Source organism: Hydra vulgaris, chromosome 01 (genome assembly GCF_038396675.1).
Source record: "Hydra vulgaris chromosome 01, alternate assembly HydraT2T_AEP".
Taxonomy (NCBI): domain Eukaryota; kingdom Metazoa; phylum Cnidaria; class Hydrozoa; order Anthoathecata; family Hydridae; genus Hydra; species Hydra vulgaris.
The window spans coordinates 15,351,913-15,496,091 of NC_088920.1; the positions used below are offsets into that span (position 1 = coordinate 15,351,913).

Genomic DNA, 144,179 nt, shown 5'->3' on the forward strand with positions numbered 1-144,179 from the left:
TTAGTACCAATTAATTCAAATTCAAGATTTAGTTAAAGTTCAAGTTCTTATTTATTCATTGTTTTTGTTAATTTTATATTTATTTGTTCAAATTTATCAGTTAGTACTATTTTTTACTACAGTAAGAATGTTTATCATTGTTGAACTTGATTTTATTAGTAACTTTATTTTATTTTCAACATATTTTGAGAACACCCTTTATATTTTAAATGATGACAGCTTTACTTTTCTATTGATGTTAAATTTATTACGTTTCAATAACTCAGATTGAAACTTAACTGAATTATTTTAAGCTTTGTAGGGGTTTGTTATATATCAAATGGTGTTGTAAATAAAGTAAAAATAATATATATATATATATATATATATATATATATATATATATATATATATATATATATATATATATATATATATAAAATATATATATATATATATATATATATATATAGTATTTAGGCTATGGGATCATCCATAAATAATGCCAGTAGATAAAGGGGCAGTGTAAGTTTAACAATAATTGACAATGGGGAGGGGATGTTGAGACCAAAATAATGTCAATTAAAAAATGGAATTAAAAAAAAAAGTAAAATATTTTATTTTAAAAAAAAGTAAAACAATTTATGCTAGCTATGAGCAAGTTTTAGAGGTATTTACACCAACAATGTGGTCTAAAAACTTTATGCTTTTGTTGCTTAAAACTGTAGTGGATCATAGGAAAAACAATTTAAATTCAGAAATTAGCTTGCTTATCTGAAAGAACAATTTATGTTTTTTTTTTTTACTTTTAGTACTGTTGAGAATAAATGTATAATTAAACCAGAAAAAAATTGATGGATATGCATTTTTTACATTATATTGACAATTCAGATATACCATCATAATATGATAACAAAAACTGACATCATTTTCAATGGGAGATGGCAAAAAAATTGACTGAGTTTGATAAAGGGTGAAGGTGTTCAATAAACCGGGTCATCATCTGACATTATTATGCATAGATGACCCTATGATTTAGGTATAATAAGTAATCAATTTGCCATATTTCTCTTTAGAAAGTGTAAGAAAAAAGTATTGTTATGCTGAGAACCTACCTATTGAGCAAGCTTTGACCACCTATTTTATAAATTTGAGAGACAGAAGTGGAAGTGCGAATCACAAAAGAACTAATAACAATGCTCTAAATTGATTTTAACTTTGTAGACTAACATTAATATAGTATTTAGAAATAATAAATGAAGTTTACATGATTTTTATAATTTGTAATTATTTCCATTAATTATCAGTTGTCAGTCTCTATTTTATAAAATGAATTAAAAAACTATTTATTTATAGTATAATAATAATACATAAATACTAGTTTCCTAATGCTATTATCATCACAATGTTAATGGTATTCATTTTAAAGTGAAATTTTGTATCAATTTTATTGCTTCAATGTTATATATATATATATATATATATATATATATATATATATATATATATATATATATATATATTATTTTTACTTTATTTACAACACCATTTGATATATAACAAACCCCTACAAAGCTTAAAATAATTCAGTTAAGTTTCAATCTGAGTTATTGAAACGTAATAAATTTAACATCAATAGAAAAGTAAAGCTGTCATCATTTAAAATATAAAGGGTGTTCTCAAAATATGTTGAAAATAAAATAAAGTTACTAATAAAATCACGTTCAACAATGATAAACATTCTTACTGTAGTAAAAAATAGTACTAACTTTATATTTACTACATATATATATATATATATATATATATATATATATATATATATATATATATATATATATATATTATTTTTACTTTATTTACAACACCATTTGATATATAATAAACCCTTACAAAGCTTACAATAATTCAGTTAAGATTCAATCTGAGTTATTGAAACGTAATAAATTTAACATCAATAGAAAAGTAAAGCTGTCATCATTTAAAATGTAAAGGGTGTTGTCAAAATATGTTGAAAGTAAAATTAAGTTACTAATAAAATCACGTTCAACAATGATAAATATTCTTACTGTAGTGTAAATTAGTACTAGTTAACAAATTTGAACAAATAAATACAAAATAGTGAAAAAACAATGAACAAATAAGAACTTGAACTTGAACTAAATCTTGAATTTGACTTAATTGGTACTAATTTGTTCAAGCATAACCTTAAAAAATAAGTTTATATAATAAGTTTTATGTATAACTAGTTATACTTATAGTTAACTATCAGGAGTTATATGTATAACTGCATGCATTTTAAAGCATTTTTTTAAATTTATATATTACTTTAGATTGTATTACTTTGAATACTGGACCCAGAGACTTTTTTCCCAATTACACTGTGGTACTCCAGATTAAAAATTGAAAAATTTATGTAACTATTATGTATATCCTGTTTTTGTTCCTCAATGTACTTCGTAAGTCCCTTAAGTTTTACGAACCTTATTATATATAAAGTTAAAAGTTTTGGAGCATATTTTAATATTTTTTTTTAATAAAGAAAATTTGACTTTCAAACCAGCATTTCTTTGTGGGACACTGCAGTGTCCCATGCATGCATGCTTGGTTTTTGACAACATTTGAACTTGCATCAGTCAATTGTTTGCAGATAATATACTCAAGAACTATATTCAAATATCATATGAACATGTTAGAGAATGTTCATATGATATTTGAACATCACAAATTTAATAATATTGTTGTGATATGTTATATAAATAATACCATAATAGATTATGATATGAAAATAAGATAGGATATGAAGGTAATGATCAAAGAATAAATTTACTTATAGAAATTTAGATGTTTGTTTATTAGTTTCAGAATATTATATTATGTGTGACCGCGGCCTTTTATAATAACAGGCCTTGACATCGCGCACCAAAGTTGTTAAACTGAAGGCCAATTCCTAATACTGTGTTTACATTTTCATCTTTTAACATTAGACGAAAGTTTGTGTTCACGCTTTTTTAATAAATCTTTAAAATTTGATTGGTTTATAAATTAGATAGCGCAACTTCAAGACGATAACGTTGTAAGGTTCAAGGGGTTAACATTGTAAGGTAATAATATTGTCAAACTAACGATAAGTTTTTTTAATAATTAAAATGCCTTTTAAATGCTGTATATCTCTTTGCAAGTCGAACTATTTCAACTACAACAAAAATATCAATTTATACAACTACAACTACAATATCAATTTCAACTTCAACAAAAATATCAATACTCAACTACAACAAAAATATCAATTTATAAATTCCCAAAGAATCTAGAGGAGAGAAAAAGATGTAGTGAAGCTAACCCAAGAACTGGTTTTATTGTTACAGACTATACATCAATATGTCAACTGCATTGGCCAAATGAAGCACCTTTTGAAAGCAAATATGGGAAGCAACGACCTTTAAACCCACCATCTGTTTTTAAAAATATTCCGCCTAGTTGTTTAGCCACACCAGCAAGTAAAGTTAGAAAAACTGTAACTTCAAGCGGTTTTCGAAGCATTTTACTAGATGAGTTAAATGATTTTCTAAAAAAGGATGAATTTATATTTGACGATATTCAATCTTTGTTAAGTAATAATAATGATGTTATTGTTTTCCAGCTTAATACAAAAAGTTTACACATACAATCAAAAATGTACAAACTTGGTGTTCCATTATTTATTTTAGTAATTTTCAATGATTATTCATTTGTAGCTAACCATAATGGCACAACTTGTAATACTTCATCTTTAGCTGTAAATAAATTAAAGTTAATAAAAACAAAATTAGCTTTATTTGAAGCAGTTAGATTTTTGAAAAATAAAGAAAGTTCGCTTCAGTCAAATATTCTATTCGAACACCTTAATGCTATGAGAAAAGTTAATGTTGGTGAAGTTTAATATATAAGTTTAATATAGTTTAGTATTCAGATATTATATGTAGAGCATATGAGTATTTTGCTATGCGACGAAGTTTATATGATTGTTTGTGTATTGACTACAAGTTGCCAAGTATAAGGACTTTAACACGATTGACTTCAAAAATAAGCTCAATGGAGGACCTAAGTTTCATAAATAGTATTTTTATGAATTTAAATCCATTGAAAAGAACTTCCATACTACTAATTGATTAGGTCTATGTCAAAGCTTCATTACTTTACCAAAGAGGTGCTTTGTTTGGTCAAGCAGTAAACTACCCTGAAAAGTTAGCTAAAACAATTTTATCATTTATGATTAAATGTCTTTTTGGAGGTCCAGAATTTATATGTAGAGCTCAACCTGTTTCAAGTCTTTCCTCTGGGTTACAGTTTCCTCAATGTCAACAAATTGTTGATACGATAAATAATATTGAAAATAGTAAGACACAAAATGGTAATAATTACTGATGGTAACCGTGTAAATCAAAGATTTTTTGGAATGTTTAAAACAGTTGATTGTAAACCATGGTTAACAACATCAGGTATATATTTATTGTATGATTATGTGCATCTCTTAAAATCTATACGAATCAATTTGTTGACAAGAAAGACTGGCGAACTTCAATTTCTGAACAATAAAGAACTGGCTTTGGCTAAGTGGAGTGATTTAGAAACTTTATATAAAACTGAGTGCAATAGTCTTTTTAAACTCTCTAAACTTACAGCTAAATCAGTTTATCCAAAACCAATAGAGCGACAATCTGTAAAGTTTTGTTTGTCTGTTTTTTGCGAAGAAACAGTAGCTGCATTAAGAACGCATCCAGAGATTGAAAATAAAGCATTTGAAGGTACTTATTGAAAAAATGGTATTTATTGAAAAAATAATTTTTTTTTGAATGTTGTTAATGTCAAAGCACCTGGTGCTGGCATTCGGTTTAGAAATGAATTATGCGGAGAAATCCACTCAGTTAATGATCAACAGTTACAACTGCTACGAGATATTGCTGAACTGTCAAATTTTATGAAACCTACTGGTAAGCGTGTAAAACAGCTTACGCTAGATAATACCGCATTCATGTTATGGCTTTATTGATCTCGTAGAAACTTTGTTGAGTAATGGAGCAAAGTATGTCTTATTAGGTTGGTTTTTAACAGATCCACTTGAAAAAGCTTTTTCTAAGCTTCGACAGGGATCTGGAGGTACTTACTTTTTAAACGCTAAATCTGTAATTGAAAAAATTAATATTCAACATACTAAATTGATATTACAACTTGACATTCCTGTTGATGGTATCGATGGTCATACATGTGACATATGTTTTAGAGATATTTCTACTGATGAAAAAAAACTTCTGGATAATATACATGATCTTGAAAGCTCAGTTAATAAATCTACATTAGTGGCTATAATTTACATAGCTGGCTATGTGCAAAAAAGCGAAATAAAAATTTATGATAATTCTACAAATTATTATTATAAATATGGAAATTATCTGTATAGCCTAAACAGAGGCAGACTTGAAACTCCTTCTGATACTCTTTTCTAATGGTCAATATTTTGCTTCTTTTTTTTTCAAGGTGCTACTGACCCTTTATGCAGAACATTTTGTATTACTCAGTTTCAGTTCATTGCTGCTAAATATAAAATTAAAATCACAAAAAAACAATGCAGAGTATATTCTAATATTCTGCTAAAGAATTACTCACTAATTACCACTCCCAAAATACTAAAGCTATCATAATTTATGTGAAAATTAGTTTTGTAATTTATTATGCTATTTACTTGTAGTGTTTTTTATTTTCTCATTAGCCTATGTCTCTCAATATGTTTGGATTTGTAAATATTTACCCTGTTGAGATATATTGATAAAACTTTTGTTTAACTACTTATCCTAATTGATCACTTTTTTTCAGGATTCTCCTCATGAGTTCAAGGTCATTACGCATAATATGTGTTCAATTACCCATAATACGTTAGTCATTGTAAGTAATAAATTAGGAAATAATTATTTGTGAAATATTTTTTCGATTTGAGAGTGATCAATATAAAGTGAAATAATCACAAAATAGATCATTAATTAATTAATTAAAAAATTAAGATGAAAAAAAACAACTTTTTTACGGTACTTAAAGTTTCATGCCGTTTGCGGCACTCATCAGCCATATATTTAAATCAAGAAAAAACCGTTCAAAAATACAATTAAAAAACCGTTACAAAATTAATAAATTAAAAAAACAATGGAATGAGTTCTGACGTCAAATAATAATAATAGTAATAATAATGACAATAATAATAATAAAAATAAAAAATAAAAATAATAATATGGAAAAACATCTATTTTAATCGCCAGTGTCATATTGGGACAGAAGGAATCTGTTTCTATGTCTACACTTAGAAAAAATCTCACTCCTTTTATTTAATAAATTAGTACTTTTATTATATAGAATTTCATATTTTTCGGTGAGACATAATTTGCAAGATTTAGATGTTGGATTATATGCTTTACATCGCCTGAGAATTTTCCACTTGACTATAGGGACTAAATTAGCTTCTTTTAACTTCCATACATGTTTTGAGAGTTCAGTATCATTTTTGTATTTAGCGATGTTAAATGATTTAACGTGATTAGCGTATCTTAATTTAAAAGGAGTCTCACTTTTCCCAATGTAGGATTTTTCATTAGAAGATGAATCAAGATTATCAGTTGTAACAGTTGCTTGATATACAATGTTGCTTGTTAAACATTTATTAAACAACGGACAGAGATTTTTATTATAGCAGTTACAGTCCTGTTGATTAAGGTTTGTATTGTTGCATAAAATGTATTTGTTGTGCGAATTTATAATAGATTTTACACTTGGCATACAACTGTAACTAACTTTGACTGTGTTCCTGGTAAAGATTTTATGCAGTTTATTATTATTAGGAAAATGTTTGTCAATAAGTTTCAAAAAACATTTTCCCAGGTTGGTGCTAACGTTTTTACTAAATGGAGGGTTAAACCAAATGATGTTGCGGGCTCTTTTCCGTTTTGGAGTTGATATTGTTATAGGATTATATGTTAGACTACATTTATAACCAGACTTTAATAAAGCTTCATTATATAGAGGAATAGTATTTTGAAATATTTCTTTGTTAGATGAATTTGTAGACGATCTAAGTTCAATCGAACGTGGTATTTGTTTTAATATACTCGGCGGATGATTTGAATCAGCATGGATGTAATTTAATGTATTATCAGGTTTGAAATAAGGTTTAAAAGTGCAGTCACTAAGATTTAGAGTCACGTCAAGGTAGTTTACAATTTTCATGTTGCATTGTATAGAAATCCGTAAGCCATTGCATTTAAATATTTCGACAATATGCTTTTTTATTTTTTCTATTTGAGGGCCGCTTTTATTACTAAAAACTGCCAAGCCATCGTCACGGTATAAACCAACCTCAAGCTTGTTATAAAATTTTGAAATTTGAAAAAGAAGAAATATTCCTACCAGCTCACAAACCGTCGAACGCTCCCATGGAAACATCAAACAAACCGCTTGATTGCTTTATCCAAACTTGATCATTATTAAAAAGCAAAGACTTTCTTGCATGAAAAATTAGTGATATGTTTTCTTTATTTAATGTTAGGTGTTGCTTCGCAAAATTTATAGAGTTTTTAAGAAGTGTTTCACTGATAGAAGGGTAGAAGTCAATAATATCAAAAACTAAAAATTTATAAAGGTGTTTATCTTTTATGGCCTTAAACCAATCGATAACATTTCGAGTGTTTTTCCATTGATTTAATTGTAATATATTTCTTAGGTCTGTATTAATTTTAGAAAGAATATCTTTACTAATTCTACCAACCTCGTTTTTAGCAGGATTCAATAAACGGACAGTCGGAATGTTTTCAAAATTATCTTTATGGTCTTTTAAAGTGATAAAACAATCGGAAGATGTGTTAATGTCAATTTTATTGAAAACTTCATGATTTTTCAAAAGACGTTTACCTTCTAAGTTTACTTTATTTATTATGTTTGAATTGGATAATTTGTAGTTTGAAGTGATGGCATTTCTTAACAAGTGGTTGTAATCATTTTTAGATATATTGTAAAGATTGGTCGTTTTATCAGCATACGTATAAGTTAGGTTAGATTTTTGAATACTGTTTATATCTTTTTTTAATTTATTTTGGAAACTGCTGTGCACCTTTCGAAACTTAATGTGTTTTACAAGATTAATGAGTTCATTCTCAAAAGCTATCATTTCTGTAATTTGTTTTGGATGATTAGATGTTTTTAATCCATAGTTATAATAAAAATTGTACTTACTATTTGAACTCATGTTTAAAAAGAAAAACGCTTTCCATCGCATTCTTTTAATTAACGCTTTCCATCGCATTCTTTTAATTAATTTATATATGTATATATATATATATATATATATATATATATATATATATATATATATATATATATATATATATATATATATATATATATATATAGATATATATATATATATATATATATATATATATAGATATATATATATAGATATATTTATATTTATATATTTGTATTTATATTTTTTTTTTTAGAAAATGTTTGAAGAAAGTTAGAAGATACTAAAAACCTTGGTATTATGCAAACCGAAGCGATTTAATTAATTCAATCGACAAAAAACGGCGTGTAAATCGCAAAAGAAAAAATAATATTTTTAATATTCATTTTGGATGTATTGATTAATAGCATTTATTTTAAAATAAATTCATTTTGCAACACGTTTTTTAATTTTATAAAATTTCGTCATAGTAGTTTAAGGTAAATCCCACATAGGTTATAGGTGGAAAACATCACATGTAAAAGATCAAAAATGCTACACATTTTGAATACCAAATGGGATAAAGTACCAAATACCAGATTAAGTTAAGCCTCTCTGAAAGCTTCGATGATTAATTTTAAATTACTATTTAAGTAATTTTTAAATTAAAAGAATTTTAAAAATTATCATAGAAGCATTCGGACTTTCATTTGTCTAGTATTGACTACTTTTATACCATTTGGATTAAAATATGTGACATTTAAGATCTATAACATGTAGTATTTTCAACCTATATCCCATGTAGGATTTACCACATAAAACCCATGTGGGATTTACCATATGAAACCCACATGGGACAAAATAATAATCCCCATATGGGTTACATCTGGTAAAAACCCACCCGTATCCCATGTGCGCTTTTTCACTGGGATTGACATTAGTTTCCTTATGTTGTCTTTTTTAAACCAAATGTTAACACGATATAAGTATTTTTTTATAGGTGGCATTGACTTCGAACAAAATAATTTTTAAAAAAACGATGAGACAAGCAAATGGGGTTCAGGTTGTGTTCGACATATGGTGTTGCAAAATGATATGGGGAAATTAAACCACTTACTTATTAAATTAGGCCATTAAAATTTTTATAATCTATGTCCTTACTTGAACTAAATGTTAACAAACATTATAGTTTTCATTATTATACTGCAGATGATGTAGCCTCTCAGACTGATGGTGTGAAAAACGATGGGGCAATCTGTATGATTGCCCCATCGTTTTTCACATCATCTGCAGTATAATAATGAAAACTATAATGTTTGTTAACATTTAGTTCAAGTAAGGACATAGATTATAAAAATTTTAATGGCCTAGTTTAATAAGTAAGTGGTTTAATTTCCCCATATCATTTTGCAACACCATATGTCGAACACAACACCATATGTTTCACATCGCTGACTACAAATGAGGTAGCAACTTCAATTATAATATGGAGAGCGATGGAGGTAAAATTCAAGTGGTAATTGAGATTGAAGACAACACATTGTCAGATTTGTCTTTTGAAGAAATTGAAACGCTGCCTAACGAAGCGGTTACAAGCTTTCCAGATAATACTTGTATTCGACCAAACGTACCTGCGAAACTACGCACACATTGGAAGAAATATGAACCTGAACGATGGAAAAGAAATATTCAAAAAGAAAATAGGGATTAATGTTTATCATGTGAAAAAAGGGAAGGTGTTGCAAGACCTGCAAAAATACCAAAAGTAATAGACTGCTCTGCATGTAAATTCAAATGCACAGAAAAAATAAGAAATGAGGAGCGAATTCGTGTTAGCGAAATTTACTGGAGACTTAAAATTTTTGAGCGGAAGAAAGATTTTTTTTTAAGGAATGTGGAAAACAGCGTCCCAAAATATTGTAAGGTGCACACCCCGAAAAATATGTAAAGGAAAAATTCTCAATTTTACTATTTATATTCAAACACCGATTCAACAAGAGAAAGGATCAGCCAAAAGTTTTTTTGCTCCACTAAATGCATTTCCAATACTGTCATTTTAAATGCATTTTTTTAAAGCAATTTTTACTTGTGCAAAATACAAACAATCATCAGGAGAAAAAAGGACTGCGATGGAGACAGATTACATGGAGCATATTACTAGGAAGGAAGCGGCTGAGAAATCAAAAAATCTTTACAAGGAATAAGCAAATAATAATGTTAAATGCATTCAAGCTACTTTTGATTTGCAAAAGGAGTTGCAAATTCCGTCATCACAGGTTTCCTTGATGTATTACATGAGGAAATTAAATATGTTAACTTTTACTGTTTATGAAAGTGCGCTCCCAAACAGAAGCTTTTGTTACGCTTAGACAGAAGTTGACGAAAAACGAGGGGCCAAAGAAACTGGTTCTGGTTTGATGAAATACATTGCAAACAAAGTCCTAAGGCATGTTAAACATCTTATTTTATACATCTACAGGTTATTGAAGTTAAACTCCTGGAGAGTGGACATACATACATGGAGGTGGACAGTATGCACAGTTGTATCAAACTCTGCCAAAAGTATGTGGACGTGTTCAGCGTACAAAACTGGTTAAATATATTTAAAATGAGTCGAGCAAAATGTGTCAAAAATAAAGTAAGACCGCCGTGTGAAGCAACGCAGTTAAATTTTTTAGATATGCTTGAAATTAATAAATATTATCCTCCACTTTAATTAAAAGCAAAAATGTAAATACCGAAAATGAAAAGGCGAATTTTTTAAAGATAAAATGTTTAAGATATGAAAAACTTTCTCCAGGTATAATATACTACAGGTATGGTTAAACTGGGGAATGCAAAATAATTAATGTTATGTGAAATTGTTGTAGACGAATAACAAACCATTGACCCATTGATATTCCAAAGACGAATGATGCGCATCTACCCCTTAGTAAAGACAAGAAAAGAGATCTTTTCAGTATGTGTGAAAAAAAAATTATTCCTTTGGAACTACATAACTGGTATCAAAATATACTAATCTCGAAAACTGTGAGGAATGTAGTTCCTGAACCATCGGAGATGGATTCGGATTTCGAGACTGAACAGTTTTAAGTTTTTATCTGTATCTATTATCTTCTTTTGTCTTATCTTTTGTATCTATTATCTTTTAATACAATACACATTTATCTTAATAATTGTGTATTATGAAAATAAACAATATAAAAACATGTTTAAGACTTTACTTACTCTATTATACTATTGCAGTATGAGATATAAATATTACATATAAATAAGTAACGCGTAAACTTAAAAAAGTTATTACAAATATAAATAATTAAAATTTAAAAAAATAAAAGCTATAAATATTTTTTTAAATAAACAGTTAACAATATGGTATATTTAATGTCAACACCAAATGCAATTTCATTACATTATAAAAGTTTCAAATTGGAAGAAAACTTAAATGATTGATTTTTCTAGAAAGGGATTTTTGAGTTAACGTTTTTTGCCAGTATACCCACGATAAGGTAAAGGAAGGTATGTTCGTGATATATGTAATTTCGTGATATTTCGCTCGGCATTTGTAGCGAACATACCTATTAGTCAAAAACATCGAAATTGCGTCAAATGGTACCCCGGGGTACTACGGGGTACACAAATAGTCGTTGGGTGCGTGTGATACGTCAATTGTTTACTATCAGTTTGTACATTCTTTAGCATTATTTAACGTGCGTTCAGCACATTTGTTTGGAGTACTTGTCCAACATTTTTATTTCCAGACTTGTGTTTTAAGGTAAGTAAATTATTTTTATTAAATATTAAACTAGAAAAGATGCTTGATTTAATGGTAAAACTTTTGTTTTTTTATTAACTTCCTATAACTTATGATTCCTTATCGCAGTTACACATTTTCTTAACGTTTTCACCTCAAATGAATTTACATTTTTAATCATGTTTCTTTTATTAAATATAATGACATTAAAAATTTTTTAAGCACGATATAACTATATAGTTAAATGATAATAATATCTTTCTCTATACGAACCTGCAAATATTTTTGCAGTAAAGCCTATCACGAAATTACCTACTATCACGAAATTAGTCACTGCTATTGGTAAACGTTATGTTTATAAAAGAACTTATGCTGATCGTGGAGAAACGCATACACTTTTAGGATGTGTATGTGCCAATGGATCATGGATTCCACCTTTAATTATATTCAAAGGCGTTAGATGGAACGATAATCTTAAAGCTGATTGTTTACCAAACTGTATGGTAAAATTATCTCCAAAAGGATGGATTAATAGTGACTTATTTTTGGAATGGTTTAAATTTTTTATTGATTCTATTCCAAGTGAACGACCTGTGATATTATTCATGGATTCACATGCATCACACATTAACATGGATGTTATATTACTTGCAAAAGAAAATGAAATATATTTATTTACATTTCCAGCTCATACTAGTCATTTATTACAACCACTAGATGTAGGAATATACAAGCCACTTAAGTCAAACTGGGCCACTAGCTTAAATGACTTTATGAGGGAAAATCCTGGAGAAAAACCAAATCGGACAACTTTTCATACAATATTGAATCCAGCATTTATTAAAAGCTTTTCTAAAAAAAATATAGAAAATGCATTTAAAAAAAGTGGCATTTGCCCTTTAAATAAAAATGCCATTCCTCCAGAAGCAATAGCTCCATCTCAATTGACAAACAGAGAGATTCAAAGTACAGAAATTCAACCACACAGTAATACTGCTATACAAACATTGTTAACTATTCCATCTGTAGAGCCAACCACACCTAACCCTAATAGGCCAAAAAGGGATTCAAGTGCAAAGTGTCTGACTCCTCCTGATCAACCTATTCCATTAACTTCAAAGGATTCTATTCCTGTATGTTCTAAAAAAAGTAAAAAAAATAAAAATGCTTCAAAAGATGATGATTGGGAGTGCGGTGTTTGTAAAAAAAGTTACAACAGTGATGTAAAAAAAAAAAATGGAAAAAAATGGGTGCAGTGTTCCTATTGTTTAGTACCTTATCATGAGAGTTGTCAAACATATGAGGACATTGGTGAAGTATTTATGTGTGATACATGTTGTCAACAAGAATGTGATTTAGAAAAATAAGTTAATCAGATATAAGTATGGTTAATATTATAGTTATTATATTAAGAGTTTTTTGTAGGTCTGTTATTTTATTTTCTAAGCTACATATGTTAAAAGTATATTTTTTTTATATATAAATATAAAGTAATGAAAGTATTATTATAATTTTGTTAACTTATAAGCCTGACTATATTTATATTTTATGAACTTAAAGTCTGATTGAATAGTTATGAATTCAAAACAAGTGTTGATATTTTTTGTTATATTATACCAGATGTTATACTTAATTAATAAAGAAAAATTTAAATATTATTGTGTATTCACGAAATTACCTAACCACTATCACGAAATTAAATATCATATCACAAAATTACCTAACTTTTCTCAATGACTTTTGAGCTTTTATAAAAACTTATCAAAGGACTTAAAATCCCAAAACTGCATAGATTCTAGTAACTTTACTCTATGTACATCAAACAATTAAAGTAATTAAGTAAAATTACTGAAATTGACTTTGTAATTACACATCTAGTTAATTTATCACGAACATACCTTCCTTTACCCTATATGTATATATATATATATATATATATATATATATATATATATATATATATATATATATATATATATATATATATATTTTTTTTAAGTTTACATTTGTTGTTATAGTAAATAAATTTCTTTCACAAACACAAACAAGGTTTCTGAAAGAAGATCGTATTGATCTTTTAATCAGAACCTTTTACAAGCGTGTCTTTATAAACTACATCAACACTTTATCAACAAAATAAAACGTAATTAGCAATAAATGTTCCAAAGAAAATGTAAACACTTGTATACAATATATATGTGTATATATATGTTATATATACATATATATATATATATATATATATATATATATATATATATATATATATATATATATATATATATATATATATATATATATATATATATATATATATTTAAGGCTATTTTGTATTATAATAATAAAACAAAACTCATAGTCGTAAAAGAGTGCTCAATATTACAAAGATACTTCAAATAGAGCGATATACATATATGTATATATATATATATATATATATATATATATATATATATATATATATATATATATATATATATATATATATATTTTTTTTTTAAGTTTACATTTGTTGTTATAGTAAATAAATTTCTTTCACAAACACAAACAAGGTTTCTGAAAGAAGATCGTATTGATCTTTTAATCAGAACCTTTTACAAGCGTGTCTTTATAAACTACATCAACACTTTATCAACAAAATAAAACGTAATTAGCAATAAATGTTCCAAAGAAAATGTAAACACTTGTATACAATATATATGTGTATATATATGTTATATATACATATATATATATATATATATATATATATATATATATATATATATATATATATATATATATATATATATATATATATATTTAAGGCTATTTTGTATTATAATAATAAAACAAAACTCATAGTCGTAAAAGAGTGCTCAATATTACAAAGATACTTCAAATAGAGCGATATACATATATGTATATATATATATATATATATATATATATATATATATATATATATAGGGCAAGTTTTTTTTTAAGCCGTTTTTTTTTTTTGGTAAACGTTGACGTTCATATCATTATTTATTGGCCAACGTTTAATTTAAGAGGTATATGTCAGGTGTGGCGGAATAGTGTTGCAAATTATTGCATTATTGGTAGTCGAATAAAAAAATATGGAATAATGTCACAAATAAATTTAATGAATAGTGTTGAAAACAAAAAAAAAAAGGAATAGTGTCGCAAATGAACTCAATGAATAGTGTAGAAAATAGAAAAAAAGGAATAATGTCCTAAAGGAGTTTAATGAATAGTAACAAAAATAAAAAAAATAATAACTATAAATGTTTGTTTAGATAACATGTCTGATGTCATACTGAAATAACCTGCTACCGGGGCCTTTAGTACATACATCATCTATCTTATAGCCTGCTTCCGCAAAGGAGTGCCGCTACATTGACTGAGGGTTTGGGGTTTGGCAACTATTTTTTCTTTCATTATTCTTATGTTTTTTCTATAAAAGCCGTATGCTATAAAAATAAGCAAAACAAGTAAGCAATTGCTGAAATTATTTGCAACACTATTCGATAAAGTGTTATTCGAAAACAGTTAATTTCAGCAGTTGCTGAAATTAACTGTTTTCGACACTATTCATTAAATTCATTTGCAACACAATTCCTTTTTTTTTCTTTTCGACAATATTTATTAAACTCATTTGCGACACTATTCCTTTTTTTGTTTTTTTGCAACATTAGGCCTTTTTAATATATTCAACATTATTCTGAAGTTCGTATTTCGACACTATTCCTGTTACCCATATGTCAAATAAACCAGTTTTATTTCTAACTCTTTCAATTTTTAATTTTCTTTATTCAAATAGTTTTTTATTAGATTATAAGGGAGTTATATTTTCAAATAACTTTTGTTCTAGTTGATAAGTTATCAGATAGATCAAAGATGGCTTTTGAACTTGATCAAATTTTAATTAATTCGAAACAATTTTTCGAGCATTTGCAGTTGCGTTCAAATTAGTGGGGGCTCTAAGCATAAAAATAGTTCAAATTGTGATACCAGCATAAAACTTGGCAAAATTGTTGTTAATAACTATACAAATTGATATAGAAAAGGACCCCACTTGTCAATGTCTTAGGTTTTGAGTTATGGAGTCTTCTATCTTTAGTGAAATGGGCTTAAAGAATTTCATTTTATAAAGAGGGGGCATTAAGTATTAATAATTCAAATTGTTATACCAGCTTGAAAATTTCAGGAAATTGTCTAAAAACTAAAAGAATTCAAAAAATATATATTTTGAGAATCTTGTTCTAAAAATATTTTTTTGGTCCTGGGGCGACCCCCAAGTTCGAACCTCTTTATTTTATATAGTGAGAGCCAATAAGTTCAAATAGTTCAAATTGTTATTCCGGATTAAAACTTTCAGGAAATTCTCTATGATTTAAAAAATTCAAAAAAAAAAAAAGACTGTTTTAAAAATATTTGTTGGTCCTGGGTCGACTCCCAAGTCAAAACCCTTTTATTTTATATAGTGGGGACAATAAGTTTAAATAGTTCAAATTGTGATACACGGTTGAAATTTGTCTAAGAACTAAAAGAATTCAAAAAAAAAAGACACCGTTCTAAAAACATTTCTTTGATCCTAGGGGGACCCCCGAGTTGACTGTAAAAAAATATATAATTTTCAAAACTGACTATATAAGTTTGAATTAAAAGCAGAATTTAAAGAAGAATTAACTTCAAGTAAACAAACATATCATATTATATAGAAGAATAAGGCTAAAGATATAAAACGAAATTAAAAGGGTGTATAACAGATTTATTCTATGGATAAATACTTATTGGATTTGAACAAAACTAGTTTTTTAAAGTTAGCTCAAATTTCTTCTAAACACTGACCAGAACACTCGCATAACTCCGTGCAGCTTAGTCCTGAACGTTTGCATTTGCATTGTGCTCCGCAACTTTTCTTGCATCTACATTTTATCAACTCAACGCATGATTTTGATGCCTCGGGTAGAGTCATCCATAAAGGTGTCATTGCGTTATTTATTTTCTTCCAACCCCATTTACTAACGTCCAGTAAAATCTGTTATGGAACCAAGGATTTATCCCCATATTTTATTCTAAATAAATATTTAAACATAAAAGTTTTTTATTAAAATTTATTTTATAAGTCCATTTAACTACTTAAAAAAAATACCTTCCTTGAAATACAGCTCTTTTCAAATGCTGAAAAAGTGCATCTTTTGTTGGTGGTAACCCCTCGCTCTGCCGTGACTTTTTAGTGAAAAGCATTCTTCGGCATATGGCGAGGTCATTAGTGGAACTTGTCTTATCGTAAAGTAAAATAACGTAGCGCTCAAACTGCAGAAATACATCAGTTGAAATAACTCTAGTATATGGAGATGACAAGCTAAATAATAAAAAAAAAAGTCTACAAAAACACATTTTTAAAATTTAAGCACCTTGCAAAATCTAAAATTATTGTCTTTTTATAACTATATAAACATAAGTTACCTCCAAAATGCTCTTATAATTTCTTTATCTCCATTGTTCCAGAGATTCCAAGCAAGTTTTTTACCCCGCCCTGCAAAGGAAGATACAGTATCACAGCCAGTGAATGCAAACCACAATGAAACAGCTTGTGCTTTTTCACCTAACTTTTGAGCATAATAATGTATGGGAAGCCAACGTTTCAGTTTTCCAACTCCAAACTCTATCCAAAGTTGCTTGATACCCGTTAATTGTTTAAAAACAGAAATTGAGATTGCAAAAATATCTGTGTCAACTGTCTGAATACAAACAATTTGGTGCCCATTATCAACAGCGTTTTTAACGTGTAGCAAAATCCGAGTGTCAGCTTCCTCGTGATTACAAGGTGAAATAGATTTTTCGCTAAAATATTTGGAATTAGATAAAACAGTTTCATCACACGTTGTTACTAAAAGTAAGTCAAATGTCGGTACTTGTACAAAGTTAGTTGCAAGCATTTTAAACAACTCATTTTTATTTTCATCCAATCGTAAGAACTGTGACCAATTTTTCCAAATAGGAGTTGAATCAGAAACACACACTCTAACTCCATTACCACGACTATCCCTGGTCTGGGTTTTTAAACTACATTCAAAATAACGGTCAAACACAATGTTAATTCTTTGTATTTCTTTATGTTTTGCTGATGAGATATTGATTATTTTGTCTCGAAATTCAATTTCTAAAAACTCCTTGAATGTCTTCGAATTTAACGGATGAAATATATGAACAATTGCTCCTCCATCTAAAACTTTTGCAGTGATACCTTCAGGAGTAGTCAAAGAAAGTCCCGAATATTATTCAAGGCATTTAAATTAATCTCATTTATTAGTTTTTCGGAGTTTGCCGTATTCAGATATTGCTGGTGGATAAGCATAATTTTCGTGTTGAAAAAAATCATATAAATCTCCATCTCTATGTTGAAATGCAACATAAAGTGATGCGAACATTTTAAATTCTTCTTTGAGCATTACTGTTTTTAACCTTCCTTTTTGAGTGGCAAGGATTTTTTTCTCTCTAAACAAGCATAAGTTATTTTGGGGGATTGTCTTGTATATTGAATCTCTTCCAATTGTTAAACAATTCTGAATATAACATTTGGATGACTCAATACCCATTTGCTTAGCTTTTCTTACGGATGCTCTAGCTTCTGCATCAAGTAATGTCTTTGTTGATAAATTCATGAGAATGTGTTCTTCCACTAAAAAGGGATTTTCGAAATCTTTTATAACTTCAATAAACTCGGATACATATTCATTATAATTTTTTTCAAAGGCAGGTGTGTCTTCGTGATGATTTTTCTCATCGTCATTTTTTTCTTCTCCAAATCTTTCTAGAAGCTCAGAATTAGTGGTTCACTTCATCAACGCACTTGAGTTATCTAAAATGCCAATCGAGCCACCATTTCCCTTTATGATCTCAATGTTTTGTTCATGGGCTTGATCTGTAGCCATAGACGAAAAAGGGCATCTTGTATTTTGAAACGCGAAAAAACCTTTGCAGAACTCGGTGTAAACCTCAGGGTGTCTATGAGGTAGCATTTTTATATCAGAAAGAAAAATTAGAAGCCATCTAGAGTAGTGCGTGTGATCTAAAGCAAACATCAAAGGAATAACTTGTTCCAAAGCACTGACAAACATATTGAAATTTCCCATACTGAAACTCTTAACAAGCAACAAGACTATTGCTTGTAGTTCCATAGCAGTATACCAATAGTTAAATTGGGTGTATGCTGTTCTTTGTTGTTGGATCCACAGTTCAAAGGAAATTGTAGGTAATTTTTGAATGCTTCAGTCAATAGTGAGTATAAACCAGCTAATGAAACTTGAGCTGCATGCCTAGAGCGTTTTACTTTTCGACCAGTTAGCATAGATTCAGCTCGATCAGAAGTTGTTATACCGGCTTTAGCTATGGCATCACACCAATCACTGCCTTCTAACCAATCTCCAACCAAAGATAATGAGGCCATTTCTATGTGTAACCCGCCCATCATCATTAATGATTTATCTTCACCATATAGTTCCGGGTAGTGCCACTGAACTTGTTTACCTAATGCATACACTGATTGGTCAGCGGTTATTATGGGGACTTAATCTGGGTTGATTTTTGCTAAAACTTTCTTAACTATGTTAAAAGTTTGTCTAACCATGGATGTCGAGTTGATAGATTCATTAATAAGTGGCAATAAAACAGAAGTATGTTTTTTTTTTCTGGTTATCTTATACTGTCTTCGAATGAAAAGCTGCCCAAGATATTTTCGCTATTTCTTCCCCTTCTGATTTTTTCTGTAAAACTTTAAATACAGCTGTCAACCATTCTCTTGATTCACTTAGAGCGTCAAAGTTTTTGAACTGGTTGAAATTGCTTGTTTGTAATGGATATTCTACAGAATGGTCTTTAGTAGTCTCTATTGTAATGAATTATGATGGTAACTCCAAAATATTTTTAGTAACATTTCCTGAAAAATCATAATCAAACTTCTTTAAAACTAACTCTACTTCAGCATGTTCAAGTATGGATATTGATGTTCCATGAAAAGATTTGGTTGCTGTACTAGAAGATGGGTTGTGATCAATGTTATCGATTGCTGCAGTTGTAAAAACATTTTCGATAATTGAAGGAGGACACACAATGTTATTATCATTGTAGAGTTTACATAGTTGATTAATAATTGTGGTTTTAATGGCATCAACTCTTGTTTGAGGTACACTAACTCCAAACTTTGCTAAATTGTTTACAATGCCTTTCTTTCTTGTTTTGGAATGAATATTTAAACCAACATATAATGGAAAAGGTGGAATTCTATCTTTTTTATGGCGTTTATATTTTCCTTCTTGTTTGGTTGGAACTTTGTTTTTTAAACAATTGTAAAATATGAGTTGAGAAATAGTAGATGTAACTTTACTATGTGCTGAATCAATGTTAACATCTTTTACTTCTTTTCCATATAACACCATTCTAACAAAGCTTTTTAATGTGTTTGGGATTAGTTCACTATCTAAACCATTCAAAAATATTGAAGCATTATCAGTATTTAGGACTTTAAAAATTTGGTTTCGCAAAATAGTTGCTGCTTTTACCAAACATAAACCCTCTTCCTTGTTTGTTATATAACAAGCATCAGAAATAGCAGTTCCCAGGTTTGCCTTAAATGTCAGCAAAACTTCTCTACCTTTTTTAAATTCTCCTATTTCTGGTACTAGGTTTAAAATTTTTTCTTTTAGTCTTGTTTTGTTTTCACATTTTGAATTTCTATCATAACTATTTAAACGATTGCAAAATAATTGGTATAGTCCTGAAAGTTGAAACACAGGAATAGTTGATTCATCTTCATAGCTCACATGGATACATTTTTTGTTTTAAGTAAAACAAAAACTTTCATCAGTTTTATTTTTTTATTAGTTATTTTTATTTAAAAAAAAAGCACAAGTATGCCATCATAGGCAACTACTGCTCCTATGATGGCATAGGGGAGGATGGGGCTGGTTAGCATCAAGGGTAACTTGATAATTTTATTTGACCTAAGTGTCTTCCCTTAGAAATGCCAGAAATTACGCGTAATTATCCTAATTAACCCTTTCGTGCTACACAGTAGTAGTGTAGAACTTCGCGCATGCGCATAAGTGATATTGCATTTTATGTGTTTTTTGAACCAAAAATTTTTCAGTGAAATAAAAATTCCTTTTTACTTCACTTAAAAGTATGTTGTTTTTATGATAAATAAGGTTTTCTATACTCTTCAATATTGCAACAACAACAATATTGTAACTCGTCAGCCATCAGAAGTCATTATTTTCGTTTAAACAAGCTAAGTCTGCCTTGATCAAAAGATAAAATTACAATAAGTATTCCACTAAATGCACAAAACTTTGAAGTAAAATGCATGAAGATTTCATTTCTGCACAGTTAATATTAAAATCACAGTCTTAAATACTTAAAGCGATTAAATGTCTGCAAAACTTCTCTACCTTTTTTAAATTCTCCTAATTCTGGTACTAGGTTTAAAATTTTTTCTTTTAGTCTTGTTTTGTTTTCACATTTTGAATTTCTATCATAACTATTTAAACGATTGCAAAATAATTGGTATAGTCCTGAAAGTTGAAACACAGGAATAGTTGATTCATCTTCATAGCACTGATAGATATCTGATAGGACAATCCCGTAAACAATGTTGTTTTCACTTTTAATTGCTGGTTGGTCTTTCTGTAACGAACGCAAGCGGTTATATAACTGGCTAAGTCACACTTTATGATAATGAGCCTCAGTAGCTACCAGATCATTTTCACTCAGCTTTGCAAGTAATTTAGCATCTGATAGAAGTTCAGCACAACTGCGAACCTTTTTATCTAGTTCAAGAGTCATCACCTGACGTAGATTTTTATTATCCACCTTCTCACATAAGAAACAATTTTCTTGGTAGTTGTTGGCCTGAAATTTTGACCTTGTACCATGGCTAGGGATTGGTAGTTCTTCTGTCGTGTCTAATGTTTTTCTTCGTTTAGATGCTCTCTGGTAGTGATAGTTATCAAAATTTGTATAACATTTTTTGTGATATACCGCATTGTTGTTGCAAAGCTGTTGCAGCAAATCTTCGCATTGCAATCTGGAAGTTAAATCAGCTGACAAACTACCTGTATAAAATTAATCTCAATTTTCAGCAAAATATTACTCACTAGTTTCTTTGAATAATATAAAAAAGATACGAGGCATTTAAAAAAAGCTAAATTTTGAAAAAGAGTAACAAAACGAAAGTCTGGTTCAATACTTGGAAAAGTATGAAAGCAAAACATGATTATACCTAAGATCAACTAACCTATTCTCTCTCAAAAACAAATGTCAAAAAAGATGCATTTATTTTATAGCAATATATAAAATATATTACTATAAAATAAATATATTGCTATAAAATAAATATATTGATTAAAAATACAACAGCACATCCCAAAATCAATTTTTGTTGATTATAAAAGTAATATTTGTGCATCAGGGACTTATTTTTACTAAAACTAATGTAAAGTCAGTATAAACATGTAGTTCTAATTACTTTTTTGCCATAACCAGTACTTATGAAAAAATGACCGGTATGCCATCATAGGCGCCTTTCCCCTACCTGGTATACCTAATTACAGTAGGTACGCGGAAATCGCGAGATCTGAAACCGAAAAATAAGCCAAAAAACTGAAAACGCATTTTTTGAATTTTTTTTATTAGTATCAATGAAACGTATTTTTGTTGTGTTTCTTTTTAGAAACATATACAAACTTAGGTTGTTTTTGAAAAAACAAAGAGTTTACCTCAATTTATACGTGACTTTTATGTACGGCATTTATTAACTTTATTGTTTGTGAAAATTTTATTGATGTTCTCATGGTTAGACGTTGTCAAATAAAAGTTCGGTTATTTTTTAAAACTATCTGTTAAACTTTCAACACTAACTTTCTTTTTACCTGCCAAATTTTTTTGAAAATTAAGGTGTTGCAGTCTGCAAAGTGTTGCACTAGTACCTAAATTCTATTTTCCTGGATATTGAGTTGGGGTAGTGGGGTAGGGGCCATTGATTGTTAAAGCAATTATATATATTTACATTTTTAGCAATTGGATGCAAAAACTTTGTTTATTTTATCTTTATTTAAAAATTGATTGTTAAGTATAACTCAAATTCAAACTCAGTATAAGATTTAGAAATTACATGCAAAAATGGTCACTGAGGACATTGCTGCGGATAGTTTGTTGGATAATTTTTTGGGTGACAAATACAATTTGAAATAAAAATTTAAAGTATATTTCCCAGTCATAAATTTAATATCATAAAAAAACTTAAAAAAATTAAATGAAAAACCTGAATATCATATCCTCCTCGTATTTGACAAAAAAAACCTTTTTCTATATGTTACAAAATATGCAACAAAAACTTTTTATATGTAACATAAATATGTAACAAAAAAAATATTGATAAATGAAAAACCTTAATTTTTTTCAGTGTTAGCTTGTTTAAAAATATTTCAAGTCTTTTGTATAGTTGTACAATTTTTTGTTATCTGTAGTCCAATCTACACAGTCTATGATTGGTAAGTTTGTATGGCGTAACCTTTGGTAATGATAATAGAATTACAAATGTAACAATGTATGCTTGGTTTAATTTATATTATTTTAATACTCCTTTCATCAGTTGCTACGGTTACGTAATTTTAATTGCAAATACTTTTTAATCTCTAAATAAATTTATCACTAATTTCAAATTGCAATATTTATTTTTTATACAAATTTTTAACTTTAGCTACATCTTCATCTGCAACAAGTAAGTTTAACAGTTTTTACTTTTCAATATGTTTATGCATTTTTCAACAATTGCAATATTTATTTTTTATTAAGACTTCGTTATCCTTTACTTGCATCTTCAGCTGCTACAAGTGGCAAGTTTAGAAACTATTATTTTCTTATATATGTATGAGTAATGCACGTGTAAAACTATTATTTCTAATATTTACTTGTTTCTCCGCACAGCAGCCTTGTTTGTCAAGGTTCATGTTTTGGAGTTATAGAGTTGAGAGAGGGTTATAACCACAAGTAGCCTCCTCATCTGTAGAGACCTTCTCGGCCTTGGGGAGGTGAATTATAAAAAAATAAAAATAAAATGTGTATGCCTTTCTTATCAGTTGAAAGTAAAATTAAACTTTATTACAACTTTTTTTACCTTAAGTTCCACAACTTTCCCAACCTGCACAACCTTCTGCTAGTAAATTTATGGTTTGAAATGTTTCTGGTAATTAGTTTATATAAAATGTTACAAAATACCATTCAGAACAAATTTACGATTCATTGTCTTTCAGGGCTTACATATGGTGCCTATTGGAGGTATATGCATCAGCACCCTGGACCGACCAGCAATCGCTTATTTTTACGATGGGTCATTTAGTACTAATCTTTTTAATTTTCTTTTAGAGCTTACATATCAGGCCTATCGTAGATATAGGTTTCAGCATCCTGAATGCAGTGGGTCAAATCAGGAGGGCAAGATGATGGATTGTTTCAATGGCCCGATCATCCTCCTTACAAGGGTGCTGGGAGCAACAGTAGAAGAGGCAACGGTAAAGGTTGTGGCAGCAGAGGAGGTCAAAGACGAAAGCGGCATGGCGGCGGCATGGTAATGAATGGTGGCACTCACAATAATTGAAAACAAGTATTTTGCCAAGGCACCGCCATTACTTTGTATATAAAAAATATACATATTATCATCAAGTTTGTTTTTCTTTTTGTCCCAATTTTTACAATTACTAACATGTGAATAATTTATTTTCAAATTTTTTACCTAAAATAATTTGTAATGTTAAAAATGAAAATCAAAAATGCGATAAAAATTTGTGGTATAAAAAAAAGTAAAGTTGCAACTATAGATTGTTATAGACTGTTAAGTACAATTAGATTGTTTTGAGGATTTTAAAGCCCATATTAAATGCAATGTTAAATTTATGTGTATTATTTTAAATTTTGATAAATGTGAAGAGTCATATTTATTATTCTTACTTTATTTAAACTGTTTGTTTGACTTTAGGAACAGTTATTTGATCTTAAACTAGTTTAGCTTATGTTTACAGTTCCTAAAATTTATATTTGCAATATTGAAATACTGGTTTTATGTAACCATTGCTTGTTGGTTGAAGATATGCATGATATTTTTTAAATCTATTTTATTTCAAAATATTTTTATGTCTTGTTATCAATTGTTACCAAATTACTATATATTAATTGTTTACTTATCACAAAATTTAATTTAAAATTATGATGTATTAAATTTTTATATATACTTTAAAAAACTAAAATTAAAATTTTTTAAATTTTAATTCCTTTATATTAAAAATTTCTTTTGAATTGAAAATTAAATCATTCACTAAAAGCCAAGACAAAAATTAATTACATTTTATATTTTAAGACTTGTTTTTGTGTTGTTTTTTTAGGTTGGATGGTAATCCGTCCATTTACATAACAAATTGGATACTCAGACGCTTTTTTTAATGTGTAAAATAGTTTTTTAAACTAATTTCTCTCTGTTTGAAAAGCATTTTAACACTTTTTGTCAAATTCTCATAATTTTTTTCTAGGTACAGGGCGGAGGGGGTGGCGTACACTCTCTTCTACAAAAACAATTTATACACCACTAGTTACTATTTGTTAAAGTGTTGAAATATATTTTTTTATTTTTTATAATAGAATTAATCATTTTAGTAAAAATTTTAATATTTAAAAGTATGAAATTTTGATAGGGTGTGTTTAGAGAGCAAAAAAAAACGTTTTTTTTAATCTGTGTTTTTTTTGCATAAAAAATTATTGTTTTTTTTTTGTGGTTTTCTTTATGTTTTTTTATATATTTTTTAAATTAAATAATTAAAAAAAAAATGTTAAATTTAATTTAACAAAATATCAACAGTTAAAAACAACTTAAATAGTTATTTTTCAGACATCAGGTTCTTTATTCTAAATTTCCTGTTGTTTTTTTTGTGTTTTTTTTTATTTTTTTTTATTTTTTTTTGTTCGATAGTATACATTTTTGTGTTTACATAATAAAGATTCGTTAAGATTGAATATACATATAAATATAAAAAAATCACAAACATAAATAATAAACAAACTTCTGTAATACGAACTGTAAGAAGAACGTATATATATACATATATATATATATATATATATATATATATATATATATATATATATATATATATATATATATATATATACATATATATATATACATATATATATATACAGTATTGGACAAAACATTTGCAACCAACATCGAACAATGCTAAAAAGTGTTCCTAATTTTACATGTCTTAAAAACGAAACGAACTATACTACTACAGCAAACAGTTCAGGAGTCTGGAGTCATAGCATGCCATGACATGAGCAATCAGCTGACAGGTGACAGCACACAGGCAGAATTTCGTTGACAAAAGCCATTTTGCAGCGGACAAAACAAGTGCAACTTTTTTGGTTTGTTTCATTTTCTTAAGTCTGGTCCGTGTCACGGAAGTTTTTTAATAATTAAAGGAAGTATTCAGAAGTTTCCAGAAGCATGCAGAAGCTTCCAGAAGTTTCTAGAAGAAGCATCTTGAAGCATCTGGTAGCATCCAGAAATATCCAGACACATTCAGAAGCATCCAGAAGCTTCTAGAAGCATCGAAAAGAAGCATCTAGAATCTTTCAGAACAGGTTCACACAGGTTCATTTTACTATATAAGAGACATGTAAGACGACATGTAATTCAGTCAGTATATGGAAGTCAATCAGTCAGTATTATCAAGACAGTTTATCGAAGTGAGATTTATCAAAGTGTTTTATCGAAGAACATCAATACAAGAAGTGAAATACAACAAGTGTTTCATTACATCAATACAGTCCACATCCAACCAAGACGTTGTGTTCCACAGAGCATTATTGTATCATCACAAGGTAAATGTAAATGGCTCACGACAGTCTTGGATTGGAACTAAGAAAGAAAATTATTGGCGATTACGTAAGTGGAATGTCACAAAAAAGTATTTGCGATAAATATTGCGTGAAAAAATAGACCGTATCAAGACTATGTTCCAAATATCGTTCTACGGGGAAGTTGGCAGCAGATAACAAAGGTGGAAGACCGCGTTTCACCACTTCTAGAGAGGATTCTATGATCGTCAGATCCGTCAAGAAGGATCCGTGGATATCATCAGTCGAGATACAAAAGCAATTAGAGCTGCCTGTATCGGACCAAACAATCAGACGACGTGCTGTTGAAGCCCGATTGTTTTCTCGACGCCTTGCAAAGAAACCGCTGATTTCACTAAAAAACCAGAAGAAAAGACTCCTGTTCGCTACATCTCATATTGACTGGAATGTGCAGAAATGGCGAACTGTCCTGTTCAGTGATGAATCGAAGTTCAACATCATTGGGAGCGATGGCATTTGCCGTGTACGTCGACCGGCCGGAAAACGCCTCGATTTACTCTACTGCCATAAGACCGTGAAGCATGGTGGAGGCAATGTAATGGTCTGGGGGTGTTTTTCTGCTAACGGTGTAGGTCCAATACATTGAAACGATGGAATAATGGACCGTTTCATGTATAAAAATATCCTGAAAGATGTTATGTTACCTCATGCTGAATGGAATATGCCAATAAAATGGGTTTTTCAGCAAGACAACGATCCGAAACACACTGCAAAAGTAGTCACGCAGTGGTTTCAAGACAATCAACTATCGGTGATGGATTGGCCGCCTCAATCTCCTGATTTCAACCCTATCGAGAACCTGTGGGAGATCGTCAACCGCAGAATTAATTGTGAAGGTGTTTGTAATAAGGATCAACTGTTTGAACAAATCCAAAAGACCTGGGCAGCGATTCCACAAAGTTTCATTGATCACCTGATCGAATCTATGCCTCGAAGATGCAAGGCGGTGATCGACAACAAAGGATTCGCCACGAAATATTGATAGCGAAATACAGCTTGGTCAACATTTTGTCGAGTTGCACTTGTTTTGTCCAGAAGGAAATCAACTTTTTTTAATACTTTTGATTAATTTATTAATTTTCGTGTACAAATAATGAACTTTGTGATGAATGAAACTTGAAGAACTTTGTCTCTAAGAAGTTACATAGTTATTTCTCTAAATTGAAAAAATGCGGCACTTTTATATAAAAAAACTAAATTAGCATTATTTGGTTGCACTCGTTTTGTCCGATACTGTATATATATATATATATATATATATATATATATATATATATATATATATATATATATATATATATATATATATATATAAAAATTTGAATTTTTATTAGAACTTTTATTTTATTACATAAATAAACAGAAATTAATAAAAATTAAGTTATTAAATATATATAATTTATTTTAATTTAAAAAAAATAAATTCCACACCGAGCAAAATAATAGGTGTAAAATAAAAAAGGAAGATGGAAGTCAATAGGGTTGCAAATTATTAATATTTTGTTGCATACCCTTTATTTTTAATACTTCCGTGCATCTTGACGGCATTGAATCCACTAGTTTTCTGCAAACTTCTACAGGAATGCTGTACCAAGCCTCCTGGAGCATCATCCACAGTTCATTTCTATTTTTTGGATTTTGTCCAGAAATTTTAAGTTTTAACTGCCTCCATAAATTTTCAATAGGATTTAGATCCGGTGACTGAGGTGGCCATTCTAAAACTTTTACATTATTTGTCGTAAACCACTCTTTCGCAGCTTTGGATGTATGTTTTGGGTTGCAGTCCTGTTGGAAATGCCAAATTATCGGCATATTTTTTTCTGAAAATGGCAACATGACATTATTTAGTATGTCTACGTATGTATATTGGGTAATAATATCTTTGATCCAAAAAAGTGGCCCCACTCCGTACCAGAAAAAGCAACCCCACACCATTATATTTCCTCCGCCGTGTTTCACTGTTTTCGCAGTGAAGCGAGGTGAAAGTTCTTGCTTTGATGGTCTTCTTACATACTGTTTTCCATCAGAATTAAATAAATTAATCTTAGTTTCATCACTCCACAAAATATTACGCCATTTTTTGGTCATATCTGGTCCCCGCCAAGCAATATGATTTTTTGCAAAATTTTTCTTTTCATAATGTTCTTTCTACTAAGTAATGGTAGTTTCCTCGGAGTTCGAGCTGGCAACTTACTTTCTAAAAGCCTTCTTCTAACTGTCCAAACACTAATATTTTCATTAATTTCATTAAAAATTTTTGTTGCTGGCTTGAATGGGTCTTTTTTTGAAATAATTGTAATGTGATCATCCGTACGCTGACACGTTTTGCGTGGTCTTCCTCTATTCTCACGTGATTTTTCTGGTTTTAAGGCATTTGTAACTTTATTTTAAGAACATCCCATCGTAACTGAAATTTCCTTGAAAGTTTTTCCTTGTTTTCTTAAATTTCTAATAAGTTTTCTTTCTATCGCTGTGCAATGTTTTCCTCGTCCCATTTTATATCTAATTCTAATTCAATACAAATATGATATGTTATTATTTTATATAAGTTGCATAAATATTGACCTTACCTTTATATCAACAACAAATAAAAATAATAAAATGTTTTTAATTCTACAGCAAACAGGTTAAAATAAACACACACCTATTATTTTGCTCCACCAAATTTGTAGGTTAAATATATAAATAGGGTATTCCCCTCATAAATTTGTAAGAAATTGGAAATATACTGCTCTCTGTTATAATAAAATAAGCATAGTTTGTGTAGCAATCAGTTCCTAGATGTCACTTTATAAAATATACTGTAAAATGTCAATTTAAGTGAAATTTATTATTCACACCTATTATTTTGCTCGCCACTGTATATATATATATATATATATATATATATATATATATATATATATATATATATATAAATATATATATATATATATATATATATACATATATAAATAAATATATATATATATATATATATTTATATACGTATAGAAAAATAAAAATATTTAGAAAATTTTTACGTTAAATTGTTACATTATAATTGTATTAAAGTGTAAGATAACAATTATACAAACATGTTTGTATAATTGTTAAAAAACAGCCTTAGAGAGATCTATGAATACACCTAATGTAACTTCAAGTAAGTTGATGAAATAAAAAACTATTTTACAAACTCCGTTTGTAAAATAGTTTTTTATTTCATCAACTAGTTGAAGGATTGCGTGTTCAGTTGATGTATTGTTTTGAAAGCCGAATTGCTTGGAGTAAATAAAATTATTTTCTTTAAAAAAAGTATATACTCTATTGTGCATAATTCTTTCAAGTATCTTAGAGAATGTAGAAAGTATTGATATTGGTCTGTAATTGCCTATTTCACTTTTATCTCCTGATTTAAAAATAGGTTTTACTTTCGCAGTTTTCATTTTTTCAGGAAAGATACCTTCTTCTAAGGAGTGTTTAAATATTTTAAATAAAGGATCTTTAAGCTTGTTTTGGCAGTTAATTATAATGTTGCTATTGATATCGTCAATTCCGGTTGCTTTGTTTCTTTTTAGGCTTTTAAACAAATTTTTTAGGTTTGAACAAATCCAAAAGACCTGGGCAGCGATTCCACAAAGTTTCATTGATCACCTGATCGAATCTATGCCTCGAAGATGCAAGGCGGTGATCGACAACAAAGGATTCGCCACGAAATATTGATAGCGAAATACAGCTTGGTCAACATTTTGTCGAGTTGCACTTGTTTTGTCCAGAAGGAAATCAACTTTTTTTAATACTTTTGATTAATTTATTAATTTTCGTGTACAAATAATGAACTTTGTGATGAATGAAACTTGAAGAACTTTGTCTCTAAGAAGTTACATAGTTATTTCTCTAAATTGAAAAAATGCGGCACTTTTATATAAAAAAACTAAATTAGCATTATTTGGTTGCACTCGTTTTGTCCGATACTGTATATATATATATATATATATATATATATATATATATATATATATATATATATATATATATATATATATATATATATAAAAATTTGAATTTTTATTAGAACTTTTATTTTATTACATAAATAAACAGAAATTAATAAAAATTAAGTTATTAAATATATATAATTTATTTTAATTTAAAAAAAATAAATTCCACACCGAGCAAAATAATAGGTGTAAAATAAAAAAGGAAGATGGAAGTCAATAGGGTTGCAAATTATTAATATTTTGTTGCATACCCTTTATTTTTAATACTTCCGTGCATCTTGACGGCATTGAATCCACTAGTTTTCTGCAAACTTCTACAGGAATGCTGTACCAAGCCTCCTGGAGCATCATCCACAGTTCATTTCTATTTTTTGGATTTTGTCCAGAAATTTTAAGTTTTAACTGCCTCCATAAATTTTCAATAGGATTTAGATCCGGTGACTGAGGTGGCCATTCTAAAACTTTTACATTATTTGTCGTAAACCACTCTTTCGCAGCTTTGGATGTATGTTTTGGGTTGCAGTCCTGTTGGAAATGCCAAATTATCGGCATATTTTTTTCTGAAAATGGCAACATGACATTATTTAGTATGTCTACGTATGTATATTGGGTAATAATATCTTTGATCCAAAAAAGTGGCCCCACTCCGTACCAGAAAAAGCAACCCCACACCATTATATTTCCTCCGCCGTGTTTCACTGTTTTCGCAGTGAAGCGAGGTGAAAGTTCTTGCTTTGATGGTCTTCTTACATACTGTTTTCCATCAGAATTAAATAAATTAATCTTAGTTTCATCACTCCACAAAATATTACGCCATTTTTTGGTCATATCTGGTCCCCGCCAAGCAATATGATTTTTTGCAAAATTTTTCTTTTCATAATGTTCTTTCTACTAAGTAATGGTAGTTTCCTCGGAGTTCGAGCTGGCAACTTACTTTCTAAAAGCCTTCTTCTAACTGTCCAAACACTAATATTTTCATTAATTTCATTAAAAATTTTTGTTGCTGGCTTGAATGGGTCTTTTTTTGAAATAATTGTAATGTGATCATCCGTACGCTGACACGTTTTGCGTGGTCTTCCTCTATTCTCACGTGATTTTTCTGGTTTTAAGGCATTTGTAACTTTATTTTAAGAACATCCCATCGTAACTGAAATTTCCTTGAAAGTTTTTCCTTGTTTTCTTAAATTTCTAATAAGTTTTCTTTCTATCGCTGTGCAATGTTTTCCTCGTCCCATTTTATATCTAATTCTAATTCAATACAAATATGATATGTTATTATTTTATATAAGTTGCATAAATATTGACCTTACCTTTATATCAACAACAAATAAAAATAATAAAATGTTTTTAATTCTACAGCAAACAGGTTAAAATAAACACACACCTATTATTTTGCTCCACCAAATTTGTAGGTTAAATATATAAATAGGGTATTCCCCTCATAAATTTGTAAGAAATTGGAAATATACTGCTCTCTGTTATAATAAAATAAGCATAGTTTGTGTAGCAATCAGTTCCTAGATGTCACTTTATAAAATATACTGTAAAATGTCAATTTAAGTGAAATTTATTATTCACACCTATTATTTTGCTCGCCACTGTATATATATATATATATATATATATATATATATATATATATATATATATATATATATATATAAATATATATATATATATATATATATACATATATAAATAAATATATATATATATATATATATTTATATACGTATAGAAAAATAAAAATATTTAGAAAATTTTTACGTTAAATTGTTACATTATAATTGTATTAAAGTGTAAGATAACAATTATACAAACATGTTTGTATAATTGTTAAAAAACAGCCTTAGAGAGATCTATGAATACACCTAATGTAACTTCAAGTAAGTTGATGAAATAAAAAACTATTTTACAAACTCCGTTTGTAAAATAGTTTTTTATTTCATCAACTAGTTGAAGGATTGCGTGTTCAGTTGATGTATTGTTTTGAAAGCCGAATTGCTTGGAGTAAATAAAATTATTTTCTTTAAAAAAAGTATATACTCTATTGTGCATAATTCTTTCAAGTATCTTAGAGAATGTAGAAAGTATTGATATTGGTCTGTAATTGCCTATTTCACTTTTATCTCCTGATTTAAAAATAGGTTTTACTTTCGCAGTTTTCATTTTTTCAGGAAAGATACCTTCTTCTAAGGAGTGTTTAAATATTTTAAATAAAGGAACTTTAAGCTTGTTTTGGCAGTTAATTATAATGTTGCTATTGATATCGTCAATTCCGGTTGCTTTGTTTCTTTTTAGGCTTTTAAAAGGTTTGTTAAATTCTAACATGGTTAGTTTTTCGTTATTCAATTCATTTTTATTACGATCTAAATATTTATCAAAAGATTTATTTACACTTGGAACTTGGGATGCAAGTTTAGATCCTATATTATCAAAGAAGTTGTTAAACTCATTTGCAATGACGTTTTCAACATCAATTGTTTTGAGGTTGATTTTTATAGTTTTAGGAAAGCACGGTTTGTTAATTTTTGGTTCACCAATAATTTCATTATTATAATAATTGCCATTTTTTTCTAGAATCTGTTTGACACTTTTCAAGTAGTTTATTATAATAATTAGCGGCTTTTTTAATTTTCTCAATGAGACTTGCATAACTCTTGTATTCCGATTTAGTTTTATCGCATATTTTTTTTAAGGTACTTTATATAAAATCGTTGTTTCCGCTTAGATGATTTTTTAAGACCTTTAATCAACCAAGGTGAATTTATGTCTTTAAATTTAATTGTTTTTACTACTTTGCACAGTGGGCCAGAATGCACTGTTACTGGACAAAATTCATAACTAATTTAATATTAGAGCTATATTCACTAAAATTAGTATGAGTACTAATATGATGTCTGCGCTTTTTATGAAGGTAATATTTTTTTATTTCGTTGCTATGGATACCTTTATTTTGCTTAGCAACAACCTACTTTTGTTATCTGCAGATATTTTATAAGTGCTATATTCACTAAATTTGGCATGAGTACCAATATGAGATCACACTTCTTACAAAAGTGATAATTTTTTAAATTTAGTTGTTATGGATACTTATATTGCTTAGTTACCGGATACTTTCCTTAGTTACAAAGTGGTAAATTGATATTTGAATATCTTATCGGATTTTTGAATAAAAATTGAGTATTTAGGTAAATAATGTTTTAGGAATAATAAAAGCAAAAAATAGTGCAAGAAAACATTATTAATTTTAAATTACATCAAAAAGTTATAAAACAATAATATCGTTTGAAGATTGTTTAAGTAATTGTAAAACATCTGAAGGAAATGCTTTATGATTTGTTTGGTGTGATGTTGATTTACGCAATGATGAAATAACAGGATCACTGGAAACTAGGAGTCTATTGATAAGATCAGTATTTGTTGCTTTTCTGGATGTTTTTCGGCTGAAATTTTTGCGATAAGATTTAAAGTCTTTATTTCTAGCCTCTTGAGCTTCCTCTGACATAAGTCCGATGGGTAATGTAAGGCTTTTAATTATGTCATGCCCATGTATCAATACTTTGTGAACTGATTGAGCCATGTAATACCATGGATAAAGGGACACATATAGTCTAAAAGTGTCAAAACAATAATCCTTGAACTTTAAGCAGTCTATTTCATATCCTGAAGAGAGCGTTACCAAGATAATGTAAAATCTGAATATAAGGTTTTGGTCAATACCCAGAATTTCAGCTGTTTGTTCATATGATGCAAAAGCACGCCTTAAGGTATTGCCATCATTACTTGTTCCAGAACCACCACTTTTAGGGAAATCAACAACAAGTCCCATTTTGCTCATAAAATCAGTCTGAATCTTTTGTTTAGCTACAGATGCCTTTTCTTTGTGTTCTTTAGATCTTGCTTGCCACTTTCTTGTTTCTTTTTTATATGCAATGTGCAATAACATCTCAAAAAATCGAATCCATGCATGAAGACTGGAAAGACCATATTTGAACTCTCTGTTAGTATAATCTATATTAAGGATATCAAGACTATTCATATTTTTTGGAGAGACACCACACACTGAACAGCATTGGTATGAGTTATTTTTTTCAGATAATATTGTTTGAACCTTCCCATCAATCATTGTAAGTTCAATAATACAATTCACTTCAATAGAAGATCCGCAAACCTCTAATAAAATCATACCCAAACTTTCTATCTCACTTTTAATGTACTGATCTTCTTCAATCACAGATTCCTTGGATTCCATTTTGTATGCAAATCTTATGGGTCTACAATAGGCTGTGGAGGACAACTTTTGATTTCTCCAAATAGGCACCTTTTCGTTGCTGTTGTTAAATCCAGTCAAATCCAATGGGACAAGACAAGTAATAAATAATGATTCTTCACGCTTTAAATCTCTGTTAATGTCGGGTTCTGATAAAACTTGTTTATAAATGCTTTGGCCAGTAGCACCATCAAAACCAGCCTTAAACTTTAGTGTCATTGTTTTTATTGCTTTGTCGTTCAATATTAAGTGCCTTAGCACAGGTTCCTGAACTGCACAGATTCTTTGCAAAGTATGAGTCATTAAATCTTTTAAAGGAACTGAAGCTGAATAGTCCTCCACTGTTATGTTTGCAGGATAACATTTCAATTTTGCATCTCTGACATCATTGTAAGCGGGGTAGATGTTATATTCTTTCTCCAAGGCTCCGCTTCTAATCAATTGATAGGAAGCTTTTGTCAGACTTGCATCAGTTATTAAAGCCAGTGCTTTGTCTGATGAATATTTAGTTGCTTTATCTGTATTTGATATATTTAAAACATTCTAGGCAGCAATAACAACAGATTCATCTCTAAATTTTTTATTAGCAGCAAAAAATAATTCATTGGATAAATGAGATTCAATTAAACAAGATACACGCCGTTTTTTAGTTTTATTAGAACTATTATCAAATGCAACTGGTTTTCGACCACGTCTACTTGCAGTTGGTTCATTGTCTTTTTTTCTGACAATTAAATATTCATTAAGCCAGTTCACAAACTTCTTTTCAAAATTTTTCACAGTATAGTTTGCAGATTTCCACTTTTTTTCCAACAGCATGTCTAAAATCAACGTCTTTAAAATCAGCAAATTTTGGCTGAATAAATTTTAATATATCTTCAGTAATATTTTGTTTTGAAATACTAAGATTGTTTTTTTGGAGAAAATTGTGAATGTCTAAGTTTAACAAAACCATATCTAAATAATTATTGTAACAAGTATTTTGTATTTAAAAGTAAAATGTTATAATATATATGCCGCCTGGACTACTAATACTTGTTAGTAATTAAGTTACTACAAGTGTTAGTAATTAAAATTAAAAGTAATTAAATTACTGTCAGTGTTAGTAATTAAATTACTAACAACTACCGAAAATATGTTGTTGCTATGTTATGCAAAGTAAGGTATCCATAGTAACCAAAAAAAGTTAACCTCATAAGAATTCTGAATCTCATTTTAATACATACCCCCAATATTGTGTATTTAGCGCAAGTAAAATACTGTTAAAACAACGTTAATGTAAAAATGAGTTGTTGCTATGCAAAATTTAGTACCATAGCAACCAAGTTAAAACATACATAAAATCTGAACGGGGATTTAAGGGGACGAGCAATCAATTAAAACTCGATTGAAGCATCATATAGCTCAAATAAATATAAGACAACACATGGCAAATTGTGGTAATTATTAGTTATTGTGCGGCAAAAAATAAGTTTCTTAAGAAATTTTTTTTTTTAATCTGTGATTTTCAAAGTATAACTGAGATAACATGCTATGACAAATTTACTTCACACATTGGTTTTTCTTATCTCTAAATACTCTAGAATAACATGTACTAATTTTTTGTTTCAAAAACGTAAATGTAATTGAAATATAACACAACGTTGATGTCACCGTTAATTACTTATTTATAATTTTTATTTTTTTTTATTTTATCTCAATATTCAAATGCTTAGAGTCCTGGTAACTAAGGGATTTAATATAAATAAATTATCAATAGATTTCTCCTAATATATGTAGATACTAAAATTAAATAGGTTTTCAAGATTAGACAACTAAAATTTTTCCCATTTTGTCCACCTACTGGCCCACTGTGCTTTGGGGAAGTGTTTATCATAAAGAAATAAAAAATTTCTATAAACGTATTATACATTAAATTATCATTTGAGGATTCTAAATTTGACCTGTCAATATTGGCTAACTCACTTTTAAAGTTAACCTGACTATCCAAAGAAAAATGCCGCCTTGTGATTTTTTTTATTTATTTATTTTAATTTTATTTGAGGTATTTATTGAAATAAATTTCGGAAAGTGATCCGATATAGATGTTTTAATTACTCCTTTCTTTAAGGAGATTTCAAATAAAGAATTTGTTAGTATATTATCTATTAGTGTTGCCGAATTTTTTGTAATTCGGGTTGGTTTATTTATAAGAGGAATTACACCAAATCAAAATAAATTATTGTAAAAACTTTGTGTTTCTTTATTATTTTCACAATTTAGAACTGTTCAGTAAAGTTATCAATTGAGAAGTCAAATACGGATTCATCGGAGTCACTTGATTTTTTCTTCTCTAAACTCTTTACAGTAAAATTGTCTAGATTAAATTATTCACTCTGACTTTGAGTTATTGATGATTCTTTATCATATTTTTGATTTTTGAGTTCTAAATTGTGGGAAATAAAAATTAATTTTGATGTTCGGTCATTTGTTAATCTATTCTATTTATGATTGTGGATCCAAGATTGTCAACTAAATGTTCTTTCGACTGCCGCACTTGTTGGTGGAAGAAAACAAAATTCTGAAATTAAATACTTAGCTGTCTAATTTTAAGGCTTACATACTAAATTTACAAACTAAATTTGATCATTCAAATTGATAAATAGCAGTGACAGATCCAGGGGGGATAGGAGTGGGGTATGCATCTTCCCCCACCCGCCCACCAGAATCTGAAAGTCCTAAAATTTCTTAGAAAATGAGGACCTTTTTTTTTTAGAAGATGCAAACGTGGTACAAAATACAATAATATTTCAACTTCACACATACCCCCCCCCTCCCCACCAACACCACCACCACCACCAAAAATTCCGGGATCCGATTTCTGCATCTAAAAAAGCGTTAAAGTGAGTTTAATAAATCATTATTAACAAAGGCTATTTCAAATTATTTCACAAAACTTATCTGGTATCGGACTATTATGAAACATTAAGTAAAAATAATCTCAAAAGATTACCTGTTTCAATGCTGGTCCGAAATACTGATTGAGTTATTGTTACAACAAAATTAATTATTCCTTTATTCCTGCGATTAGTAAAATACAGTAATCAGTAATTCATTTACTAACTAATTAATAATACTGATCGATAAATTGGTTTATTTGCATTTTATTTATCTATTTATTTTTAATTGTTTTCGATTTAAATTCTAATTTTACACATTATACAAATTCTAAATTATTCAAGTTCTAAATTATTCACTTGGTTATATAGAGTTTAAAACTATAAATATTTAGGGAACAAATCAGAATTTATATAAAATCATTTCAAATTTAAGCTACATTTTTCTTGCCTGATATTGCTCCATCCATCACATAAAACTATTACACTTAAGGCAGTTACGACAAGTTCTTTAATAGTTGTTGAGGTTTCATCATAAACTCTATTAAGCAAGGAATTAGACAAGGTATCATGGTTAGGTAATTTAAATGCAGGTTGCAATTTTTCCAAAAACATTGAGCCACAACTTATTTTTAAAAAGTCTCAATGAGCATCATGAGCATCTAGTACCATAGACAGCACGTGCTAAATCAATTTGTGATTCATACTGTAAAGTTTTACATCATGATTTTTATTTGAAGTTATTTTTTATTTTACTGTTTACTTATGTACTTAATTATTGCTAGACTATTCATTGCAATCAATATTTGTAATAACAAAACTAAATACTTACTATTTGTTCATTAGTCATTTTGTCCGAGAAAATATAGGCTGCAATTTTAGTTTTCTGAACTCTTGTCGAAGAATGTAGTTGTTTTAAGGGAGTCAATTCTAATTCATTCTTATTATGTTTAAAGTTTTCGACTCTTGAGGTTGTAGGCCTACTTTGACTTCCACAGAAATTTGAAGTATCAAAGAATGGTTCAATTGGAGTTTGCAATGTAAGAGATGGCGAGCATATTTTTTTTCCGTGCTTCTACTTCTTAAGCGACTAAATTTTCAGGAACAACTTCTTTTATTATTAAGCCAGTTTGAACTTTTTTTTGTTTAAAGAGAACTTTATTTAAATACTTGTTTTTCATTTGGTCACTACATTTCATACAGTTAAATATGTGCTTGGTCATTCGTGTACCATTCTTTGCTCATTTTAGGCTGCCAAATTTGCATACAACTTGTTGAGTTTTAAAACCTCCAGGTTTTACAGATGCCTCATTGAACAATTTAGCAACAAAACATTTCTTTCTGCCTGGCATTTTATTTATATATACTAATTATCTGAAATTATTTTTTTAGAGTTTATGCAGCATTTACAATTTATACTAAATAAAAATATGTAAAATAAAAAATTTTGTCCAATATTCATAATGTTTTCACCTTTAAAATACTGTATTTAAGGGCTTTCTAATGATATATAACATTCTTTTTAAGATATATTAAGTAAATAAGAACTTGAAAGTTGTAATTAAAAAAAATAAGATGTAATTTAGAACTTGAAAGTTGTAAATAAGAAATCATAAGATGTAATTGAGAAGATAAAAGTTGTAATTGAGAAAAGTTTATAATATAGATTGTCAGAAAGAAGTTTTTTGTATATTAAATTTTGTTAGTATTAGTATTAGTATTAAGAATTGCTGTAACTGGTGTGAGCCAGTGAATGTGGTATTAACACACTATGACAGCTGACTTGCTTGATTGCTGCTCATCCAGCAATCAAGACCTGCTTTAAAACTGTTAACTGATTGTGCTTTAACCAACTCGCTTTGCAAGCTATTCCACAAATTAGCCGATCTATTAAATAAAAAGTTTTCACGACAGGCTTGCTTAGTGATTTCTTTGACATATTTAAGGCTGTGACCTCTCGTTTGAGTTTGTTGAATACTAATTTTTTTGATTGTTTCCAAATCGTTAAAAACATTGAAGAATTTAAAAAGTTGAATCATATCTCCTCGTTGCCTCCTTTGTGTCAAGGTAGTCAAGTCAAGAGCTTTTAGACGATACTCATAGTTGCTTATTTTAAGTGATGGTATTAATTGAGTTGCACGATGTTGGTCTCTTTCTAATAACTCAATTTCTCTTTTTCGAATAGGTGACCAAACCTGTACTGCAAACTCTAACAGTGGCTGCACAAAAGAAACATAAAGTATTCTCAGCAGCCTAATATCTAAGCAAACGAAGCATTTTCTATACCGACCCAACATTTGGTTGACTTTGCCTACGCATTTTACAACATGATTTTTCCATTTCAGATTGCTTGAGAAGATTATTCCAAGATAACTTTCAGATTCTGTTATGTTTAACTTTTGATCATTGATATAAAGGGATGATTTTTTGTTATTCCGGCCAAAGTACATGACCATACATTTTGAAATATTAAATTTCACAAGCTGGTCTTGAGTCCACTTAAAAGCTAAATCAAGATCTGATTGCAAAGAAAGAGTTGATGCACTGGAAAGCATTTCATTCAAAATTTTGGTGTCATCTGCATACAGCTTGGTTAGATTTTTTAGAGTTTCAGGCAAATCTTTTATAGTATCTTTGACTGCTTGTTGATTGTTCATGTAGCTGTAGAGAAGCTTTGGATTCATGATGGCTCTTTTTACCAGATTAAACTCAAAGTTTTGTCTCACTTTTTTAATCTCGTCTGCTACATTTTTGCAAATCATTTTGTATTTAGTTTTCAAAACAGGGTCTTTCCATTTACAAGAGCAGTTTTTATATCTTAAATTTTGTTTGCTTCTAATAAGAAATTTTAATCTAGCATTAACCCAGGCTGGTCTAATTTTTAAAGAGCTAAATGTCTTTTTAATTGGAGTGAAATGATAACATGCCACCTCAGTATAAAAAATCAGTTCATCAAACATTTCTTGTACGTTTTTGTTACTGAAGCATTGTATCCAGTCAACATTTGAAATTAGATCAGATATTAGTTCAAAATTCGAATTAGCAAACATAAATCTTTGCTTACTTTTATTGTCACGGATTGCTTTAGCAGACAAGATGAAGCTGAAACATATTATAAGATGGCCTCTGGTTATATTTCTCAGAACAAATTTGAATCTATTTCGTTAACACTTGCTGACTGAGTTGCTCCCAAGTTGTTCATCTGACAGCTGGAAAGTTGGTATGTTAATATGCTGATAAAGAAAATTATCATTTAAAATATCTGTAAATGTATATTCAATTCCATTCTCATTTGAAATTGCATCAACACAGCCATTTGACCAGTTGATTGATGGGAAATTGAAGTCGCCCATGATAAGTAAATCTTTGAACTTATTTTTGTCTATATATTTGCGTGCCAGGCCAAAAACCATATCAAATTCTGCTATATCCAAAAAATCATTTGGCATGTAGATACATCCAAGTAAATACTTGTCATTATCAAAATAAACAACTGCCCACACTTGTTCTAGTTTACAGGGATTTAGAACAGCATCATTTAGTTCATAGGAGTCTAATGAATTGTCTATATATAAACAAACACCACCGCCTTTTCGTCCGTCTGATCTGATTTTTCTGTACAGATGGTAACCTTCAATGTTTACAACTGAATCACTTTTAAACTATGTCTCAGTCACAGAAATTAGATTGGTTTGTATTGTTCAATTACCACTTTAAACTCACTTAACTTGTTATCGAGAGAGGTAGCATTTAGGTATAAACATGACAGCTTTTTAATTTCATTGCAATCTGAAACTGAATTATGTAAACAAATATTGATCTGATTTCTTTTTGAATTTGATGATCTTATTGCCACGGATGCCATACCAAAAGGGGTCATTGTCCGGTCTTACTTGATTCACTTTATTTCTTTCAGTTCTGAGGTTAAAATCTTTGAGTTTCTGAGCCTCAGTCAAATCTGGACTAAGATAAATATCTTTATGTGCAGCATTACTTCTCAATTTTTTAGCTGATGCTAATATTGTGTTGCGAATAATATCCTTAGCTAATTCAACAAGAATTGGACCTGGTTTATTAGTTTTAGATCTCAGCCGTCTAACAAATTTCGGTATTACATTCTCTTGATTTATGAGCTTAAAAATTTCATTTACTTTTGACTCGTCTTCTTTTGATTTCATTTCTATGCTTTCTTAAGTTGATTCCGCCACTCCATAAATAATGACATTTTTTGCTTTTCTTTTTCTTTCGTCTAACTCATTCATAGCTACATTTGTTACCATCAGCTGCTCTGTAGGCTTCTTTTTTTTGTATACCCTGTTTGACAATAAGCGACCAGTCACTTATAGATTTGCTTGACTCAGCTGCTTTATTTATTTCTGTCTTCAGATCTTTAATGTTTTCGTTATCTTCAGTTTTTGTTGATTCTAGTTTTATCACGCGTTCAAAAAGTTCCAAAAAAGCGTTAGAAAGCTGGCTACACCAATTATGAATGTCTTTAGTTGTTTGAGAGTGTGAACCGACACCCAGTTTCGGCCAATTGTCCTGTTTAAGAAAATCTAAATTCATTCCTTAACTGATATTGTCTACTCTATTGATTAAAAGGCTACCACCCTGAATAACAGTGGATTACCTCTTGTTGTGAACTTAAAATTGATAGCTGAGAGGGCTACCACCCTGAATAACAGTGGATTACCTCTTGTTGTGAAATTGATAAAATTGATAACTTATTAACACAAATAGAACTGTTAGTTTTTTTGTGTTTTTTTCCGTCTTGTTTTCTTAGTTTACCTTGTAATTTTAGGTTGGGTCCTAATTTGGTAAAGATGACCATATTGGTTGTTAAAGTAAACTTGTTTAGATCAAGGACGTATAAATATATATAAGCGTTTAATGCATTGTTTAAAAGCCAAGAGCATTTAATGCACTGTTTAAAAGCGCAATTCATTGTTACAAATAACAATAGTAAAACAAAAGAGAACACCTGTTAACTTTTTTAACTTGAGAATATCTAAGGAAAGTATCAACTTTCATTTAGAAAACTTCTTAAAAAAAATTTCGGAAACTAACAGTTTGATGGCCATGGAAATTAACAAATTAAAAAAAAAAAAATATTGACCTTGAAAATCGATCACGCCGTAATAATCTAAGGATTGATGGTTTAACTGAGCTGCCCATGGAATCTTGGAATGACTGTAGAAAGAAAGTTAAAGATCTATTTAGAAACTAACTGGGAATCTTTGAAGACGTAATCATTAAAAGAGCTCACCGCAATGGGAAAACTAATGAAAATCTCCAAGAACAATAATTATTAAACTACTAGACTTTCAAAACAAAAATAAAATCTTAACGCTATCAAAACAACTCAAAGGAACCGGAGTATTCATTTATGAAGGCTATGCGAACGAAATGATGGAAATAAGAAAAAAGCTTTGGGAAGAAAAAAAAAAGGTTTCGAAAGGAAGGTAAATTTGCTATTATCATATATAAGAAAAAATATTCGTCAGAGATTTTCGTAAATAATTTTAATTTTTAACTAAGTTGAGATATGTGAAATAGTTCTGTACTTTACACAGTAACTAATGAAAACAAAAACAAAACAAAAGATTTTGAAACGCTGCGTTGCAACGTCTTCGAAACTGCTAATAATATTTTACTAAATGATTTTTACCACTCTGATGCGCAAATTCTTCACAGAAATAATTTTGATTCGAAATACTTTGAAATAGAAACTTTTAAAACTGAACTCGAAACTTTAAATAATAATTTTACTGCAATACACATAAATATAAGAAGTATAAATAAAAATTTTGATAAACTAAAATACTTTCTAATAGATTGCAACTACTCATTCAGTATGATTTGCATAACTGAAACGTGGTGTTCTGATGAATCATTTCAAACGAACACAAATTTTCAAATTCCAAATTATAAACTAATATCTTTTGAAAAAAAAAAAAAAAAAATAGGGGAGGAGGGATCGCAACGTATATCCGAGATAATCAAGTGTTTAAAGTAAGACAAGACCTCTCCATCTCAGACACTGATAGCGAAGTCTTTACTATTGAGATAACGGGTAATAAATCAAAAAATATTATAATTACCACTTGCTATAGACCTCCAGAAGGTGATATAACTAAATTTTCAAATTTTTTAAATGAAATCTTTCTTAAAATAAATGACAAGGGAAAAAATATTTTCTTTATAGGAGATTTAAATATTAACAGTCTAAACTACAAAGAAAACGCGGTTACTAAACTCTTTTTTGACAATCTGTTTCAATTATGTATCCTTCCAATCATCAACAAACCTACTCGGATAACCCCAATCTTCGTCTCTGCAATAGACAATATATTAACAAATACATTTCTTGAAACTTCTTTAAAAGCAGGAATTATCAAAACCGATTTATCAGACCATTTTCCTATCTATTTTTCATTATCTCAAGATTTAAGAACCTATAACAATCCTAAAACTAAAGTATATAAAAGAAAAATCAATCAGTTCTCTATTAAAATTTTTAAAGACTCGCTATCGGTAGTAAATTGGGATGAAGTGTATCAAGAATGTAACCTTGGACACACAAATTCCGCATATAATTTATTTATAAATATTTTTCTAGATCACTACAATAAACATTTCCCTGTTGAAGAGAAAGAAATAAAGCTAAAGTATCTAAACTGCCCATGGATAGCTAAGGGGATTAAAAAATCATCAAAAACAAAGCAAAAACTCTATATCAAGTATTTAAAACAACAGAAATGAAACTAACTTAACTACATACAAGGAATACAAAAATATATTTGAAAAAATTAGAAAAAATTCAAAAAAAGTATATTATTCAAAACAACTACAAAAAAGCAAAAGTGTTATTAAAAAAACCTGGAACATATTGAAAGAAATAATAGGTAAAAACTATACTAAATCAAATAATTTACCCAATAAAATTATCGTTAATGAAACTGAATATATCGACAAAATGCTGAAAACTTCAATAGCTTTTTGGCAAACATTGGCCCTAATATGGCTTCAAAAATTCAATGCCCTGATATCTCCTTCGAAATCTATATCACAAACCAACCTTTCTGTTTAAATATTTTCTCTGAACTAAACCATGAAGAACTAGAAATTGCAAAAAACTCGCTTAAGACGAATAAGGCCCCTGGGATAGACGGCATTTCTAGCGATATAGTTGTAAATGTGTTTCCGGAGATAAAAGAACCAATTTATGAAGTATTTAAATCTTCAATTATTACAGGATCCGTACCGAATAAATTAAAAATAGCTAAGGTAATACCAATATTTAAAACCTGTGATGCATTTACACTAAACAACTACAGACCTATCTCAGTGCTACCTGTATTTTCAAAACTTTTGGAGAGAGTAATATACAATAAACTGTATAAATATCTAACAAATAACAAAATCCTAAATGAAAAACAGTTTGGCTTCCAAAAGCAACATTCAACCGAACACGCAATTCTTGATCTTATAAATAATATAAATGACTCCTTTGAATACAAAAAATACGTCCTTGGAGTCTTTGTTGATTTATCTAAGGCATTTGACACGGTAGATCGCGCTCTCTTAATTAGGAAAATGGAAAAATATGGGATAAAAGGTGTTGCACTAAACTGGTTCAAAAATTTTTTACTAGACAGAAAACAATGCGTTATTGCTTATGGAAAAAAATTTTCAAAATTACTCAAAATAAAATGCAGTGTCCCCCAAGGTTCCATTCTTGCACCTCTTTTGTTTTTAATATACATAAACACAAGTCAGAAATTTAAGGTTTAAGTTTACTATCCGAGTACCCCAAAAATGTTAACAAATATAATAAGTGGGGCATCTGGACACTTCATTATCATATTTAGAAAAATCTGGGAGGTATCACATTTTTAGAAAATTGACATCAGCTAAAAAGTCATTATTTTCGTACTTAAAAAAACTAAATATATTGACGGAACAGTAAAATTAGCATAAAATAACTTTATATTCCAAGTTTTTATGCTCTTAAATTTTGTATTTACACATCAACTTCATTAGACAGCTCTTAGATATATCTAAGTTGGTGAAAAAGGTTTAGATATGCTTGAATTATATTAGGAACATAGTATGCTTTGTAAAGTAGAACATATTGATAGTATTTAAATAATTTATTAGTATTGTAATATAGTAAAATATTAGTACTGTATGTCTAATAACCTAATATATATAAATAATAATAATATAATAAATAATAAATAAAATATTTTTAAAACTGTTTGTACTAATATATTTATAATGTCTTTTTGAATAAATCTACAAATTTTTTTAACTAAAGATTTCAATAATGTTTATGTTTTCATGTACAATTAATGTTCAGTAACTTATAAATTATTTGAACTGAACACTTCAGCAATTCTTTTGCTTCTTTCCTTATGTTTGTTGCTGTACTGCGAGACTCCGAACCTGTTTATTACACTTTTCATCTTGGAATGGCAAGATTCAGATGTCTGCTCATTAAACTGCCCAAGGGAAAGGCCACTCAAATCAACAAATGTTTCCAGATGTGCTGTTACAGCATGTACTTTCCAAGTAACCGTGAGCTGTTTACCTAAAAACTAAAAAAGCTTACTATAAATATGTTTATCAATAGCTTGGTTTTAAATACAAAGGGTAAAGAAAACAGCAATTACCTCTCTGCAATAGTCTTACGCATCCTTATAGCTTTGTGTAAAACTTTCAATTAAAATTGAATAGTTTGGGTCAAGTTTATAGCCAAAGACACCATGAACAACCTTATTAAATTTTCTCATTGTTTCTAAGAGAGTCTCTACACGTGTTTCCTTCAAATGTTCCTCCATGGTAACCTTTTCGAAGACATCGAATGCTCTTGACCCAATCTATAAATCCAGGCCAAAATTGCATTATAAATGCTGCCACATAGTTAACAAATCCCATCAGAAGGTGAAGTTCTGGTAATGGAATCTCTCTTATTATACTTAGGGATTTGTCTTCTATCTTAAGCAGACAAGGATTAATGACATTCTAAATATATGGAAATAAATTTTTTTTAACCTATTTAAAATGATAAAATGGTCCTTGGTTGGATCAAACAGATTTACTATAACTTTCAGTGATCCTCCACCTATAATATATATATATATATATATATATATATATATATATATATATATATATATATATATATATATATATATATATATATATATATATATATATATATATATATACTTACACACATACATATTTGTATATAAATATGTACAAATAATATTTTTTAAAACAAGTTTTCAAAGAGACGATAATTAAAATATCATAAGTATTATAAATTAAATAAATTAAATATAAATACCTGAATCTATTCCAACCTTTACAAATGTGTTTTATGGAACCTGCCCTCGATATTTCATTACAAAATCCAGAAATGCTGTAATATCTTCAATATCAATACCAAGTGGCTCTTCACTGTAGCGTAGTCATTATCATTTTCTTTTTCTTGAAAGTCTAATAAATCAGTGACATAAAAGTTGGAAAGTAGTTTACTTTTTTCATCCAGGGCTTTCTCCATGTTTGACTCAATCTTTACACCGCTTCTCCTCAAAGTTTTTAACATTTCATGTGACTTCAATTGACTAAGTCCTAAGGTATTTACCAAAACTTCTACTTTATTATAAGGAATCTTTCTCTGGTCACTTTCCCGAGTACCGAGTGTAATATGAATACTTTTACCTCCTTAATATAATATAAACTGTTATTTTAAGAACGTACATAACAGCTATTTTTATTTAACAATATTTTACCTGTTCTGAGAATGGCTTGAGCTCCTAGACTTTGCCCTTGATCAGAATAAATTTCTTTAAGAAGGGAAGAAGCTACTTGTTCTTTTACTTTTTTAGAAATTTTAGAAATACTCTCAGAAAGATTTGTGCTACTCTTTAAAGGGGAACATTTGTGGGGTTTACCTTTAGCAATTTCACATAAACATATTTGGCAAAGTTTCAGTGTTGAGCTAGTTCCCTTTTTCATACTTTTGTTTAACAATCTATTTCTTCCTTGACTGCCTATACTGCATAATACTGAGCAATCTCTTGAGGTTTGCAAGCTAGACAAATCAGAATTTTTCCATTTTAAAGAAACTGTGTCTGCAATAGTTTTACCAGCCTTACAGAGATACAAGTTTTTCTTGCAACCTGGGCATAATCCTGTAGGGTAGGCAAATACTTTAAGTGAAAACTCAGGCTTACAGAAAACTTGAACCAGACCTTCCAAATTTTTATTAACTGGAACGCATTTGTTGTTCTTTTCAAGGCAGCAATAGCAAATGATCTTTTGAAAAAGTACATGATTTCTTTTAAAATGGTATTCTCTCTTCTCCTATGAAAGCAGAGGAGCCATAGATTCTATATATTAGGTATCTATAATAAAATAAAAATAAAAATGCGTAGTCAAAAAGAAACATTTTTAATAAAAAATGTTTTTTTGACCAACTTTGTGTATTCTAATAATGTTTATGTATAAATATTAAATTAAAGACCTTGAAAAGTTGGTATATGAACATTTTTTTAAATAAACTTCAACTTTCTGTCAGTATATTTAGTTTTTTTAAGTACGAAAATAATGACTTTTTAGCAGATTTTTCAGATGTCAATTTTCTAAAAATGTGATACCCACCAGGTTTTTCTAAATATGAAAATAAAGTGTCCAGATGCCCCACTTACTTAACATTTTTGGGTTACTCGGATAGTAAACTTAAAACTTAAATTTCTGACCTGTGAAATCCAATTTACTTGAGGCTTTAGGAAGATCGTTTATAAACGATCTTCCTAAAGCCTCAAGTAAATTGGATTTCATAATGTTCGCGGACGACACCAACTTATTTTATGCATCCTCATCAATTACAGAACTTTATGAAACTACAAATACTGAACTTGAAAAAATAAACAGTTGGTTAAAATCTAACAAATTATCGCTAAACACAGAAAAAACCAAATACATTCTTTTTCATTCTAACCTTAAAAAAATACCACCCAATTTACCTTCGCTAAATATAGATAGTAAAGAAATAGAGAAAACCCAAGCAACTAAATTTCTTGGGATACTTATTGATGAGAACATCTCATGGAAATCACATATCAAAAAACATTGGTATCCTCTACAAAGCTAGTTCTATACTGTCTCCTGATAATTTAAAGTTTCTATACTTCTCGTTTAAACAAAGCTACTACATATACGCTAATGTTGCATGGGCGAGTACTCATAGATCCAAACTAACCACACTATATCGAAAACAAAAACATGCTGAAAGAATAGTTTTTAATAACGACTCTTGCATGCTGAGCCACTTTTAAAAAAATTGAAAGCATTAAATGTATATCAAATCAATATATTCCAAAATTTGTTATTTATGCTCAAATATAAACTTGGACTTGTTCCTTCTTACATTTTCAAAGAATTTTTTCCAAAATAGCAAAAATAGATACCATACCAGAGGAACGGGATACTTCAACGTACTTTTTAAAAAAACTAATTTCTCGCACTTTTCCATTTCGTACCGTGGTCCTTATCTATATAACAAATTAATATAAAAAAATACTCAACTGGAAAAATCGAATAACTTAAATACTCTGAAAACGTTATTAAAAGATCTCATTTTAAACACTATCAACTTAATGATTTTTTATTAACCCCAAAACATTTAAAACTATGTATAAAACTAACTTTGTTCCGAAACCAATGTAAACTCTAATAACTCAAAAAACTCTAAATAACTCAAAAACAACAGAAATGACAAAAACACAAAAACATATAATAGGCTTATTTATCAACACTCGAACGACTATATATTACCTATTTAGCAAATCGTGTACTTACTTATATTTATGTGTATTGAAATAAAATTAAAAAATTAAAAAGTTCTTTTTGTCTGCATTCTTTGTTTTTTGCATTTTGGATTTTTATTCTCATTCTGCCGAAAACCGATAACGTTATTTTGATTTTTTTTTTTAAAAAAAAAACAACTTATTTTAAATAAAAGCATCCAAAAATATTAGTAACGCATAGCGGTTTCTTGATGACAAGACCGTCGGTCTTCTGCAAGTTTTCCGCGTTTTTTGAAGTAATTTTTAATACTTTACAGTTTTACTTTATATATTTTTTGTATAACGTAACTTTGTACAGTCAACTCTCGATATCTCGAACACTAAGGGGACCGGAAAAAAAGTTCGAGATATCGAGAGTTCGAGATATCAAGAAAAGGGTTGAAAATAAATAAAATTGCCCGACTTTCGTTAAAAAAGAAGTTATTTTTCTGACAAAAATCATTAACAACAAAAACTACAACTTTTGGAAAAAATCTGTTATCTGATATTGCTTTAAATTATCCATCTTTTCCATCTTCATTAAATCCTCAAGTTTTAGTGCTAGGGATTGTATTTCATTTCCGTATTTTGAGCTGTATAGCGAAACATTTTGAATTGTTTCAAAAGCAATTTCTAATTGAATATCAGATGGGCGTGGCGGGGCTTCGACGTCAATAGCTTCGTCAACGCTATCTTCAACTTCATTATCGTCGTTTTCAAAATTAGGGTCTAAAATCTGAGCAATGATTTCAGCATCAGTAGCAAGTGAACCGGTGGTTACTACATCGCAATCTAAACCAATGTAAGATTCCGCTGAGAGATCTTCTTGGACGGCACGAGGATCTAACTCTCGCAAACAGTTAAGTTCTTCTGTCAAAAATTTAAAAGAATGATCATCATCAGCTTTTTCAATACTCTTGTTTGTTTTGCTGATACCAGCTTTTTTAAAGCAGTTGATGACAGTCTCCTTCGACACAGCATTCATCGAAGAAACAAGATCTTTCATTGCTTGAAGTATAAAAATTTTTGGCATGGGTTCGTTATTATCGACAGCCTTGATACACAAACGCACAATTTTGTGACGATAATGAGCTTTAAGACTTCGTATTACGCCTTGATCCATGGGCTGAAGGACAGATGTGGTGTTAGGGGGGGAAAATATTAGGTTGATGTTGCTTAGCCCTTCAATGTGTGGGTGGGCAGAACAGTTATCCACCAGGAGTGCTACTTTCCTGTCTTGAGCACGAAAAAATGAGTCAAGTTTCATTACCCATTCTGTAAAAAGGTCTCCGGTCATCCAACTTTTTAGCTGATTTTTATATGTGCAAGGAAGTTGTTTAATGTGCTTAAAACACCGTGGGTTTTTAGATTTTCCAATAACAAACATAGGTAATTTTTCTCCCGTTGCACTCCCTGCTGCTATGCCTGTTAGTCTGACTTGACTATTTTTTCCCCCAAAACATTTTTCTCGTGATAATTGGTATGTTTTGTTTGGTAGGCACTGGTAAAATAGTCCAAACTCATCGGCATTGAAAATGTTTTCAAGCGTGTATATGGCCTTGTCTACATTTTTGAAATTACCACTACGAAGTTTCTTCCGTTTAGATTTTGTGCCATTTTTTTGTGTTCTTTGGGACTCCATACTTTTTGGCAACCTCTTTGTTAGACATCCCAGTCTCTAGGTCTTTTAATGCCTTGCCTTTTTCTATTATATATTTGTTCGTGAGTTTTCGTTTAACGACCGGCATGTTGCTGCGTTTGACAAAAAGAATAAATTATATATTAAAGGAAAACTTTTCAGAAATTCGATTCTTAAAAAAAATCGAATTTAAAAATCGAATAAAAATTTTTTTTTTTTCGAAAATTGGAATTTAAAAAAATTAAATTTTATTAAAACATTTTTGAAAAAAAAAATGTTGAAAAGTTCGAGATAACGAGAGAAAATTGCCCTGTGGACCGAAAATATTGTTCGAGATACCAAAAAGTTCGAGATTATAAGGTTCGAGATATGGAGAGGATTTTAGCCTAAACTAGTATGTTATGTCCATGGGACCGCTAAAAAAGTTCGAGATACTCAAAAGTTCGAGATATCAAGTATTCGAGATATCGAGAGTCGACTGTAATTTTATTATTTTTTTTTTTTAATTTTACTTACTCAGTAAAGATTCTATTTTATTTTACGAATTTGTAAGGTTTAAAGAACAAAAAAATTGAATAAAAAATAAAACAAAATTAAAAAAATAATAATATTTTTACTTGATTTTGCGTCAAAATAACGATAGTCTCGCTTAACCAACTTTAAAAAAAGATATGATACTTTAACAACTTTAAAAAAAGATATGATGAAGGCCGATGAGTTTGAAATTAACGAAGATGATTATTAGGCTTTCATATATAAATACTGCTTTCTTTTAAAAGTTTAAAAAGATAATTAATGATGTAATTTTAAATTTCATTTCATTAAATGTTGCTACTACTTTACAACGAAGAAAAGTTTAAACATTTCATTTCACCTAAAAACTCTGAAAAAAATTTTAAATAAATAAAAACTTTTCATTATATGATCAATAAACTCAAGCGAAATCTTAACATGGAAAAAAAATTCAATCACAGAAAAAAATCAAAACAAAATTGAGACAAAAAAAGTTAAGATTTCAAATAATGAGAATTAATCTACCTACACTGTTCTTTTAAATCCTTAAAAGAACAGTGTAGGGAATAGAGATAACAAGTAATCTATAGTTCGATCTAAAAATGATCAACAATTTTACCAACAACTTGCAGAAAGTTTATTTTAATTTACAGTATTCATTCTTGCCAAAATCCATACACTTTTTAACAAAATGATTATTGACTTCTAAGTTTTATTAATAATAAGTTCTTATTAAAAATCGCTCACGTATCAAACTTGACATTTTAAAACAGATGAGCTATTTCTGATTAACTAAAATGCATTATTTTTAATAAAAAGTTAGAGTTTTATAAGTAAGTGCATTTTTTTAAAAGTAGTAAGAAAAAAGAAAATATCGGAAAAATGTCGATTTATTTTTTTGATTATTTAGAAAAAGACGCTAAAAATTATAGCTCGCCTAGGTTTTTCTCTACTCGCGGCGCACAGTGAGTCAGAAAGGTGAAAAAACGGCAAAAATTATATAACTATCATATATAAACATGTGAAACATCAATATTATCGTATTTTGGGTCAAAAAATTTAAATTTTCTATTGAAAATAATTTTTACGCGTACCAATGACGCGTACAATGTTGGAGTCTTTTATGTGCACAAAGACTAACTTAATTTAAAAAAATTAAATTCTTTAATCCAAAAAATTTACTTAAATTTAAATAAAAAATTGGATTCAAAAAATATTTAATATTATAACAATATGAAAATATACTAAATACAAAATAAACATTTATTTTATCTAATTTTTCTTTCAAGAAAACAAAAAAAGAAAACCTAATAATTATAAAAAAGCTTTATTTTATTATTACAGCATTAAAAAAGATTCAACTTTAGGGGTAAGTGTTTTTCCATTTTCAACCTTGTATTTTTTGAAATAATTGTTTGTTATTACAAAATCACTTCTAATCAACAGGTATTGGTACTGGTTTTTCATAACATTCTTTCTAGATATTTTGGTTGTATGGTTTAATCTAGGTTTGCGAATTTCCTTATTTAGAGCCTCTTGTGACTCTTCAGAGTAGTAACCAATTCGCAGTTCTAATGTATCAGATATCTGCACACCATGTTCCAAGAATTTATGAACAGTTGAACAATCCTAATATCAGTATGCTTCTTTTATGAGTTGAACTCTGAAAGTTTTGGCCAGTTACTGGCCAAAACTTTCAACTCAAGAAATTCATGATAATTTACTCGAGGCTCTTCTACGTGAGTTTTGAAGACTGGAAGTTTCAACTCAGAGTTCAACTCATAAAAGAAGCATACTGATATTAGGATTGTCCTCAATCTAATAATTATATCTACTGCCCATCCCGCTATATCAGCGAAAGTTTCAGCATTTTCAAATGCCCTTCTGGCATTGTTTCCATCGTTATTGTTGCCAAAATCCTTTTTTGGAATATCAACTATAAGACTTAACTCCTCCCTAAACCTAGGTTGAATGTTTTTTTTTTCTACTTTTTACTGATGCTTTTTCAGCAAGGGATTTGGCAAAGTATCTTTTAAACTTATATCCAAAATGTAAAATATATTCAAAAAATCTGAGCCAGCAATGCAGAGTAGAAACGCCCAAAAATAAACCTATTTCATTGATGGTTTAGATCTGATAAATGCTGGGTTATTAAGTTCACTTGGCTTTAGCTTTTTTATTGAAGCTAATACCAATGCTTCAGCAGGATGTTCTGTCAATTTGGCAACCTTAAACAAGATAATATTTAATATTTAAGCTTGTAAACTATTTTTTAAACTGGGTTAAATTTAATTAATTTATCATTACCTTAGATCTTCTGCTTCTATCACCTAAATCTTCCCAGTTCTTGTATTTTCTACCAGGACCTGCTGCAAAGTTTTTTTCTATAAATCTAGAGAAGTATATTGAATGTTTCCGCAACTTTGATTGGAATTGATATTTAAATACTATGAGAGTTTTCTTTAAACTTATCATTTCAGGTTTGTCAATACTTCCATAGTATAGACCTTCCAGTCTTCAAAACTCACGTAGAAGAGCCTCGAGTAAATTATCATGAATTTCTAACTCTTGAATTATAGGAACTAAATGTATTCTTTTGGAATGAAAGCAATGAACTATTGTTAGTTATTTTATACGCAACTTTTAATTTTAAAACATGCACTATGCCATCAAATGTTGCATATTTTGGTTTTTGAGGTTTGATAATTAGCACCATCTGCTTTAGCATGAGTTTTTTTACTAATAGGAACTAAAGGTATTATTTGTGTGATGAATGTAAGCAATGAACTATTGATCGCTACTTTATACGCAAGTTTTAATTAAAAACGGAAAAAAAATACAAAAAAAAAACGAAGTATTTAAAAGGTTTTATTTTAACTGGGGCAAGTTGGGGCAAATGATTTTTATTTTTTTTTGCTTTCACATATACATAATAGTTTTAATATTTTCCCATTAATATACTTTCATATATTAATGGGAAAATATTAAAGCTACCATGGAATCTAGTGAAATCTTGTAGTTTTTAGACTAAACTCATAATTAAACTAATTTAAAAAAATCAATTAATGACACATTTTTGAGATCTCAGTAATAAAAATCTAAAACTAAAGTTTATTGTCCAAAATGTTGTTAATACACACTAAAAATTAAAGGTAGAAAATTTTAGTTAAGGTAGGATATGTGATATACCCTTAGTAAGGTATAATTTTATACCTTATAAGGTAGAAAATTATACCTTTAAGTTAGAAAATTGTATGACAAATAATTGTTTTTAATATAATTTTCTACCTTAAAAGGTAGAAAATTATACCTTGCTAAGGGTATATCACATATCCTACCCTAAGGTAGAATTTTCTACCTTTAATTTTTAGTGTGTAGTTACCAAATATCTTCAAACTTGAAACTAAATTTTGAACTATTTTTACCAATATAAATCTTAAAAGAATAACACTAAAGCCATACTTTTTTGAACTTTTTTCCGATAAATAAAATAAATAAGTCTCGGAAAAAGGCGTATAAACTGGTGATATCTTAAAAATTATTCACAAAAAAAATTAATTGTTGTCTTTTAATGGTATTTAGTTACATTATAATTTAATTAATTTTTTTCTTTCAATTGTTTTTTTATGAGGGATTTTTTGCCGTTTTTTATGGATTTTGACTCACTGTGAGCCCGTTAGCTACTAAAAATAAGCGCCTCCTCATCCTAATAAAATACATAGAATGGCAAATGTAAGCGGTGTCTCCGGAAAAGTTATACAAAAGAGTCAGAACTAGAAAAAATCTATTTAGGACTTTTTTACTAAACAACGATGAAATTTAATTAAATCAAAAAACATTCAAGAACAAAAACAAAGCTTAATCTAAACAAATGTAACTTATATTTTTATTTTCCTAGCTTTTTCTCTGGCAATAAATCAATAATATCAATAGTATTTAAATTATCAAATAAATCTCTTTCAATGGACAGAATACTTAAATCATTGAGTTTGCTCTGTCCCAAAGAAGATCGTAAGTAATTTTTTATTCTTTTGATTGCTGAAAATGATCTTTCGCCACTGCAATTTGTAGTGGCAATACTTAAAAATATGCGCAGTGCTGTGATTACATTTAGAAATGTAAATTCAATTTTTAACTTGATTATTGTCTTTAAACTTAGATCTGCGGTAGATATACTTTCGGTAGTTTCCAATAAATTCATATGTTTAAAATGTAGACATTCTTCAATAAAGTTATTTTCTAAATCAGTCTGATATATTTCGCACAACTTTGCAGCATTATTTCTAATTATGCCTTCATTTATATTTTTTAAATCAACTAGAAAACCACATGTTGAATAAATATTATCATTTCTAATTTTTCTAAAGAAGTATATAATGTAACAATACATTCAATTGTAATATCAACTTTTTGAAGCGATATATTAGTTTTGTCTATGGTTTCTAGTATTTCAGTCCAAAATGCTATCATAATAGCAATTTCCAATGAGTTGAACTCATTTAACAACCCGTGAGCTTCAACTTTTGTTGCAGACTTTTGAAATTTAGCTTCGTTAATTTTATTAAAAGCATCTTTAAAATTTTCATACCCGGAAACCACTGCTTTCATTAAATCAGCTTTTGCTGAGCAACGAGTGTTGCTTAGTTTTTTGGGAACTTTATTTTTTGCTGTTAGCGCATTTTTCAAAATCTCCCATCTTGATGTTGACGCAGCAAAGAAATTATATAAGTTTTGTAAAAATAAAAATAATTTAGTTGCTTGTACGCAGCAGTCAGTTGCCGATTGTCCAATTAAATTTAAAGAATGTGCAACACAGGGCACGTAAATGGCAAGATTGTTTCTAGATTTAATGCGTGCTTGGAGGCCGCTATATGTACCTGACATATCAAATGCATTATCATAAGGTTGTCCTCTACAATCTTCCAAACTAATATCTAAATCAGATAATAGCTTTAAAATACAGTCTTGCATTTCTGCGCTCTCATTGCCAGTATGTTCTAAAAATATTAAAAATTTTTCAACAGGTGTTCCATTTTTATTGACATATCGTACAACAATGGTTAATTGATCCTTATGGGAAATATCGGGCGTCGAATCTACTATAATGGAGTAATATTTTGCGTCTTTTTTTCAATTTTTAAGCAAATTAAAATTTTTATATAAATTAAAATTGTTTTTGAATATATCTGTTTCCTATATCTATAGCTATTGCGAACAAAAATTAGGTGACGGTTAAGAGGTTTATTCGTTTATTAGTCAAATATTTTGTTAAACTAAGTTATAGTATCGTTAAAAATATATATTTATCATTGTTAAGTAATTTTTAGCTAACAATTATGTAAAAGGAAAAGCACTTACCTTAGGAATATAATAATATAATTTAATAATTTCCACTTAATTTTTAACTTTTAATTCACCTAATTCACCACGACCTTCAGTCGACATATACTAAAATACTAAAATTATATCAATTTTATTTTTGTCGTGTAATCTTCAATATGGTACGCATCAGTGACCCATTAAACGTCTCTATCTTTTATTAAATAATACAGTTTACAATTAGATAAATAAATACGCCCGGGCGGCGATTATACGTAGGTGGTCTGTTTACAATTAAGTCGTCTATCGAAGTTTAAGACATCCTAAATTATTGTAATATTGTTTGTCAGCACATTTGGAAGAAATAAAAAATCAGTAAAATATTTTAAGAGAAGGTTTTCCTTTAAAAATAAGTGAAAACTAATAAAATGAAAAATTAATTTTTATAAAACTAATAAATAAATGACTAATAACTAAATAACTAATAAGAACAAAAAAGTATTGATATCACAAATAAAAATTGCCGCCCCCCAAAAGGCTTGCGCCCTGGGGCTATAGCCAATTAAACCCAGTGGTTAGAGCGGCCCTGGGTTCGGTTTGCCACTAACAACCAATCTGATTTTTTTTTAAATTATCGGCGTTTTTTTTTTAAAGCTGGCGTGTTCTATGCCTTAGTTGCACTGAGTACTTTTAATTGTAAAATCCACATACGACATGCTGATTTACTTTTTAATTTTAAGATTCTACCTTATAAGAAACGCGCTAAAATGATACAAAGTGTAGGTTTGCGGTTTTATAAACCGTAAACCGTAATATATAATGATACAAAGTGTGGGTATGTGGGTATTACGGCCCAAGCAGAGCCGTACCGTGAAATTTTATAGGTCGTTTTTTTTTAAAAAAAGGCAGTTTTAAAACACCAAACAAATATCTTACTAAATTTGCTTAATAAAATTTTCGTGAAACATAGCTTTATTTCTGTAAACAATGTTTACATAAACGAGTTTATTGTTTTCCGAATATTTTTTCTATTTTTATACTGCGTAGGCGTATAAGCAAGCTCCTTGTTTGAAAATGGGTATTGATACAAAGATTAATAATACTTTGATAAATTGTTTATTCAAAAACTAAACTTTTTTCATACAATTTTCTAGGATGCAAAGTAAAAAATAATTTTGAGACTTTATAATCAACAATTTAATTGTAGTGGATATTCATAATGGCTAATGAACCAAGCCTATCTGCAGTTATACTGGCTCTCAACCGTGTTCTTAATCTTCGCATTGCTGAAAAGCTGCGTTCACATTCTGTGGACGTTACGGGTAGTGTACGTCCGATCTTTATAAGCTCAAAGAGATTACGTTATTGATTTTCATCGCAGATTTTAATGGCTTTAGCATGAGTATTACGCCTATCTTCAGGTTTAATAACAGACCATTTTCTTTTCCAAAACATGAATTCTTGATCTACAGCTTCTGAGTTTGGAAAATCACGTTTATACATTTCAACAAACTCCTGGGAAGCAGTTATCTCCTCACTGTAAATTATCGAGAGAACCAAGCATAAAACTTTAGCAGCAATGCAATTTGTCTTTTGGAATCGTATTTTGATTTTTGAAATGATGGTCTCGAGAAAAGATATAATCAAGGGCCGTTTATAATATTCATGGGGACACTCTGAAGATACGTTATTTCTGTAGGCCTGTCTCAGAGTGATTCTGAGAATCGTTGGTTCTACAAATAATTTACTTGCCATACGAGTAGCTTGTTGGTAAATTGCGTAAGCTTCTTTTCAACATTTTTCCGTAGATGGTTCAAGAAAATATGTCGATTGTTTCTTGAATGTTACTGAATGTATACACAATATCAGTTTTGCGCCCTTGTAACCTCTCTGTTATTCACAACGGGTGAAGTAAGCGGTATAAAGTTATAATACCAATTATGAATTCGAACTTAGTAAGTGCATTAAGGAGTGAGTTGGCCTCTCTTTTTCCTTGTGCGTCCCAATCCATACTAAACTCTTAATTGAACTGTTCTATATTTGAGTGTATTCCTAAAGTAATCTCTAATGTCTCTGCCATAAATATAACGACCCCCTCCTCCTCCTTGTGGTACGGGCCTGGCAAGCACGCATATTATAACAATATTATTCATTGCTTACAAATCAATTATTTAAATCATATCGTATTCAATTTTTAAATGTGTATATGCTAATCAACATAAGTATCTGCTACATAAGTATATGCTAATCAACATAAGTATATGCTAATCAACATAGTGTATATGCTAATCAATATAACATAGTGCAAACATTTTCACTTTTGTTTTTCTCTTAATCAATCTATTTCAATATCTTATTTTATTGTACAAATGAAAGTACAATAGTTTTTACAATTTTATACTAAATAAAAATCATTTTATTGATACGCAAAAATTGTTTTTATTTTTATATATTTTTTCATTACGTTTTGTTTTGTTCGATCTTATAGGGAATCCCTGAATTTATGTTAGACAATCCCGGGATTTCGGGATTATCAAAAAGCCCGGGATCCCGGGATTGCAATTGCTATGCAGAATCATTCAGGTAGGGAAGTTTATTTTAGGTGTCCAAAGAGTTCCGTACGGTTTTATCACAGAGCACCGCGGAAGAGTATTTAAAAGGAAGTTTACGCCTTACCGATTTTATAAAATTTGCCCAGGAGTGGCAATTAACCACGGATCTCTAGCTTCTGATGCAACCCAGTAGGTACCAGACGTAAAAAAGATGTCTATTAAAAGTCTTTTAAACGTTTTAGACATCTTTTGAGCGTTCAAAAGACGTCTTTCTAAGGTCCCGCGCCCACAGGGAAGCGCACTAATCAATTCGCTACGGCTGCTCAAAGTATAATATTTGCTAATATTGAAAATATCAAATTTATTCATAAGATAATAAAAATATCTTATAAATAGTTTTTTAAATATCCATTTACAAGATAATGAAAAATTAGGAATTTTTTTAACAGCTATTAAACCGGATGAATAAAATAAGAAATTGCGTTTTTGGAGCAATTGCTCATCTTTACGTGAATAAAAATTTAAGCTAAATAGCTCAAATTTTTATTCAAGGTGAATTAAAAAAAGCAATTGCTTTTTTTTATTCACCTTGAATAAAAGATGACGTTTATATTTGAATAATGGATGATGAGTTTTGGACTAGTTTAAGATAAAAAAATTAAAATTTTTTTATTCTACTAGTTAGACGCTTCAACATTTTTTTAAAAATTGTAAAATGAATATAAAACAAAGACCATAAGTTAGAGCTAAATATTAACGTTTAAAAAATAACAACTTGGCTTACAGCTGTGGTTCTACTTTTTGCAATAGAAACATAAAAAGTTATTGTATTTTAAGTCATCGGTTGAACGATGGAAGAATGTCATATCTTTTTTCTTTAGCCGTGTTTTATTGATTATTGATATTACGTCATTGTTGTTAGATGTTGCAGTGCCTATATTAATATTATGAACAGATTCAAGTTTTCTTTGAAATCAAAAAATCCATGAAACATTCTTCTGCAAAAATATTTATGTTGCTTTCATAAAGATAAAAATTAAACTTAGTTTAAGCTAACTTTAGTTTATATTTTATCTAAGAAATTCAAATCAAATTCCAGAATTGTATTAGTTTTATTAAGTTCAACTCCATATTAATATAAAAAGTAAACTTCTCTAAAACAGCAAAAGTTATAAAAATAAATTACACTAAATTTTTTTAATTTCTAAATTTTTTCAAAATTTTAATCTCTTTTTTGATTTCTTCTCTGCATTCAATAAAAGCATATTTTCTACACTAAAAACCGACATTTTTAGTGTAGAAAATATGCGTTCATTTTTACATTGCACATGCTGCCATCTAGTAGGAAGTAGCAAAACTAGAACATTACTTAAAATTAAAAAAAGATAAAACAGAGTTTGATTTTTGAATTTAAAGTTTGTGTTGCCAAATGGTAACATTGGGAAAAAAAGGGTTAAAAACTAAAAGTCCTGCCATGTTTATTTTTTGTAGGACAAAATATTTTTTAAATCTAGATTTTGAATTATTACAGGCCAACTTTTTTTTTTTAATAAACTATTTCAACTACGTTCTGATTCATAAACCTTTTTTATTTTTGAGCCTTTCATTATTTGACTAATAAGATTTAAAAGGTTATTAATAACGCAGTAACAACTATTTGCGCAAACAAGAAGCCAAACCTTTTATTTTAATATTGTTAATAGCACAGCTTACAATTAAAAGATCATTACAAGTTATCAATAAAACACAGTAAAAACTTTTTTTAATTTTGTGGTTTCCTAAATCTCACTTTTTAAATGAAAGTAATAAAAATCCTTTTTTGTTTGTTGACCAACTTTTTCTATTGAATTTTTGTATAAATAATTTTTTTAATTAAAAATTTTCTCAATCAGAAAGCTGATAAGTAAACATATCTGAAAATTAAAAATCAAAAAAGACATTAAGGTATGTATATATTTATTTTACAATTTTTGTTTACTGTATGAAGAATATAATTTATACAAAACATATTGAATACTTTATATTATAATATTTAATATTGAGAATGTTATATGCCTATATTATAAAATATTATGTTAAACTTGCTTAACATCTGAAGAGTATTATAACGCATATGTAAATTTTTAATGTACGACTTTTTTTATATATAGATTGTAAAGGGCTTCATGATAAGATCATGTGATCTTCTGGAAGTCCTACAAGTAATATATTCATTGTAAATTTACCTTGTTCATATTATTCTGGAAAATAAATTACACAAAAAAAAAAAAAAAATTGTATTATAAATTTAAAAAATACATAAGCACATAAAAAGTGTGAAAACGCTAGTTTATGTTTGCTTGTTCACATAATTATATTTTTCACAAGGCATGCTTTCTAATATTATTTTATGTAGGAATTACCTTATTAAGCAAAATTATTATGTTTAGAATCATTCAATCATGAGTCCTTTAGTTGTAATGCTGGCTTTTATGGTAATGTATTCTGCAAGTGTTCAGGCTATTGATGGACCTCGTCAAATAATGTGTAAGTGATACAATTTTTTTGAAAATTTTTATCATTTATTATAATATTATCCTTATTGACAATATTTGCATATACTTTATAAACCAAGGCGATTATTTTAAGTTGCAAGATATCAACGATAACTAAATTCAGGCAAATCTGAAAAATTATATAAAGTGAACAATTTTGCTTATGTTTCCAATTGAAAGTTAATTTCTGAAAATTTTTTAATGAGTTTTATTAAAAAAAAAAAGTTTGTCTAAGATTTTTTTGAACGTATTATGGAGTATTTAAGGTAATTTTTAGGTCTTTAAATCGATGCAAAAATTATCGAAAATAAACAAAAACTCTATCAATTTTATAAAAACTTTTTTATCTTTTTTGGTTAAATTTCAATTTTTAAGTCAAAAATAACTAAATTTTTGCTAAAAACAGTTTCATAACTCAAAGTGAAATGCTTTTAGAATTATACATTTTTCAAATAATTTTTTGAAATATTTTATGAAAGTATTTTTTAAAAAAGAATTCTTTTGAAAAAAAATTTTTTTCCAGAATAAACTTAAAATGCTACTTCTAGATTAAACAGGTTATATATGTTTGAAATGCCAATTAAGTTTTACACAAACCTTGTTAATAAACCTAAAATTATTATTATTATTTTTTTAAAGCCTAATGTTTAACAATTAACTTTTGTTGTGTTAATTACAATTAACCAATTAAATTTAAAAAATTAACCAATTGAAACATTAAAAAATTTAATTAAAAAGTTCTATTTTATTATTTATTTATTAGATTTAGACTGTTTATTCCATACTCTAACATTTATAAATAATAAAATTATAACTGTAAAATTGTGTATATTTATAACTATAAATTATAAATTTACTAATAGTTTGTTTCTTCTTCTTTTTATTTTTTATCTTCAGCTTTTTAATAAAAATAAAAATTTTTATAATAGGTCCTGAAAATTACGCATTATGTGGAAGAAAATGCAGAAACTTAACTTATGAACGCTGTTGCAATGGAGTTATCCGACCTTATTTATTATTTGGAAAGTGCGGAGAAAGATGTTATTTTTTCCGGACCCAATACTGCTTAAACGGACGCGTTTACGCACGCATTTAAACAAACTCTTATTGCGTTGCTTTTTTTAAAACAACAATAAATAATAATTGTTTTATCTTTTACATATACTATAATAATTACTTTAAAATTAAACTTCGAGCAAACCTGGTAGGCTCAAAAAACTTCAAAAAAATAATATTAAACTCGTTTTTAGTATACAAAACATTTACTTTATTTTAGTTTTTTTCTTATTTGAAAAATCTTCAATATTCTGGTTTTTGTTCTTGTTGCTATTGTTACACAATATTGTTATCATTGAGATGTGAAAAATTTATTCTTGGAATACTTCAACAAAACTTGATTGTGTTTCTATGAAAAATTTCGTGGAAAAACGTTCCGCATTTTTAAGTAGTTATATTGCACGTATGATATCTAGTAAGAACACAAGGAACAAACGTGTTACACACGTTCAGGAAGTAGGAACACGTTCAGGAAGTAGGAACACCAGGAATTGTGTAACACATTTTAAAAATGTTTTAACGCGTTTTAATATGTGTTTTAGACGTTAAACACGTCTTATGCCTAATAGGTATGCTGTCAAACGAAAGCATACATTCATTTATTATTGAGCACTGAGATTGCTGCTATGCGTAAAGAAAATTTACCTAGTTAAAAACTGGCATATACGAATAAAATGAAGCTCAAGTTTGGCGAAGGTTATATGAGAATATAGCAAAACTGCATAACCTTAAAAAAAACTACTGATTTTGCAGGAGAAATGAAAGTTATAAATTTGAAAAAAAAACTATTTTTGTGTGCAAAATTTAAAATATTAGCGTAATTATAATTTATAATATAAGTTTTACATCCTGCAGGATTACCGCCAGTCGACACATTAACTTGTAAATGCGTACTAAAAACTTATTTGAAAAAGCATCTTTGTGGTATGTGCATTATCCATTTGTGTTGGACACGAATTAAAAAAACACAAATCAGATGCGTATAAAAGCGAGAACTCATTAAGTAATAAACTTGCATTACGCATGTAATCACATGTAGTTACGTGTAATTACGTATTAAATACAATAATCAGATTCTTCTTAATACAATGTTTTCTTGGTATTAAGTGTGCATTTAAAACTTTTTTAGAATACTAGTTATTTACGAGTGAATGTGCCCCTTTTTTTCTAGAACACATGCTATAAATACGTTTCAGACGCGTATAAAAATGGTCTTACAATAGTTCTAAGAATAAAAGCAAAAGTTTCATACCTAAAAACTTTATTAAAACAACTTGTCCAGTGTTCATATATATATCAATTTTATAACAAAACAATTTCACTTTATTCCTTATAATATATTAAAGTATTCAGTGACGGATCCAGAATTTTTTGGCGGGGGGGAGGGGGATGTTAAAATATTTTGTATATTGTATCACATATAGGGATGGCAATCCCGGGATCCCGAAATCCCGGGATTACAGACAAATTCATGATCCCGAAATCCCGGGATTAGTCTCTAAAATTTCCCGGGATTTCGGGAATGTAATAAACAATAAATAAAAACAAAAATTGATTAAACTTAATTTATTTATTTAAAATGTCTAAATTTTCGCTATAAAATTTGTTGAGCTGCTTATTCTCCATGCAATGTTTTCCTTTTATTTTTTAAATTCTTAACGTTGGCGTGATTGTCACAAGTTCTTTAACATTAAAAGTTATCAAATACGGAAGGTATATTAAATAAACTTTATTTATTAATTCGAAGTATAATTGTTTTCACATAAATTCATTTTGAATTATGAATAAAGATAATTAGTCAATAAATAGCTTAAAATATAACTTTTTTTTTTCAATAAGATAGAAATTAGCCTAATATCATGACTAACTACGCTGAATTCAACAGCACAAGTCTCATATGGAAACATTTTTTAAAAGGAGCAGATGAAACAGCCTTATGCAAAGTAATTACATGCAAAATAATATTAAAAATTGCTGGTGGTTCAACGAAAGGTCTTCATACCCATTTACTTTCCATACATAAAATTAAATTAACATCGCAGGAATCAAGTTTATCCACGACACCTTCAACTTCAAAAGATTTATTAGAACCGAAAAATAAAAAACCGAAAATCACAAGTTATTTTCCAACAACATCGAAAAAAGATGAATGCCTACCTGAAGTATTTGCCCGTATGGGAGCAAAAGATGGTATATCATTTAATACAATTTGCAACTCTTCTGATATACGAGCTGGGTTAGTTGCACGAGGCTTTAAAAATGTCCCAAATCACGAAACACTATTCGAAAAATGGTGTTAGACTACTATGAACAGGTTAAACTAGTTATAAAGGAAATAATTGATCAAATATCAAGAGGCTTCAAGTTTTCCTTAACGCTTGATGAGTGGACTTCTTTTGGAAACTGCAGATACATGAATGTGAACGTACACGAGTTGAAAAGTTATTGGAATTTAGGTTTGATTCGCATTTTAGGATCTATGCCAGCAGAAAAGTGCGTTTCACTTCTAAACGAAAGACTCAACAATTTTAAAATAAAACTTGAGGACGATATCATTGGTATTACCACGGATGGTGCAAGCGTCATGAAGAAACTTGGAAAAATTATACAAAGTGATCAACAACTATGCTTTGCCCACGCTCTACAGCTGGCAGTAATATCAGTTCTTTATAAAAATAACCCCAATTACTTGGAAATCGATGAAATGATGAGCACACTACCTTTGCAAGTTTAGAGAACCACAGTGATGAAGAAAAAGATAATGATTGTATTAATGACTATGCTTCTGAAGAGGAAGATTGTATTCAAGATTCAAATAATTCATTTTTGTTTAATGAAACCTCTGAGGTTACTATTAAACACCAAGTTTTTGGACCTGTTATAACAAAGGTCAGGAAAATTGTAAAAATCTTTAAAAGGTCCCCAACCAAAAATGAAAATTATTTACAAAAGTACGTAAAAATTGAGTTTGGAAAGGTCATCCATTTGATTATGGATTGTAAAACCCGATGGAGCAGCTTATTGCTTATGCTTGAAAGATTTGAAAAATTAAAATATTGTGTTAAAAAGGCATTTCTAGATTTAGAATTGGATTCCAAAATTGACGATTCAATTAAGATGGACGAAAATGAATATACAATTGTATCTGATTTAGTAGCACTTTTGACTCCTGTTAAAGCCACTGTGGAAGCACTTTGTCGACGAGACGCAACTTTAATTACAGCTGACATTGCATTAGAGTTTATGTTGACCAAAATAAAACAACAAAAATCTGAAATCGGGAATAAACTGTATGCTGCTTTGAGTCACCGAATTAAAGAGAGGAGAACACCATTAAGTAGCTTAGTTTATTATCTTCATAATGGCCAGGTTACATCAACGAAAATCACAGATGTTTTTGTACCAAATACAAGTAATCAAAATAAAAAGATTATAGTAAGCATGATAAAGCGTTTTCATCCCGCAGATATAGCATCAACAGCAGAGAGCAGTTGTGATGTTCAGCTAAACCAGGTTTTAAAAAGCGACGAAGGTGATAAGAAAGTCAAAACAAATAGTGAACAATTAAACGAAGTTATGGAAAAAGGATTAATAGCAATACGAACAACACCTATAAGGGTAGAAAGTATAACTTCTAAGATTCAAAAAGAAATGTTTTTATTTGAAAGTGGTGGCACAAGAGGTGATCACCTTCAAAAAGTGTATAACTATATTCTATCTATACGACCAACAAGTGTAGAGTCTGAACGAGCATTCTCAGCCGCTGGGTTTTTATGCTCTAAAAATCGAACACGATTAAACGATGAAATAATGGACGCTTTGAGTTTTTTAAGGTGGAGCTTTCAAAACGAATTATAACTCTTATATATTAATGTATACTTATATTATTTTTAAACATTGTTATTTTGTGTTATCGTTTAAAGGTGTTATTTATAGTTTAAATTACTTTACTTCATCAGTTAAATTAATCATATAATAGTGTTTGATAATTAAAAGTTCTTCGCAGGCTTTATCTTCTATGATTGTAAGTTTTTCATTTAATCCCGGGATTTCCCGGGGACAAATTTGTAATCCCGAAATCCCGGGATTGAGAATTTCCGGGATTTTTGCCATCCCTAATCACATATGCGTCTTCTAAAAAAGGTCCTCTATTTCGAAGATATTTTAGAACTTTTAGATTCTAGTAGGAGAGGGAAATGTATACCCCCTCCCCCTGGATCCGTCATTTAATGTATTATTTATTTTGTATTATTATGTATAAAAACACACTATGCAATCTAGTATTCAAAAGTTACTTTAATTGCAAATCATGGACTAATAATTGCAATCAATTTTTTAAAAACTTTGACAAAATTTGCCTTTAAATTAGCACATTTTCGGTTTCGGTGGCACATCATAAAAAAGAACGATTTCAAAGACAAACAAAACTCCAAATGCCTTAAGGTGGTACACCAGGAAGAAAAATGACAAAAAAATTTTTTTTTTGATTTTCTTTTTTATTAATTTTAGGAAAGATTGACCCTTTAAGTTGACTTTTAAAAAAAACTTTTGTCATACTTGTTTAAATATATAGCTTAACTTTGACCTACTTGAGCCCCACTATCATATAAAACTCCCTAGCAATCTCATAGCAACAAGTTTTTAACTTGTTTTGGAAGTGATTTTGGACTTGTTTTTTCAATAGCAATTTTGAGATGAAAGCATAAAGTCATCAAGAAAGAATTGTTCTTGTTTTCTCGGTCTAAACTGCATTGATAGAAGTCACAAACCTTATTTAACAGAGCACAAACATTCTCGTTGCTTATTTGATTTTTTTTTGTTAAGATGTCAAGTAAAAAAAATTTATCTAGAAAATTAAAAGAAAATGGATGTCATTCTTATAAAAATTATTCTACTGTTCAGCCTTTAATATCTCCATCTTCATCAGTTGTTCCAACTAGTCTCAGTGCTAAGAAACTAGTTACTGACTATAGTATTGAAAGTTTTGATGATAAACAAATTGATAACTTTTTTGTTTTGATTAATTTTACCATATTAAAAAGTTTGATTTCAAAAACAGTTTGTCAGTGCTGTTATTCTCCTCTTTTAATTGAAGATAAATTGAGTCACAGAATGGGTTTTTCTCATTTACTCAATATGAACTGCTCAGCTTGTGGCTGGTCTACGTGTATTTACACTTCACTAAGAGTTTTATCAAAAAATAAACCAGAAAAAGTAAAAAAAAACTTTTGAAGTTAATATGCGTACAGTTATTGGTTTTCGAGAAATTGGTTGTGGATTTAGTTCTATGAAATCGTTTTCTCGATGCATGAACTTAAATTGTTTGACACTGAATAGGTTTCAAATAGTTAGCCCAGATGTTATGACAGCTTACAAATAAGTTGCAAATAATAGTATGAAAAAAGCTGCTACTGAGCTTCAAAATGGTGATGATACCAATGAACCATCAAAAATACGTGTTTTGATCGATGGTTCTTGGCAAAAACGTGGGCACATGTCATTGAATGGAGTAGTTACTGCATTATCTGGTGGTAAGTGTATTGATGTAGAAGTTCTCTCAAAACACTGCAAAGGGTTTGAAATGTGGGAAAAGAGAAAACATTCACCAAAGTTTGATTCTTGGAAAGTAGGACATGATTGTTCCATTAATCATCATAAATCTTCTGGAGCAATGGAATCTATTGGTGCAGTGAATATTTTCAAGCGATCTGTTCAAAAGAATAATTTGATGGTGCAATGGTGCAAATGGTGTCTTAAATGTACTAAAGTATTATGGTTTAATTGGTTCAGTAACTTGTAAAAAATCAATTTTAGCAAATATTGCTCGTGTTAAACAGATGAATTTAAAATCGAATAATGAAGAAAAAAATAGGAGAAAATCGTTAAGATCAAATAAAATGGTTTCCCGTGATGCTGAACAGGATGAGAAAAAATAATTTTATGTAGCTGGTGGTTTTTAGTAGTTTTAACACTTCAAAATGATCTATTCTTTTTTATTTCTTGTTTTTTTGCATAGATGTTTTTTTAGGGTTTTTTAAAATTCAAAACATGATAACTTAAGTACAGTTTATGTTTATGTGCTGAAATTTTCAGGAAATGTTTATTTAATATTGATCCTCCGGTTGAGCATTAATATTAAATAAACAATGGGTTTTTCTTGGATTTGGTTAGATAAAAAGTTATTGCTATAAATCTATAGAGGAAGTCAAAAATTTTCAATTTTTTTAGTAAATTCGTCATAAAAAGAGTAATTTTCAAAAAATTTAAAAATGCATGGGTTAAACGGTATATAATAAGTTGTTTTATAACTGCATCGATTTTTAACCCATAATCTTTTCACTAGATAAAGATATTATGTTTTGAAATACAGCCTTTGTTGTTCTTTTTTCCGCCATTATGCATTTTTGATAAGTTTTAAAATTTATCTTTTTAAATAAAAATAATTATAACACTTTATTAAAACAAGTTTTCATCAAAAAGATACATTTTATATAATATTTCACACTTTCATTTTTTCCCTGGTGTACCACCTTAAATGATTCAACAAATCTACATCAGTTAAAAAAAATACTTAAAATTGCTTAAAGCAAAGAAAAAGTTCTTACTTAAGACTAAATGCATGCAACCAGTTTTCAGTTAGGTTAGCGTTACCTTTCTTTATTCCTTGTTGCTATTTTGCCTCGATCGCCATCATAAATAGAAAAAGCGCCAAAGAATATTTGAATAACACTAACTAGTTAGTGTATGTAAAAAAAAAATAAAACTTTTTGTTTTTACATGTAAAAAAGAAGACTAAAAATTTCTTTTGTTTTATATAATTTTATTAATAACAACTTTAACATAAACACAATATACACGTAAATTCAGAAAGCAACTTTAACGTATATCTAAATTAGTTAACTTATTTTGAACTTATTTTTGAGTATATTATATATTTAGCACAAAAAACCATCTAATAATTTTTAATTGTTATTTTTTTTTAATTGTATATTATTTAGTTTTGACAGTTATATTTGAATTAAAATAAAAGCAGAGGCGGATCCATCATATTTTGGAGTAAGTAAACAATATTTTAGAGTTCAAAATTGTGACCATTTAAAATTTGTAACCCCTTAAAATTGAGGGGTTCACACATTTTTTGAACTCTATGAGAGTATTCTATGAAATATAAAATTTATATATGACTATAAACTTAGTTTACAATAGTTGAAAAAAGTTTTTTATCAACTTAAGATTGGGGCGTTTGGAGGGCAAAAGTTTTAGGTTTTTTGTTCCCAGGCTCCAATTCTTGCAATTATTTGGAAAGCATCCTTATTTAACTTAAGTTTAAACATATAAATATTTAGTGTTTAAGAGTCCAACATTTTTTTCTGTTTAAAAAACTTCCATGTCTGGAAGTTTCTTAAACACAAAAAAATGCTGAAAAAATAAAAGAGCCTTCTTATTTACAGAAAGTGAAATTTTTATCTCCGATTTAATAAGAATAAACAAGTTTATAGCATAAATATGAAAAAACGATCATTTATAATACAAATTTTTTTTATGAATTAGAAAACTGAAGCGTTAAGAAATTGAGTCATTCCATGCCAAATTGACTAAAATTTTAGAATTTCAACAAGGACCTCAGATTTGTAGGAAACTTTAACTGATATCAATAAGTGTGTAAATTTATATCGATAAGAAAACCAATTCCTGAAAATTTCAGCATAAAACATTTTGTTGTTATTACTTATGGTCATAAATATGAAATTTTTTACTTTTCTAAAAATAAAAACTTTTCTAGCAAAAATAAGTTTTGTTTGCTACTTTGAAGCTCTTTATTAAAAAAAAAATTGCAAAAAGACTTTTTATTGTAAGTAACTCTAGATATACTTTAGTAAACCGTTAGCATTACATTTTAATGTTATATTTTATCTATAATGGCTGCCGCAAACCAAATATACTGTTGTTGACTTAGACAGGAAACATTTGATGCAGAGGCAAAATCAACATCTACAAATGATTGACAGTATCAAGCTCATACGCTGATATTCAGCAGTCTTTTTTATTCGAGAATTTTGGCTGGCATAGATTCCATTTTATAGACTGACATTGTTGCCTAACAGACAGATACTAAATAATAATACGTCTAGGGATGTTAAAAAGGAACCCAGTGGGCACAGCAATGTCGGAATAACGTAAATAACATCGTTATTTAGGTTATGTTAACGTTAGTAATCAAAAAAAAAAGGACGACGTAATTTTTTCTAATGCCAGCTAATGTTGTGATTTTGATGTACAGACAACGAGTTTTTTAATTTCATTTAAGAAGTAATTTAAAGACTCGAACCCCTCGAACCCACATACATCTGTTTACATTTACCACCATGCTACAAAATCTACAACTTTTTATGATATTTTTCTTTATTCTTCGCAATAAATAAGAAAATACAAAAAAGCTGTTTAAATAAGATACAGATAAAAAAAATCTACGTCACGTCCAAAAAATTTAAAAACATCTATATTAGTATTTAAAATAAATAAAAACAAAATTTAAAGAAATTAATTTTAAAATATCAATTTAAAAACCTTGTCACTCGTTAGCCATAAACGTACTACATAAAAAAGTTTCATAAAACGAAATATAAACTTAAAAAAATTCAATTGGCTTTAAAAATACTTTTTAAAGTTACATATTAACGCTTGTTAATATGTAACTTTAAAAAGAGGCGTTGCGTCGACAATTTACTTTGGAGTGTTTCTTAACTGCGATTTATCTACCTAAAACAAAGATATATAAAAATCAAATACTTAAAGCAGGTAGAAAAAAAATTACACAAAGGCGGGTGTGTTATAAAAGTTGTTTCTATGTATATAATGGTGTTACTACTTATAAAGGCGTTTAAGGATGTAAATCGTTTATATGCGTAAAATAATTAAATAAACTTCACGTTTTTCCACTATGTATGTTTATAGAATCAGAAAGTGGTAACCTATTTTAATTCAGTAAAGATCACGCAAAGAAATCAGCAAAAAATGAATCAAGCACTATTTTGATCACATTTTATTTTAAGATAAAAATTTTTTTTAATGATTCGGGGGATATATAAAAACTTATTATATATAATAAATTATTAATAAATATACAAACATATAAATATTTTGCATTTTAATAAAGTTAATGAAAAGTGCCTTCCCAATATTGGTCAACATTTACAAGGATTGTAACCCTGATAATTAGTTAATCGAAGGTTGCAAGAGACCTATGATATAATTACATGAAGAGGTAAATATATTCTTTAAAATTGGTAATAAAAAAATAAAATAAATTATTGTTAAAATGTATTTTTAAAAAACAAATGCAACAAATTACAGCAGCAAAAAGTGCAATTTAAAATAATATTAAAGTCTTTTAAGAACTCAATTTTCTTTCAAATGGTCAACAACATTTATGTATCAATAAACCATACTAAAACTAGCCCAGTGAAAAGGATTATTGATATGATTATGTTTTGATATGATTATGTAAGGGAATATAAATAACACATTGCCAAATAACTACTTTCACACAAAAACCGTTCTCTTATAATTACACTTATAAATTCTTATAAATACACCAGCAACCAATAAAGTAAATTAGTTAAAACAGATGAATTATCTATGTGTACCTTCATCTATGTGTACCTTCAAGAATATGCTATAGCTTGGTCCTTATCACTTGTGCTTTTGCTTTAATCTCTTGATTCTATTTGAGATTAATTTGTAACTGCCAATGCAGCCAAAACATTAGTAGCAAAATTACAAATCTTGCAAAACAAACCTATAGGAAGTCTTGATTTTGCAACCTAAGTAATTGTAAACAAAAATTATGTTTAGATAATCTTCCTTAAGTTTTTTTTTTAATCAAATTTACTTCCAACAAGGTTGCAAGCAACCACTATTAAGTTGCGAGTTAAGATTGACAACACCTTTAACAAAGTCCCTCACAGAAGAATTAGCAAAAGTATTTAAAAATGAATATCAAGGAAAAATTCACAAAAGACTAAAATCCTTCATACCTAACCAAACAAAAAATGTGGTTTTAATTGAATCTATATAGCGATTGGCTGATGTTGCACTAATATTTACTATTTATATCAACAATCTTCTCAATAATTTTTTTATCCTATCCAAAATATATGATGGTGAAACTAAACTACTTGCAAAAATAAATTTAGACAACAAAAGTATAAGTAAACTCCAAACCAATATAAATAATTTATGAACTGCTAATACACAGTTATACACTTAAATATTGACTCGTGTGAAGTGATGCATGCTGGTGAAATAATTCTAACTACATTCTTAATGGCTACAAGACTAAATCAGATTCATTCTTGCCAAAACGATCTGCAAACAAGATCTTGGTGTTTCAATACTTTGTAACCTTAAAACCTTGCAAAAACTATTCACAAACAAGATCTTGGTGTTTTAATATTTTGTAATCTTAAAACCTTGCAAAAACTATTCACAAACAAGATCTTGGTGTTTTAATATTTTGTAATCTTAAAACCTTGCAAAAACTATTCACAAACAAGATCTTGGTGTTTTAATATTTTGTAATCTTAAAACCTTGCAAAAACTATTCACAAACAAAATCTTGGTGTTTTAATATTTTGTAATCTTAAAACCTTGCAAAAACTATTCACAAACAAGATCTTGGTGTTTTAATAATTTAAATCTTTAGCATAAGTATGAAAAATTTGGCTGACAGAAAATCAGCCAGCAGAATAATTGATCTATTGAAACATACTTTTATAAGGTGCAAAATATATCTGGAAGAAATTATAAACTCGCCTACTAAACTACATACACCTACATCTTGAATTTGAACATCATCAAATTATTGCAAGGTGATTGCAATCATGCAACTATTACCTCTGAAATGGTCAGCCATAGCAAATGCTATCAACAATAAGTAAGTTGAATGAAAAAAAAAGAAGAAAAAAGAATGTAACTATTTATGGCATACCTAAACCCCTTTAAGAAAATGTTTGAAAATATTTTAGTTTGAATGGTCTAAATTTAATATTAAATGCGAATATACGAAGAATCAACAAGAAGCTAAAGAATCAACCTGTGCATTAAAAAAGCTACTCTTGGGTGCTTAATACAAGGGAGGGGGAAGTGAACAAAGGGAAGTTGGTGAGATTTGTAGTCTAGATCTAATAAACAGTCTTTATAAAAAGGTGGGTGGAAATTCTTTACAGAAGAGAAATAAACAATTTAATTTTAGTGGGGTTTGCGGTCAAATGCATATTTTTTAAAAGTTGTTTAAATATAATCATTAAAATTTAATTACATTACATTAGTTACATTACATTATCATTATCATTAGTTCGCTCACATTAGTATTATACTATGGTGAGAAATAAAGAAAAACCGAAATTTTGATAAATAAAGAAAAACCTAAATTTTGATAAGAGTTTACAATATCTTTTAAAGGTTGACAATTTTATTGCCTGATTTCACTGAAAGTTCTTATCAGTGACTGATATATATTTTTTCTGACTATCTTTTTAGTTTTAAGAAGTTGTATTTTTGTTGATAACAAGTACAAATTGTTAAACAGGGGGGAAGGGGGGCGAGGGTCTAAACAAACATGTAGTGGTCAGGAAAAATTTCCAAAAATTGATAAATGTTCTCTTTGTGTATTAAGCACCTAAGAGTAATGGTTATTTAACTCAAGAAACCAGAGAGATAGCTACACTACTAAAAATAAATAAATTTAATTAGTTCTGCAGATATGAAAAATGCCACAAAAAACAGTATAAAGAGTTGTGTGAAACCAAGAAATAAAGCACTTAATCGGTTTAAAAAAAAAAAAAAAATTGTTATGTTAATATTGAACAAGACTGTGAAGAGTTTATATCAAAGCAATCAAAAAGAGCAACAAACAACTTGAAAGAAATACGTAATTTAAACAACAAACTTCAAGAGTTTTTTGTTCGTAAAGAGTCAGGAGAACTTTCAGACTTTAGTTTGAAAAAAAGTGAAAAAAATGTAGAAATTTTTTATTTTATATAATAATATTTAGATTATTAGAGCATCTTCCAACTATACGTTTTATATAAAAAACATCCCGACTGTATACATTTGATAAAGTCTGCAAAAGATAAAGCTATAAAAAACTAAATAAACTATACAACCATGACTTTTTAAAAACTGTGCAGTGACATGGCTTTAACTCTAGCTCTAATAATCTGAGAGCTGTATAAAATAACAATATTGCAACTATTATTCCTTTTTTGAAAAATAAAATAAATTACATTCTGGAATCAACAGGCATGTTTCTTTGCCTTCAGTAATGTGTAAAATACTAGAGGGTATAGTAGATAAGTCAATTATGTAACACATAATAAAAAATAACTTTCTTTTATTTTGTCATTGTGAATTTGTAAAGAATATTATGCAGTCTGAATCTTCTTATACTTTAGATTTTATCCTGTAGTAACTTAGCCTTGTTTATCCAGTCCAATTTTAGTTTTGACTTTGAAAAGGCTTTCAATACAGTACTTCAAAAGACTGATAAAAAAATTAAAGGATATGACATCACTGATAAGCTATTTAGTCGCATGAGACTTTTTTTAAAGTTAAAAAACAACCAGTCTCACAAGGTGACAGAGTGGAGAGAAATCATAAGTGGCATGCCACAAGAATTAGTATTGGGCGTGGCTTACTAAATAATAGGCTTTGCCAATGCACGGCTTGCATAAAAATATGGAGGCAAGATAATTTTATATTTGAAAAACTAGACAATTCTCGAAATTAGTTATACGAAATAAATAAGGGGGTAGTTTTTTGTATTAAAAATTATGTAAAATAATTAACTAAATTAAAATAAACTAAATAATTTTTATTCATTATACTTTTAATTAGTATAATTAAAAGTTAAATAAATATATACATCTATGCATTAGTGTGAAGTTTGCATAAAACTTACAATAACAAAACACCCGTCAGTATTTAAATTAACTTTCAAGTTTTGAATGAAATGAGTTAGTTTAGAAGAGGAAGAATAATCAAAGTATTCATACTAGTATTTTAAAAATAGTTTGTCGATAACAAATTGCAATGGTAATTATAATCCTCAGAATAGAGTTAATACTAATAGAGTTATATAATAATAGAGTTATAATACTAATACTAATAGAATACTAATAGAGTTATAATAATAATAGAGTTAAAACATTTCAACTTCAAAGAAACATTTAAGAACAAAAACATTGGATTGCTATAATACCAAGAGATAATATTCCTTATTTAACTGTTAGTGATTATATAACTGTTAGTGATTATGGGGAGCAGAGACCTTGTTTTGCAAAGTTAAAAACTAATGAACTTAATTTTGCTATTATCAATTATTTATGCAATGATGTATTATGCATTCAGTCTTCAGATGTTCTTTTATCCAAGGAGCATTAGGATTTTTAAATTGCTGTGAAACAACTCACAAAAAAGAAGTTGTAAATCAAATGTTGTCAATGAATAAAACATTTATCTAGGAAAAAAGTATCAAATTAAAACAATTGTGCGAGCCTTTGAGTATTTTTTCCTTTCACGATCAGCCTACAATCGCATCAGGGAAGATTTTGAACTTCCAAGTTTACGTACTTCAGGAAGAATTACATCTAAATATAAGTCTTTAGATGATACCACTTACATCAGATATATTTTTTCTTATCTTAGAGATAAAAGTCAAAAACATGCATTTTACTTCTTGATGAGGTTTATGTTAAACCCATGTTGCAATACCATGGTGGCATAGTATCTGACAAATCAGTTAACAAATCTCATCTACTAGCAACACAGTACTGAGCCTTTTGGTTGTAATATTGCTTAATGGACCTAAATTTCTTTACTAAATGTTACCAGTCAAAGAACTTGATGTTGAATTTTGAATTTTTAAAAATATTTGGATGCAATGTTGTTGCTATTGTCTGTGATGGTAACAGAGTTTATCAGAAGTTTTACTACTTTGTTGAAAAAAAAGAAGCATGGTGTACTAAAGATCTTTTAAAATTTTCTGTTATCCAGTTATTACGTAATACTTTTTAAAGTAAAAGATTTCTTTTACTTATTAAAAAGTATTACGTAATAACTGGATAACAGAAAATACTCAAGAGCATGAATTGATGAGGAAAAAAAAATAGCACAGTGCATTGATATTATTAATTTGTACAAGTTTGAATCAAAGAATATTGTTTAAAAATGTCTAAATTAATGGAAGTTTCTGTTTATCCAAAGGCAATTGAAAGAAGGTTATCACTTGTCTGCAAGTGTTTTGTGACGAAGCATTAGCAGCATTAAAAAGTCACTTGCATAAAAGTGAAGGAATAAATATTTTAATCTCAAAAGCCATTGAGTTTAAGAAATTTGTAATGTTCACAGTTCATATGCAGGCTTTTTTTTGAAAGATTTTAGTTGATCTGCTATTGCTTCTGCTGGTGATGGGAATTTAAGCAAACTTTCTGCAAATGGCGATTTTGCAGTACAAATGAAAAAAATGGAAAAAGGAAAAAGAATCAAATTTCCAACTAAAGATACTGCTAATACAACTTGGTTCAGCTTTTAAAATATCTTTTAGGCACAACTCATCAGTATGTGATATTAGGAAACTATACAACAAATCCATTATAAAAGCTCTTTAGAAAATTACAACAAGACTCAGAAGGAACTTAAAAAGTAATATATCTGGTATTAATATAAAAAAAGTAAATATATAAATAACATAAAACATTTATGCAAACAATAGTTATAAAATATATAAACTCTTAATCAGTATTTTAAAATAATAATGAAGACTTAAAATTATTAAAATTAAAGATAATAAGTCTAAAAGAGTTTTTAATGAATTTCAATAATAAAAAATATTTCTGTAAAATTTTTTATTTCTTTATTAGGCTTCAACTTGTTTTTTTATGAATAAAACTCACAATAAAAATCAGAAGTAACTTATTTTATTTCTGTTCAACAAGTTCTTGAAAAAGTAAATATGGGTTATTCCATATGAAATCACCTAGTTTTTCAAAAGTGCCCCAGGGTACCACCTCAAATTTGCTTTTGTGCAAAAAAACACAACCCTGAAAATTTCAGCTTGATTGACCAAACCGTTCAAAAGTTATAATTGAATTATTATTGACCAAAATCAGAAAAATTTGAGTACCTGGACCTTACAGTAGATTTTTTTACAGTAGATTTTTCTTTACCAGATCATAACTTTTTAAATAAAATAGATGATCACCAAATTTTCTATTTTTGTAAGTGTTTTTGACTGATTTTAAACAGTTTTTGAGTTCTTGTACCTCAAAGTTGCTAAATAACACAATATTATAAATTTTTGGAAACTTTAATGTGCTACAGTTCAATACCAACAGACAAGCTGTGCCAATTTTTGTTACTTTTGTGTACTTAGAGTAACCACTTGTGGAAAAAATTAAAATCATGTGTTAAAAGTTATTTTAGCACTTGCAGCAGCCTGTTAAAATATCACTTTTTTTTAAAAATACAACAAATTACATTAACTTTGTAGGCATAGAAAGTAGCGTAGACAGTTAAAATAAATTATGAAACTTTTTACTGACAAAGTTCTATATATAGGCAATCACCAAAAAAAAATTTAAGACCCATACTCTATTTTATGACGTGATTTTAGCATTTTGAGTGCAATGCTTTTTTAGTTTAAAAAGATACCTAATAGCACAAGTTATATTATACTTCAAAAAAATAAAAAATGCTGAAAGAAGAAGTGTATATACACATGAAACACAAGTACACTAATTTCTTTATGTCTGATTTAATTAACTCATAATACTTTCGTAATCATTATTAGCAAGTTTGTAGTCACAAGCACTTCTACCCTTAATGGATGGGGTGCTTATTTGACATATAACTTTGTCAAATGGAACCCAACATTGACTTGATCATGCATCATTAGTCCATTTTAAATTTAATTTGTTTCTATGTATGAATTTTATATGTAAAATAATTTAACACCTTTAATGTTTTTTTCAGCCCATGTAAACAGTTCATTTTATGTGAGAATCTGGTTTGCATTTGCTGTTTGTAGACTCGCTTTTGCTGCTTCTCTTTGTATAGCTCCTCCTACTCCTCCTACATAGACTTTTGCCATGGGGTGTAGCAAAGAAGTGGTGCTCAGCATTTATATTGTGATCTTCAAGATGGTACATGTGTTGATTTAATGTTCTTTTTGCCTCTGATAAGTTGGAGGATTGTGCTTCTTTGATAAAGTGGTGGTGAAAAAGATCATACAAAGTTTCACTTAGAGTTTCAATAAACTCAATAATGCTAGTTTGGACACCCATTATTTGTATATGGTATGATCATTAAAATCAAAATAATTATTTTCAAACACATTTTCCAAGTAAGTCTTTAAATTTACTTTACCAGGGGAATTTGAACATAGATGGAGCATGCAGCTTCGACTATATATATTACAAACACATACTTTCATCAAATCTTTGTAATATATTAAATGGCCCTTAGGGAAAGCAGCGTACATCAAGTTAGTATTTTGATGATAAAAAAAAACATCCTTAAATTGAACTAATATTAAACGTTTTTGTTTATGAACTTTTCCATTACTTATAAGCAGAGAAACAAAGTCTTTTTTTCCTGGACATTGTCTTGTGAACTCTTTGGGTTCATAAATTTTAATGACTTTTTGTTTAACAGTATCTTCCTAAGGCTGTCCTATTTTAGCCTCAGGTTTAGCAAGTATTCCTTTTTCATTTTTTCAACTTTCGAGCTTTTTTCAAGATGTTCTGAAAATGTTTGGCAAGTTTTTCAATTGACCAACTATCAGAAGTTAGTGTTAGTAGTTGAACTTTTTTTTCCTTTAATCTTATTTTTATTTTATTTTTTACAGTTGGTCTAAATCATTACAGTTTATATATTTTTGTTCTTTTTTTGATACTTTATCTTTTGGGTCTATATCCAATGCTGACGCTACTAGGTTTGTCATACTTGTTGCAAATTTTTTAGCTTTTTGCTTTTCATATCCTAATTTTTTGCGTCTTCTTACATTTTTGAGTGAAGATATTTCCAATAAAGATACACTCTTATTGAGAATTGTCTTATCAAGGTCTGAGCAACTCAAATCTTCTTTAGCAGCTTCATCTTGACTACTTTTTGTAATATTTTCAAGTTTGAATTCATTCATACAGTTAGTAAAAACTTTTTGACCAGGTTTGATCTTAAGTTGATTTGCTATTGATATGTTAACTTTACACAATCCCTTGATAATTTTTTTCAAACGGATCACAACAGTATTTTTGAAGTGCTTAATAACTAGAAAGATATGCTTTTTCATGGTGAAAACATATCTCCTCATTTGGTTCGAAAGTGTATCCTATCTTTTGCATTAAAACTTTAATATCAGTACTTTTAGTCTTATTCTTCCTACCATTCTACAATATGACATTTTATCACAATCTCCATTTAAAACTCTTCCCACACAACATTTCTCTGACATTTTTTACTAATCTAAAAATATTAAAATCGAGGGATAATCATATAACATTGTCTAAAAATAAATTTTTTTATATTTTTCCAGTAATAAAATCGTAAAAATGAAATCTCAAGTATAACCGTGATTAAAACTGTTTAAAATGCAACCAGTAAACTATTTCTACATATAACTATTTCTGCATACACAAAACTTTTACTTTTTGGTTCTTGCAATATTAAAAAAAATAATAATAAAATCCAGAAAATACTGTTCAGATTTAGATTTTAATACAAACTCTTGAAAATTGAAGTATTTTACACTCAAATTATAAACATGTGAAAATTATATCAGTTTAATTATATTATATGCATAAAATTTAACAAATAAGTATTATAAAATCACATCAAATAAATTAGGTTAAGACACTGATAATTTTATTTTATGAAAAACTGATTATATTTATTTAGGGAAAAATAAAATATACAACTAAGTCATAGGGCTACAATCATGTCATAAGATAAAGTATAGGTCTTTAAATTTTTTTTGGTGATTGTCTATATATAGAACTTTGCCAGACTTATGATCTGGTAAAAATCAAAAAAATCTACTGTAAGCTCCAGATACTCAAATTTTTCCGATTTTGGTCAATATTGATTCAATTATAACTTTTGAACGGTTTGGTCAATCATGCTGAAATTTTCAGGATTGTGTTTTTTTCATAAAAGCTGTGGGTGGTCAAAATTGAAAATCCAGTTTTGTGGCAATGAATGTTAAGACTTTTTCCAATGTCACATTTCTCCATATTAACTATTTTTATTATTTATTAAGTAAATTTGAAGTGGTACTCTGGGGACCATTAGGTGATTTGATATGGGATGACCCATATATATTGTACATAGTTGCATTTAAAGTTTGAGAATCACTCTTGTCCAAAATGTAAATTTTTACAAAGCGAGGATATTTGCAACATTGATAATTAACCTGCTCTTGGCAATTCATTGACTGTCGATATTAAAATGTCATTAGTATATATTGCTGGGTATACTACTTGTTGAAAATAAAAACCCAGATGACACCTTTTATTTCTATGAAGCATATGGCAATTTTGTAAAGGATATAAATCGAGGAGGTTTAACTATTCCTGGTGACAAAGTCAGCCAATGGGCAACATACTGTTACATTCATTTTTATTAAGTATACAATATCACTTGTCATTCATCAATATGTAATCTCTTTATGATGATATCAGAATACTATTCATTAGATAAGGAAAAACAACATGGATTAATAATGACAAATATTTTATTTAATAATTATTGTCAACTCTATTCACCTGGTTCATTCAAGGAGCCAAAACAGAAGCTGATGAAACTCAGCAAAAATTAAAATGTTTGCAATATTTTAAACAAAAACTGTAAAAAAGATTGTGCTTTGTAAGAAATCTTTATAAACTTGTATTTACTTTTAATTTTACAAATATTTTATTTTTGTATGGATATCTCTTTTTCCCAAAAAATTTATTTTATAAAACCCACTAATAAATTTTGTGGTAAAAGCTGGAAATAAGTTTTATTAAATTATAAATTTTACTTTACTTACTAAATCGTTGAAACACTCAAGTTAAATTAAAATAAAAAAATTCATTGAAAATATATTTATATATATATATATATGTGTGTGTGTGTGTGTGTGTGTGTGTGTGTGTGTGTGTGTTTGGGTGTTTGTATTTGTGTGTGTGTGTGTGTGTGTGTGTTTGGGTGTTTGTATTTGTGTGTGTGAAACATGATTTTTGATAGTAAAAAAAAATAATCAATTTAAATAACTTACATTGTTATTTATTAATGGGACACTTGATGAACGTGGCAAATCTGTTCTTGTTTTTAACTTCTGAATATCTGTTTTTAAAAGTTGATTACGCTCTTGTAACTGCTAGACAAATATTTTAAATAGAAAATTGTTTTAAACAGAAACTTTTTTATCAGTTTTTTTTTAATTCAGATTGAAATCAAAATAAAATAAAAACAAATATAAAAATAATGAAAACACTTACTTCTTTCATTTTTACAAAACTTCTACCTTGGAATATTTTAGCACGAGATATATTTATATCAGAACTCTCTTTATCAAAGGTTTGCAACTTTAATGGACTCCCTAAGTCTTTGCTAGGACATCCCTAAAAAGCATATTTATAAGTAAATATATATAGTAGTAGTTGCTGTAACATTTAACATATAACATTAAATTTATTCAATAATTAAAATTTAATTATTATTATTATTAATTAATATTTCAATCAATATTTAATTTATATTAAATAACTTATTCAATATTGAAGAAAAAGTCAAATAAATTTAAACACTTTTTTCAACTTTTGTTTTAAACAATATTGTTATTTTAAAAACATTTCATTTTGTCATTATTTAGAGTTTTGGAGTTATTAAGCATATTATACTCAACACAGGAATAATACATACTTGTTAATTTTTTTAATTTTTAATTTTTTTTTTCTAAAAATAGTAAGTGACCAGGGTTAAAAATTTGACCAGGGCCAGAGCCCGGTTTGATAAAAAAATATCTACACTATATCTCTAATATAAACAATTGTAAGCATTTTTTTCCTTAACTAAAGTTTGTTCATACCATATATAATTCACTATATAAGTTTTCTTTCTTCTACCTCTACTTTTTTCTTCTGAAGCTGCTATTTCTTTACATCCAGATACCCAAACTATTATTTTATATTAAACTTTATTCTTCTCTGACAAACGTTGTTCGATACAACATTTTTTCTAATCTCTTTATGAGATTATAGCGCATTTCCTGGTCTTGTTAAAGTCATATTACACATCCATCTGATCATCAACTTTTTTTTCAGCAAATACTACACCATATACATACTAAAGTTTATAAAAATATGTAAAGATATTGTATGCCAGCATCTAAATAAATAGCAAACATATATGTTTCAATCAATATATATCCATATTAAGTGTGCATAAATGTGCCTGTTACCTAACCGCCTTGATCCTAGCAGGTATGGGAGTTTTTATTTTTTCTCATCAGTTTTAAATCAAGCCTTGTCATGCTCCAGGGTAAAAATATATGAAATCATCCAGACCATGAAACCTTTACGTCTCAGAATTTGTTTATTTTTACACCACTTGCAGTCCATATCAAAAAAATAATAACTGCGAAAATTTTAGTTAAAAATAACAATGGGTTCCAGAGATATCGTCACTTGAAATAATGCTGACTCAGCATTTTAGTGATTTTCTGAAGTGACTACAAAGCAACTTTGACATACAGAATCTTCATAATGGTTTGGGGAAATTTCCTAAAATTTGGTACTCTATTAGATTTTAACTTGAGAAATCCAAAATAGCACTCTTAAGACTCGATTATCTCAAGAAATGCCTCATTTATCCAATTTTGTTCAAAATTATTGACTTGTAAATTAGTGATTTTTGGAGGTAAAATGAAGACTGTGGCCCAAAATCCCGAGTAAAAAGTTTAATTGTATATCATTATTTCATCTTAGGTCTACTGAAAAAAATTAGGTTCATCAATTGTCTCTCTAATACGTGATCAAAATTTGAATTTAAAAATGGTGTCTTTTTAGAAAAATTTAAATTTTGTAACAAAAGCAATTAAAATATTTTTTAAAACATTTATTTGAATAAAACATCAAATAGTGTCATTTATTGACTAGTTTAGGACATTTATAGTCATAGGCCAAGGGAGATACCCTCCCCTTCCACGGGAGGCCCCTATGTCCCTCCCCCAATCTCTCTAGATTTTTTTTTTTTTTTTTTTTTTTGCATAAAATGAATAAATAATGCAAAAACATACAATTTAATTTTAATTTTGAAAAAAAAAAGTTTCATTATTTCAAATTGGTGACTTAAAACCTCCTTTTATATAAAAAACAAACATAAGTTTTGTTTTGTTCTTTTTAAAGGTATTTACTTGTTTGTATTTTCTTAAAGAATTACTTTTAATTTTATAGTTTTTATATTATTTTGTTTGGTAATAAATAATAAAAATAATTAATATGGAGAAATGTGACATTGGAAAAAGTCTTAACATTCATTGCCACAAAACTGGATTTTCAAGAAAACAAGGTTTTGTTCAATTTAAAGATCTTCCTTGTGAAAAACAAGAAGAAATAATATGGAGAGCAAATTTAAAGGAAAACTATAGTTCAATAAGAATTATATGTTGTTATCATGAGCAAATCTATGGAAAATATTTTGAGAGAAAAATTACAAAGTGTTGCAATCCTTTTGGAACACACAAGGAAAGTAAAAAAATTGCTATAAAAGGTAATCATACCTTATTTACAACAGAATTGATATGAAATTAAAAGAAAACAATTTATTATTTATAAAATGTTTGATAATTTCAGTTATTTTAACCACGTAAAACTAAATTTGTTTTTTAGGTAATATAAAGATTTCCATAGACATGGCAAACTATTTGCAAAAAAATAATGTTTATGTAACCCCAGGTTGGAAATTCTGCAGTAAATGTTACAAAAAAGCAATAGAAACTGATGAAGATTTAAATTCACAGGAGGAATGGGAATCCAAAAGTGAGAAAAAAATTAAGTTAGATACCACTATAGAATTGCTTGGAATTTCACCAGTCAAACTAAAAAGTCTTTCAAAACACAGCAAATTGCCTGTAGCAAAACAAAAGTTTAAGAACACTATTGACAGAGTTGCAAAAATGGTCTCATTAGCATATCATATTAAAGAAACTTTTTTAACAACAGAAATAAAAAGCCCCATTTTAAACAACAACATTAACAATGACCATGATCTAGACATTTTAATGTATGAAATAAAAAATAAAATTTCAGAGACTGACTCTTATTGCCATAAGGTGCAAATGTTAACACTCGCACCAAAATCATGGACACGTAAAAAGATATCAAGCTACTTTGAAGTGTCTGAGTATCTTGTTCGAACAGCAAGAAAAGTTAAAAATGAGAATGGAATTCTATCATTACCCGGGAAAAAAACTGGAAACCCACTTTCACCAGAAACAGTTAATTTAGTGATTAACTTTTATCAAAGTGATGAATTTTCAAGAATGATGCCAGGAAAAAAAGATTATGTAAGTATTAAGAAAAACCAACATGTTCAAAAAAGATAATTGCTACTCAATCTTAATGAATTACATGTTGCATTTAAAAAAGACTACCCTAACGTCAAAGTCAGTTTGTCAAAATTTTGTACTCTTAAACCTAAATGGTGTATTACAACTAATGCGTCAGGTACCCACAATGTATGTGTTTGCATACATCACCAAAATACAAAATCTCTCATAGATGCCATTAGGTGGAATAAAAGTTATAAAGATTTCATGGCATTGATTGTTTGCTCTCTTGAAAATGCAGAATGTATGTTGCATCGATGTAACCAATGTCCTGGTATTGAAGTGTTAAAAAGTTTTTTAGTGCAGGAGTTTATGGACCATGAGCATGAAGAAGATGTAGTATTTAAGCAATGGCAGAGTACCGATCGTACAACACTACTTTCACAGTCATTGCCACTAGATGAATTTAATGATTTATTATGTGACAGCATTGACAACCTTACCACTCATTCATATATTGCAAAAACACAAAGTAGATACTTAAAAAACTGTAAAGAAAATCTTAACCAAAACGAATGCTTAATTTTAGGAGATTTTGCTGAAAACTATCAATATGTTGTTCAGGATGAGGTTCAAAGTTATCACTGGAGCAAAAGTCAATGCTCACTTTATACAATTGTACTTTATTTTATAGAGAACAAACTTCTCAAACATAAATCTTTTTGTTACCTTTCAGAAGATGTTGATCATGACACAGGATTTATTTACAAGACTCAGGAAGATATAACTAGATATATCAAAGAAAATCTACCTGATGTATCAAGTGTGAAATACTTTTCCGATGGTTGTGCAGCACAATTTAAAAATTTTAAAAATTTTATCAATCTTGGTCATCACAGTAAAGACTTTGATTTAAATGCTGAATGGGTATTTTTTGCTATCAGTCATGGTAAATCCCCCTGTGATGGTATTGGTGGGACTGTTAAAAGAGTAGTATGTCAAGAAAGTCTAAAACAAATAACTACTGGGCAGATTGTAGATGTTAATTTAATGTACTCCTTTTGTAAAGCCAAGATAAATGGAATTTAAGTGAGCTTGATATAAAAGTCAGATTCATGCATCCACATGGACTAGGTAAAAACTTCTTTTGGCCAATGAGAACTGATGAGTGTTGGGTGCTCGATTCTGAAGTTATATGCCTAATTTTTACACCGCGAACAATATCAGGTCGTACATACAACATATCTGATTTAGATTTGAAGAATATAAATTGATGGTTACAAAAAAAAATTAATTATGTTTAAAATAATTTTGTTTTTATTTTATTTACCTATTTTGCATTTAAAATGTCTTTTATTTTTTTCAAATTCTTGAATTGTAGGCTGAGAAGGAGGGGTGGGGGTTTAATTAAATCACAAATCACTCCCATCTTATTATGTCAATGACTATATTAGTCTAAAACTACATAAAGATATTGATTGTCAAAATGTTTTAAAAACGTTTTAATATCTTTGGTTTTAAAATTTATGACTTAAAATTTATGACTTAATAATAATAAAAATTTATGACTTAAAACTAAAAATTATGACGTAAAAAGATCTTTTTAATAAGAGGTAAGTATTTATCAATTTGAAGTAACGCAAATAAATTGTTTCTCAAACTTAAACTGAAAAAATATGTTTTTAAAATGTATTTTAACAATCAACTATTATTTATTCATTTTATGTAAAAAAAATCTAAAAAAATCTAGGGAGATGGGGGGCGGCGTAGGGGCCTCCCGTGGGAGGGGAGGGCGTCTTCCTTGGCCCATGACTATAAATATCCTAAACTAGTCAATAAATAACACTATTTGATGTTTTATTCAAATAAATGTTTTACAAAATATTTTAATTGCTTTTGTTACAAAATTTAAATATTTCTAAAAAGACACCATTTTTAAATGCAAATTTTGATCATGTATTAGAGAGACAATTTCTGTTGTTCCAGTTAAACTGATTAACCTATTGTTATATATCCAAATCACTCTAGCTTCCAAAGCTAAAGTTGTTACTCAAAGCTAAAGACTAATTTCTTGAGCCTTGCAGTAGCTAGTTGATTTTAACTACAACAAAACTCAGTTATTTACTTCAAACAACTATTGCAATATTGTTGACATTTTTATATTGACAAGGTCCAAAAGCACATTGTAAATGTAGTTAAACCTGCTTTAATTTACTAAGATTAAGCCACTTTCCCATCGTTCTAAAAATGCATCTCTTTTTTCTTTCTACAAATACTTTTATCCAATAGTGGTTGCTTGCAACATCTTTGAAAGTAAAATTAGTTTTTAAAAATATATTAATATATTAGCCCTCGGAATTAGGGTCAGCATTCAGCAATGCCAACCTAAAAATGTTTGAGGTCGGCAAAAAATCGCTGAACTTGTTTCTATATTTTATGATAACCTCTTTGTGTCAAAACATTTTTGCTGATCTGATGCCGATGTCTAACAGTTTGAGATCGGCAATTTATTGCAGACCTCATTTTTCTTAATTCCGAGGGGATATATATATATATACATATATATATATATATATATATATATATATATATATATATATATATATATATATATATATATATATATATATTATATATATACATATTTTATATATATATATATTATATATATACATATTTTATATATATATATTATATATATATATATATATATATATATATATATATATATATATATATTTACAAGTAGTAGATATATACATAAATTTATATTCAATATATATGCATATGCAATATATGCATAAATTTATAAGCATTACAAATTTATTATAATTTTTCTGGGGCTATATTTGTAAAAAGTTTCATTTTTAGACAAGGCCAGGACTCCGGTCACTTACTATCTAAGAATATAACAATTTATTTTTTTTATCAAGTTTTTAAACTTCAATAAACTTGTTTTAAAAATTTTTACTGTATTGTGTATTGCTAATTTTTTTTATATATATTTATTGTTAAATTCATACTTTTTACTTTTTGATTTAAATTAAAAACAAGATATCTGGAATAATAATACTACTATCAAATATTAATAAAAACAATTAAAAAATTCAAGTCAAAAAAAAAAAAAAAATTAAAAACAAACTTTTAGCAATTTTTGGCAACTAGAGAAAGTTCTTAATGCCAATTAACATTAAATAAACTTCTAAAGAACATTTTGATTTTAGTAACATTTTTTTTTAAACTTTAATTACTTTCAGCTTTAGTTGCAACAACATAAATAATTTAATATAAATTTAATTATAACTTAGCATAATTTAGCATAAATTTTATATAAACTTTTAACTTGTTTGATTTGGCATTGCATTATTTTAGTGAAAATTTGAAAAGTGATTTTTAAGAATCCCTGATACACTAATGAAGCTCAAAGATTTAAAAATAAAGAAAAGAAAAAGAAATAAAGAAAATAAAAAAGGAATAAAAAAAAAAAAAGAAAAAAAATTAAGAAAAGAAAAAAGAAATAAAGAAATACTTGACAATGGTTTTTTTTTTTTTTTTTGCAAAATAAAATTATTAAAAATTATTCTTTTTTAAACAGTATAGTATAGAAAAGCACTAGTATAAAAATGAAATGAAAGGTGTAAATTAATAATGTACTAACAACTTACTTATTCTAACCAGAAAAAACGTAAATTAGACTTACTGCAACAGCTTCAGCATTTGCATCAATAGCTTCACTTAAATACTTAATATGATTTTCAGCTGAAATCAAAGAAAGTAAATTAACAATTCAACTCTTTAAATTTTTTTTTATATTCTTCAAATCTTTTAAAATCACAAAACATTAATAAATCAGACACAAAGTTTTTTTTAAATATTCTTTATATACTTAATAAATTTTTTTATATATTTCAAAAATTTTTATATACTTGAAATTTTTTATAATCACAAAACACTAACTTAGTAAAAAAATTACAGCAACTTAAGAAAAAATAAAATATATTTATAAAAAATGTAAGGGTTTCACTACATTTAATCAATTGGATCAAGATACATTGCATTCATAATAAAATGAAATGGAAATAGCAACTTATGCTTTAAAACTTGGGTTTCAGAATAAAAATTCAATAGTAATTTTTAAACTTTGCTTAAATGAAAAAGATTGTTCAATAAATCAAAACATTAGTAAAAAAAAAGAATAAAAATAACTTGAAAACATAGACTAAGGGCTAAAACCATAGTCTTAGGTCCACTTTGGATAACTTAAGTCACGTTAATTTTAAAAATTCACAGAAACAGTGGAAACTTTTTTAATAAAAAATAGATCAAAAAATATTTTTTAATATATTGTTGACAACTTATATAAAAAAAAAAAACCTCAGATAATCTATTGTAAAGAAATAAAAAGATTTTTCAAAATGCAAAAGATGCAAAAACAAAGAAAATAAAAAATGAAAAGGCTTTTTAACTTTAATGCACAGTGGTCTATAATAAATGATTTAGAAAAAAAACTTTCAAATTTGCTGTATATAAGCACATTTTATTTATTTATTTTATTGTGGTAATAATGAGCTTCGAGGCTAAAATATATTTGCATGGTTTTTGCTTAAAATTTTTAAAAAAGATGTAATTTTTCTTTAAATTTATATGTAAGTATGTTGGTAAATTCAAAGTAAAAAAATTAGAAAACAAAAACAAACAAAACACAAAATTATTCTGATTACGGTATCTTATAAAAATATACAAACCTTACCTCTAGTTAACTGAGAGCTAAGTTCTGAAAGTGCACACTGATAAAATCTCCTTGCCAACTGAAGTTCTTCTTTTAAATTAGCATTATGCTCTTCAAGCAATCTATTTTGTAATATCAACTGATCATTAATTTCAGTAATAGATTCATGGTGTTGACAACACTTTTTGGGGGACTTGCCCCATGGTTGAGATTTCACATCACTCTCAGACTTTTGGTCTAACATGAGTCCTTCATTAGAAATAGGGTTAGCTGGCTTGTTTAACTTTGAAAAAACAGTTTCTTTTTGTAAAACTGAGTCCTTCATACTATTGCATTTAAGACTTTCACGGGAACTATATCCAGACGATGTTTCATCAAGATTGCCTGACTCAATTGTATATTTTAGTCGTGGTTTGTACTTATTGTCATATTGGTGGCTATATGTAGTAGTTTCTATATGCATCTAAATAATTTGAAAAATGAACTATTATTTAAAATGAACTAAATATTTTTTGAGAGCAAATACAACAAATATTTTTCTCTTGATGATATTCATAGTATAAATTAGGAGTATAGATTATTTATAGTATAAATTAGTATACAATTTTATTGAACTGCATACAAAACAACTCATTCAACTATTTATAGGATGATAGTAAATTTCACTATTATTACACTAATATTATACTCTTTATTATCTTATGCTATACTATTATTCATTATTAAAAACATATTATCACATTAATCTTAATATTATCACATTGTTCTTATAATTGTTCTTATATAGGAATAGTATAGTATAATACAATAAATAGATTAGTTTAACTGTTAATTAATTGTTAAGTATAGTTAACAATTAATTAACAGTTACCTAATTAACGAAAATAAAACATTTGATACACTAAACTAGTTAACTACTACTCAACTGTTATAATAAAAAAGTAATAACTATACAAGAAAAAGTTTTTGTCAAAAATGGTTTTAGCATTTGCGACAAAATTCTAAAAGTCCTACTTTTTCTTTCAAAATTTAACCAAACTTCAAGTTTGGTTACAACATTACAAGTTTAACTTGTAATGAAAGTTTTATTTTTAACTTTTGATTTGAAGATTTTTTTGATTTAAAACATGAAAGTTTTATGCTTAGAATCAAAAATTTGCCAACACTAATAACTAAAAAGCAACCTCAATCTTGCCCATAAAAAAAAATCAGTTAAAGTAGTACTAAATTAAATAAAAACAGTTTTAACCTGTTAAATATATTAATGATACATTCAGGGAAAATACTGTTGTTTTACTTGAGTCGAATAATGCACATTAAATAATAGCACACTAATTATTGTTTTAAATGTTAATCCTTTTATGGACGCATTAAACAATACTAAACTATACTGATATATACTTTTTTTCAGAAACAAAACTTTACATTTTACGGTAGTTATTGTATATATTTTTTGATTATTTAGTTTACTTTAAAAAAACTATTTAATAATTTTTCATATTTCTTCTAACCTTTTTAGGTGAGGCCATAGATTTCGCTTTTCCGTTGAACAGAAAAACGGGGATGCGTGTTTAGAAAGACGTAACATAAAATCAAGTTTTCATAAATTGTTTTTAATTTTACTTTTTCTTAAATAATCCATGCTGATTTTAAATTATTATTTTTTTTTTATAAACATTGTTGTTTTTATCTAATCAATTTATTTTCAATGCAATTAAAATCTTAAATCATACTGAAAATAAGAGTTTTCTGTCAAAACAACTACTAAAGTTCAAAAAATTAATAATCGTGAATATTTTGAGTATTATCTTCAAAGATTATTTTGAATTAATAATCTCATTAATTAATTAATTAATTAATTAAGAATTTGAATGAAATATAATCAAGTCGAAGTTTATAACTTTAAATCAGACAATGTATTTTAATATTATTAAAAAGCAATGTCTGTTATACTTTTGTTATAACTTTTTATCTTTTTTTTTAATTTTTTTTTTGTAATAATCAAGTAGCGAGTAGTTTTGATTGCCAATGATATTTGGACCAAATTGAAATTCCATTTTTAACGGAAACTTGAATTAGAGAGATTATATTGTATTTTCAAAAATCGTTAAAGATTAAAATTAAACTATAAAAAAGTAATAAATGGTACCCATTTATTAATTTTTTATAGTTTAATTTTTTTAAAGATAGCCAATCGCTTCTGAAGTTTTTTGATGTTGCAAACTAGTTAATAAAAACTTTGAACCTCACCCCAAGCACTGTTTTGTGCTCGTAAAAATGTAACTTTCATATATGATATTCTATCTTGATTTAAAAAACTATGTTCAGCTTGTTTTTGTAATGACTGACCCCACAAACCGTATGTATACACATACAATAAACGATCAAATTCTGAGTAACTGCCATAACTTGTATTAGCAACTTTCATTTTATTTTTTATTTTGTGACTTTATAAAAAATTTAAGTTATCATCGTAGTGAGTAAATGAGATAATCCGTACAGAAACTGGCAAATTACCGGTTAAATTATTGTTATTTGCTGGAACGAAAATTAGCTATTCATTATTAGCTATTTGGTATTACAATACCTATTTGTGACAAAATAAGATTTTATATTTTTTTAGAAAATTTTTATCCGACAAATTTTTTATATATAAAATTAGGATTACTGATTTATTTTCTTCTGTTATAATAAAAGACATATCTTAAAACCACTGATTGATGTTTTATTTTTTAACGTACATCAGTAAATTTTTGGGATGACAAAAATTTAATGATTTTTGACATATAAAATAATTTTTTTAATAATCAGCTTTTTTATTGAAAAAAAACTTCATCGAATTGTTTTGTTTTTTAAACAAAATTATTTAATGGTAGAGGATTACCTAATAAAAGATATGGGAGATGTAGAGGGTTTCAAAACTGCTACTTAGAACATTTTTAATTTCTGACGAAAACTGGAACGTATTGTTTGGATAGCGACTTAACTGTGTTTAGGTAAATTAAATGCTCAAAAAATGACTGTTACATTAGAAAATTATTGTGGATGAGGTTTAAAGACAAAAGGGCGTGGGGTATATATTAATTCTACTATTTTGAAAACAATTTATTTTAACCCTATTGAAAAGCAAATAGGGTATTAGTTGCATTTTGTAGATGTTGGTGGTCAGTCTTATAGGAAGACAAATTTTCTGTAATGTATACAAATATATTTCATATTATTATGTGGAGGAGGGAAGGAAGAATATTACTAACATTATTTCCTGCAATTTATCATCAAATAAGCAGCAGCTGGTTTTAATATATTTTTTATTCAATATTTTTTATATAAGAGTACAAATAATAAAAAAAGGTTGTTTTTTTGATTTCTGTTAAGACGTATTAGTTTTCATCCTAAAAATAAAATTAAAATAAATAAAAAATAAATTTTTTTTCGGTAAACAATTTTTACAGTAATAAAAACAAAACAAAAAGTAATTTTCCAGAAAGAAAACAATTATATACATATCTAATCAATATATTTTATATAAACTAAATATATATTACGTTAGTTTCTAATCAAACAGGTATTTAAGATTAAACTAACTATATAAAAATAGGGGCTCTATGAAAAGATTGTGATAATGAAATGTTTTCCGTATCTTCTTTAAGCCCCTCTCTCTGCTTTAACTATATTTTAATTATTATGTAATTTTCGGCATTTATTTATGTATTCTCTTCTATTGTATATGTATTTAAATGTGCATTGTAAAAATAATATTTATACCGTGTTAAACAGAAAAGAAAATAAAAAAAATGTATTATTTTTTACTGAAGAAGGAAAAAATAACAACATGATTTGGAAAAATAATGACGTGAACATGTTTAGTGTGAATTTTAATTTGTCCGAAGCAATACTACGCATGCTCCCATGAATAATTTTTTCTCTTATCTTAAGGCGCAGCCTTAGCTTATCCAAAAGTAAAGCGATTATCCAAAAGTGAAGCAAAAATAAACTTTACAAACTGACGTTAGCTTGTTGCAAAACAAATTTGATTGATGAGTTTGCCCTTGCATTTCCCTTATATTATTTGGTAAATTTTCTTTATGGTGCATACAACTGGACAAAAAAATATAAAATTGGTACAGAAGTATTATTCACGAGTAAGAGTTTGTATTCAATATAACAGTAACCAAAAAAGTAGTTTTAAAGAATAACTTAGTAATTGAAGTGTTTAGTCTTTCCAAGAATTTTTGTTCTCAAACTCTACCTGCTTACCTGATTAGGACAACATTATTTATATCCACAAATGTACTTTCCATAGCCGCCTAAAAATAAAAACTTTATATTAAAAGTCTATAAATACTTTAAATTATTGCTTTTATATATATATATATATATATATATATATATATATATATATATATATATATATATATATATATATATATATATATATATATAATTATTCATTAGATAGATACTTTGATAAATTTTAAATTTTTACTTTTTATATTTACATTACTATCTTAAATAGTGAAGCAAAGCTTGTTTTAGTTCCGATACAGTATCATAACTATCTATTCATCTATACAACTCTCTATACATATATGCAACTAACTAAATTTCTAACTTACATTTAAAAGGTTTTTCTTCAACAGTGATGCAACACTTTTTGTGACCACAAACGTAGCTACCATAGTCGCCTAAATAATTGAGAATCGTTTAAACAATTTACTTTTAATTAAAATTTATATTTAAAAACTTTACAGTCTATCTTTTTTTTAAAAACGTACAATCAAAAGGTTTTTCCACAATAGTTTTACAGCATTTTCTGTAGCCGCAAACGTAACTTCCATAGTGGCCTGTAAGATTAATAAAAGATTATTACTTTTGATGTTTGAAATATTTTCATTATGTTAGTGTTAAAACCTGTTAACATCATGCGCGACTCCTACTAAGCCAATATTCTAATTATCCCCCCGACCTTCCTCACAAAATAAAATAAATAAAAAACGTACATTTAAATGGTTTTTCCACAATAGTTTTTACAGCATTTTCTGTAGCCACAAACGTAACTTCCATGGTGACCTGTAAGAAATGAAGAATTTGTTACTATGGAGATCTGAAATATCTTTATTATGGTAATGGTAAAACCTGCTTTCATCATGACCGACTCTTGCTTAGCCAGTTTTCTAATTATTTTCCTCCCCTCCTCCTTCGAAAAATAAAAGTACATTTAAATGGTTTTTCCACAATAGTTTCACAGCATTTTCTGTAGCCACAAACGTAACTTCCATAGTCGCCTGTATGATTTTAAAGAAAAGTTTGTTATAAACAAGTATTCTTATTAATAGATCTTACTAGTCACTGTTAGTTCATATAAACTCAACTTACACTTAAAAGGCTTTTCTACTTTTGTCGTGCAGCATTTCTTATGCCCACAAACATAACTTCCGTAGCTGCCTATAAGATTAAAATGTTATTATTACCAAGCGTTGTTATTTTTTATAGTAATAAAGTTTTGGCAAATTATTATAAAGTTACAATAGAGAAACAACTTTTTTTTAAATGTTGAGGGCTGCAAAAACAAATTAAAGAAATAATAATATCGTGACAATCAATAGTTTTGCTTCAAAAAAAACTGAAGCTTAAACTGCGCATTATTATTATAACTTTGTCATTTTTTTAATCTTTCCCATTCTTGTAGAAAATTGTACAAAAAGAATGTCATCAGGACGGCGTGCCGGTGTGTTGCGGCTTACCTTTACCCCCGCTTAACTCACAAACGCAAATTCCTTCGTCATAAAGTAGAAAGTTTTATCTAGTAACCAAATAATTAATAAAAATGTTTGTTTTGATTATACTGCAAAGAAATGTCCTTCCAAAGATGTCTGAATTACATTTAAATGGTTTCTTTTCAGCTATATACATTTTACAGCATTTTTTATGACCACAAACTTGACTACCGTCGTCACCTTAATAATTAAACAGTTTAATTATGCTTATTACATTGTCTATATGTAAAGAATAGTATACAATTAAAAGAAACATCAGACCAACTTACATTTAAACGGCTTCTCTTCATTTGTATATGTCTTACAGCAATTTTTGTATCCACAAATATGGCTACCGTCGTCACCTATACAGTGCACAGTACATCATCGGTTCTAACAGATAAATTTAATAATAAGCTACTTGAGGGAATGTTAAAACTTACATTTAAATGGTTTTTCTTCGTCGGAATATGACTTGCAACATTGTTTATATCCACACACATATTTTCCGTAATCACCTAAACAGTTAAAACAGAGTATTGTAATTGTTATTGCTTCGATTGAATTACATAAACTAAATGCAGTATCAAAACAATATTTTTTAAATATATGTGCAACAGTTCTTCTACTCAAATACTTGCAGCCACTAAAGTAACTCTTTGTTAATTCTTCGTAACTCTTACTCTGAAAAAAACGCTTTATTATTGTTATAGTTATTAGTATTATCTATTTATTTACCTATCACCCCCGCCCCCTTGCACTCTACCTACTCAACTAGTATAGTTGCTGTTATTAATGGTTCAAACATTTAAATAAATTTACAGAATATAAATTATAAATTTCGTTAAAATCCTAATAAGAAGTGTATGTTTCTTACATTTGAACGCGTATACATCTTCGTTAATATCAGATTCACAACTGATGAATGCAGTTACTGCAAATAAGCAATAAATAAGTATCAGCATCATAGATTTTTTAATATTAGATTTGGATTATATAACCAAGGTGTATGATTGTTGTTATTTTTACTGGGTTTTTTTTCCTCACCATCTTCTCTGAGTTTAATACTAACCAAATCTTCCTATAAACCGCAAAAAAATCATTTCCCAATGGTTCTCATAGTTTGATTACCAAAGAGTTTTTTCACAAGCTATTAGTTATACTTTTTAATCATACGTTATTAGCGAAACTTTCGTTTAATCAATTATATTTGACCTAAAATTCGTTTGTGTAATGACATCAATTATGTTATTACCTATGTGGAATATGCGTGGTCAGCTGCATTAAAGCAAATATTAGAAAAATAGTAATATGTTATTATACTGTTTTAGTACAATATTAACTATTTTGAGTAATTTAAATAAAATTATTCATAAAAACAATCCTTGCGTTGCTTGCAGTAATAAAACAAAAAAGTACGCAGAAAAAGGGGCATGGAAGGTTTATTTAATAAAATAAACCTATCAATAATGAATAATGAAATTTTTAACACATCTGTTTCTTGACGCACGCATAAAGCGTCAAGTCAACCAATTTGTAATTGCAATTGATTTAAGTAATTACATTAAATTAATTACGACTTAATTGAGTAATTATTGACACCCTTTCTTACGTGTTGTTTAATGACTTACGTCTATCCCCTAAGAATTGGATAAATGGTTTCGATTTTTGGTTGTTTTTTACTTTAGATAAAACAACTTACAGTATATCGATATTGAGATCATGTGGTTCTGTAGTACTAATAGTACCGGTTGTATCATTGTAGTTTGAAACAGTAAATTTATATAATTACTAAAAACATTATAACTGACTCATAAAGTATAATTAAAACTCCCAAGGGTTATGTGGTATAGATTGAAGTCATATTTATTATTTAATGTTTCATATGGTATCACAGTTTTAATTTTATTTTGTAGTGGTAACAAAACTTTAACTTAATTTATTTTGTGGTATTGCTTCTGTAGTTAAATTTCTCATCAAGTATCATTTTTATATTTAATGTGATTATCATGATGGATTATAACTCACGTCGATATCTTTTTTCATTCTTTATTCAACAATCATTTGAATAAAAAAATGACTTATATCATTTCATATTTTGATTATAATAAGTTCATTTTTTTTTATAAATAAACAATACCACATAGAACGAATTCATCCTTCTCGATATCGACTTTCACGGTACCGATTATCTATAATAGTAAATAGAATAATATTCAATAAATTATAACAGTAAAACAAACTTTCAGTTAAAAAAACAAAATTTGAATTTTGATAGTAGAAAACTTGGTTCTAGAAAAAATATCCCCCTGGAAATAATAACCCCCCCAAACACCCTGCAAAAAAAAACCCTGAGAAAAATCCTCAAGGAAAAAATACTCCGCTAAAATAAAATTTAAATGTTTTTTTGAAATCGATAGATTGCCTGCCCAAACCAAAACTCTCAGTCAATGTAGCGGCACTCCTTGCATGTTCTACCTATTTGCCAGTCGATGTATGTACACTCCTTATATGTTCAACATATTTGTCTACCAATGATATGTAATGTAAATAAAATAAGGTTTATGACCTACCAATTTGTCAGTCGATATATGAGCAATGAAGGATTAAGGTTTTGCTTGTACTATAATATGTATTAAAAATTTATATTACAAGCAACTATTATATCGTCGTTGGCCAGGTAATATCTCACTTGTGTAAAAAGCAAAATTTTACAGGAGACTGAAAAAACTATATATTTCAATGAAATGAGGTTTTAAAAGTAAGAGTAAAAAACAAATAACTAACAAATTATAATATAATTTGTTAGTTACAAATTATAATATAATTTGTTAGTTATTTGTTTTTTACTCTTACTTTTAAAACCTCATTTCATTGAAATATATAGTTTTTTCAGTCTCCTGTAAAATTTTGCTTTTTACACAAGTGAGATATTACCTGGCCAACGACGATATTAATAATATATCGTTTATTTTATTCGCTGTTAAATAAATCAAGGGGATTTTTTTGGTGGGGAAATTTCAGATGGATGTTTATCCAGGGGATTTTTTCCTGCTACCAGAAAACTCATTCTACAAATCTGCTATAGTAGTCTCGTATAGTGAAGTAATAAGGGGCAAAATGAGACACTTAAATATTAGTTTATCTAGGGTAGAATGCAAGAAGCGAACTTGAGTCAAGTTCGATTTGAACTTTACATTGTAACCAATAGCGGCAGAGTATTTTTTGAAGGAAAAACCCATACTCTCCCGCTCCTGGTTACAATGTAAAGTTCAAGTCGAACTTGGCTCAAGTTCGCTTTTTGCATTCCAAACCAGGTTTTAAAAAGGATTAGAAAGATAAATCTTTTTATGTAATAAAATATATTCTACAACTCTATTATATAAATCAAGCGCATTGCTACCAGTCATATAAGTCAATAAAACGTAAATAAAATAGCTGTAACTTGTGTAAGATATATGGTAATAACTTTATAATTATTATTTCATTTTTCAAGCGAAATCCAACAAACTAATGTTTTTACTATGTGTGTCCATCTAAAATCAAAAGAATCTTTTTTTCAGTTGCTCTTGTGTGTTTCACAAAATGTTTTATAAATTTTATGAAAAGATTTTGTGTATTATTTGTATTATATTATTAATATTAACATTAATATAATATTATTGATATATTATATTTTGTTTATAGCTTATTAGAATAACCTGTAATTTAATATTAAAAGTTAAAATGGAAATATTGGCTATATACTAGCCAATCCCATAATTATTTTTCGGCAACCAATTTTTATGCGGAGTGGCTAATGAGTGGCGTAGAGGTCATATTTATATTAAAAAAAATTTTATTTTTAATTTTTAATTTTTTGAAAGACTTATTCGCACCGATTGTTCTAAGTTACGCTTTTTATGATTTTTGCCAATTTCCAAGCATTGGCGTGAATAGATTCTGATGTCAAATCCAGTTATTTCGTTCAATAATATTTTCTTTATGTATTCCTGTACCAAAGAAACACTATTCTTATTAATTTTAGAAATATGTTATACCTACCTTTTACTGATTACGATAGATAAATTAACACTTTGGCTATTGTAAAGTAGTTTTGTTAATCTTTGAGCTTTTTTCCAGTCATACGACAAACATTATGGTTTTTACCTCATTTGGTATCAAATGATGTTTTTTTTTTTTAAATACTGCTACTGAAGCCTTGAATCAAACAAATCCAATTTCAAAATGGTTTCCGTAACAAATTGGGTAAAGGATGTTCAATCTTTTGCTGTAAACTAAACTAGATCAAAACGTATTAATGTAATTCAAAAATGTATATACATATTTTTCTGTGGTTATTTTAGGTGTTCTAAGAAGACCTAATGGTTGCATCACAGAGCAACGCAGAAGAGCACTTAAATGTATCGTATTATATTTGTATCCGACTGTCATATCATTTTTTCTTTAAGTCCAATAGATAATCGTCTAATAAATGAGAAAAACATAAAAAAGCCAAAGAGATGACAGAACTTTACAATTTTACAATTCCGGTAAGTTTACCGGTAAATTACAATAGTTTACCGGTAATTTGTATTCGATAAAAAAGATCTTGTTCAACAAAAATTGTACTTCGCTGCTATATTTGTATTATTTTATTTTTATTCAAAAGTTTACCTGTAATTTATCGGTATTTCAATTTTCATTTACCAAATAACCGGTAAATAAAAACGTCAGTAAATTTAAAAATCCTATTCGTAACTGTAACGTAAATGTTGACATTAAAGAAAAAGATGATGAAAATTACGAATTTTTTAAATTCAAAATTATTATTCAGATGACAACAGCAGAGAACTCTCTGATTTTTAGCGATAACTCTCTGATTTTTTTGCTATCACTAAATGCTTGCATTATCAGAGCATTGCTTTATTTAGGAGCATTTTATCATCGTTGAGTTGGCTGCCAATAAAAGAGATTGTTTGGTTGCTATGCAACATAATAGCATTTTGTACCCTGTTACAAAGATAAACATTTTTATTTTTTTTATTTTTTTAATGGAAAATAAAACTACCAGCTATAATCTCGTAAAAAAAAATTCCTGAGGCCATGTTGGCTTTAATAGTTACGGCACTTACATAGCCTAAAATTATGAAACAGTTTTCATACTTTTAGACTACAGATAAATTTTGATTTTTGAATTTTAATTTTTCTGATAAAACTTGTAAATGGCTGTTATAACCAAGCTGATAAAACATACAAAATAAGTAATATTGCAGCTATGGCTTTTTAATATAATATAACAAATTTAATATAATGTAATAGTTTTTAAGTATAATAACATAAAATATGCAAATTGAATAAAATTCCTCCAAATTTTGAATAAACGCCATGGCCAAACGACAAATATTTACAGTAAAATATTTTGTACATGTAATCGCACCTTTTTATTATTACAGAATTGGAGAAACTCAGTTTTTTTTTCAAAAATGTCTGGTTCTTACGGACAACTCTTATGATTTGGATAAAATCATTTTTTTTGTAACACTTTTAGATAAATTGCAAAACAAAGTTGTAATAAAACCTTATGCAATAGGTTCCTTGTAAAAAAAAACCTTATGCAATCGGCATGCTTAAGTTTATTACATATTAATCATCACCAAGTGAAACTTTTGGAGCAGTTTTATGTTTACAACAACAAATGTATCATCTTTTATATATAAAAAAATCTCAATTTAAAAAAAGGAAGCTCGATTTTTTTTATTGTTGAAAAATTTATTATCGTTGAAAAATTTGAATTGAATAATTTAATAATTAGTTAACGCTATTTATACTGGTCGCTAAAATCTATTTTATATTGGATTGCGCTCATGGAGCGCAAGGTCTAATTCTTTTGAACAACAATTTTGTAAAACCTGAAACCTTGCACACTTTTAAAGCAACTCAAACTAAATCCTTTAATAAAATAATTGTTAAAATCAATGAATTTTTAATGAGTATATCGTCACATACACAACACCGCAATATTAGTATGTAGATATCAAGGGTCGCACTCTTGGAGCAAAAAGGATAAATCTACAAAACAACTTAAACCTGAAGATTTGCACACTTTTAAAGGAACTCAAATTAAATCATTCTGGTCGGTAATTCTAATCATTAAATATTTTTAAATAATTGCAGACATAACAACTACTAATGGTACAAATTTTCACCACAAGTTGTAAAGTCTACATCATCTTTGAGAATATTGGCCATTGCATTTGCATGAAACACTACCTTCACACTTTAGTCTGTTTGAATTTATAATATACTTATTTCATATTTTCTGCTTGGAATGATAAAATGATAATTATAAAGTGAAATATGAATTGATAAAATCATCAGATGAACATAAATAATACATAACGCATATAATTTTTTTTTTTTTTTAATGTATTTATTTCGCCGTTTAATAACTTTTACAATTTACATGGTTTATAAATAAATAAAAAAACTGGCAGGGCAAGTAGAAGACATTATTTTGTCTTATCACCGAGCCCCAATCGTATTTACAATAGCCGGATAATATATTTATACTTTACAAACTATTTATTAAAAATTATAAATGTAAAAATAAATAACAATTAGTTTAAGAAATACTTCAAGAACAATATTCATGTTAAGAGTAATATTCAAGTAAACAAGAAAAACTGAAAGAAAAGTAAAAAAGAGAAAGAAAAAAAAAATTAACTAATTAAAGAGCACGTATTTTCAAGAGCCACACTATATACGTATATTTAATGATAGTTTTTAAAACCTGATACACTTAATTTCCTAACTTTTTATACCTGTACCCAGTGAAAATAGAAGGATTTACCACATAATTTTCTACTATCTTGGCATTTTTTTTTTTACTTTGTCTTTGTCAAAATCTATGTAATTATTCATCAAGTACCGAGATCAGATTTAAAAAATTTTTTTTGTCAGATTTGATATACTTTTTTTTCAGGTATGATAAGGGTTTTATAATAAAAAAGTTAAAATATGTTAGAATCTTTTTATTAGTATCTGATCATTTATATTCATAATTTTCAGATTTAAAATTTTTAATAACTGAAACGGTTAGTAATAGTAATAATAAAAAAGAATTCTTTAGAAATTTAACGTAAACATAGTACTTACTTCAGATAACATATTTAAGGACACCATTAACAACTATAGATATAAAGTCCCAAAGGGGTTATCCAAAAAGTACATCACAATAAACCTAACTTTTTAGTAGTATTAGGAAATCATTTACTCACTTGCGGGAAAATTTTATTCGACTAAACCTCTAAAAATATCAATAAAGCTCAAAAGTCACAAAGCACATAAATTAAAAAGTTTTTCATAAAAAATAGTTTTAAGAAAATTTTTTTTTTTTGAAAAGCTATTATATATAAAAACTATTAAAAACGAGAAATAAAGCAAATATTATAAACTTTACATATATTATTCAGGGTCGCAGAGAGCCGTCACCCCGCCTGGGACAGTAACCCTGATTAACGCCCTTATTTTTCAAAATTTCCCTATATTATAGATGAAGGCCCTTCTTCTTTTTTTTTTTTAGGTACCTTTTTTTCATATTTCATATCATTTTTCATTTAGGTACATTTTTTTCTTTTTTTCGGTTCCCCCCCCCTCCTCCTCTCACGGCGGCCCTGATATCTATATATCTGATATATCACGGCGGCCCTGATATCTACTTTATCTATAGCCATATACTATATAGCCATAGAACATATACAAAACTGTTATTATGACTATGCTTTTGCTAATACACAGCGCTTAGGTACAACACCAAATATTTTCCGAAAATTGAAAAAAAGTGAATTTTTGATATTTCGCTCATTTGTTAGGCATTTTATTGTAGATTAGTAATATAAAAAGCTTATTCCCAACTTATTTTTTAATTTTTCGATAAATTAACTAACTAAAAAAAAAATTATATAGGAATGACAAGAATATTTAATTTTCGTTTTCTCCGTTTTCAATTTTTGCGAAGCATTGTCTGATTGTAAACATGATATCTTGAGAAGCAGAAGTGCAAATCACTTCAAATTTTCCAGATATGTTTATAATACTATTTTCTAGTGAGTGAAATTTAACTTTGAAATTTTTCAATTCTGCTCGAATCTTTTTTTTTAATTTTAAGGTCTAAAAAGTTTTTTTTTCACTTTTTATGTACTTTGAAAAACTTAAAAACCAAATTTCAATACCTTACCTTACATGTCTAGGACATATGCAAAAATTTTCATGGATTTTGTGGTAATATATTTCAAGTCATGTTTTGAATGGACCCATTAAAAATGAATGTTTTTCGACATATAAGAGGCAAATTAATAGAGGCAAAGGAAAATGAAATTTCAAATAGCATTCTAAATTAATGTAATTTTTATGGATATAAAATTTATCCTTTTTTTTTTAAGTTTGAACCTTTTTGAATATTTGGTGGTATCGCAATTTAAATTCTAAAATTTATAAACATTATTTGTACGCGCGTACAATAATGACTTCCGTATACTCAAATTTGACCTAATTTTATTCCTTATACAGGGGTAAAATTTCAAAAAAAATTTAAATCCAGTGTTATTTTATTATAAAAAACACATTAAAGGGTTGCAACCAGGTATTTTTCAAAATTTTGTTCTTTTCTAAATATTTAAAAAAAAATAATATGCCAAATAAAATTGAGTAACAATTGAATGAAGGTACATAATGTCATTTTGTAAAAATGACATTTTGTAATTTTATTCAATTGTAACTCAATTTTAATTCTATATTCATATTTTTTTAATTCTATTTTTTATTTAATTCTAAAATAATTTTTTTTTTATTACTTCGTTTTAAATGAAGTAATTAAAATATCATTTTAGTATCTAAAATAATATTTTTTTATATTTATTTTTTTATTTATATTAATATTATTTATATATTTCATTTATAATCTAATAATTAAATTATAAATGACAATTTTAAATAAAAAATAAAAAATGATCATTATCACAAAATTTTTGATAATGATTTTTTTTTTTCTTTTTTACTAAATAATTTATTTTTTGAAATTTTTATATAATTTTGCTTTGTTTTAGAAATAACACGAAAACTTTTTTCTATAATATTAGAGAGTCGTTTAATGTTGTTGGGTCTGTAACAACCCCTGAAAATATTTTTTATTCAAATAATTTTTAAATCTAGTGTTATTTTATAACATAAAGAAAACATTAGGCCTTAATGTGTTCATTATTTATATTAATTAATAGCCAGAGTTGCCAGGTGGTATTTTATAAAATGTTGTTTTTTAACAACCCATATGTTTCCATTCTTACATAAAAAGTCTTTTATAGGCAAAAGTCAAATCTGAAAGAAAACTTTAAAGGATTCCTACAGTCTTGGAAAGTCCTGGAAAGTCCTGGAATTTGACTAGTGTCCTGAAAAGTCCTGGAATTTTTAATTTTTTTGCTTAAATCCAGGAAAAGTCCTGGAATTTTTTAAATTCAAGGATTTAAATTTCAAAACTTTTAATCTTATTTTTAAGTAACATGGGTTCCATTGTTAAAATCTTAAACTAAATTTCAAGAGGTTAAATTTTATATTTCTGATTTATGAATAATATTATAATTAAGTATATTTTCCCTCTCACCAATGTAAACATATTTTGGTTAAGATAAATATTTCAAAATGTAAAGTATAGTACACAGTTGGTTGCTTCAATTTAATATATCTGTAAAAATGCTTGACATGATAAGTATTATATGATTGATTGAGAATTTATTTTTATTTTTAAATTAGTTGAATGTTTTTAATAATAAGTTCACGCCTTCTTCATAACAGATGTCGCAAAATATGCCCAGAGGTGGGTTTAAACCAGTTTAAACCCGCATACACATACCTAGTTTCAAAAGGCAACCGTGCTACCACTGCACTACACTATTTTATGCTTTAAGTTTTGTGTTTTATTAGAAAGATATATTTATTTATTAAAATTTTAGTTTCAAGTGGCAATAAAGTTTTTATTCTATAACTTTTTAAATGGTTTATTTCAATAAAGTTTTTATTCTATAACTTTTTAAATGGTTTATATAACAAACTTATGTTAACTTGTTAAAAGCACAACTAAACTGTAGTAAAATGAAGTAGTTGAAAGTTTTCTATATTCGGAGGTAAATTAAACTTTAATTCTAAACTTTGACTAAGCAATAATATTTAAAATTAAGCTGTGATTAGTGTTGATATATATATATATATATATATATATATATATATATATATATATATATATATATATATATATATATATATATATATATATATATATATATATTCTAATAAATAAGACAATTTTTTTAATTTTTATTAAAATCATTTATTTTATAAAACACATGTTTTGACTATATCATAGCCATCATCAGTTAAAATATATTCAAATGCTTAAATCACATTAGTAAAATTAAGTTGAACTAATATAGACTTTATAATAAGAAATACAATAAAAAATGTAACAAATGTTTTAGAAAAGATAAAAGAACCATTAAAGTTAAAAGAAATTAGATTGAAATTGTCATTTTTACATGGTCATTTGTTTATTAAAAGTGGGTTTTTCACACTCTGTGTACATACTTTCTTTAAGTTTTAATAAAAATTTGTTGGAGGCTGAATCCAAAATTTTTTTTATTGCAAAGTCTTGTTCAACTTAATTTTACTAATTTGATTTAAGCATTTTAATATATTTTAACTTGTGATGGCTATGATATAGTCAAAACATGTATTTTATAAAATAAATGGTTTTAACAAAAATTAAAAAAATTGTCTTATTTATTAGAATATTTACACATTTTGTGCTGAAAACTTTGGAAATATATCAACAGAAAAAACTAGAATTTTTTTAAATTGATTTATTTCTGCCTGCCTGCCTGCCCCAACCAAACCAAAACAAATTTTGTCAGTTGATGTAGCAGTACTTCGTTGCGAGTCAGGCTGTAAGATAGTCAATGTAGCATCCATGATTTACAATTAAAAAAATAAAAGTAAAAGCATTTTATTAAAAAAAATAAAAATAAAAACTTGTTTATATTATTAAAAACATTCAGAATATTTTAAAAATATTCAGGTCAAATAAATTTGCGTTTTTGCGTTTTTAAAAAAAAATGAATAATTTGTAATTAAATTAATGGTTTTAACTTTCTGGCAACACGGAAATGTTGGATGAAAGTCAACAGTAACTAAAAGTGATGTATTTGTTGGCAAAGGAATAATTTTTTACCTTCCGTACTCCCAAATGCAACAATTTATAGAACTATATGTATATATATATATATATATATATATATATATATATATATATATATATATATATATATATATATAAATATATATATATATATATATATATATATATAAATTAGTAAAAACATTTATATAATTTTTAACTTCAACAGCTTGTTTCATTAGTCGGTTCATCAGGAAGCCTTCCTGATAAACCTAAAGCAACCTGATGAACCTACTGACGGAGAAACAAGCTGTCAAAGATCATAATTAGATAAGTGTTTTTACGAATTTGTTATTGCTCTGTTCTTTAAGAACATTGAGCATTCTATTTGAAGAATACACTAACATAATTTTTATATCCATATATATATATATATATATATATATATATATATATATATATATATATATATATATATATATATATTCACAGTTTTTATTAATAAAATATAATGGAATACTTCATTGACACTGAATGGGATAGCAAACCTATTTCTCACCTGCCTACTAAGATAAGTTTTACTAACTTGAACAATAAGTTTCTTTTGGTGGCTATATCTGCTCATTTTTTTAACAATCCATTGGCGCCAAATGGTCGCCCAGGAAGTCCATTTCCTAAGTTGTACGATTATGAAGGTATATATTTCAGTATTACTGTTTATAAACATATGTTATATTTATGAATATTATATATATATATATATATATATATATATATATATATATATATATACATATACATATACATACATACATATACATATATATATATATATATATATATATATATATATATATATATATATATATATATATATATATATATATATATAAATATATATATATATATATATATATATATATATATAAATGTATATATATATATATATATATATATATGTATATATATATATATATTTAGTTGTTGAGATTTTCTTCTTGGCTGAAAACAAAAAATATTTGGAAGTTGAAGTTTCGCCGTAAGATTTTTAAAATTTTAAAAAGTATTGTAGTTAATTTTTTCATTGAAATAGTTTAAGAATCATTCAAAATTATTGATACAGTTTTGCATGTCTTAATTTTTATTATAATTTTTAGTGTTGCAAGTTTATTTTGACTTGATGGTTACTTGTGTGGTTTAGATAGATTTCCGTAATGCCACATTGTTATTTAAATGTGTCATATAAATGAGTTAAATCAATTTTTCTGTTGGCATTAACCTGTTTTGCAGAAGTTAGAGAATCACAAAGTTGTGTTTGTGTGTGTTTGACACTTTTTTTTCTTTTAACTTCAGGAAATTTTCTATATTAATAATACTCAGTAATTTTTTCTTAATAAAAAGTAATATTTTTGGAACTTTTTTCAAGTTTAAAATGTTTTTTATATTTTAGACAAGTTTAGAAAGAAAAAAAAATTACTTTAAGGATTTTTATGGTATATGCTTCTTGCTAGTACTGTTGCTGCATGTAGACCTGTAGATTGCATGACACATTCAATAATGTCGATAGTGATGTTGTATGCCTATATATTTTTTTCACACTAATTTATTAGCATTTATCTGTAACATCTTTATTTTAGTAATTAGTACACTACAAAACCTGTGGGAATATTTTTCTAACTACTTCCGATATAACTATTTGTCTAAAAGACTTCTACTACAGACTTTTACTATAAATTGAGCATATTGGATTAACATTATTAGGTGAACTTTATGGTTTTCATCGTTTTTTATAGGCAACAGCATAAAAGCTTTAACATGTTTTGAAAACAATGATCTTCACTAGCAGTTTTTAATCTATCTCAGTTTGAAGATTTTGTTTTTTTATAATCAGTTAGCTCTTTTCGTTGTAATGCTTTCATTAATTTTGACAACACAAACTACTGTTTATATATATATATATATATATATATATATATATATATATATATATATATATATATATATATATATATATATATATATATATATATGTATATGTATATATATATATATATATATATGTATGTATATGTATATATGTATACATATATATATATACATTTCTATTTATATATATATATATATATATATATATATATATATATATATATATATATATATATATGTATATATATATATTTATATATGTGTTGTTATAGTATTTGTAATATTATTTACTTTAGACATGGACAACATTTAGTTTTGCTGTTGAATGGCAGCAGAAACATCATAAAGGTTTTTTGGTTTTAAAATTTTTTATATATAACAGCTGAGAAATACAGCTGAGGACTAAGAGGTAGCATGTTTTGGCTACATTTTGAAAAATATTCAATTAAATTCAGTATTTAGTATTATATTATATTACATATATAAAATATATACTTGTTATACAAGGTATATATTTTATTTATGTTATTGTAAATTCTTTTAATAAATTTTTTTAGGAGGAATTACCTTTAAATTACACATCTTCAATTCATTATGAATCAATGTCCTGGAAGGGACAAGTAGAAATACCTTTGGCTTATATGCCGCCTGATGTTTCTCTTATTAATGCTTATGCTATTCATGGATCTGGTGAAAAAAGAGTTTATGAAGCATTATACTCAGTACCTCAAGGGGTATACGATTATCCTGATTTGTAAGTTATTTGTGCAAACTCTTATTTTTTTTTATTTGTTTTGTTTTAATACTTTTAATTTCAGTTAATTTGATAATTTTAATTACCTTCAGCCATCGTTTGGAATATTTTAAAAAGTTTTCATTGGCTGATATTGTCCATGACACGTCCGAGTTGGGAAAGTATTGGGAAAACTTATAGCTAAACAGATTTTATATTACATGCATTTTGGTTTAATATATTTTAATTTATTTTGTTATTAATTTTATTGGTTTTAAATTTTTTACTATTAAATGGTATTACTTTTACATATATATCTTCTTTTGATATAAATATAAATAATAAAACCAAAATATTTTACGATCTGCGCAAAGCCATTCTTCCTAAACTCCACGCTCAGTGTAAAACCTATTTTTAAAGTTTCTTACTTTCAAAACAATTTTTTGGTTTGTGAAGTTTGCGCATATATTATATAAAAGTAATATTTAGTTATGATAAAACATTTAAGTAAATTGTTAATTTTAATTAATTTTAGATTAGAAATATTTTTAAACGATTATAAATTCTAATAAATTATTACGGTTTAGACGATTATAAATTCTAATAAATAAATGCCGACACCGAATGTCGATTTTAAAGTCTGTGAATTGTGCAGTTTTAATCTATATATATATTAGTAAATATGAAACTTATTAAACATGTTTTTTTTTGTTTTTTTAATTTTTTTTTCTTTTTGTTTTTTATCATTATTATTAATAATAATAATAATAATAATAATAATAAATTGATTTTTTTCAATACATAGTGAAGTTTTCCTTTAAAATGGCGTCTTGAAAAAATCATTGAAAGTGTTATTTTCATTTTTGAACAACTAAAAATAAATTCTTAAAAGCACTTTTTTTACTTTAAAAAAAAATTAATAGTTTTTCTTCTTTATTTGTGAAGGTATTAAACATTAAGATCAAATATTTATTATGGTATTACTGTAGAGCTGCGCAATTATAACAAACGAATTAGTTAAAAAATTCGGTAAGTTAATTTATCCGGTTTTTCACGATAAACTAATCCGTTAAGTTATGTTACTTATGTGGTTGATCACAATAAAATAGTGTTAATGAGAGCTCGAGTGACTTAGTGTCATTATTTTTGGTAGATAAAGAGGAAAATGTGAGTAGGAAACTGGTTTCATTTTACCACGGAAAAGTGTAATTACGTTTTTGTTAACAGCTACATTTAAATTGTAATTTAATAATTGTTTTAAATATAATCCTGCGCTAGTTATACATAGAGTAATCGATCTATTAAATGGACGTGGTCGCTTTTTCAACAAGAAAAGTTTTTGTAATACTTTAATTACTCGATGAAGGTGATTTTGTAAGTCATAGTCGGTTTTTTGAGGAATATAGTCGGGTATTTGATACATATCAGTCGTGTGATTTTTTTTTAGACATTTTTTTTTTTTTAGATATTTTTTTCGAGGCATTTTTTTTTTTTTAGGAACCTGTCGGTGCTTTTTAAGGATTCACCCTCCTCCCTCATTCCCTTATTTCATTCGAAGAATTGCCTACTTTTTTGATGATGTATAAACCACATAAAATGCATACAAGATTGATGCCTATATTTTTTAAGTTTGTTTAGAAAATCAGTAAGAAAAGTTGAAATATGGCACAATGTTGCAATAAATATAATAATTGTGCAATTATGGTTTTTTGTAACTGCCATAATTTTTAAAATATGGTGCACATATATATATATATATATATATATGTAAATTATGTTAGTGTATTTTACAAATAGAGTGCTCAATGTTCTTAAAGAACAGAGCAATAATTAATTAGTAAAAAACACTTATCTAACTTTTATCTTCGACTTGAAGTTTCACCATTGCTGGATCATCAGGAAGAGTTCTTCCTGATGATCCAGCAATGGTGAAACTTCAAGTCGAAGATAAAAGTTAGATAAGTGTTTTTTACTAATTATATATATTTATATTAATATTATTGTTATTATTATTATTATAAATAATAAGTTACACAGACAATATGGTTTTACAATATAGTCTCTGAATAAATCGTGGTGAGGTCAGAACCTGCACCTGGGCAATTTCACGCTCAAGTGAGTTAATTCGATAAAATGAATAAATAAATTTAAACAAAAATCTAGTAATTAATGGGTTGCCATATGTTTAAAAATTTTAAGTTTTGGTTAATAAGCAATTCCACAACCGTATAACAAAAAATGAAAAAATTAAACAAAGCCAATATACATAATACTATATATCAGTAGAAAGCCCTACTTCTCTTCTTTCAGAAAATATATAGTTTGTTATAGTACGCCGCCAATTTTTACCTTCTGTTTCAGCCCATATAAAATTATATGTGCTGAAACAGAAGGTAAAAATTGGCGTTTTTGCGATAATTTAAAATCATTTTTAATCGCCAAAGTTCAATTGAACCTATAAAAAATTCAAAAACTGTCTTGCTCATTGCAATCAGGTTTTTAGCTGCACTAATCATTGCTACTTATGATAAAAACATACTTATTGCTAGACGAATTTAGAAAACCATTTATTTTAATCAAATGTTATTACCACTATTGTCACGCTGTGACAATTAGGGTACCAATAGTTTTATTTCTAAGACAACCAATAAAACTTAGGATTTCAAAACTCCAGCGCAATGAGAACTCTATCTAGTACATCTAAAAAAATATTAACATGTTTAAAAAGATAATTAGCTCAAGTTATTTTTAGAATCTTTTTATGTCTCGCCGTGACGTCAAGGTGTGAGAATTTTGAACAAAATTTAAAACAATATTTAAAACTGCTAAATTGAAACCACACCGAGTTTTTATAAACTTTTCTCGGCCAGATTATTGTGCAATTAACTTCTTTTGACGTTTTCTACAAAAACTACGAAATATAAATATGTTTTGGATAGGCATCATTTGCTCAGTTATCCTTGAGGCTCTCTTTTGGGATACATAGAGCCTCTCTAAAGGATAGTTGTAACTCCATTGAGCCTTGGATGTAATACGTCCATCTCCATAACTATTGTGTTGCTTTTTTTTAATCTTTCAAGGGTTTAACATGCCTCTTACTCATGCTGAACGTCAAAGGAAATATCGTGAAAGGCAGTTAAAAAATTTGGTGAAAAAGCATTTAAAGAAAAAGAATCAAAAAGGAGAAAAGAAAGACGACTTGCTAAATTGGAGGCTCAACGAGAAAAAGAAAGGCATTGTAAGAGAAAGAGCAGACAAAAAATAGCAGAATCAAAATCTGTAGCTGTTACATCATCCTCTTATAAATCTGCAAGCACTTTTGGAAAAGTTGTTAAGAGAGCCGAATCAGCATTACCAAAATCACAAAGAAAGACGGCTAAAGTTGTACAAAAGCTCTTAACAAAAATGAATGAAACCCCTAGTCAAGAAAAAATACTTAGTGAAAATGTTTTAGATGCTTTAACTTTAAAATTGGTTCTTGATTTTTACCAGCGTGATGATATATCCCGTCAAGCACCTGGTAAAAGAGACACCATTGTGGTGAGATTAAAGAACAAGAAAAAAACTGCAAAAACGTCATTTGTATGTGAATGTTAATGAAGCTCATGCTGTTTTTAAAGGTGATTATCATGAAGAATCAGTTGGAAAATCAAAGTTTGCTAGTGTACGCCCACCACATGTGCCTTTAACTAGTTCAATACCAAGAAACGTTTGTTTTTGTCAACGACATCAAAATATAATTCTTATCCTTAAAGCCCTGCTCAAGTTTGATTCAAATTTTCTATTCTATTCACATGAATTTCCTCTAAGCATTGTATGTGATAGTAAAAAAGACATTTGTTATAATAATATATGTAAAACATGAAAAGATGCCGTAAAGTTTCATAATCTATATGCTTTGAATGAAATTGACAAGAATAAATGCATTACATGGTACCAATGGGAAAAAGTTGCAGATGATAATGGATAAGAATATATTAAAAAGATTAAAAAAAGGGAAGAGTTGATGATCTTTACAGCACTTTTTCAAAATCTTTACCTTCATTTCTTTGGCATTATTTTATTAAACAGAAACAATCAAAGACATCGTGATCATAAGATCCAACTTCAAAGTAATCCAGACGCAGCCGTCCTTCAAGTGAATTTTGCTGAAAATTTTTCAACTTTGTGGCAAGATGAAGTGCAGTCAGCACATTGATACAAGAAGCAAGCTACGATGTTTACTGCTGTATTTTAGTACCAAAATTCATTCTCGTCATCTGTCATAGTTTCAGATGATTTAAGCTATTCAAAAAAAATCTATTCTTGTATTTGTTCATTATTTATTATCTTACCATATTAAATCAAGTGTTAAAATGCTACAGATTTAGACAGACGGGCTGAGTAATCAATTTAAAATTGATTTGAAAAAAGGGCAATACCCTGGTTGGAAGAACAGCATGATTTAAAATTATTCTGGAACTTTTTTGCTGTTTCACATGGGAAAGGATCGGTACATGCTATTGGTATATAAATAGATATTATAAATACAATTAAAAAAATTAAAATTGATGAGTTATTTACAAAAGCACCAGCAAAACCAGGAATATTTGCAGCGAACCTAATTAATAACAATAATGAGAAAATAGAAATGCGACCCTATTCAAGTGCCAAGTATTTAGTGAAACAACTTACGTCATCAGATAAAATCACCGAAAAACTTTAAAACGTTGTTTATATGACAACAATATAATATGGACGCGATTTGACACTGATATAGTATGGGCGTGTTCTGAAGATTACTATGTAAGAACTATTTTTATGAAGATGTAATTATATATTTGTCTAATACCTCTCTACTAAGTTTTAAATTTGTTAAAATAGCCCATTTACCTGGTTTATAATTACCCAAATGTGTCTGGTTACGCTGTGAAGTTTACCACTAGTTAATTAAAGGTGCGCCTGTTTGAAATTTAATTAAAAAAATGTAATTTAGCTTTGAAACTTGTAAGAGTAATGTCTAAACTTTTTGCTTAATGACAACTTAATGATTCAGTTCATCTATATTAGCTGAATCACGGTGTTGATCTAAAAACTAAAAAACAATGAGAAAATATTGGTCACGCTGTGACGTTTTATATTTTCTTGCATGAATGAGAGGCTAATACCTAATTTTTTTTCTTGTTTTTTGTAGCATCTTTTATGAGCTAACAAAATAGCAAAAAAATTTTTTCTTATATCTATTTTAATATTAAAATATTAAAGGCTAAAGACAAAAAAAAGACGGTTGTCACACTGTGACGGTCGTGGAATTGCTCTAATATTGTTGTTTGTGTTATTTTTCGTTTCAAATTTTAAATTAAAGTCATGCGTCATACTTCCTATATCTAGATAGCAGCTAAACTACATTTTGATAAAAATTAAGAATTGTCCTTGTAAGTAACGATAAAATGTAGAATTGTCCTTGTAAGTAACGATAAAATGTAGAATTGTCCTTGTAAGTAACGATAACTAATTTGATTTAAGATATATAGATAAATAGCTAAAACAACTTTTGGATAAGTTTCCGCAGAATAATAACTACTTAATTTAATTTAAGAAGCCAGTTTATGTAAATTAAATATTTGGCTTGAAATATTCAACTGAAAACGACAGGTTTAATGCAATGTTTTTTTTGCGTCCCGTAAGTAACGCAACATATAATCAATTATAATTCCTAAGCTTATAATAATTTAACGAAATTTCTATATACCGTAAAAGAAATTTAAAATTTTATAATGATTCATAAATGTATAAACTTCTAATCTGTTAAAATAAAAAAATATATCTAAAAATGCAACATTACAAAAATCAAAATGTCCCGTTAGTAACGGTGGAATTGCCCTCCTAATGATGGTATGATAAATATTTACAATGATTTAAAAATTCTAGCGATGCAATGATATCCAAATTAGTTAGATATTCTTTGTATTTTATGTTTAATGGTTCGGAGGTAATGTTAAGAAATTAACGATAAAATTGATTTTTAAATACTAAGTTACTTACATCGCTGTTGCAACACGGAATCCAAAAAAATCGAGCGCAAGCGCCAACATTAGAAAAACAAGTATTTTAGGCAGATATTCGTCGACGGTTGTCAAGAAAAGGTAAATGCGAAACTATATATTTAGTCACACTTGGTTTGACAAGGGACAACATGGCGCTTAAATTAAGTTCAACGGAAAATAGCAAAGGAATCCCAGTTTTACCGAATAAAAAGATAAAAAAATTTTTTTAACAGGTTTTTGATCAGCTAAACAATAGTTAATAGAATATGCAGAAATATTTGACATTCAAATTTCTTAAAATCACAGGAAACATTTACTCAATGTTCTATACCTTCCAAACAACTGCGAAGGAACTGATATGCATAAAGATATTTTGAAAAAGAAATGTTTGTTGTTTTTATAGTTTTTATCAACAAACAGTCAAAAAAGTAATTGTCAAATTAATTTGTTAAGGAACTTAAGAAAGTGAGTTATGTGAAATCAACAAAATAAATTTAATGTAAAGCTAAAACCATGATATAAAAGTTTAGATATAAAGCCATCATAAGAAACTCGCTAATGAGCCTTGATTAATTTACCAAAAATAAGTTAAAATAAAATAGGACAATTAGAACAAGGATCAACTAATCGTGTCAAACAGTACCGTTAATTAAGTATAGTAAATTCAGGTCTAAAATTTTTTGACTCTAAATCATGAAACTTTCATTCCAAGATGAAAAAAAACAGTTACCAATTTTTACGGTGGCTTAGCACTCAGCAGCTATGATTGTTTCCAACATTAATATGGTTCAAAATATCTCATATTTTTTACAGAGATTAAGCATTACAAAAAAAATTTAATAAAGTTTTACTTAATTGCAATTGTGAAACGCAAACCCTTTTTCTTTGTTATTTATCATTCATAATCAATTTTGCAGAAACCAAAACTAAGGAAATCAATACATTTGGTTTTGAACCTGATCTTACTTTTTCGTCTGCAAAGTTAATTCACCATATAGTTATTTACCCAATGAAAAAGAAAAAAAGCCTTCACGATTTCAATGTTTTAATGATGCGTCGACTTTTAAGAATATAATTTATACAGACTGCGATTACGCAGTCTGTTTAAATTATATTCTTAAAAGTCGACGCATCATTAAACTTTTATGTTTAGCCTGAATATTCTTTATTTTCAAACTAAGAAAGAAAATGTTTAATAAAATGTTTCCTTTCATACATGAAAAAAGAAATTAAAAGCTGTGAGAGGAAACCTAAATCTATTTTTGATAAAAACAGCTGCAACGAATCACCAGAATCAAAATACGAAAAAGTGAATTTTTCTTAAAAACCGATAGAAGTATTTAATTAAAACTTATCAATTTTAAATTTAAAAAAAGGTGATTATTATATTTTTGTTTATAAAATAGAAAACATCAATAAAATAAAAAAGAATACTTCGGCTGAAACATTGCAAATGCTTGTTAAATTAAATTTTTTATTTTTACATAAATAACCATCCAAACACACCCTTTACCAGAAAATAACCAGAGTAACCAGAAAATAACCAGAGTATATTCAAACGCACACCTTTTACGCCCATATTTTGAAGAGACCTTGTTTAGCCGTATATCAGCTGTAAATGTAGTTTTATTCGTATCTTCTTTTATGAAAGAAAAATTTTTTGAAAGTGTTTTAAAATCATTTTTTTAATTATAGAATGAAAGTTTTATTTAGAAAGCGTTAAATAGAAAGTTAAAAAAATGCAGAAGCTTCGTTTCTCAAATTCAAAAAAGTGCATATAGGGGAGAGTTGCCTTAATTGGAACACTTTAGGAAAAAATATTTATTAACCAAAGATGGCTTAACTATGAAAACATTTATGAATTAAATAATATAGATATACAACCCTACTATGCTTTTATTAATGATTCGACTCTATTGATCGCACCCTTATTGGATATAAACTTTGATTTTTCAAGGCACCATTTTGTTTTAATAAAGGCAACTGGTCTCCTTGAATGGAACACATATATTCTTTAATTAGAACAGTTCTAATATTTGAATAAATTACAGCTATAAAACTAATGGCTCAAAGGAAAAATTAATTGATTAGCTTTTTAATAAAAGATATTTAAAAGATATAATAACAAATAAAAATTACAACAAATATTTAATCCTTTTTTTGCAATTCATAAGTCTTTTTTTCTTGCAGCTTCTGCACTTGGGATGGTAGTGGTGATATGTGGTGTGCTGTGGTTGCGATAGTGATTTTATTTGATGTGCTCAATTTCATTTGGTCCATGGTGATTGAGTCAAGTGCTACTTTGCTTTCCTGTGGTTTTTGCAATAGTTTGGCAGTTATTGGATTTAGTGTGAGCTTTTTTTTGTAGATTTTTTAATTTTTTTGGAAGCTATTTGATTTAGTGTGTGCTTTTGATTTCTTGGTGTAATTTCTAGAGCACGTCTATATGGGGAGCTTGTAAGATCAGCCGCCTGAGTTGTTCGTGATCTTCTTTTTTTGTTTTTTAAAGTTGAAACTGAAACATGACATTTTAATTTTTTTTCACTTGATTTATCTGTAGATAGTTTTTCCATCTATACTTTCAGATGACTGAAGATAGTTTGAAGGACCAACATCAGTAAATGAAGAGGCTGTAAAATCAGAATCAGTGAATACATTTATGTCCAAAGGCCAAAACCCACTAGCCTGAAATCCTTTCATAGCAATTCTCAATGATGCTGCCTGACTATATGCGTCACCAAATAATTCTGCAACTTGCCAAGTTGTTACTGGTTGTGATATATGTGACCGCATCCATTTCCGCATAGCTTCATCATAGTATGTACCGAGTGGTCCAAAGAATGCAACGTCTAATGGTTGCAGTCTGTGTGTAGTATGGGGAGGTAATGATACCATACGCACTCCAGCATTTCGTGCTAGATATATTGCTGCCAAATTTTTTGAATGTGTAACATGACCATCAAGTATCAACAAAACTTTTGATTGTTTTAAAGGTTTAACAACTTTAATGAAATGATTGAGCTAATCTAAAAAACCTTCATTTGACATCCATCCTTTCTCTTGAGTATTAAATACAGTTCCTGGAGGTGCACCATTTGTTATTTCTGGCTTCATTCTTTTGCGTTTATATATTAACATTGGTGGAACATAAAATCCTGCTGCAGATACACAAACTACAGCTGTTACTGAATTTCCTCGTTCACTACTAGTCATAATTCCAACTCGTTTTTTGCCCCTTGCACTAATAATTTTTATCTGACCATCTTGTACTGTTGATAAACTAGTTTCATCCATATTATAAAGTCTGTCTGGAGTTAACTTTTCTTCCATGCATAACTTTGAAAGTAAATTAAAGAAAGATTGCACTCGCTCTTTATTAAAACCTTGTGCACGTGCAATTGATGTTGATTCAGGCCCACGAAGCGACAGTTGTGGGTGCCTTTGCATAAATGCATAATACCACTTTTTTCCTGCCATTCGTGTTTGTTTGTTAAAATTATGTGTGATGTTGTTAGCTTCCGCAATATCAAATGCTAGACGAAGAAGATCATCAATCCTTAATCCAAAGTACATTGATTCTAATAATAAACAGTGATCAGCTAGTTCTGTTTCAATTTCATTAGGTAAGGTGGTAAGTCGACCATGAAATTTCACATTTGCAACAGCAACTTTGTTTTTTTCATTTATATGCCTTGACAAAGTTGCTTTTGGAATACAAAATTCATAAGCGGCTTCATTTAAGCTGATTTCTCCTTGTTTTATTGCCTTTTTCAAGTTTTCTACTTTCCATTTTCCATATTTTCGTGGTGTTTGCATCTAAAATAAAAGCAAATTACTATGAAGATACATAAGGAGAGTTTTATAATCTTATTACAGGCTTATTTTTTCATATATTTATTTGTTATTCATATATGATTAAGTTAATTATATACTCATTATATAATCATTACTTTTCATCATTTTTGTTTAGTTAATCATTAACTATATAAATCAAAATCTATATAAACTATATAAAGTTTGCAACTTTATATATTAACTTCTATATACAGTAAAAAACTTATGCTGGGTATATACTTTATGTTGTCTTACAAGTTTATCAGTTAAATAGAAATGTATAACTTTTGTAAAACTTTTACATTTTATTTTTTACTAAAAGATAAAATGATTTGTTAATTAAAGTATACGATGTTTACAATCAACTTTATATCCTTAGACTATGACTAGACTTTAGACTATGAAAAAAATTTTGTGAAAAATCATTTCATACTTTAAAGCAAGACTAAATACCAATTCCAAAAAAGCAACAAATGTCTAACAATAATACTATGTCTATAAAAGAAATTCGCTTTAAAAAATATTATACAGTCGGACTAATGAAATTTTCTGATAATTCGGACGTTTCAATTACGGCAACTTTTGAAGTTCGATTCTGGGCAACTTAGGACCATGGTGTTGTAGCAAAATATTTACATACAAGTAACAACTTACGATATAAGCTCTTAATATCACATAGACTTGAAACCCTTAAAATTTAAAATTTAAAAAAAATTATCATCAAACTCAATATCGTTAAGCTTCTGTAATCGTTTAAATGCAACGATAAAATTAGATCGCAAAAATTTTTTTCTTTAAAAAAAAGTAATTTTATTCACATACGTGCAGTTTTTAAGTTTAAATACTAGAAGTTTCAAAAAATAAAGAAAATTATTTTCTTTACAAGAAAAAATATTCATGAAAGTAGAATAAGTTCCAGTTTCTAAATAAAGCTAAGTGTTCCAATTAAGGAGCTGTTCCAATTTCGGCAACTCTCCCCTACAATGATCATGCTTAAGACGGCAGAGCTGATCAATGTTGTGGAGCTTGAAAGATTAGTTAAAGCCAGACGCCAGATTACAGAGAATTATTAACAGACAAATAGAATTGTTACAAACCAATAAAAATTATAATAAAATTATGATACCATAAAAACCAACTAGATTGATTAATTTATATTATAATGAACGGTTTGCTTTTTTAAATATGGGTTTTCCAACTAATATGCAGTGCTTCTTTAATTTTTAATTTGTTTTCGTTTGGAGCAGTATCCAAAATTTGAAAACAATTATAGTTACTTAGATTTTTATAATTAACAAATGAAATTAAATGCTTATAAACATTTGATTGTTTGTCACTTGTAAGACTCCAATGAATCTTTGTTGTTAAGTGTCTGGAAGTTTCTCTAATATAACTGACATTACATCCAGCACAAAAAAATTTGTAAACAACATTGGATTTGAGCAGCTCAGGAAGTGAAACTTTTATACATAAACTGTTTTGTAATTTGTTGGTAGTGAAAGTTAAATTAATTATAACATCTTTACAATATTTTTTGATGATTTTATTAACTTTAGGCTCAGTAAAATTTGAGTGAAATCCAATAAATAAAAAAGCTTATAATATCTTATATATGGTTATCGTTACGATTTATCACAGATGGATTTAACTTATTATCAACAAATAATTATTTTCAGTGTCAATTATTTTAGGTGGATATTGGTTATATATATATATATATATATATATATATATATACAATTTATCCTGTGTCATTTTGTAAGTAGCTATGCAGCATTTTCTCCTTTCTTTTCTATCGGTTATCTCTTAACTAAATCAGCATTTCTAAATCGTAGCTTAATAGTTCTTCAGCTGGTTAGAAGTCTCTCTTTCAAAAAACTTAATTTCCTTATTTCCTTAACGGCTGTAAAGTATGAAAGTTGTGCAGTGTAGTAAATGTCCATTCTTTTAAGGTGTATTTTATAGGTCATGATGGTCATAAAAATGCACTATGTCTAACATCCTATGTCATATAATAACAAAAATCTTGGGACACTACACTTTGCAACTTTTATCTACATCAAATTGATCATGTTTAACGTTTTATAAGGTCATGCGTAACAATATTACTTTGAACTTGATTTTTTCATGTTTTTATAAAAAATATTACTTATTAAAATGAATCTACATTAAAACTCAAAAAAAAATTGGAAACCCAATAGTCTAGAATAGAAAAGGTTTTTATTTCGTTAAAAATGAATTTATTTCAATAATGACAGTGACAAATAATTGTTGGAGAATTACACAAAATTAATTTCTCCGATATTTTGAACTTTTTTGTTTAATTTTTTTTTTTCTTTAAATCTTTCACATCGCAGTCATTTACTACTTGCATGTTTTTATGAAAATTACAATATATTAACTCCTTTATATTTTTACGTAGCTCTCCTAATCATGATAGCAGTTCGAATCTCCCTTAATTCATTTATTAACATCTTCTTTAAAACAGGATTCAGCGCTCCGGACCAACAAGGTAAGAAAGTGTCATACATTGCATTGCATATACATTACAATATAAAATACAGCATAAAAAGTCATTACATATGCATAACAGTATAAATTTTTCTGGGCGAACGGCGGCTAAATTTCTCTGGCTTAAAAAAAAAAGTTAATTTTTTATTGTTTCTTGTCTGTTAATGCAAGAACAACTATTTGTTCATCTAAATAACATATGTGACATTTTAAGATTATTTCAAGAGCATTTTCAAGATTTTTATACTTTCTAGATCAAAAAATTTTCCTTGTGCTCGTAAGAGTCTTTTAACGTCAACAAGCTGCATATCGGAGCAGAGGCTACTATTCCATTTTTTTTGGAACCCAGGAACATACATAACAATTATGAAGAAGCTGGCATTGCTAAGCTTTTTTTTCTTTGTCCATTGATAATATTTTTTGCGTAACTTTGGCCATCTGAATTCTTAACATATATTTTTAATCAGCCATGAATCTTGTCTCATGTATTACACGAGGCTCCGTCAAACTAAAGCTTTTAATAATTCCGCCAAGGAAAATATACTCAACTTGACCAAATTGCTGCAAATATTTCCAGCAGAAACTTCATTATGAGCGCGCAAGTCAAGTATGTTAGGGCTTCTTTGGCTTATGCATAAAAATTAAACAAAAAAGTTCTCTAATCAAACATAGAAACATTATATAGCCTATTTGACTCATTATTGATCTCTTACTAAACCTTTTTAAATTTAATACAAAATAATTTTTGTGAACGTTTACTACCTCAATACCAAACTTCAATGAAATGTGAAATGTGGATTTTCTATATGTATATATTGCTTAGAGAGATCCGAAAGAATGATGGAGTAAAAAATATGAGTAACCGTTGCTATTGCTCTGTGGTGTTTACCGGTATTGCAATTGTTTGTATTTACACTAACTAATTAATTAATTGTATTTATTTATTATTTGTAACACAAATGTTTCTCTGCTCACAAATTGGCTTTACAAATTTGGTGTCAATGTGAAGTATTGATTTTTAACTTTAAACTTATATATGATTTCAATTCTATTAAATCACCCTGTTTCTCAATGCTTACATTTTGGTTTCTATGAAAAGTTGATAGAGAGATACATTTTCAATATGAAAATTAGCTGCTTTAAGAATACTATTTAGCATTATGAAATGACCTCTATGACTTATGTTGCATCTTGTAGCACAAGCAAATTTTTATTCAATAGGTTTTTTGGTCATATGCTGTAAGAGTATCTTGTTGTTCTTATTCTCTACATAAAAAACATAACTAGAGACTCTGAGACAACTGAATCATATGCACAAACCGAATACTCTGATTTAATATCTTCATTTTCAGAAACCTCAGGTTCTTCTGTAACAAATACATTTTTTTATGAACTCTGCATAATTATTGATGGGTATTTCAGGAGATACGTTTTTTTCGTCTTGGTAGAACATCAATAATTTTTCTTTCAACTTTTTATCATCTTAGTCAATGTTTCAATTATAAAGTATTTTCCATATTACAAAAAAAGTACAAAGAAAACTTTTTTATGATTTATCATATTTTTATGATATTTCAAATTTTTTTTATTTTGTGTTAATTTTGTTTCTTTTTTCACAAAATTTTTTAAAAAGCAGCATCAGAATCCTGTTATACCTTTATACATGTACTACCTTTAATTTTTTTTTTTGACACGTACTAATCCAAATGTTTTGAAAAAATGCCTTAACCCACTATAGATCCTAGTTCTATTCAGTTCTGACGTATATTATCTATATATACTTCAAGTGTTAATTCTAACTCATTTCATTGACATGATTCAATATGCAATATGTTGAACTTGTGTTGACTTAATTTATGATTAAGTTTTAAATTGTTTCCGTGTTGAAAATTTATTTACAAAGATCATCAAACACTTGCAGCAAAAACAATATAGTTTACTTTAATGATAAACACCCCATCCACGAGGCTAACAGCTTTTCACTATTAAGTAGATAAACGAATGGGCAACGCAGAACAACTTTAACTTTTAGAGAGAAAAAATATTTTTAAGGTGCTGAGAGACCATTAAATATGTTACCCTTGAAACTTAACAGTGTTTAGCCACAATTTTCTGCTTCTGTTAAAGAAATATCTAGTGTTGTTACGACTATTAAATAATTCGACTGTCAACTAAATCGACTAATATATTTTTGATATTGATTAAGTCGACTAAAAGTTGATTTAGTAAAAATATTGAAATAATTTTTTTTTTTGAAATAAACTGTAATAAAAATAATAAATTAATTTATTGTTGCTTTCTATTTTTTAACGTCATGTTATTTTAGATATTAATAGAGCAAAACAATTTGAGAGAAGGGCCGCTTCATCAACGGGACAATTTATTCCCAGACAATCTTGAGCTATATTGAGTTATGAATGTTGAAAAGTTGAACTTGATGAGTGGAGATAAATACAAATATTATACACAGAAATTTTGAAGCAATACAATAAAACAACAATTATAATATGTTTTTAAATATTTGAATTTGTATACGAGTTTAAACTTTTAAAATCGTTTTCCTCACAACTGTCTAAAATGGATATACAATGTTTAAGAACTACCCATTGAAATTTAAAATGTGATGGTAAAGATCGCATTTAGATTTTCAAGCTTTAAAACAACTCATCTCCAACCCATCATTGAGCAGCCCTGTTTAAAAGTATTTATGATAATCAAATGTATCGAGTAAACAGAAAGAAAAAAAAAAAGAAGTAATTGATGATATACATAACCGAAAGTATAATTAGGTATAAATTTTTTTTTGAGTAGTTATTAAGGTGCTCCCAGAAGTCAGTCGTGGCGCAGTGGTAGCGCACTTGCCTCAGAAACAAAGGATCCCTGGTTTAAACCCCGCCTCTGGGCTAGTTTTGCGATCGGTTAGAAAGGGAGCGTAAACTTCTAATTAAATGCTAATCCGCGGTATCTGTGATAAGACCGTACGGGGTTCTTAGGGCACCTAAATAAAATAATAAAAAAGAAGTCCTTACGATTTTATCCCAGAGCACCGCGGAAGAGCATAAATAATGCTAACATGCTATAAATTATATAAAACTTTAGGAGAGTAAACAAAAAACTAGATAAAATTATAATGGGAAATACTATTAAATAAACAAACTAAAGTTAAAGTTTGAAAAGTTAAATGGAATGAAAAGATATAAGGATTTTAAGACTTTTACTCGACTAAATCGACTTTTAGTCGAATAGTAGGAAATACATTGTCGATTACATCGACTATACAATTTTTCAAAATTGTCTAATTTCGATATTCGACTTGTCAACTTTTAGTCGATTTAGTCGAAGTCGTTAATAACACTTGAGAAATATTTAATTTAAAAAAACAGATAAAAAGAATTTTAACAGAAGAAAAGTAATTTAATTGGTTTAAACTTCCATCACGGTGAAATACAATTGGTTTAAACTTGCTTCACTGTTAAATACAGCTACAATCTTTTTTTTGTAATTGTTTTGCATATGTTGTAAAAATACATTTTTGGTACTTGGTACAGTACTTAAGGCAATAATAAAATATTATAGCGTCTGTATAATATTTTGTTGACTACGACATATTTCAGTTGAAATGATCAGGTCTGTGAATTATGAAAAGACAAAAAAAAATAAAATGATAAATTTTGCAGTATCATAAATATAAGTGATTGTAGCGATTTTAAGAAGATTTAAAAAAAAAATCTTCTTAAATTCCCAACCGCTAGTTTAAATTTGAATAAGATTATAAATAAATACGTTTTTTAGGTAAAATAACATCATAGTTTAATAACATGATCTGTTCTGCTCGTTTATTGGCAATTTTTCTTAATTATAAACTCTTTCTTGGTCGGAATGCTAATATTTTTTGTGAAAATTGATAGAAATATTGTATTGTGACATCTATATATAGAGATAATATACGTCAGAACCGAATAGAACTAGGATCTATAGTGGGTTAAGGCACTCTTTTCAAAATATTTTAACTAAGTTCATGCTAACGCCGATAAGTGAAATTAATCTAATGATTCCAAAATGGTGTTCGTTTGATTTGCGTTTAGGGGTAGTAAAAAGGTTTTGAAAATCATATGTAAAAAAAAAAGAAGTTTCTTTTAATATTAACAAATTCTGAAGCAAAAAAAAATTATAACAAGTAAAGTTCTTTTTTGGACATGATACGCTAATAAAATCATGCTAATTTCAAATAAAAGACTTCGAATAATTTATAAATTGCCTTAACTACACCGAGTAGTCGGTTGTCGAGTTTATTATAATTATTTTTATTTTTGTACTTTTTTTATTTTGTTTTTGGTGCCCCAAGAAGTTCTTACGGTCTTATAACAGAGCACCGCGGAAGAGCATTTCATTGAAAGTTTACGCCTCCTTCCTTACCGATATCGCACAACTTGCCCAGAAGTGGGGTTCAAAACACAGATTCTTTGTTTCTGAGGCAAGCGCGCTACCACTGCGCAACGGCTGCTCAGTTTACCGGGCGGGGATTTACAAATGTTCCGTTGATTTTATGTTTAGTAAATAAAATAGTGTTTGCAAAACTAAAGCATTGTTTTGATTTACAAAAAACTATATTTTTCTAAAAGTTTCATTATTGTTTGATACAAAAAATTAACTTTAAACTTCTTCTATTTTTTTGATACAATTGAACAATTTTTGCTTTATGTGAAATATTATATGGAAAGTATATATCGACAATCGTCAAACTTTTTATCAGCTCGAAGTTTCAAGCTTTATTATAATATGATATTTAAATAGAGATGCTGTTTGTTTGTAACTTCTCAATCATTAAATTTGAGTGGGAGTATAAAACCCTTGCATAAAACATATATCACAAAATCATATTCCCTGATATGTTTTTGTATCGAGGAATACCATTTAAATTACGTCTTTTGTAAACTTACTCCAAAAACTCAATCATTTTGTTTGTAAAAGAGGCGCTCAAGCTGGAATAATATTTCATCACATAAACTTATTGGTGGGCCACCAATAACTCGTGGACCGTTCATTTATTATTTTACATCTCTTAATACCATTAAGCTTATTTCTGCTTGACAGACCAACAGAAGTCCGTTTTAACTAAATTTCTAATAATTTAGACTCATTTCAAATTCTTTAGCAATTGACCTTCTTGATCGAACTATATTGCGTCTGATAAGTTCACTAATAATTTTATGAACTTTTTGGTCCAAACTGTTCTTTATCTCCAAAGTTCATCTCCAATTTCCTTATAACGTTTTATGGTACAATATACCAACCTGCGGCCACATCCGTAATGTCTTAAATTATTAACAATAGTCGTTTTATTTTTATTAAAACCAATAATTTTTTTTGCCGTATTAATTTTTCTGAAAAAAAATTGTGTTTGTTACAGTTAATACAGTTATTAGATATGCAAAAAGTAGTTTCCATAGGAACAGAGTTTTATCAGTAGTAGTTCTCTAAAATCAGTGGACATTTGTAAATCCCTACCCTTTATATATAAGAAAAGAGCCTAGTGAAGTCTAAAGAACCTTTGCGAGAAGTCTGATGAAATATAATCCACAACATTACTTGAAAAGATTAACTAGACTTCACCAGGCACATTATGATTATGAGTTGCTAGCTAATATTCAATCACAGTATTTTAATACATATTGAAATATTGTAAAAATATATTGAAAGTGTTAAAATTAAGAAGTGAGGTTATGACAAACATTACTTTATACCCAATGTTTTTAGTGATTATGATTTGAGTTGGCACGAAAAAGTTGTAATAAAATAAAAACATAACATATTGGTTAAAAGATATCTAAAACGTCCATTAGACATACCTTGAACTGCAAAACGTCGAACAAACGTCTGTTAGACGTCGAATGCCAACTAGGCAGAAAAAACAAACCTTCTTTTAAAAAATATGTTAAAAAAATACAAGCAAAAATTACGCCATACAAAATTCCATTTTATATATTTACTTTATATACATACTTTAAATATATGTTATACACGGTGCTTGAGAAACTATATTTGTGTTTGATATAGAGTCTTCATTTAAATTTGCATAAGATATTGCATTCAAGCTTTTAAGTGATACTTCATCTTCGCTTGCAAAAAAAATTGCATCGGTGCTTGCGTGACTTTGATTCACAACGATAGAGGATGTAGAAATACTCGAGTGTTTGCTTTCAAATCTGTTTCGATAAAACTCAGCACGAGAGTTTTTATCTGGATTCATCCATATGATTTTTATTTTGTTGGAAAACAAAATAGTTATCAAAAAGAGGTTTGCAATGTTCGTTAGCAAGCAATATGAAAATTTCTTATTGCTTGAATCAAAATTACTTTGGATAAGTCCCAACATTATACACATTGTAATATTTGATAAAAACAAAGAATAAGCAATGTAAACATTTTCATTGTACTTCCATGGAAGATTTCTTGCTTTAAACGATTGGAAGCCACACAAAAGTGATAAAGCAATGACGTAGCATACATAAATTACCAAAAAGTTGCCTGAGTCACAATATTTTTCCACTGTGTCTATATCATCTGATACATATATTTTAAACTTGCTATTTTGAGCAACAAATATAAGTGTCACAAAGATGCAGGGAAAGATTAGTAACAATACACCGATCTTAGATCTAAGAAAAAACATTTCTTTCTTTGAAATTTTGCAGTGTATATCCAAACTAAAAACCGCAACCAGACGTTTTACTTTTGCTAAAACAATTGTGACTATGGCGACATGTAAAAAGCTACTCAAATATATCCTTGTTATACACTTTACTTCCGCCTCCTCTCCAAATGCTAGAAGAGGCAAAATGAACATAACAAGATGCATGATCATTTGAATTAATGACATTTCATAATTAGATGAGCGTACAATTAGAGTGGACTTCATTTTTACGAAAGTAAGTATAAAAACTATTGACGTCGTTGCACCTATAGCGGAAAACAATAAAACAATCAATTGATGTGCCAACAGTTTATTCCTTTTGAAATTCCAGTACAAGCGTTCAAGTTTGTAACAATTTTTGTCTTCAGAATATTTTGGGCATGGAACACATTTCCAACAGCAGGTACTATCTGAGACATTTTCCTTTATTTCACCAAAACTGCAGGAGTTCGAACAAACGGAATAAATATATGATATCAAGTCACTGTTTTTAATTTCTAATCTTGCTTTATTAGTTGTATTTTTGTTTGACCACAAAGCAACCAAATTAAATTTGGAAGAGTAAAGTTCAAAAAAAGCCGATTGAGGGTTGTGAGTAGAATCAAAGCTAAAAATTTTTGATTCGTTCGATGTTAAAAAACTAATTTGTTTTATAATTTCTAAAAACATTGTCCTGTTGTTAATCATCTGAAATTCGCATGTGTTAAAGTTGGCACCAAGTTTTTCTTGGTACAGAAAAAAGGAACGAGTTAAAACTTTGACAGCATTTTGAACAAATAAGACCTTGCTGAGATCAAATACCTCAAAAATATTTTTCACAGTAAAATTTTGAGTACTTTCATTGACTCCATGTTTTTTAAAAACTGCTTTTAACCATGGACTTGAATTTTGATATGTTTGGCTGTAGAAGTGACTTTTAAATTCAGTATCTTCCCCGTCTGTTTGAACTACTAAAAAAATTTTGTTGTTAAAAATATTTTTGTTATCAAGAAAAAAAGGGTTTTTACCGACGGCCTCACTTAATATCCATGTTTTGTCTGTTAAATTCTGAGCTGATGTGTTTGTTAAAAGATTTTGGAATGGCGAAAACGTTCCCCAAAATACTATAACCTTAGCATTACTTGCGGTTAAATTCGTTGCAATCTGAGAATATTTATCAGGATTGTAATTATTTGGAAGCTTGTCCTTGTAATCTATGCAAATGCCATTTTTTTTAAAACTAATAATCTGCTGCTCTCCTCCGTCCCTTCCATATGAGCTATCTACCCATAATATTGATACAAGGTTTGAGTTGATTTTTTTTATTAAATCTGTTATAAATTCGGCTTGATGGTCACCTGAGGAAACAGTTCTAAAAAAGTTTGGATATGATATTCTGTTGTTTAATTCCAAGCTTGTCGCTGCGTAACTGACGACAGGAATACTTTTGTAGGAAGACGTTAATTCATTAACATAAATTGAGTTAGACGATTCTGCTGGTCCAACAAAACCTAATATTGTATTTATATGTTCTTGCTTGTATATATTACTGCAAGATTCACAAGTGCTGTTGTTTGTATCGCAACTTTTGACATTAATGTCGCAGCTGTTAACAACTTTATCAGTGTTTTTGTTTATTGATGAATATAATAAACTGTCTAGAACAGCAAACGTTGTCATGTCCATGTTTGTCGTATTATACGTATCGTAAATTACAAATTCAAATATACTCTTATTGCACCTTTTGTTTTCTTGATTCACTGTATAGTTTAAGGCCTCCATCCATGCAATAGTTCTGTTGTCAATATCAGATGCTGAAAAACAACCCATAGGAAATAAACCACTTATCTTAAATGTAGCACTAACAAAACTCTTAACTCGATTATCCATACATTTATCACAGTATGAAAAACCAAAAACGAAAAGAATTAAGTATTCTAAATAAGAGCAAAAAATACTTTTTAACAACAATCTGTGTTTAAACATTTTTTTAAAAACAATTTTATTAAATCAATTATCTCTGTTATATTTTTACAATTTTATTAAATCGATTATCCGTCTGTTATATTTTTGCAATTTTATTAAATCGATTATCCGTCTCTGTTATATTTTCGCAATTTTATGTAAGCGACTAAGCATAATCTTATTAAATTATATCATTTCTTAAACTAAGCTAACTTTTTTAATCAAACAAAAGTATTTAATCAATATATCTTTTAACTGCATTTCAAACGAGTTGCCTGCATACCGAACCGTAAAGACTTTTTTTTTCTGGTGTATTAATAAGGGGCAATTTCTTTTTTTTTTTTTTTTTACAACTTCAATAAATTTACACATCTTTACGTTACAACTACATGACATAATATAATGCAACGCAAAAAATAAAAAATATATATTTATAACACAATATTACCACGTATAACATATCATAATAAAAAGTGGTTTAACAAGTATAACTAAGTATAACGTAAACTAATAGTGTTACTTATCATAAAAACTATAAAAAACTAAACTATTAAAAACTACTTTTTTAAAAATAAAAGAATAAAAATAAGAAAAAAAAAAGATAAGAAATTTTTTGTTACTTCAAATATATACATGTTGTTGTAAAGGAAAACTCGTAGAAGTCTTAGAAGACTTATCATCGAGTACCTCTTTAAATGGTTAAATAGAGTCTATTTCATATTTATATATAATCAAAAGTGGTTAAACAGTATACAGTAAACAGATACAGATAAATATTTTAGTATAAATTTTGTTGTTAAGTTTAATACTTTAGTATAAACTTTGTTGTTATGTATAATAAATGTCAATGTAACTGTTGATATTGAGTATGAGGTGTTTTAATTTATTTTTCAAGATGGCAGGATTATTTAATACTTTAAATAATTTATATTTTTGGTTATTATTTTGTTATATAGTACGGACCCCGGTAGGAAACAGAAAACCGTGAGAACTTTGTTGTTCTTTTAGGCAGTGTGAAGTTGCCTGTTGCTCTTGTTATATATCTATTAGAATTAACTTGAAAGAACTTTTCAAAAAAATGCGATGGGACTGAGTCCAAGTTTGTATTTAAGCATGAATAGTACATATTGGTAGATGCTCATTAGGAAAAAATTTAGAGCATTCAAGGTTTTAAATAAGGGTTCAGCATGGATGAGTTTATCTTTATTATAAACTAATCTTTATGCATGTTTTTGACTTATATAAATAGTTCTCAATTTGGATTTGTGTGTACTTGCGATGTAATATTAGCGTACGTAAGATAACTTTGGATGTAAGAAAAATAAATGGATTTAAGATTATGTTGGGACAACATAGGTTTAACTTTGTTGAGTATCCCAATATTTTTTGAAATTTTAGTGTTTATTGTACTTATATGGGCTCTCCAAAATATATTTTCGTCAATAAGAATCCAAAGAAATTTGGTTGTTTCTGTTCTTTCAATGTTTACCTTATCTATTTTTAGTGAGGGAACCAGTTTTTGAACCAGTCAAGGGTTATGTTTTTTATCCCATAGTTTTTCATTTTTTTAAGTAAGATATTATAATTTACAGTACCAAACGTTTTTGAAAGGTCTATAAAGATGCCTTGAACAAACTATTTTTTATTAAAAGAATCACATATATTGTAAACTAGATTTAGAATTGCGTGTTCAGTTGAATATTATTTTTGGAAACCGAATTGCTTTTTATTTAGAATTTTATTTTGGATTAAATGCTCATACAATCTGTTATAGATTACTCTTTCGAGAAGCTTAGAAAAGGCAGGGAGTACTGAGATAGGTCTATAATTATTAACTAAGTATATTTCACCTGTTTTAAATATTGGTACTACTTTAGCTACTGTAAGCTTGTCCGATACAACTTCTGTTCTAATCGAAGACTTAAAAATTTCAAATATAGGTCTATTTATTGTTGTAAAAGCATTTGCCACTATCCTACTACAGATATCATCTATACCTGGAGTTTTATTTAATTTTAAGGCAACATTAAGTTCTTGGTAGTTTAGTTCTTTGTATTTTATTTCACTTTGGGCATCACTTAGGTATGATTTGAATGAGATATTAGGAGACTTAATTTTTAAGGCAATATTAGGGCCAATGTTAACAAAAAATTCGTTGATTTTTTCAGCAATCGTATTTTTGTTACTGTACTCTATATTATCTATGATTATTTGAGCAGGTAAACTATTTGATTTTACTTTTTTGTTCCCAATTATTTCTTTTATAGTATTCCACGTTTTTTTAATGTCATCAGTTGCATTTTCTATTTGGTTTGAGTAGTAATTTTTCTTCGAACTTTTTTTTATTTTTTCAAATAAATTTTTGTTTTGTTTGTAAGTATTTAGATTTTTTTCATTTCTATTTTTTAAATACTTGATGTAAAGTTTTTTTTTTTTTTGGAGATTTTTTTATACCTCTGGTAATCCATGGACATTGTAAGTATTTTACTTTTAATTCTTATTCTATAATTGGGAAGTGATGATCATAGTGTTTTAAGAAAATTTTTATAAATTCATTATAAGCGGAGTTGGTATGCCCAAGGTTGCATTTTTGGTAAATCCTATCCCACCTTACTGCCGATAGTGAGTCTTTGAACTGTTGAATAGAAAAATTATTAATTTTTGGTTTATAGACTTTGATTTTAGAGTTATTATTTTTTGTATCTTGAAAAAAGGAAAAGTATATTGGAAAGTGATCGGATATATCTGTTTTGATTACACCTGCTTTTAATGTAGAATCATATAATGAATTAGTCAATATGTTGTCTATTACAGTGATTTAATTAAATGTTACCCGGGTAGGTTTGTTTATTATAGGAAAGATGTAGTGTTGAAACATATCGTCAAAATAAGTTTTGGTAACAGCATCTTCATTGTACTGTAGACAGTTTATACTTATGTCTCCAGTACAGAATAATATTTTGTGCTCTTTGTGATTTTTTAGAAATATTTGTTTTAGGTGATTTGAAAAGTTTTTTATATCACCTTCAGGTAGTCTGTAACAGGTGGGCACCAGAACATTTTTTAATTTTTTATTTATTATTTCAATTGTAAAGACCTCACCATCGGCATCAGAAACTGAAAGATCGTCTCTTATTTTAGTAGTCACATCATTATGAATATATGTCATAATTCCACCTCCTCGTTTTTGAACTTTTCGCTCGTAAGATATTAGTTTGCAGTTCAGAATAATTAGGTTTGAATTTATTCTGGATGATTCGTACACCAAGTTTCTGTTAAGCAAATCATACTGAACAAATAGTTTCATTTTTTTAAAAAAATGTTTTAGTTTATCAATATTGTTAATTATACTTCTTATATTTATGTGTATCACCGTAAAGTTACTGTTTAATGATTTTAACTCATTTCTAGAAGTTTTTAATTCAAAAAACCGCGAGTTAAAATTATTTTTATTGAAAAAATGCAAATCTGGATCGTAAGAGTTATTAAGTAAAAAGTTATTAGCCGATTTGAAAACATTAAAGTGTTGCGTTTCGTAATCTATTGTTTGTTGAGCCATTAGTTATAGCCATGAGCATTAACTTTGTGTCGATCGCTTAAACTTACGTTAAACGTTTTTTTTACGTTTACGTTTTTCTTAATTATACGCAAAAATTTTCTTATTTTCTTCGCGAAAAAATTTCTTATTTTATTCGCCACAAAAACTTTATTAAATTTAATTGTAGCGTATTTACCTTGGTTGCGAAGATTTTTAACTTCTTCCCAAAGTTTCTTTCTCTCTTTCATCGTCTCTTTAACAAAGTCTTCATTTATATATATTCCACTTCCTTTTAGGTTTTTAAGTGAACTTAAAATTTTAATTTTTTCTTGGAAGTTTAAAAGAGTCACTACGATAGTTCTTGGTGTTCGCGGCAAAAACTTTTTCTCTCTCTTAATTTTTACAAAATTACGATTTTTATCGTTCTTATAAACTGATTTCGCTTTTTAAAATTGCTGTTTTTTCATTTGGCTTAAAGCAATTTTATATCGTTATCGTTATTTTATATCGGGTAAAAATGTTTTAAATAAAAACTTTATACACTCTAAAAACTTAAAAAATATGTATATATATTTTATAATAATAATTGAAATGAAATTTTCGCCTATTTCAAACTTAATACAACTTAAATTAAAGTTCGAATTAACTACTAACGTTAATAACTTGTAACAACAAGGCATTACCTATTCATAATAACCTATTCATAATAACCTATTCATAATAACCTATTCATTATCAGCCCAGTCAATGCTTAATGTCGTTAGTTACTGAGTTAGTTACTATTCCGTAATACTTCTCAAAGCTTTTTCTTTTTCTAAAATGCGTGCGTCATGACAGTTTTCTTTCAACGAATGTTAAACGTCAATGAATGTTTAACGTCACTTTTCTATTATCTCCATTATAGACCATTTTTCTTAACTACGCACATTGTTTGAAAAAGACCACGAGTTGAAAGAGGAGGACTTTCAACTTTTAACGAGCTGTGTGAGTAGTGCTTATTTTTTTAAAACGTTTATATTTTTGTTTTAAGTTTCTAAGTTTTGTTTTATACAATTTTTTTTATTTTTATGTTAGCTATGTCACAACGTTTATTTTTGTTTAAAAAATCTTCCAATTCCCAGTTTGTTTGTATTTCAAAGTCACAGTCATAGTAAATGGAAGCCATGAAAAATAATTATAAAATATTAGCAGACCAATATATCGAAAGTTTTCTGCGAGTGGTTTCTATCGGTACACACGTTTTGCGCTAAACTTGTGTCATACTTCATTTCTTGAAAGTCGTAATAGCATAAAATAAGTATTTTTAAAAATAACTTATTATATATATATTTTTTAATCTTGACGATATTTTTAATCTTGACACGTTTTGTAATTTTGCATTAGATTTTCAAAAGATTATTTTTAAAATAAAACTATGGAATAAAGTATTAAAAAACAGAAGACTTTACAGAAAATTATAAAAGGCCAAAAAAAATACGTAATAAACCAATAAAATAATTACAAGAGATCAATATCAAGATAAAATAAAGTCATTTTAATTAAATAGATAGGTTAATGTTATAATGGAAAGTTTGTCGTGCTTTTTTTACTCTTAAGTTATGCTTAGTTGAAGCAGTATCAAAATCTCAAATGAGTTACAACTTGACAGGTTTTTACTATTAAGGGGTGTAATTAAATGTTTATATATATAGGATTTTTTATCATTCTTAAGATGCTCATTAACTCTAGTTGTTAAATATCTGGAAGTTTCTGCATTTAATATTTAAATGGAGAAACTTTCATTTTAATGTTAATATTTACAAAAAAATTATTACAAAAAATGATCACTTCTATTAAAATTATACTCTTGAATAAAAATTAATTATTAAAAAACTAAAAATCTATGCAGGAAAGTAAGTCGTCAATTACAGCCTGTCAATACCTGAAAAACAACAACAAAAAAAACTTACTATTGTTCTACCAATTTATCATTTATGTTCTATTTTCATTCAACTCGTAAATTCTATTTCATAAATCTAAACACACTGTATTTTGCATAGCTTGTTGAACAGCCTAGCATAAGACATTTTGTTTTGTAAAAAATAGCTAACGTAACTTAATTTATTTAAAATAAATAAAAAGCATACCTTTAGCAAAAGTGTCACTTTATTGGTATTTTTATAACAGGTAATATTTATCAGAAACTAATAGAAATACCTTATTTTTATATTTTGAATATGCTATCTTTTTTATGAAGGTTATATAAAAATAACTTGAAATGATACAAATAAAATCCATGTTTAACTACTATGAATAAAAATAATTTCTGAAATCAAGATATAATCAAAATGCATAAGAGTTTTCAGAAATGAAACTTTCATCATCATCACCACTATAACATATATGGTGCCTAAGTTAATTCTTACAATACTTGGGTATTTTTTATACCATGGCTTATCTTAGATTATCTTAACCGAAACATTAAAGTTTATAAAAATCTGACACCTTGTATCAGATTATTATAAAACTTTAATGTTATAGATTATTTGACTAGCTTGTTTGTTGTTGTTCATATGTTTGTTGTTGTTCAAATGTTTATTAAACTAAAAAATGTACTTGTTTTTGGACATGCCACATATAAATAGATTAAAAAATATATAAATAAGAAAATCACAGATTTTCAAGATATACAACAACATATATACTAAAGATTTTAATGAAAACGTATAAATCTGTAAAAATAGAAAATTCAGTTAACACTTCAATTCATTACTAATGTAATGTAACAGAATATTCAAACAGTCTGTTTAAATATACTAATTGTATTTACTTTTTTGTAACTTTTTATACTTTTTATTTACAGTTGTACATAAATATAATTTATATAAGCAATTGTTGTATGAAATAGTTGTATGAAATATTAATTTATATAAACATTTATGAAGATCTAATAACAAAAAGATAAAACTTCAAGCTTCAAAAGTTTTAAGCAGCTTTTTTTTTAACGAACCCTGCACATCCTAGCCTAAATAAAGTGAAAAGTAATATTTAGTGTGTTCGAATATCGTAATAACACGATAAAATAGAATAAACACGTACTCCGTAAAATGATATGATTGCATTTCTCGTTTAAACATTAACGACACTGATGTGTTGCCGGTTAGACGTTGTTAGCAAAGATGTTAGTAAACTTTTTTTTCATACTATTTGAAATATATGATATTTATATTTTAGTAATATTATTTTAAAAATTATTCTTGATCAACTATAAAATCTTTCACAAATTTTTTTGAATGTACCACAAATTAATTACTCTTGAATAAACCACAAATTAGAGACTCTTGATTTTATTTTATACAAATTTATTATTTTATACAAATTTATTATTTTATACAAATTTATTATTTTATACAAATTTATTATTTTATACAAATTTTTTTAAATGTACCACAAATTAATTACTCTTGAATAAACCACAAATTAGAGACTCTTGATTTTATCACACACAATTTATTAAAGAATATACTTGTAGATGTTATAGTGCTAGATTTTGCAAAAGCATTTGATACCGTGCGAAACAATCGACTTTTATTAAAATTGAATGCATATGGAATAAAAGGAACATTTTTAAGCTGGATTGATGCATTTTTGAATATTTGAATGCAAAGAGTGGTTCAAGGTGATGCAGCGTTAACATGGAGAAATGTATTAAGTGGTGTTCCACCTGGATCCATTCTAAGGCCATTTCTTTTTGTACCATACATCAATGACATACTAGAGAAAACCAAAAGCACCGTAAAAATGCAGATGACACCAAAATCTTATAACGAGTAAATTCAATTGAGGACGCCAAATTTATTCAAAGAGACTTAAATAATAAGAGCCCACAGCGGGTCAGAACGCCCATTTTTGCGCCAAAATTATTATTTTTTTAAATATTATTAAATTTGATATAAATAACATATTTAGAGCTTCTAAACATATTTGTGACTAAAAAAATGATTTTATTAATTTTTTTTTTCTTAATAATTATAAATACAGCAAAAAAAATTAAAAAAAGCATTTTTTTACATTTTATCAACTTAATTCAAACACAATCCACAGAATAAACATTAAAAAATTACATTTTACTGTTTTAATAGGTACACAATCTTATGAAAAAAATACTTTCATGTCTTATCAACTCATTCAAAGACAATTTACAACTTTAAGGCAACCATCTATGTCTGCATATATTTAAATGAAGTATTTACAAAGTTACAATGTTATCTCCTAATAATAATAACTTCAAAACCTCAACAGGAAAGTCTTTCTTTGTTGAAGTGCAGATTTGCCTCAAAGATGCTATGAAAGGATCAGATGAGCATAGAAATCTTTTCAAAATGTCCTCATTTGCCATACATCTTGAAACTTTTCGAGTATGACGTTAACGAAACCGTTTGAAAAATTTGTTTGTTGCCTCCTGTGCTTCTTCACTCATCATTCCAATTGGCAGTGAGATTCTGTTAATGATGGCTGGGCCGTGGATCAGCAGTTTGTGGGGGCTTTGTGGCATGTAGTACCATGGGTACAGTTTCACAAACAACTTTGCAGTTTCTGTACACATCATGGTAAACTTTTCAGTATTTATTTCATAGCCACTTGATATGCTTGACAAAATAATGTGCAATTTTAAAATAGTTCCTTATTGACACCTGTTATATTTGCAAAAGAAATGGCATCAGTAAATGCTCGTCAAGAAATGTTGCCATCATTAGATGTACCAGATCCTCCAGACTTTGGTTGATCAACAACATGACCCATCTGTTGAAGAAAAGCTTGTTGGATGTGAGACTTTGTTTCAGCAACTTGTGCTTTGTCTTCTGCTGTTCTTGGTTGCCACTTTTTGATAGGCGACTAGTAACCAATTTACAGAAAACATTCAAAACATCGAATCCAGCAATACAGTGTAGATAAACCATACTGCAAGTCTTTTGCCTAGTAATTTCTTACTATGCTGGCATCAATGTTGTTCATCTCTTTTGGTGAGCATCAACAGATAGAGCAACACTGACTTGAGTTAGTGACTTCAGATAAAGCTGTGTGTACTTTTCCATCAATCATTGTTATTTCAATCACATGCTTTACTTGAAGTACTTTTCCATTGTTTAATATAATTTTTGTACAATTTAAATTCCTTATTTCTTCTTTTAGTTGAGCTTCTTCAGAGATTATAATATCTTTAGACTCTTTTTCAAACTGAAAACGCAAAGGGCAAAAATACAGAGTAGATGATGGTTTTAGCTTTCGCCACAAAGTTGTCTTTTTTCCACCAGCAAATGAGCTCAAGTCAAGTGGTACTATGCAAGTTAAAAACAATGACTCTTCTATTTGTATATTACGGATACCATCTTTAGACACTGTTTTACTTATAGACATTTTGTCCTGTTGAGCCATCAAATCCTGCCTTGTGTCTTAAAGTAGCAAATATGGTTGTATCACCGGCAACTGTTTCAATAACTTCATTCTGTACTTGACATTTTGTTACTATTGTCAAAAATTTTCTTTACTGCATGTACCTCATCAAGTTTATTTTCCTTTTTAAGAGAAACTTTTGCTGCAAAAAGTAGTTCATTCGATGAATGCTCATGTTGTAGAGTGTTGGTACGCCTGTACTTTGTTCGAAGTAGTTATCAAAATTCTCAATTGAAGGCTTGCCACGTGCATCTTGTTTTACAGGAATATCAGTAAAAATATCAATCTCTGTCTGTAGCCACTCTTTATGCTTTTTTTTTGAAACATGGTTACCTTTTAAGTCCTGCCATCTTTTTCTTATATAAATTAGCAATGTTTCCAACTTAGGGTTAGGGTTTACCAGATTTATACCATTGATAACATCCTTTAAAACACCATGGTCAGAGATTTTTAATTTATTTTCTAGCATGTAGGTATATATATCAATGTATTTCATTTTAACCTATAAATTCTAAAATACATTCATTAGAAATCAATTAAATGACAATATATTTATGCATAAAAGTTTAAAGATGATGTGTTTTATTTTTAATTAAAAAGCTAAGTGATTAATTAAAAATTAACTAATTAAAAAAACTCGTGTTTTGTTTGTCGCGGGCAAAATTTTAGTTATATTCTGCTATCTAAAAGTCAATTTGTGGGCAAGGTGGTACTTTGTTGAAGCTAAAACTAACTTTAGGTTATAATATATATACTTAGTAAAGATTTTAATGCATTTTCAGACTGGAGGGTATTGGAGGTTTTTTTAATTAAATAAAGTAAGCAAAAATTTACACTAAAAAAACCTGTAAAAACACATCTTAAAAATTAAATAAAATTTCTTACTTACAAGCAAAAAATTTGCAGGGAAGCTATTTTGTTTCAAAGAGTATCAATCTATCAATATATAAAAAAATTATAGCGCAAATAATTTTAATTAAAAAATAGTTGACAGTTTCTGTGTAGCAACACATATATTTTATTAATTTTTATTTTAAAACTTACAAATCTGGCAAAAAAAATTAACTTTAACAGGCCATATAAAATTTAATATAAAAGCTATTGACTAAAAAATATCTTTTTTTTAAAGCTTGATAAGTATGGAAAACAACTATTACCATTAAACCTACGTTGAACAAAATTTTTTTTTAATTTTGGCACACCTTGACCCACTGTGGAGTGGACAGAAAAATGGTTAGTTAAACTGAACAAGAGTAAATGTGTGGTTATGCATTGCGGTAAAAACAACATAAAATTCAAATACACAGTTAATGGAAAAGAAGTTAACAATTCGACAAATGAACGCAATCTTGGTGTAAATTTTGATACATCACTGAAATGGAAGAAACACATAGTAAAATGTTTATCAAAAGCAAATACAATAAAAGGGATGATAAAAAACAAAACACTTTTGTCCATTTAGATCAGCATCTTGTCAAGTAATTATATACAACTTTTGTTAGACCTCTAAATGAAATTTGCAGCATCAGTTTGGTCACTAAACTACAACGGTGACATTGGAATATTAGAAAAAGTACAGCACAGAATGACAAAGATGGCAAAGAACATAAGAAGTCTGCATTAGCACTGTTTACATTACTACTGTTTACAGTCACTAAATTTAACAGTATTGTCAAAAAGAAGCCAAAGAGGAGAACTTATTCAAGTATTTAAAACTTTCAATAAAATTGAAAAAGCTCTTCTAAACAAACAAACTTTCTCAAAATCACGCAGATGTCACAATAAGAAATACAGTAGACAACAAAGCAAGATTATACCGAGACACGAATTCGTTATAAACAGAAATGCAAATTTACGGAACGCATTGCCTTTGGACATCGTCAATTTAACAAACGTAATTAATTTCAAGAACATATTATTCCTCGCAGGATCAACTTTTTATGAAAAAAATTTCGTTTTAGGTGCCCCAAGAAGACATGACGCTCTTGTCGCAGAGTACCGCCGAAGAGCATGTATTAGGAAGTTCACGCTTCCTTCTTTACCAATGGAAAACTGAAAAATTTTAAGGGCACTTGCATCAGCGTGAGAATAAAAAGTGCAATTTAAATTAAAAAATGCTAGTATATAAGGATTCAGTTTTATGAACAATCGACAAAGACAAATACTTTACAGCGAACATTGTTTTAGTGAATTGGCGATGGACCCATATAAGCATTTTGAGTGGATCATTGGAGTTTTGCTCTTCGGTCACTTACTGCTATATATAGTGGTCATTTATATATAAATAACCAGCCAATTACTTACATAAATGTTACAAGTAACTAGTCGCCTTTAGCGGCTACTATGGTACTACCACCTTTGGCAAATCTACAGTGGACCGCCTAACATGCCTATATACATGTCTACTGCAAATCCATTACAACAATATTTGATGGGTAGAGATTCCAACTTAATTAAAACCAGTGGTTCTTGTTTAAGAAAAACCAATTTCAAAGATAAGAGAACTGTAAACTAAAAAAAATCCAGAACGCTTGCTTGAATACTTTATAATTTATTGATTCACGATTCCCTAACTTGTATAGATAGACAATAGTAGAGATGGGAAACGAACCAAACCCTAACCGAATAAACTGAACTAGAACCTTAGATACCACCGAACTTAACCGAACCCGAACTTTACTTGTTAACGAACCGAACCCTAACTTTAAAATTATTGAGGACGAACCAAACGAACTGTCCTAAAACTAAACCGAAAAGAGATTCATAAGTACTAATAATTTTGCAATTCGCACTACTATACAAAACATAATGCATAATATAATACATAACCTAATACTTAATTTAAGTCTACAATGCATAACATAAAACATAATATAATTATGTACAATTAAAAAATTAATAAGGTTATGATAATTATGTTACACATAATGTAACATAATTATCATAACCTAACATGTAAAATAAGTCTACAATAAATAATATCGTCTATTGACAAGTAAAACTCATTAAGTGACACTATAGCTAATTTGAGATAATCAAGTTTTAGTTAGTTTTTTACCAGCCGTTAGAACTTGCAAAACAGCAATTAATGATATCTCTAGATAAAATACTACTATTTCAGATTTATTTACGCACTTAGTGACTTTTTCTTGCAATATGTTGTTAATATTTAGGCATCATAGTGTATTAAAGTCAATTTCCCATAAAACTGTACTTAATGAGTTTTACTTGTCAACCGACGATATAATACTGTTTTGTTTACGATCAGTTTGTAAGATCAATGGTTCAGACAGTCTTAGTATGCGTAATTTAAAGGCAGCTTTTCTGTCCAGCTTGATTATAAAATATATTATTAAATACTTTTTTTTCGTCAATCCAGTTTTGTTTATTCAAAGATGCGTACTATGATAAAACTATAACTTCTCCAACACCTCAGGTGATACGCAAGGACACATACATTCCAGATGTGGACAGCTTTAGTGAATGCAGTCATTCAAATCAACTATCGTCTTCAAAAAAGAGTAAAGCTGACGCTGAATTGTATGATTTGCAGGCAGACTTTAAAACAGCAGCTACTCCATTGTTTCTGTTTCTTAAAATTCTCTGAAACTAATAAAGTTTCTGAACTGAAATTTTCAGGGTATATTAAAAAAAGGACAAATAACAATCTGAAACAATAACCAAAGTTGGATATTAGTTCTCCTTTTAGTTACAATGCATCTAGG

General features: G+C 27.9%; 9 protein-coding genes and 2 long non-coding RNA genes across 12 annotated transcripts; 3 read left to right on the top strand and 8 right to left on the bottom strand.

The window, feature by feature from the left end:
* Positions 1–5,791: 5,791 nt before the first annotated feature.
* LOC136074795 (uncharacterized) lies at positions 5,792–8,684 on the top strand. Its single transcript, XR_010635444.1, has 2 exons — positions 5,792–5,901; positions 8,502–8,684. It is a non-coding gene; the product is annotated as an uncharacterized LOC136074795 (long non-coding RNA).
* Positions 8,685–39,834: 31,150 nt separating this feature from the next.
* On the bottom strand, positions 39,835–41,115 carry LOC136074142 (uncharacterized). Its single transcript, XM_065786445.1, has one exon. It carries the CDS (start codon positions 41,113–41,115, stop codon positions 39,835–39,837), a length of 1,281 nt encoding a protein of 426 aa, XP_065642517.1.
* Positions 41,116–47,477: 6,362 nt separating this feature from the next.
* Positions 47,478–49,613, bottom strand: LOC136074143 (uncharacterized). Its single transcript, XM_065786447.1, has 4 exons — positions 49,554–49,613; positions 49,341–49,409; positions 47,869–48,442; positions 47,478–47,800 (listed from the first exon to the last, which is right to left on the bottom strand). Exons 1-4 carry the CDS (start codon positions 49,611–49,613, stop codon positions 47,478–47,480), a joined length of 1,026 nt encoding a protein of 341 aa, XP_065642519.1.
* Positions 49,614–50,401: 788 nt separating this feature from the next.
* LOC136074144 (tigger transposable element-derived protein 6-like) lies at positions 50,402–51,568 on the bottom strand. The gene has a single exon (XM_065786448.1). It carries the CDS (start codon positions 51,566–51,568, stop codon positions 50,402–50,404), a length of 1,167 nt encoding a protein of 388 aa, XP_065642520.1.
* Positions 51,569–55,964: 4,396 nt separating this feature from the next.
* On the bottom strand, positions 55,965–57,523 carry LOC136074145 (zinc finger MYM-type protein 1-like). The gene is made up of 3 exons (XM_065786449.1): positions 57,496–57,523; positions 56,467–57,201; positions 55,965–56,395 (listed from the first exon to the last, which is right to left on the bottom strand). The coding sequence occupies exons 1-3, from the start codon at positions 57,521–57,523 to the stop codon at positions 55,965–55,967; spliced, it is 1,194 nt and encodes a 397-aa protein (XP_065642521.1).
* A 14,720-nt stretch (positions 57,524–72,243) lies between these two features.
* LOC136075137 (uncharacterized) lies at positions 72,244–92,506 on the bottom strand. 2 transcript variants are annotated; one of them, XM_065787474.1, is made up of 6 exons: positions 92,368–92,506; positions 90,878–91,319; positions 89,828–89,886; positions 83,078–83,200; positions 82,855–82,956; positions 72,244–72,299 (listed from the first exon to the last, which is right to left on the bottom strand). In XM_065787474.1, the coding sequence occupies exons 1-6, from the start codon at positions 92,383–92,385 to the stop codon at positions 72,264–72,266; spliced, it is 780 nt and encodes a 259-aa protein (XP_065643546.1). In that variant the 5' UTR covers positions 92,386–92,506; the 3' UTR covers positions 72,244–72,263. The 2 variants fall into 2 exon arrangements, with proteins under 2 accessions (XP_065643546.1, XP_065643547.1); XM_065787475.1 differs by lacking the exon at positions 92,368–92,506 and adding an exon at positions 92,106–92,260.
* Positions 85,079–86,344, top strand: LOC136074984 (uncharacterized). Its single transcript, XM_065787165.1, has 2 exons — positions 85,079–85,349; positions 85,469–86,344. The coding sequence occupies exons 1-2, from the start codon at positions 85,079–85,081 to the stop codon at positions 86,182–86,184; spliced, it is 987 nt and encodes a 328-aa protein (XP_065643237.1). The 3' UTR covers positions 86,185–86,344.
* A 3,349-nt stretch (positions 92,507–95,855) lies between the features above and the next one.
* Positions 95,856–96,301, bottom strand: LOC136075138 (uncharacterized). Its single transcript, XR_010635702.1, has 3 exons — positions 96,233–96,301; positions 96,073–96,141; positions 95,856–95,926 (listed from the first exon to the last, which is right to left on the bottom strand). It is a non-coding gene; the product is annotated as an uncharacterized LOC136075138 (long non-coding RNA).
* A 12,000-nt stretch (positions 96,302–108,301) lies between these two features.
* On the top strand, positions 108,302–110,740 carry LOC100200296 (UPF0462 protein C4orf33 homolog). Its single transcript, XM_065787476.1, has 5 exons — positions 108,302–108,510; positions 108,797–108,854; positions 110,038–110,089; positions 110,299–110,495; positions 110,588–110,740. The coding sequence occupies exons 1-5, from the start codon at positions 108,327–108,329 to the stop codon at positions 110,673–110,675; spliced, it is 579 nt and encodes a 192-aa protein (XP_065643548.1). The 5' UTR covers positions 108,302–108,326; the 3' UTR covers positions 110,676–110,740.
* An 8,310-nt stretch (positions 110,741–119,050) lies between these two features.
* LOC136074146 (uncharacterized) lies at positions 119,051–120,073 on the bottom strand. The gene is made up of 2 exons (XM_065786450.1): positions 119,536–120,073; positions 119,051–119,475 (listed from the first exon to the last, which is right to left on the bottom strand). Exons 1-2 carry the CDS (start codon positions 120,071–120,073, stop codon positions 119,051–119,053), a joined length of 963 nt encoding a protein of 320 aa, XP_065642522.1.
* An 8,776-nt stretch (positions 120,074–128,849) lies between these two features.
* On the bottom strand, positions 128,850–134,790 carry LOC105847866 (extracellular calcium-sensing receptor). The gene is made up of 3 exons (XM_065786451.1): positions 134,586–134,790; positions 133,334–133,684; positions 128,850–131,455 (listed from the first exon to the last, which is right to left on the bottom strand). Exons 1-3 carry the CDS (start codon positions 134,788–134,790, stop codon positions 128,850–128,852), a joined length of 3,162 nt encoding a protein of 1,053 aa, XP_065642523.1.
* Between the last annotated feature and the right edge of the window lie 9,389 nt (positions 134,791–144,179).

Excerpts from the sequence above, each read along its gene's own strand:
- LOC136074142 (XM_065786445.1), bottom strand. The coding sequence starts at position 41,115 with ATGTTTGCTAATTCGAATTTTGAACTAATATCTGATCTAATTTCAAAT.
- LOC136074143 (XM_065786447.1), bottom strand. The coding sequence starts at position 49,613 with ATGGAAAAGTGCGAGAAATTAGTTTTTTTAAAAAGTACGTTGAAGTAT. Across the intron at positions 49,410-49,553 it reads TGAAGTATCCCGTTCCTCTG|TGGCTCAGCATGCAAGAGTC; the intron begins GTATGGTATCTA and ends TTTTTTTAAAAG. Across the intron at positions 48,443-49,340 it reads TTTGTTTTCGATATAGTGTG|GAGAAGAGAGAATACCATTT; the intron begins GTTAGTTTGGAT and ends CTGCTTTCATAG.
- LOC136074144 (XM_065786448.1), bottom strand. The coding sequence starts at position 51,568 with ATGGAGTCCCAAAGAACACAAAAAAATGGCACAAAATCTAAACGGAAG.
- LOC136074145 (XM_065786449.1), bottom strand. The coding sequence starts at position 57,523 with ATGTCGACTGAAGGTCGTGGTGAATTAG. Across the intron at positions 57,202-57,495 it reads TGAAGGTCGTGGTGAATTAG|ACGCAAAATATTACTCCATT; the intron begins GTGAATTAAAAG and ends ATTGAAAAAAAG. Across the intron at positions 56,396-56,466 it reads AGTTGATATTACAATTGAAT|TTGATTTAAAAAATATAAAT; the intron begins GTATTGTTACAT and ends GTGGTTTTCTAG.
- LOC136074984 (XM_065787165.1), top strand. The coding sequence starts at position 85,079 with ATGGAGAAATGTGACATTGGAAAAAGTCTTAACATTCATTGCCACAAA. Across the intron at positions 85,350-85,468 it reads TAAAAAAATTGCTATAAAAG|GTAATATAAAGATTTCCATA; the intron begins GTAATCATACCT and ends TTTGTTTTTTAG.
- LOC136075137 (XM_065787474.1), bottom strand. Across the intron at positions 89,887-90,877 it reads TAGCTCTCAGTTAACTAGAG|CTGAAAATCATATTAAGTAT; the intron begins GTAAGGTTTGTA and ends CTTTGATTTCAG. Across the intron at positions 82,957-83,077 it reads GTTTTGTAAAAATGAAAGAA|CAGTTACAAGAGCGTAATCA; the intron begins GTAAGTGTTTTC and ends ATATTTGTCTAG.
- LOC100200296 (XM_065787476.1), top strand. The coding sequence starts at position 108,327 with ATGGAATACTTCATTGACACTGAATGGGATAGCAAACCTATTTCTCAC. Across the intron at positions 108,511-108,796 it reads TAAGTTGTACGATTATGAAG|TTGTTGAGATTTTCTTCTTG; the intron begins GTATATATTTCA and ends ATATATATTTAG. Across the intron at positions 110,090-110,298 it reads GCAGCAGAAACATCATAAAG|GAGGAATTACCTTTAAATTA; the intron begins GTTTTTTGGTTT and ends AAATTTTTTTAG.
- LOC136074146 (XM_065786450.1), bottom strand. The coding sequence starts at position 120,073 with ATGTACTTTGGATTAAGGATTGATGATCTTCTTCGTCTAGCATTTGAT. Across the intron at positions 119,476-119,535 it reads AGGATGGATGTCAAATGAAG|TTTTGTTGATACTTGATGGT; the intron begins GTTTTTTAGATT and ends AACAATCAAAAG.
- LOC105847866 (XM_065786451.1), bottom strand. The coding sequence starts at position 134,790 with ATGAAACTATTTGTTCAGTATGATTTGCTTAACAGAAACTTGGTGTAC. Across the intron at positions 133,685-134,585 it reads TTCAGTTTCTGATGCCGATG|ATAATATAGAGTACAGTAAC; the intron begins GTGAGGTCTTTA and ends AAATAATCATAG. Across the intron at positions 131,456-133,333 it reads AGTACCAATATTTAAAACAG|AATACTTAATTCTTTTCGTT; the intron begins GTGAAATATACT and ends GCTCTTATTTAG.